Consider the following 144,179-nt stretch of genomic DNA (forward strand, 5'->3'; position numbering starts at 1 on the left):
TGATCACAAATACAGCTGGAAGGAGCGATATTTAAAGAGGTCAAAACATTTGCATACACGGGAAGCATCATGGGGAAGGATGGAGGCAGTGACAAAGACATTCTAGAAGAAGAATATAGAAGAATATGACTGGTGAGTGGGATGGCCAACAAATTCATGGGGGTGGGGGTGGCACCAATAAGAAATGAAAACTTGTGGAAAATTACCAAACAAGAACAAATTGAAACACCGATCAAACTTCCTTCCAACATGACCAGGAAGGTCTTATCCTGCAAACACCGGGGTAAAACGAAGCTGGGACGATCAAAGCACAGCTGGAGGAGGCCAGTCAAGGTAGAGTTAAAAGAAGCGTGAACATTTTGGAAGGAGGTGGCAAAGATCACCCAGGACTAGGGGAATTGATAAGAAATTAGGTGATTCCGATTACATTATCAATACTGCTCTATCGAACAGACACTTTATTGATTTTCTTATCGATTCTCATTGGGTGAGGAATCAAATAAAACAAATGATATATGACATCATTGATGTCATTTTCAATATATAATTATACGATATGATTATACAAAAGATGTTTCTGCATAGTATTGTGTGATATGGACAACATTTCTCGTGTCAATGTATTTATAAAACACATTTTATATAGAACAACAATTAAATGGATAAAAGATAAATTAAATTATAACTAAACAATTATCGAGTGAAAAGGGCAATTTAAAATATCTTTGACCACAACCAGTTTTCGATGTTTTTTTACATCCGTGCTCCAGTATTTACAGGTGATGGAAACCATTCATTGTTTATACAATGTTAGTGTGGCATCTAAAGTCACTCTTCTCACACAAAAACCTCACAAACTCTTGGAGCACATGTACACTGCACAGACTCAGTATGTAGAACTCTGCTCACAATTAACCAGCAAAACACAACAGGCACTTCTTTGGCACGTCATCCCTGCACCAGCTCTCCAGGCATGGGCGCATATGGTACTGGAAACATGAGGACAGGTTTCAAGCACTAAAGCTTGTGTGGCGAAGAAGAGCCTTAAAGGAATGCAGAAATAAGGGTTCTCGCCAACAATTTATACAGTTGACTGACCTGATGACCATCACTGACAGTGCTTTGTGAAATATACCAACAATAAGTGAACAGTAAAAAAATAAAAGGGTTAGATGAACGCATGTAATGTCTACTACAACTACTACTACTAGGGTATATTTAGTATCTTACACAAACAATAAAAATGCCATTCTAAGCAACTATTTACACAAGGCCGCTCGGCATGCTGGAAATTCCAGTTTCAACTTCCTCCTATTACAAAAAGAGAACTGGGAATAACCTTTTACAGGAAAAAATATTTTTGGGGACTTTTTTTATTTAAACGTTCTGTATTAATAGCACATGCTTTGACCTTGACTAAAGTAGTAAACCTTACTTGAATCAGTTGAGCAATGAGCAAGTTCTGACTTATTTTCAATGTCCAAGCATTGCCTTTGATGGGAACATTGCCACTGCCAACTGCCACCAATTGTCCAAGTTTTCCCACATAAAAAGATGAGAGAGGCCAGTAATTTTCATCATAGGTATACCTCACCGATGAGCGACAAAATGAGAAAAAAAAAATCGAGAAAATCACAGTCTGATTTTTATTTATTTAATTTATTTTTTAATGTATTTTTTGTCCTGTTCGGCTGTTCCTTCAAGCAGAAAGTGGGATCTGTATCCCTTTTATGCCGCAACAGTTTTACTCTGTCACAGTGGACTTATTAAGCTTCCGCTGTGGTTTCTTAGTATTATAATTGATTAATTTATTTATTTATTGAGACTCAGAATCGATCAGTCGAACAGAACAAAGTTTCTAGAGGGGAGAGAGAAATGAAGACAAAAGACAAAGCACTAATTGTAAACAGGATGAGAAAAGTGAATCCTTACATATCTACAAGAATGAAACATTAGATATGAGTGTTGCATGGGTCTGCAGTGCTAAATTCTGTGAGGGAAGGACACGACAAGATAGAACAGGACAAGGACAGGAGAAGAAGCATGCAGGACAAGGGTCGTGAACCCGGCTGTACAACTGAAGTGTGGTGGCATTGGCTATCTAAATTATAAAAGTTTATAGGACGAGGGTAGGCGTGAGGGGATACACAAGCAATCTGCATAATCATGAGTTATTTGTCGCAATAAGTGAGTGGCCCGACACCTAGCGAAAAAGTCCCAGGGGTATGTGCCTGCGAACACATGGAAGTGAATTGACAGCGTTTTGCATGCACAAAGACTGACAGAAGTGTCCTGTAATTGCTGTGCCTGCACTGCGCAGGCTGAGGAACCCACCCAATCAATCGAGGGGCGGGATCGGGCCCAGGGGTCCACCCGAGAGTAGCCCGGTGGACGGGACATGTCCCACACCAAAGGACCCAGCGCCGGCCCCACCGAGGCGCCCCGACAACTGACCACCCGCTGGAGGCCGCAGAGACCCAATGCCATCCCCCCCAGCCAAAATGCTAGATTTAGCATGTCGAGTAAAGGTGACCAGCTTTCTACATATATATGTAATTTATTTATTTTTTATTTTTATTTATTTATTTATTTATTTTTGTGCGGCACGGTGGACGACTGGTTAAAGCGTCAGCCTCACAGTTCTGAGGACCCGGGTTCAATCCCCGGCCCCACCTGTGTGGAGTTTGCATGTTCTCCCCGTGCCTGCGTGGGTTTTCTCCGGGCACTCCGGTGTCCTCCCACATCCCAAAAACATGCATGAATTGGAGACTCTAAATTGCCCATAGGTGTGAATGTGAGTGCGGATGGTTGTTTGTTTCTATGTGCCCTGCGATTGGCTGGCAACCAGTTCAGGGTGTACCCCGCCTCCTGCCCGATGATAGTCATGCCCGCGACCCTAGTGAGGAGAAGCGGCTCAGAAAATGGATGGATGGATGATTTTTTTTGTTCTGCTGATATTTTTTCTCACGCAATATATTCTATGATGAGATTTAGCCACTGATTGATGTTAATAACTTGTTTGTTTTTCCAGTTTAATAGAATTGTTTTCTTAGCGGTAGCTAACGCGACGAGTAACGATAATGATAATGAGTATGTGAATATTTAATAGGGAGGTCGAGGTGCTTAAATCGCCAAGTGTGCACAATCTTGGGGAAACTGTAATCCTCAAATTCAAAATATTATAGATATTTTGTGTAACTGAAGACCAAAAGCATTGAATCTGTGTGCATTGCCATATAGCATGAAAATAGGTGTCTGGAGTATTACATTAGCTGGAGAAAAGCCCCTTTTATCCATAGTGGCCTGAGTAAAGTGTGTTCTATGGACCACTTTATATCGTATAAGATGTTGATTTGTGTTTTTTGTCATTCTAAACGTATTGTTACAAATCTGTATCCAGTAGCTACGATCAGCGAACATGGAAAGGTCTTCTTCCCATTTGGTGATTGGTAAGTTCACTGATTTAGTGCATTAAATTATTTCATAAACTTTTGAGAGATTTCTTTTACTTTGCGGGAAAAGCTTCACTATTTGCTTGAAAAACTCCGGCAGTTCGAGGGTACTCTGGAGTGTTGGTATTCTTTTTTCATTGCTGCTTTTAATTTATTGTATTGAAGAAAGTTTCCAAATGTAGCCCTATGGGGGGCACAAAGCCAGTGCAAACTGTAGGCCGGTCCGAAGGATGCACAAGATAGGTTTACATGGAAAAGGATGACGCGCTGTGGTGACCCCTAAAGGGAAGAAAGTTTCCGCCTGTTATTTGGAATTCTTGAAACAGTTCATCACATGTCCTAAAAACTTTCTTGTTCAATAGTTGTTGTAGGTGGTCAATTCCATGTTTTTCCCATGTACTAAAATGATGGGGTATATTATTAATTCCGAAATCTGGATTATGACAGATTGGGGAGAGCATACTGGGAGCTAATTGAGATCCTGTAGATTCTAAACTTTCCCACCAAGCCGTTAAAGTGGATACGATTATTGGGTTCTTGAACCAAGACTTTTAGACTTGTGGAAATAAATGGGAGTTTTGGGAGTTTAATGTTGTTGCAGTCGAATTGTTCCAATTCTAGCCAAGAATCATACTCCTCATTGTGGTGCAACCATTTGATGGTTTTTAACCATTTAAATGTGGTCTTAAATTATTCCAGTGTCTTAAATCAGCTGAGATTTTTTCCAGAAGTGGTGTGTAATTTATATTTGTTAGCTCTGTGAGTTTTGGCAAAATATTAATACCTAAATACTTAATGTTTCCTATTGGAATATGGTAATCTTTCTTTCTTAATTCGTTAAAGAATTTATGAGCAAATTATGGTGGAATATAAGTATTTGGTCACCTACAAACAAGAAAGATTTCTGGCTCTCACAGAGCTGTAACTTCTTCTTTAAGAGGCTCCTCTGTCCTCCACTCGATACCTGTATTAATGGCACCTGTTTGAACTCATTATCAGTATAAAAGACACCTGTCCACAACCTCAAACAGTCACACTCCATACTCCACTATGGCCAAGACCAAAAAGCTGTCAAAGGACACCAGAAGCAAAATTGTAGACCTGCACCAGGCTGAGAAGACTGAATCAGCAATAGGTAAGCAGCTTGATGTGAAGAATTCAACTGTGGGGGCAATTCTTAGAAAATGGAAGACATACAAGACCACTGATAATCTCCCTCAATCTGGGGCTCCACGCTCTCACCCTGTGAGGTCAAAATGATCACAAGAACGGTGAGCAAAAATCCCAGAACCACACAGGGGGACCTAGTGAATGACCTGGAGAGAGCTGGGACCAAAGTAACAAAGGCTACCATCAGTAACACACTACGCCGCCAGGGACTCAAATCCTGCAGACCTGTCCCCCTGCTTAAGACAGTACATGTCCAGGCCCATCTGAAGTTTGATAGAGAGCATTTGGATGATTCAGAAGAGGTTTGGGGGAATCTCATAAGGTCAGATGAAACCAAAATAGAACTTTTTGATAAAAACTCAACTTGTCATGTTTGGAGGAGAAAGAATGCTGAGTTGCATCCAATTAACACCATACCTACTGTGAAGTGTGGGAGTGGAAACATCATGCTTTGGGGCTGTTTTTCTGCAAAGGGACCAGGACAACTGATCCGTGTAAAGGAAAGAATGAATGGGGCCATGTATCATGAGATTTTGAGTGAAAACCTCCTTCCATCAGCGAGGGCATTGAAGATGAAACGTGGCTGGGTCTTTCAGCATGACAATGATCCCAAACACACAGCCCGGGCAAAGAAGCAGTGGCTTCATAAGAAGCATTTCAAGGTCCTGGAGTGGCCTAGCCAGTCTCCAGATATCAACCCCATTGAAAATCTTTGGAGGGAGTTAAAAGTCTGTGTTGCCCAACAACAGCCCTAAAACATCACTGCTCTAGAGGAGATCTGCATGGAGGAACGGGCCAAAATACCAGCAACAGTGTGTGAAGACCTTGTGAAGATTTACAGAAAACGTTTGACCTCTGTCATTGCCAACAAAGGGTAGATAACAAAGTATTGAGATGAACTTTTGTTATTGACCAAATTCATATTTTCCACCATAATTTGCTAAGAAATTCTTTAAAATTCAGACAATGTGATTTTCTAGAGGCGGCACGGTGGACGACTGGTTAGAGCGTCAGCCTCACAGTTCTGAGGACCCGGGTTCAATACCCGGCCCCACCTGTGTGGAGTTTGCATGTTCTCCCCGTGCCTGCGTGGGTTTTCTCCGGGCACTCCGGTTTCCTCCCACATCCCAAAAACATGCATGAATTGGACACTCTAAATTGCCCGTAGGTGTGAATGTGAGTGCAAATGGTTGTTTGTTTGTATGTGCCCTGCATTTGGCTGGCAACCAGTTCAGGGTGTACTCCGCCTCCTGTCCGATGACAGCTGGGATAGTCTCCAGCACGCCCGCGACCCTAGTGAGGAGAAGCGGCTCAGTAAATGGATGGATGATTTTCTGGATTTTATTTGTATTTATTTATTTATTTATTTTTTTGCAGTTTGTCTCTCATAGGTGAGGTATACCTATGATGAAAATTACAGGCCTCTCTCATCTTTTTAAGGGGGAGAACTTGCACAATTTGTGGCTGACTCAATACTTTTTTTGCCCCAAGCAAACAAATGATTGCTTGGAATCGAATTACTGGGAACTAGTTCTCAGAACCGGCTTTCAATTTCCATCCCTACCCAGGGCAGAATCAGCTGGAGAAAATTGACGAGTGACCTACATTCTCTAAAGAGCTATTGGGGTTTAACTAACTAACTAGTGTGACATTTTACAAACCTCCTTGGAGGAACTGCACACTGAATGAGAACAGAGTCTCCTTCTCGCTGGCTTTTGGAGATTTGGCAGCAGCTGCTGATTGGAGAACATGCTTGCACAGCGAGTCTAGGTTTTGACTAACTGTGTGCACAGGAACAGGAATGAATGAATTTAAAAGAACAGAACAGAAAAATATGCCTTTGCTTAAACTTGCTTAAATGATGTGTGGCTACGTGCCCTCAGGTGCTTGTGCATTTCATTACCTCGTCACAGTACTACTCAGTTCATCTGTGAAATGGAAGAAATGGGGCTATGCACTGAGATCAACAATGAACAATAATGCCTTCTGTCAACAATAAATCAACAGGCCGATCATCACATGCAAATTAGCCACAATTTACAAACATTTTCAAAAAAATCTTAAATCCTAAATCATCCAAACATTGGATATATATATATATATATATATATATATATATATATATTATTTTTATTTCTATTTTTTGTTGTCAAATGTGAAAAGAGTTTAACGTGAAGAGGTAAAAAGGTAGACAATAATGATCAATCACTCAAACCTAAAATAAAAGTGGAATGAAAAATATTTATAAACATAAAATTGTGGAATAGTTAATAAAATAAACTATATATAGGAGGTCAGGGTACTCTACAACCAATAAGTAGTAACTCGTGATGAACAATTTCCCAGTGTTCCAGCACTGCTCCATGGTGGAGGTTTTTTTGTCTGCTTGGGCTTCAAGCTTCTAGCACAGTGATTTCCAACCTTTATGGAGCCAAGGCACATATTTTACAATTGAAAAATGTCACGGCACACCAACAAACAAAAATGTCACAAAAAGTGGATACATAAATGACTGTATGTACTTCCTGCCATCTAATACAATAGCAGTTATTTGTTTTGTCTGTCACTATGCCTCACTGGCATGAATAATGTAGATGAACAAAGATACATTATTTCTTTTAAATGAATAATTTTTTGAGCAATTACGTCCAATTTTATAATTTCCCGCGGCACACCTGAAGAGTGCTCACAGAACATTAATGTGCCCCGGCACACTGGTTGAGAAACACTTTTCTAGCAGCACCACCGCCTTTTGTGCAAGCAGAAACTTATGCTTTGTGCTCTCCTTGTGCATTTACTACATTGTTCCTACATGTGAGCACAGGAGCTTGTTTTATTTTATCGTGTACTGTGTTGCTTTAGCATTGTGAGAGGGCATCAATTGAAAGATTTTATCACTTGCATTTTATGGATTGTCCATAAATTTTGCACATTATTATTGTTCATGACCACACAACCAACACTGGCAAAATTCCTGACCGCCACCTGTTGTCATATTTTGTGTACACACAAACCAAACTCACAGTATGAAATATGACTACAGTATAAATATTTAAACAGTCTGGTTACCTGTCGGTGGAAGTGTATTTCATTTTTGCTGGTTATGAGTCTTTTTTTAATTGTTTGGTTATTGTTGTCCATGTAGGCAGTTTTGTATCAATTTGTTTGGATTTGGCTGAGGGAGTGTGTCTTTAAACGATTTAATAATTGTAACTGGCTTGACCAAACATGTGTTATAGGCAGTGTATTGAGACACACCTCCTAATTAAATAATAAGAGTAAATCAAGGATTGGTCAAAAAGAACCCTGAATTCACTAAAATATTGACTGTGCCCCAGTACACAAGGCAAGACCCATAAAGACACTTTTTCAGTTTGGAGTAAAACATTTCCACCAATTTCAATTCCTGGAGATGTAATGGCCAAGTGGCTTCTTTTGTCCAGCTTTGTATTTTTTAGACGTGACAACACAATGCATTTTCATTGTTATGAGAAGAATGAAATCATATTGCTGGATGAATCTGTGGAGCATGTATTTGCAGTACCAAACACAGACATTTTAACTCAGAAATAAGAGTGTCAAAAACTTTGCCCTAGACAGTCAGACCCAAGGTGCTCTCTCAAAATAGTATGTCATTAAGCAATAGTCTGTTTTGAAAAAAAATTGTGTATTACTTATGTGAGAGCAGTGTGCCGCCCTGTATATAAACAACACGCAAATCCAGAGTTTCACTGACCCCCCCTACATGTCATGACATTGGGTCTCCCTGAACATTGTGTTGCAGCGTGTTTGAAAGCAGGAAAGTAATCCTGGATCAGAGTGGACAAAGGGCCCCATGCTGGTCGTGATGTAAGAGCTGTGTTTGACCCCCCCACTGCTCTCCCCTCACCTATTTTTCTGTGTGTTTGTGACAGCAGGGGGTCCCTGCTGGAGTTGACCATCGAGACTACAGAACAGCACATCACAGGTTCTTCGGGCGGGCTGATCACAGTCCACCTGCTGAGTCTCAGTGGCCAACTGATGATGACCTCACACACAGTGGGAGGAAGAACATATTGACCAGTTTTCTGGAGAGGAATGTGCTGAGCCGTGAGGAGAGGTTCTTTTGATTCTTGTGATCGGATAAAACAGACTGGGAGAATTTTGTTCCTTTCATTTTTACTACAATTATTGTCCTTTATGCTTGGGAGGCCACGTTACCTCACGTGAGTATCACTGGGTAAACATTTACTTAGTTCACGCCTCTGAAAGCGTGCCCTAAAACAAGCGTGACTTTTAGCCATACCTGCGGGTGCACAATTATAACATCTCCGGGGATCAAGTAAGTATGTGTGCTGTGTTTCTTCTAAGATGAAAAACAATGGCAGTGACCAGAAATGTCTGGCCTTTGACTATATTTGTCAGTTTCTTCTAAGTTCACCATGGACTTGCTGCAGAACTCCAATCAGATCACGTGGGGACTGAACACCCGTTTGAAGGGCTTCCTGGAGCAGGTGAACAGGCTCCAGGAGACCAACCAACAGCTGGAAGCCCAGATAACTGAAAGAGGCATGAGAAACACCTCTTGCTCTCAGGACTGGTCCAAACAGGAAGTAGCTGTGAAAGAACTCCGTGCTCAGGTAAGACGATTTAATAATTAATCAAGTGTGTGATAAACAGGAGGCTGTTTGCTATCTAGAAATTCAAATAACTCCTCTTCTCTGACCATAAAGTTGTTGGAATGCTCCGAATGTTATGGAAAATTTTGAGTGCTAGCCAATAGGAAACCTTTGGGCACTCAAATGTTTAATTATATTTCATTTAAAGTGGTACATATAGTTCATAAAAAGTATATTGTACTAGTGTTTGAACCCCAATGAATACATTGGGAATCCATAATATCAACGTAAATATAACACCAGTTACCAGTGTAGATGCAGGCACAACAAATGTAACTACTTGCTCCTTGTTTGTGCCTCTTGTGTAAATGCATCAGATTTTTTCATTTTTGGTTTTATTTGGAGCACTTTCATTTATCCTAATCATCTGATAAGACATTAAGCAGTTTTTGATCTATTAATCTCACAGGAGCTTACAAAGGCTCCTGAGGATTGAATGTATTGAAACCCACACTTAATGAGTGCTTTGTACTCTAAATCCTATAAATGTTTTGCATATTTCTTGTTGTACTGCATTTGGCTTTCCTTGAACATGGGTGTGTCTTGTCTTGTCTTGTCTTGTCTGTAGTCATGCTAAAATGTGGAAGAGTTTCATATTGACAGTTGATTTTTGTGACGAAGTTGAGGACAGGTTTTTCATATTTGGCTGTTTTATGTTTCTTTCCTTTTTTTCTTTCTTATTTTAGAATAAGTAGGAAATGTTTAGTACGCTTTCTGCACAAGCAGCGACTAAATTCAAGGGCAACAATGTTAATAATGGATTTACTGTTTTCATTGCATCCAATGTGATCTAACACAAGCGCTTTATTAAAAGAAAATGAAATCACAAAGATAACTGGAATGGCACCAAGAAGACTGGCAAACTAACCATGTGCGTTTGACTAGTTAGTAAAAATAGAATAAATATTGACGTGTGGGACAATACTGTTCCACTCCAGTCATATACATGGCAGTAATGCTCAAAGCGAGTGCTAGCTGCCACACTGCAAGTTTTTTCTTTTACACCAGTGTGATCTGATGGACAATGTCTGGTAGGACATTGCCCGACTTGGCCCCAGTGCAAGTCGAATGTCAAAACAAAAACCCATGTACAAATATTCCTACCTTCATCTAGGCATGCACCGAAGGTAATTAATTTGATCGTGTATTTATATCAAGTGTATACAAACAAACTAGGGCGGCACGGTGGACGACTGGTTAGAGCATCAGCCTCACACTTCTGAGGACCCGCGTTCAATCCCCGGCCCTGCCTGTGTGGGTTTTCTCCGGGCACTCCGGTTTCCTCCCACATCCCAAAAACATGCATTAATTGAAGACTCTAAATTGCCCATAGGTGTGACTGTGAGTGCGAATGGTTGTTTGTTTGTTTGTTTGTTTGTTTGTTTGTGCCCTGCGATTGGCTGGCAACCAGTTCAGGGTGTACCCCGCCTCCTACCCGATGATAGCTGGGATAGGCTCCAGCCCGCCCGCGACCCTAGTGAGGAGAATCGGCTCAGAAAATGGATGGATGGATGGATGAGTTGGCTAAGGTAACAAATGGACAATTTCACTGTGAAAATTAATTGCTGGTGGCTGGCGTACCTGAGCCGGTCGTTTGCTTGCTTGCTTGTTTGCTTTGCTCTACTAAGTCATGTGTCGGCACCGTATCGAAACACAAGAGTTGACGCTGAGACAGAAAAAGCGAGTCTGGCATTGCCTGTTTGATGAAACCGAATTAACCCATTCAAGAACGAAACTGAAACTACTGTATCAATATTTACACGCTAGTATCGAGCCGATACTTATAATGACTTGGTATCAATAGTATTGATATTTGGATCTATCCGCCCACCGCTAGCTCAAATGTTCATTCCTCGTGCAAGTATTTTCAGAGCCCAATGGCAAAGAAACAAGCTGGGAGGTTGAGATGGATGGATGGATGGATGCAATACTGCATTGGGGTTGTTATTGCATTTGTTTTTTTGCTTTGCCAGGTTGGCAAACTACTGTTGGAGAATGCCCAGTTGGCATTGCAGTCTGAAAGCATGAAGTCCAGAGCTGCTGCCATCCAGGCCAGGTCAGCTTTATGTGCCTGTACTTTTCCTGAAAGTTCTCTGCCATATTTTAGCCTTTCAACTATAACAGGGACTGGCAACTTGGATAATAGCAAGTGCTACAAATGTACTACAGGGCCAGCTTGTGCACGTACACCACAATGGGTGAATATTTACTATATACTGTATATTATAAATATAATAATGAATCATTCAAACATTTCATACATTATGAGATTTTCATTTGCAAGTGTATTATGGTTCTATTCATTAATTTACTTGAATGACCAAACAATCTACATGAAGGGGGTTGTTTTTAATATTTTTTTGTTTTTATGAATTACACTATTACGTGTAATAGGTGACATTGGTAGTGTAATGCAAACTCCTCATGTATGTCAAATGAATTGTCAATAGCTTTTGTAAAGAAAAAATATATATATATGCAGTCTGGTCTGTTAGTAGTACAGTCATTTGTTTTGAAGCTAGGAACAAGTGTTCATTCCAGTTGATTTTATTGCAAATATTTTGTATACTCCAATATTTGAATAAACTAATATTAGTGAAAAGGAGTATACAATGTAAGACATTCCTGTTAATTCTACATTTACCACATACCATACAATAAATCACTGTAAAGTACTCATACAATAATTAATGTAATTTCAACTACATCATGAGATTTTGGTTGACATCAGAAACTATAAACAAAGAGTTATTTTGTTTATTTAATTGATTTAATTACTATACTAAACAAAAACCTTTGGTGCAAAAATACAGCAAAATACTGCATACCCATTTCAAATTTAACTCAAGCAGGATTTAATGCCAACTTGGCGAGATTTTCACAATATTTATCGACTTTTCCAACCTCTGCAGTGTCTATTTTTCAAGAGACTTGTAAAAAAATCTATCTATCTATCTATCTATCTATCTATCTATCTATCTATCTATCTATCTATCTATCTATCTATCTATCTATCTATCTATCTATCTATCTATCTATCTATCTATCCATCTATCCATCTATCTAGCTAGCTAGCTAGCGAGGCTAGCGAGCGCACTACCTAGCTTTTACAAAAAAAAAAAAATCAACCAAATTTAAGCTACATTTATCCAACAAATATTACAGGACTCTTGCTAATGTAAGTGTTCGGTGGGCTGCATTAAAGAGCACCGTTGTATAAAGGTTTACAACGTGTTAGGAATATAAATGTCTTATTCGAACAACAAACAACAAATATTTGGATATTATTGTATGTTTCAACGAATGGGATGGAAGATGATGAAACATACTGTAATCCCATAATTTCTATATCGAAACCTATATATCACATTCTCCAAATATTTGTACATAATTAACATGTAATTAATCTTCTCCATACATGTTGCAGGTGCGACACGGAAGAACGTAACACCATGCGTCTGGAGCAACAGGTGGCTGTGCTGAGGGAGTCAAAGAAGAAGACTGAGCAGAGCAGCATGATTCTGCAGGCAGACATTGATCACTCCATGACAGAGCTTCAGGATATAAACCAAGAGTATGAGGTCATTACGTTTCTGTACATTAGTAATACTGTATGATTTTTTTAAATCTTGGTGTATATATTCATTTTCTTTGTAAGTGTAAAGCTTTAGGTCAGGGGTGTCAAACTCATTTTTGTCTCGGGCCGCATTGTAGTTATGATTTCCCTCAGAGGGCCGTTAGAACAGTGAAACCATCCATCATCCATCCATTTTCTGAGCCGCTTCTCCTCACTAGGGTCGCGGGAGTGCTGGAGCCTATCCCAGCTGTCATCGGACAGGAGGCGGGGTACATCCTGAGCTGGTTGCCAACCAATCGCAGGGCACTTAGGAACAAACAACCATTCGCACTCACAGTCATGCCTACGGGCAATTTAGAGTCTCCAATTCATGCATGTTTTTGGGATGTGGGAGGAAACCGGAGAGCCCGGAGAAAACCCACGGAGGCACGGGGAGAACATGCAAACTCCACACAGGCGGGGCCGGGGATTGAACCCGGGTCCTCAGAACTGTGAGGCTGACGCTCTAACCAGTCGACCACCGTGCCGCCCAGTGAAACCATATAAATGTTTAATCATCAAATCATATTATTATCATTACACAACAAATTGAGAGATAACTACTTTTGAAATCAGAAGACAAGGATAATAGTTTGTTCAAGTATTGTTTAAGTTACTGTAGAAGAACGGTTTGGTCATAGAAAAATGCAATATCTCAACATTATTGTTTATTATTATGACAATTTGGAATTTGGGTACAGATTTTAGTAAAAATCACGGAAGTTGACGAGCATGATTTGCTTTGGCGGGACACATAAAATAATGTAGCGGGCCGCATCTGGCCCCCGGCTACAGGAGTTTGACACCTATGCTTTAGGTGATGGATAAAGCCCAATAATGTCATCAAAAGATTAAGAGTATTTTTATGAGAATATTTTTTAAATATATTTTAATGTAACTTGAATAAAATAAGTTTACATATCTATCAACCCCATTCATAATGCACCACTGCATATTACAACCATGATACAAATATTAGGATTATTTAGGAAGGATTATTGATACAGCTCTAGTATTGAATTTTTATTCTGACTTTTCAGTTTGAATCTTAGATTGTGTACACAATGTTATAGCCAATGAGCAATAAATGATTATAAATTGTTTGAGATATGACCTAAAATACCAGTTGAAAGTTTGGACACACTTTATTATGCTATTGAATGAGAAGCCATCTCCAGACCTTTGACTGGTTCTGTACTTTAGACACGGTTCAAATGTTAATGCGACATGTAAATGATGAATTAGTTCAGGATTGTTTACGACATACTGTATGTCTAAAGTTTAAACAAAAACTTGATCGAGTTACCGTTAGGTCCAGAACTACTTTTTATGATTTTGTCTTTATACACAAGCACAATGGATATGAACTAAAACAGTCACAATTTGCTTGATGTGTACACTTCTCAGCTTTAATTCAAAAGGGTTCACAAAAATAAGGCATTCATCATTTAGAAATTACACCATTTTACATTGTAAAGGTATTTGGATGACGTAATTCTTAAATACCGTACTATGACTAGAAAGAGTTTCCTTGCTGATGTCACCAGTCACACCATCGAATATTAAGGGTGATTCTATTTCATTGCCAAGGAAAGACTGTCGGCTTATTTCTATTGTGCCAGTTAGGAACTATAGTCAGTATTACATTGATGACACAATGTTTCCATGTTGGGCACGCATGACTCATTTTCTCCCTGCAGACAATCAGGCAGGAATGCGCCAAAATTGAGGCAGGGCCAAACGTTTTCTTAGACATCACCAAAACTTTATATAATTTATTACCCCATGCTATGAGCAACTCCCCAAATTTATGTGACAGGATTGATATTGTGTGTGGTAGCATGTAAATGAGGCCATACAATTTGCATTCTCGGGCATGGGTTTGACAGTTACATTGAAAGCAAATGGCGACACACTTGTGGAGCAGCTTGTAGCAGGGAAGAATAGATGATTAGATTTACCTTTTGGTGATGTATAGGTGAGAACACATTCACTTTGGGCACTTTTCCCTTCATGCACAATTTCCCTTCGTGGCTGTCCAGCCCTGCCTAGAAAATGAATAGCTCGCAGAGGATTTTCTCATGCATGAGCATGGGCATTGACGCCCAACATGGAAAAACTTGTATAATTTGTATGATCACCCACAAAGTTTCAAATAAATTTGTGGTGTGTTTTTTTTATGTAATCATGCTAACTAACTAACTAGCTAAATAACTGAATAACCAACATGCAAACAGGACTAAATGACAATTATTAGTGATGATGGTGGTAAATGGTGGATCTGTCACGATTTGTAATCGTACGGTATTGGACTGGACCCAAAAGCTGACGGAGGCGGAGGAAGTAGTTGAGAATGGTTTATTTTGGGATAGCTCAGGGTCTGTATTTCCAAGGTGTGATGGTGGTCCATAGGAACAAGGAGCATGCAGGAAGAGGGAACGTGAGCAGGTGGAAGAGCTTGACGGCGTGGTTGGAGCAGGCAGCGAAGCGGGAGACTGGAGGCGGAGGAGAGCACAAGAGGATAATTACAAAAGTAATCTTTTCAAGAGTAGGAATTCGAGAGTCGCCACGTGTATCACGGATGAGCGCGAATACTCTGGCGGTGGATACCTGGATCTGGCAGACTTAAATGCAGGTCGTGATGAGTGCTGATTGAAATCAGGTGCGCGGGCGAGGAGGAGATGATTGCTGGAGAGAGTGGGAAAAACAAGGCGCAAAGTGCCACCCAATCTCCAAAGAAGAACTGCAGGGCACAGATCATGACAGGATCCACATGCAGGGGAGCAGGCATAATAATAATTTAAAAAATTATTTACTTTCAAAGACAAAAATACAAAGAAGGGCACGTGGAATTATCAAAGTACTTCATTAAGAAAGTCGAAAAAAACCAAGATTCAAAGTAACAAGCAAGCAAACAAGCTAAAAATACACTTAAGGGGCACTGATACAATTCCATTCAACAGGGTCTTTTTAATCACTGGTGCTCATTTTGTCTTTGTCTGACCTCATCCTTCCTCTCTCCTCTTCTTTATCGTCATTATACTTTTGCTTTCCCTCCTGAGTAATACCTGAGTCACTCTCTTCTGTTGTACTTTCTCAAATGTAATAACACACTGCCGCATGCCGAATTCCAGACTCCGATGCTTTTTCAATACATAGCTAATCTTTCGCTCACACTCCTATCTCCCTGTCTTGTTACAGTACGTACTTTACAGTAGCTGTCATTGCATCTTTCGCTAACTGTCTCTGTGTCCTTCCATCTCTCATTTCCCACTTCCATCTCTCCTGCTGCATCCCACTTGCTCCCTCCATGCCCCCTCCCCTCTGGTTGGCTGCTTGCAGGTAGCCCGAGCTCTGCAGTTGCAGCGAGTCCCCTCATGTGATGCTCTGTTAGCAGCGACCACTGCGGCAGGTAAACAGGAAGACGATGGAAGAGGGATGGAGCTCACCAAACTCCTCGACCAAATCAGAGCTCAGTGCAACCTGAACAGACTTGCCAACCACAATGAGAGACGCCTCAGTGCAGGCTCATATTCACTTCCCAGCTATACCGGGCCAAGCGAATCTGAAGCTGGAGCTACAGCAGCATCAACAACAACAACAACACACAGTGGAGCTCTCATCGAGGTACACGTCTCTTCCTGTACCTGCACTCATCGTTTGGTTTTCCTTCTGTGTTCTTTTGGCCTGTAGCCATCAGACACAAGGCTACTCCTCGTTAGATGAATACATGGTTATACAATAGGTTTGAGTTTCAGGACTCACTCTGTCTCTGGCTGCTATGATGCATGTTGGTATTTACTGAACCTTTGTGCAAGTGTCCATGAGGCATATTTTTACTTAACATTCTATTAAGCTCATTGGCATGCATAATTTCCCAGTTACCATGTGGTAATTTGTGCTCACACACTATAGCTTTGAAAAATGATCAATCGTACAGTCCTTTTTGATGTGAGGTGTATGATTGTGCTTTTCCATTAGGGTAAATATTCCCATCACTTCATTGACAAACAGCACTGAAATAGAATCACGCTCCTGATAGATTCAGGATTGGATTAAACTTCCGATTAAACGTTTCTTTTCAGATTTTTGACAATTCTTTTCTACACATTACACGATAAGACAAAGATAATGACATTCAAACAAACATGAATTTAAAAAATCTATTAAAAAAAAAAAAAAATGGTCAATGTTTGCAGATTTTTCTCTCTGTTCTAAAGTTAAACAATTACTAAATGATAAAGTATTGTAAAACAGTCAAATGTTCTGCCTGTTATGTAATATCTTTTTTGTTGTAAGCATTAAGTGACCCAAAAATAATTTTTTTATTCAATATATATTTTTTAAATTAATCAGCTGATTAATTGGTTATCTTTTTATTTTATTCAGCCAAATATTGGAATCGGCATCAGCTAATAATTATTCTGTATTATTTTGTTTTTGAGTGTGTAAATATTGTCACGTGTGTTTCACTGTATCTTAGAGGGTGTGAGGATGATGGGTGTGAACGCCCAGCAGCTGTACAGTGTGTCAACACAGCTGGCACAACTGTGTTTGAATGCAAACTCAAAGGGCGGCACTGCTGCCTGGTCACACAACACAGAATTCACAGAATCAAGCGCATACAACCTGTGGCCTTTTTTTTCTTTTGACTCTGCGTCAGTGGGAATTGTGCCCGGTATTTGGACTTAGTCCCCATTTTGCTTTTTTCATTTTTTGTATGGATCATTTCCAAGAATCCACACCAGACATGACATTTAACACTTTTATACCGTCTTTATTTCCATCTGACCCAGGAGAAAGCAGCATGGGCACAGGTTAGCCTTGGCAGCAATGCACTGAGGGAGGCTCGGGCAGAGTTAGCTGAGGCCCGGAAGCAGTGGCAGTCCCTTCAGGTGGAAATTGAGACACTGCATGCTTTGGTAAGGAAGCCCGAACATCCATAACGCCAGTCCTCTTACTTGAGATGGCAGATGGCATGGCAACTTTGCAGATGTGATCACGTATGAAACTAATCACAAGACGCAGTCATCATCGTACGCAAACCACCCGGTCAGCATGTCATTAGCTCACTAGGCCTCTATTTTTCCATGGAGCTGTGACTCACATTTCTCTTGATGTTTCACCTTCTTGCACAGGTACTTCCAGTGATTACTGTAAGCAGCAGTCTACCTATTTTATATTAGCACACTGCATCTATTTGCTTCCCAAGGCCAACCATTGAAGATAAATACATTAACATATTCCATAAAAAAGTTCAGTGAGGACAAGAGTGCTATATTGCTGAGAAATGGCCATAGTTTTTTTTTTCAAATGAATACGAACTGAGCAAAACATCTGACAGATGGTTTCGCAAACCAGTAAACCAGGCTTCAAAACAGCGAAGGATAATCCAGACAATAAAGTCCAGATCGAACCAGATGTACTACTGTGCAGGTGTGAAAGAGAATGTCTGTGTAAGAATTTAAGAAAGGGGCCAATACTTTTTCATGGCCCTGTATATTCCTTAGACAAAAAGGGTCGTTCGATGGCTCTTTAATGTCATACTACTGGAAGATCCAAAATTACCATGCATTTGCTTTGCTTCTTTTGTTGGTTCTCCAGGAAAAAGGCCTGGAGAACTCCTTACAGAATACCCAGCAGCTGTACTCCAGCCAGCTGCAGGAACTTTCCCAGGTGATCACTGGGCTGGAGGGTGAACTAGAACAAGTGAGGAATGGACTCGCCACACAGCGTCAGCGCCACAGCCAGATGCTCAACACAAAGATACGACTGGAGCGAGAGATCTCCACTTATAGACGACTGCTGGAAAGGGAAGAGGGCAGGTGAGCGATGAGAGGCACCAGAGGGTGCTTTAACGACTGTAGGAACCAGGGAGGGGTAACTGGTTTCAGTCTGCCAACAAGCGCGATCAAGCATGGTCATGACTCACATCAATGTTTTTAATTTGAGTCACACAGGCCCTCATATCCTGTCTGAGCTCATAGTCGCTGCCTGCAATTACCTGTTTTCTTGGGGTATTTTCCATTTTCTTCGTAGGGCTTCTTAGTTAACAATAGGTTTGATTCTGTAGCAAACTCAAAAGTTGTCTGTACAACTTAACAGAAAGACAGAAACCACGAGAAATCAGAAAGCCTGTATCATCTTGCAAGGTGTTGTCTGATTTCATAATGTCCCTGACATGCCGTTGCAAGAATAATTAAGAGAAAACGATAATGATCACAGCACTTGTTCTTGTGGCTTTTAAGTAATCGTTTTACCGAGGCGTTTCAGACATACTGCAGAGTAAGTGTCTTGACAGAGGAGAAGTGAGTTGTCTCGGACTCACAGCTTTTACTGGGTGCAGAAATCCCGGCATACAACGTTGAGTTGATTTAGGGACGGTAATGTCGTACAAGAACACAGTACTTTGTGATCTGAGATACAGGCTTTTTTAGACTTGCTTTGATCATTGCAGTCGTCTTTTGGAAATGATGACATCATAAAGTTCCTTTCTCAACTCTTCTGGATATTGATGTCACCACTTAAAGACAAGCTCAGTTCTCAGTCACATTTTGCTGTTTGCTTGACAACCTTGGAAAGGGCTATCAAACTCATTTTCATCGTGGGCCACATCGTAGTTGTGATTTCCCTCAGAGGGATGTTATGAGTGTGAAAATCACATTATATTATTATACGTGCATGTTTCTCCTTCATTACATTATATTTTTTTTAACAACAAATTACATTTTAAATCATAATTCATGCGGCGGAACGGTGGACGACTGGTTAGCACATCCGCCTCACAGTCCTGAGGACCGGGGTTCAAACTGAAGACTCGAAATTAATTGAAGACTCTAAATTGCTCATAGCTGTGAATGTGAGTGGGAATGGTTGTTTGTTGGTATGTGCCCTGCGATTGGCTGTCGACCAGTTTGCGGTGTACCCCGCCTCTCGCCCGAAGATAGCTGGGGCAGGCTCCAGCACGCCCGCGACCCTAGTGAGGATATGCGGAATGGAAGAGGAATGAATGAATGAATAATTCATGGTCAATAATGTCAATCAAATATAAATATGGTACTATATGTTAAAAACAAATATGGTGGGAGGCAAAAGCTTTGTAATATCTGTTATAAAAGCAGGGAGTTGGGCGGGGTCACAGTCCTTAGGTGACACTTCCAACAAAGAGGGCAACCATGCTCAAATGTGTACTATTATTGTACATGTTACTCTTTGATGGGTTGCTACATGTAATTTTGCGACTGATAAGCAACATATGCTCAGATAGGCACCGCCAAGTGCAATAAATAAAGGGTTGTGAAAATACACGTAATAAAAGGCACATCAAAGGCAGGCCAAAAAGTAGGGGAAAAGGATGCGGCGTGTCGGATCCTTGAGTTTGACATCCGTGACCTAGGAGAAGAAGCCTATTGCGGTTTTATTTCATCGCTGAGCAGAAAATCAGTTTCAATGCCAGACTTTGTTCTGAGAAAAAGTATTTTGCAATACTAGGAGTTCTTAAATGCCAGTTGACAGTTCACACCAAGTGTGTGTTTGTTTGCACACCCATGCTGGAGGTGCACACGCAAATAAAGAAGTAAAACTTTTTGACGCAGCCCATTCCTCATCTATGCATTGCTTCATTCCTTTAGGTACATGGTCCACAGTGAGCGGCAGATGGGTTTGCAGCTCTGGAGATCGTCTTTGCTGGAACCGAATGAAAAAGGTGTGGAGAACAGCTTTTGTGATCCCACGATCACCCCAGATGAACCAAAATCAGAGCCTCTGCCTGAAACAACTTCCCTCCTACAAAAAGACAGCAAGCCAAAGGAAAGCGCCGTACCCCATCGGCCACAGAGCCTTGTGATACTCACAGGTAACACGTACACAGCGATCGCTGCCCAGACATGGTTCATCACCCAAGTCTTCTTACAGAACCACACGAAGATAAACATTTACCAATCTCCACTGTGAAGACTCAGGAGATTCTCCAGGGTGACGTAGTGCAGGAGAGTGCAGAGGGCCACGGCACTGTTGAGTAAGTACCAATGTTAAGCTGCTGCTAGGACCTGGTTCATTTTCACCTCATACTAAGACAACGCTTTCCTTTGAAGGCTCTTCTTCATTACAACAGGTGGTGTTTTTAATTAAACCAGTAGTTTTCTGCTTTCCCAACATATTGATGTCAAAGCACCTCAAATTGTAAGATGTCAAGCATTGATTAACTGTGCTTTTGATTAACTCATCAGCCTACAATGCAACAATCACCAACGTCCTCCCCACCCTGTGTCATACAGCCTGAGCAATTTAAGAGGCATACAAACGTAGTCTGCTGCTTGAGATTCCCATGGGTGATTCATCAGGAGGCTGCTTGGGAACTTCTCCTCCCTTTAATAACTTTCGTTTGATGTCGAGAGTCCCGCCTGGCGTGATGTCTTCGAGGTGTGGCACCTGTTGTTGTTAGACCAGACAAGTGGAATTTTTGTTTTTTTGTTTTTTGTAAATGCCTCAGGCGCCATAAACTACCCCCCCCACACACACACACACACACACACACACCGGTGCGCAACAATTTACATGATCTCCCACATGTACGCATCTCATGATATTTAGATTATTGAAACACTGTCTGTCTTCCAGACTGTTTTGCTTGACTGAGGTGTCATTTAAAGACACTGGCATTGTGTTGCAAAGGCTCACATCAGATAACATGGCTGGTATGTTTGGGAGGGTCTGGTACATACACTTTCACTCACAGGAAAAATACATTTCAAGGTTTTAGGCGAAGGAAAGTGCCACCCTAAGACCAAATAATTGGAGTGTACTGTATAAAGCATCAAATATTGTCTTTTAGATCAATACTTAACTATATTCATAAAAGCTTGTGACCAAAACGTGCCCAGCGAGGTACGTACACGCTGGGTACGTTCAAATGAAAGGAATCAGCAAAGTACAATATACTGTCGTTACGGCATCAGACGGCTATACAGGCTCGCTGCCGGCAACTGTTATTTTTATGCCACGGTCCGGTTCAATCAGGTTTGACCGCATTGCACAGTGTGCGGCAGGCTTTAGGTTAGCTCTCTTACAACCTATTACATAAGGGTAAAGGCACTGCAAATTCAATTTACCGTAATTGTAGCCCAACAGTCATTATTTGCTGTTTTACAGTCTCGTTCCTGCGTCTCAACCTTCAATTCACGAATAAATGACTACGGGCCTAATTCATCCATTCGTAACGGTTTGAATCCCTCTTTAAATGAAATACAGTGTTTCCTGGCATATTCACAATTGGCGCATTCACGTGTTCAAAGATTCGTTTCAAAAAAAAAAACAAAAAAAAAAAAACTATCATACGTTATTAGCTGAAAAACTCTCCTGTTCACTGTTTCTGTGCTCGGGCCAAAGCAGTGAAACTATTGGCTTGGCACAATTTTCTGACATTTTGGTGGCAGCGTACTGTAATAGAAGTGAGTTATTCGACCAAAGTAGTGCTTTGCCACCATCTTGTGGTAATTGTGGCAAATGTGGCAATTACAACTCTTTTTCGGGCCAGCGTCAATTACTTGTGATTAGCGGCAGGCCTCGGTACCCTACCTATCCTGCGAGAACAGCAGTGGAACACCGTGTCCTCAAATATACATTTACATTCACATGAACAAAGCCCGTAGGTATTGAGCATATGTTCTGGAAGAAAATAGGAAGTCGTGAAATCATGTGCATCATCTCCCAGATCATGAAATAAAAGAATAATCGCTATTTTTCCAGGACCGAAAAGATCGACAAGGTCATTAAGCAGTGGGAGAGCTCTTTCTTCAGGGGGAATCCCAAACTCCGAAAGAAGTCTGTGTCGCTGCGCTTCGACCTGCACATGGCTGCTGCAGACGACGGGTGTGCCCGGACTGAACATGACGGCCTCCCGGACGTTGAGGTGCGTCTCATCATGAAAAGATCTCGCAGCAGTGCAACAATCACACCCTAAATTGTGCGATTAGCCAGTGAGTGAATACTGGAGTCCCTGCCTTATGCTGCTGTCTGACCTTGATAAATGAATATTGATTTGTAACCAAAGTTGCCAAAATACAATCTTGGATGACGGTATTTAACTCCAACTAAAAATTGACATGAGGAAATGAAAGGTCGCATATCCCTTAAGACAATGTAAATTTTACGTTTGGGTCGAATTAACATGTGCACTAATATATATATATATATATATATATATATATATATATATATATATATATGCTTTTAGGTAGTATTAAGCGAGAAAGAATGATGTATTGGAAATTGAGATTGTGTTTAAATGACGGTGATCTTTGAAAGTGTTCCTTTTTAATTTCATTGTCTCGTTTGTCCATATCGCCGCCGACATTGCCTTATTTCGAGATCATGTTAAATTCCTTTTGTTCCCAAATGGCAGTCGATTGAACCTGCTCCTTTCGTTAACCTTAAATGTTGTGCTGATTTTAGTTCAGGTGAAACTTGTGACGTGGATGATTCCGGGGAGGTCCTTCCTTGTGCAGTTATTATTGTCATAATCCCCGAATGTTTGCACAGCTAAACCATAACGCACTTAAAACAACTATAATAAAATGACATAGCAGCACTCCTAATGTGTGTGTGCTGACAGCTGATAATTGCATGCGGAATTTCAAAGCTCACACGTGCAAAAGCTCTTTGCTCGGATATTGCTATATTTATTCAAAGCCTTAACCCTGACACATCATCACGTCCACCCAAGTGGAGTAATTAATTTTGTGGTCCGCGCACAGTACCCGTTTTAGCCACACAGCGGCAGCATTTGTACATAGTGTGCTGTACAATACCTGTCCTGTAGTACTACAGTATATTTTGCCCAATACAACATATGCTATTATATATTTTAATACATTGATTTTTATTTACATGTGGTAAAATATGTGCCACTGTGCATTTCATTTCCATTAATGTCTGTTTCATGTTTCACGTATTTCAAATGATTGTCGATGCAGTTGTGCTTGATTTTACTTTGCCTGAAGATGCACACGCTCTTCACTCGGAGTAGGCCTACTTCTGTAACATCCCAATGAAATATTTTGTTTTCAGCTTACAAATAAAGTGAATAGGCTGGCTGATGGTTGCGTTTAACCACAAAGCACTCAGCTATGTTTACGTTGACTTTCTCTTCCTCTGAGAATTGTACATTCACAATGTGCACTAGGACACAAGCTCAGCATGTTTATTCATCATAACAAATAGTACATGGACAAGAATGAACAGAATGTGCATATATATATATATATATATATATATATATATATATATATATATATATATACACTGTATGTATATATATATATATATATATATATATATATATATATACTAGCATAAAAGATCACGCTGTACAAAAAAAAAAAGGTGCCAGTTTCATTATTTGTATACATTATCAAGGTTGTGCATTTGCCTTACAAAAAGCTCACCAAAACGTCGTTTTGTTTGTTACAAACAAATGTTCGTCTCATGTGTAATCAGTCATACATGTACTGTATCTTCATTCGCGAATCAGTCAAAATGTACCTTTTATTGGGTTGATGAAGCTAGGTTGTTATTTGGCCTCTTATATCATGCCTTTGACCCTCCTTATCGCAGCTAAATTTGACGTTTGATTTATTGTTGTATGTTATATAACTAACCAATCAGGGTTTTCAAAGTACCACAGCCTGTTTTGTTTTCTGCCCAACGGTCCCTTCTACAGTGGCAAAGTGAAATATTTTGTAAGCCACTGTGGTAGATAACATAGTTGAACTCGACAGAGAGAATTTGTTTCTGACAAAGACATGTTAGGAGCCAAAGTAGCCAAGCCATTGAATCGAAGTGCTAAACAATCCGAGAACTTGTCGATGTCATGACACGTCCGATTATTTTAGCGTGTGTGTACAAGCCTTGTACCATTTAGTCACGCAAACCCAAACACTAGCAATAACAAAACTCAAGAGGTGTTTTGATTGCTCCAGCAATATTGCAGACAGCTTGAGTAGGCTCAAGTGTGTGGGTTGCCATGGCAATGACACAGAGGTTAGTCTGCCTCTTACAAGCCGGTGTATCATCTAAAGCTGTTACTTTAAGGTGATATTGTCACCTGATGTCGCTTTAACGCTAAGCATTTATTACTTGAAAAAATAAAGTCGAGAGACAGTTTGTGCAAAGTATCTAATGTTGGATGTTATTTCAGTATTAGTGCTCGTATGACTTGGCTATGACAGCCTTAATAACACCGACAGCTGTGCTGCAGGGCTGCAGAGGGTCATATTCAGCAAAGACGTGGCAGACGTTCCCCATGCCAGCTTCCACACCTTTCGCCACAAAGCCAAACATCCTGCACACCAAAGCAATCACTGTAATTATGTGGAATACAGGATACAACCACTGTGTCAAAGACACTGCATAATGAAATATAACACATGAAATGTATTGCCTTGTAACTCATACATTTAATGAGTCATTATTCGGTCAAATTATACGCAAAACAACTCACCTTGCACCAAACTTTGAACCTTTTATCCACCTGTAATAGCAAAGAAAAAAAAAAAAAAAAAAAAATGCATCAAAAGGCAGTTTTTTTCCCCAATAGTGTAACAAGTAACTATTTTATACTGTATGTCTCAAATACGAGCAGCATGGTGACCAAGTGGTGAGCACGTTTGCCTCACAGTTCTGAGTTTCAGAGTTCCAATTGGAGCTCTGGACTTCCAATGTGGGGTTGTCATGTTCTCCCTGTGCTTGCACGTGTTTTCTCTGGGTACGTTCCAAAAACAGGTAAAACAGGTGATGTCCATAGGTATGAATGTAATGTACTCTAGTAGTCTAAAGTGTACTCTGTCCCTCACCCAAAATCAGCTGGGAGAGGTTCCAGCCCACCCGTGACCCAAATAAGAACAAGCAGAATAGACCACGATGAACAGGCATATATTTTGAAAACAGCAAAATAATTAGCTGTAAGTCGAAAAGACAACGGAAATGAAAACATTTTAATCCAAAAGCTAAAGCTGGCCCAAAGAGCGCTTATTTTATTATTGCATGAATATTGAATTCTATTTCATTCATTCATTCATTAATTTTTCGTACCGCTTATCCTCGCCAGGGTCGCGGGCATGCTGGAGCCTATTGCAGCTGATTCTGGGCGAGAGGCGGGGTACACCCTGAAGTAGTCGCCAGCCAAACGCAAGGCACATAGAAACAAACAACCATTCGCACTCACATTCACACCTACGGACAATTTAGAGTCTTCTATCAACATAACATGCATGTTTTGGGATGTGGAAGGAAACCGGAGTACCCGCCGAAAACCCCCGCAGGCACGGGGAGAACATGCAAACACCACTCAGGAGAGGCCGGATTTGCTAACCAGTTGGCCACCGTGCCCCCCCCCCCCCCCCCCCCCCCCCCGTTCTATTGCATATCCAATAAATGTATTATGTGACGAGTGAGAGAGAGGCATTCAAATTAATGCATTATCGTGCATTATAAAGTATTGTATTATTCACAAACCCCAATTCCAATGAAGTTAGGACATTGTGCAAAACATAAAAACAAAAAAAAATTATGTGCAAATTCTATTCAATTGAGGCGGCACGTTGGACGACTGGTGAGAGTGTCTGCCTCACAGTTCTGAGGACCGGGGTTCAATCCCCGGCCCCGCCTGTGTGGAGTTTGCATGTACTCCCCGTGCCTGTGAGGGTTTTCTACGGGCACTCCGGTTTCCTCCTACATCCCAAAAACATGCATGGTAGGTTAATTGAAGTCTCTAAATTGCCCCGAGGTGTGAATGTGAGTACAAATGGTTGTTTGTTTATGTGTGCCCTGCGATTGGCTGTCAACCAGTTCAGGGTGTACCCCGCCTCCTGCCCGATGATAGCTGGGATGGGCTCCAGCACTCCCGCGACCCTTGTGAGGAGAAGCGGCTCAGAAAATGGATGGATGGATGGATGGATGGATGGATGGATTCAATTGAATTCACTACAAGCACAATATATTGAATGTTCAAATTGATAAACATGATTGCTGTTTTTGCAACTATTCATTCATTTTAGAATTGGATACCTGCAACACGTTCTTTAAAAGCTGAGACGGGGGCATGTTTACCACTATGCTACATCACTTTTCCTTTTAACAATACAAAATAAGTATTTGTTTACTGTGGACACTAATTGTTGAAGCTTTGTACTGTAGGTGGAATTCTTTCCCATTCTTGCTTGATTTTCAATTTCAGTTATTAAACGGTCTGGGGTCTCTGTTGTCATATTTTGTGCTTCATAATGCGCCACACATTTTCAGTGGGAGAGAGGTCTGGAATGCTGCTAGGCCAGTCTAGTACTTGCACTGTTTTACCACAAAGCCACACTGTTGTAACACATGTAGAATGTGGCTTGGCCTTGTCTTGGTGAAATAAGCATGTTGCTTGGATGGCAGCATATGTTACTCCAAAACCCGTATGTACCTTTCAGCATTAAAGGTGCCTTCACAGATGTGCAAGTTACCCATGCCATGGGAACTAACACCCCATACAATCACAGAGGCTGGCTTTTGAACTTTGCACTGATAACAATCTGGAACCTCGCCCCATCCTTGCTTGTGAACAACTGAGCCTTTCGGGATGCTCCTTTCATACCCAATCATGACACTCACCTGTTTCCAATTACCCTGTTCACCTGTGGAATGTTCTAAACAGGTGTGTTTTGAGCATTCCTCAACTTTCCTAGTCTTTTCTTGCCACTCTCCCCGTCTTTTGGAGAACACTTTGCAGGCATCAATTTCAAAATGAGAGAATATTTGCAAAAACAATCCAAAAATAAATAAATACCGTTCATCAGTTTGACGAGTAAATATCTTGTCTTTGTAGTGTATTCAATTGAATATAGGTTGAAAAGGGTTTGCAAATCATTGGATTGTGTTTTTCTTTACTTTCTACACAACATCCAAACTTCATTGGAATTGGGGTTTGTAATCATTACTATTATGCTACGCTAACGTTTAAATGATTAAAATCGCTCAGAAGAAAATGCTGTGCATATTTGGTCCATGTAAGCTATTATTTTTCTCAGTCACATTTAGCCAAATATTGGACGCTTTCTGCAAAAAGATCACAGGTGGGATCTCTAGGCCGCTTTGATGTTATGTTAGTTATTAGAAAGCATCATAGTCTGCAATTGGTTTTCTGCTCAGTGACACCCTCTTTCATCATTCACACAATTTCTTGTGGAATCATGCTCTACTTTTTAACATCACATGATCTACAGTATATTCTGAAAATCACATCCCGCTGCTGGCGTCGTGTGCGTGTGGATTCACTGCAATTCCATTATAATGAACGCTCACCTTCGATCCCCGGGATCATTTCCGCCGTAGCTCAGCAGGTGAACAGGGTAATGACGTCTGAAAAACTGCCTAGAAGAAAAAAAACACGCGCATAGAATTTTACCCCCAATATCTCAGTGTGAGAAACGTGACAGGATGTGTGTCGCCTTACTTCCTGTTGATGTCTGTCAGTGTGATGCCCTTCAAAGACACTTTCAGGTTGACTATGGCGGGTTCAAAAGAACCTGATGGTAGTTGAAATGTGAAGGAGACCGCCCTCTCTACAGCACAAGGTCCCGTCAACATCTCAGTGGGGACAGCATTCAGGTAGATGAAATTGCAGGCTGCAATAAACATACACGGTGACCGACTGGTTAGCACATCTGCCTCATGGTTCAAATCCCGGTCCGGACGTGCCACACTCAATTCATTACTTTACTGAAATTGAAATAAATGAATTCGTACATTTTACTGATAGGAATTATTGTCACTTGTTATCATTCAAACGTTAATAATTGTTTCTTGGAATAAAAATATTCAAAAGTAATGTGTTTAAAACATTTCATGCCAAAATGTCTTCACTGTTATGTGCCCCAAATAAAGTTTCATGAGTTGCCACATTTTATGAGGATGTAAATAACAGTTTTAGAAATGTAGGATTTTCCTCCTATCGCGTCTTATGGCTTTTCCATGAAAACTAATGCAAATACATCATATTGTACATTGTTTGACAAATGGTCTGTCTTTGTCTGTCTTTACTGTTAATCCCAGTGGAGAGAGCCTCATAAAATTGTTGCAATGCGCCAGAGGAATCTTTGAGCTGTGAAGTGCCAGGATGAGGCAGTCATTTTGCATTCACACAACAGCAAAAGAAATGGTGTTATTTCGGAGATATGAATGAATATGTTTGAATTTGTTAATGTGTCGGAACTATTGTTAATTAGTTTTGCCATGATTACAACGGCATAAAGACAAGAGTGTAATGCGTTTAATGCGTAGTTAGGATCACTGATGCACTCGTAATGCGCAGAATTTGAAGAGCAACGCGTAAATTGTGCAGGTCACACAATTTTTATGAAGCTTATTTGTCTTTACCATGATGTAAGAAGTGTATTTCATGTATTTACTATGAAGGCCCAAAATTTTAAATCATCCAAAAAGTATTTTAAGTCTGGCTGTTTCAGCACAGGAGACATTTACCCAGATAAAACCAAGGCGGCATTAAAAAAAAAAAAAAAAACAAATTCTAAATTAGAACGTATTTCTTTTTTTTTTACTCTTATTGATCAAATTCGATGAAAATGACCCATGTACGGTTCCGCACACAAAGGCAAGGTAAGAAATCAGAAGTAGCTATTATGTCGTTTTGCATTTTGCATTTTGCCAACTGGTGATGTCACAATGAGGATGACTTACATTCATTTTAATATATTTCTTTTCATTAACCAGTAATGGCTTACTTGGCCTGATGTTTGCCATATTTATATAATATATAAATAATATTTTGAATATTGAAATATTTCTGGTATGTCATCGTCATAACATTCAATATTTGCATAATTATATAAATCTAAATATATATAAAATATCACAGCATCTTACCTGTTCCCTTCTTTTCCTCTGATGATGATTTGTCTTTTCTCTCTTCTTCACCACCAAATCCTGTTGAGAGGCAGGTCAAGTTAATGAAGAAAACTTTATTTTGCTTTTCTCTTCAGACTCTGGACTGGTTGAGCACAAGTAGCCGCTCGCTTTGTCCCAACGCCCTAGCTCCGCCCTAAAACTATGTCTCCTTTAATTCATTTATCATCACACACATACACACGCACACGCACGCACACACAAACACACGCACCTTACCCTGGGAGTGGAGCAGTAATTTGCAGGGTAACGCAAAAGTGGAAATAGTGTGTTGGAACACCAGAGCAGAAAGGCTTCCTGTAAAGATGACCAAATTATATTTTTTAACAACAATGAATGACCACAACAACACCAACCAGTCAAAATCATCGAAAATAATATTAATGAATAGAGCAACTTTGGCACTGTAAACAAGTTTAAAAAATACTCAAGGCAAATACCGTATTGTACTTAGTAGCCACTCTGCATTAGGGATAGATCCAGTAGATGGAGTTTTATATTATTTGTTTATTTCTAAAGTGTATTTTGGAGTCTGTGTGTTCTTCTCATACTCGCATGGATGATAAATCATTACATTATTATTTGCCCCCCTTCTCAAAGTCTTTTTTTCAAATGGTTATTTTATTTATTAAGGGGGCAAAAACTATTCAGTTACCCTGGCCCTGTGTGAAAAAGTAGCTGGTTGGGGAACCCTCAGCAGTAACAACGGAATTCAACTTTTTTCTATAACTGGCAGTGAGTCTTTTCACATCTCTGTGGAGATATTTTGGCCCACTCTTCCTTGTAGAATTGTTTTAATACAGCAAAACTGGAGGGTTTTCAAGCTTTAGCAACATTTTTAAGGTCATGCCACAGGATTTCAATCGGATTCATTTCCGGTCTTTGACTAGTTCACTCCAAAACTTTCTTTTTTTTTTTTTTTTTAAGCCATTCAAAAGTTGAATTGTTGGTGTGTACTGGATCATCATCCTGCTGCGGAATCAAAGTCCGCTTCAGTTTGAGGTCGCGAATTTATGGCCAAACCTTCTTCTTCCTTTTCTGTTCATGGTTCCATCAAGCTCAGCAAGTCGTCCCGGTCCTGAGCTAGTGAAGTAGCCCCAGACCTTCACAGTACGACCAGCATGTTTGACTGTTGGTAGGATGTTCTTTTTCTGAAATGCTGTGTTATATTATATCAGATGTGACGAGAGTCACACTTTACAAAAAGTTCAACTTCCATCTTGTCAGTCCAGAGAATATTCTCCCAAAAGTCTTAGGGATCATTCAGATGTTTGTTCGTTTGTTTGTTGTTGTTGTTTTTATCAAAGTAAGACAAGCCTTTATGTTCTTTCTCCAGTCTCTTTCTTACTGTTGAGTCATGAATTCTGACCTCAACCGAAGAAAGGGAAGCCCGTAGTTCTTTAGATGTTGTCCTGGGTTCCATTGTGACCTCCTGGATGAGTCGTCACTCGCGCTTGGGTTCATTTATGTATGTTGGCATTTTTATTCCTGCTTTTTTTAGATCTTTTGACCAACTTCATCTTGTCAGACAGGTTCTATTTGGGTGATTTCTTGAATGAACAGGTCTGAAGGTAATCAGACTTGGGTGTGGTCATTGAAAATGAACTCAGCTTTCCCAAAAATGTGGTTAATCGCAGTTAATTCATGATTCAAAAAAATGGGGCATTACTTTTTCACACGGGTCCAGGCAGCTTTTGAATAGGTTTTTTTCCCCCTTAATAATTGAAATCACAAATTAAAAACTGCATTTTATGCTTACTTGCGTTATATTTGTCTGATATTTACATTTGTTTGATGATCTTAAACATTGAAGTGGGGAAACTACTGGATATATGTGTGTGTGGGGGGGGGGGGGGGACGCAAAACACGAACACAAGTTCGTTTCACAATAAATTATTTAAACTTTGCAGAAATTTCACACTATGCATGACAAAATATGATACGGAAGCAGATTAAGTAATACACCTCCCACCCTTCCGGTGCAGATGTTTGGGTCCAGATGAACATTGATAATTGTCACAGCTGATTAATTCAACCGTTGAATAAAAAAGAAAAACAACAAACACATGCCAAAAAGGCAAACATGGCCCACTCAGATGTGACAGAAAAACTTGATTTTTGTTTTTACAACAAGGTTGAACAAACAAAGTGTTGTTGGCCTTACCAAAGTATGGTTCCTGAGGAGAGCCTTTAAGGCGAACACCCTTTGCTGTTGATTCGATAAGGAAGTGTTTGACAAGCTGGGAGCTGCTCTCTCCTCCTGTTTGAGACGCGCACAAAAAATGTAATCAGCAACAAAGTGGACTGCTCTCCCTTTCAGTGTACCAAATAAAAGTTACAGTAATATTGAGCCTGAAGGTTTGTGTTTTTAATTTAAGATGGGAGGATGGCATGAGTGGACTTGATATGATTTATTTATTTATTTATATATTTATTTTAATAGTAATTGTTTGTAACAAGATTCATCATCATGATGTTCGGCATATGTCTTTGCTTGAGGGATACGCCTGTCTAAAACTGGCGTGGCACCATCACATCTCTGCTGGTGTCATCTACATCTGTCATAAAAAAAAAAAAAAAAAATGTCCTGTTTCTTTTTTAAACATTTGTTTGTTTGTTTTGTCTTGATACGTTCTTAACACCATGGCCCAACTTATATTGTGGGTGGGAAAAAAAATATCTTAAATAGTGTCTTGTTTCTTGCCACAGAGAGGGTGTAAACAAACGTGCTCAACCCATTATGGGTTCGGGTAAGTGACTCCTTAGGCCCCTTTTAAAACTTGACATCGTTCTCTTTTGTTGGGTTCCATATGCTTGGCCAAAATGCAGCTGTAACGTTTCAAAACCCACTACTAAAATAACCACAAAGCCACAAATGAAACTTACCGATACCTTCACTTGCAGAAGAACTGGTTACTGTTTGGTCAACCTTCATCGCAAGACCGAAACATCCTCTGTATGTCGTGCTGTCTCTCACCACAAATCTTCCTGGTTCCTTGTCCTTCACAAAGGCCTCAGCTGAGTTGGATCAGACATTATTTGACATTGTTATTGCGTGAAGCATTGCATTTTTTCATTGCAAAGGTCTTCATTGAGCCATGTTTGGTGACCTTTGTCAGAATCTATTATGAGAAATCACAACCCTGTGATTTTGTTTTGCAAAATGTGCCCCATACCAGCTTTATAACGCTCACCTTCTGCTCTGCTTATATGTGGACGGAACCAAAATTTTGAAGAGTCCATAACAAATTTCATTGATGACTGACTCCCACTTAAATCGGCTTCAGAACCTAAAATATCCATGGAATGTATTCATTGGAGTCAAGTGTCGAAAAGAACACCCAATATAGACACAACAGCAACACTTCGGACTCACCGTGATGAGTAAATGGCTTCAGTGTGACCTTGTCTTCTGCAGAAGGAGATTCCTGGTTGTCCTGGTGTGGTACGCCATTAATCAGCAACATAGGAATATCAGTAAAAGAACCAGAGAGTGACTGCTCAGGGCTGCTAATTGAGCAGTTGGTTGGCATCTCCTGTCCTTGTTTATGTGAGCCATCTTGAGGAATATAGTATCTCGCCCTGCACCCATCACTGTAGGCTCCAGATGTGGGAGAGAGGATTGACCCGAGACCGTCGGCATCTTCGCTGGCCAAAGATAAGGTGCTATACAGAGAGGATGAGTATATGTACACGTCATGATGTTTTTATCAGTATGACCAGAGAGTGGCCTTCTAGAACATGCATCATACAGAGAGCTGGTGATTATTATTTTATGATTAGTTTAGCTTTAATTACAGGAGGAAAAGGTAATGCTATTGTAACGGAATCATTTAGGTTAGGCAAACGACAATCACAACTGAACCGTAATACTGAATGAATATCTCATTGGCTAAAAACATAACGGGCACATCAAAGTATTAGAACCAGATTTTAGCATGCCGCAGTGCAGTTCTCCAGATTGCAAAGCGTAACCACAAAAAATAACAGAGTATGTGCATTAACAGCTTCCTGAATGTGAGCAGTTATACAATTGAAACCAGAAGTTTACATACGCGATAGACTTGCTCTGTTTTAGGTCAATTAGGATGACTAAAGTTATTTGTATTTGCTAAAATGTCCGACTAAAGAGAGAAGGATTGTTTGTTTTACTTTCTTCAAAGTCATAAATTTACATTCATTGTCATTACTATTTGGTACCGTCGCCTTTAAACTGCATGACTTGGATCAAACAGATCTTCTCACAATAGTTGGGAGGAACTTTGACCCATTCCTCCTGACAGAACTGGTGTAACTGAGCCAAGTTTGGAGGCCGCCTTGCTTGCACATGCCTTTTATATGTCTGCCCATAAATTTGCAATAGGACTGAGATCACGGCTTTGCAATGGCCGATCCAAAACATCGACTTTCTGATCCTTAAGTCACTTAGTAATCAGTTTGGCTGTATAGACTGGATTTTCGTCCATTTGGAAGACACATTTGCGCCTAAGGTTTAACTTCCTGGCTGATGTCCTGAGATGTTGCTTCAATATTTCCCCATAATCTTCTTTCCTTCATGATGCCGACTATTTTGTGAAGTGCACTAGTCCCTCATGGAGGAAAAACAACCCCACAATATGATGCTGCCACTCCAGTATTTCAAAGATGTGATGGCCATCTCAGGCTTGCAAGCGTCCGTCTTTTTCCTTCAAACATAACAATGCTCATTAGGCCAAAGAGTTCAATTTTAGTTTTGTCGGACCACCGGTCATGTCTCCAGAAATGAAGGTCTTTGTCCTTGTGTGCATTTGCAAACTGTAATCTGTCTTTTTGATGTGTCTTTTGGAGTACTGGCTTCTTCCTGTCAGAGTGGCCTTTCAGTCCATGGTGGTTCAGTACGTATTTCTCCGGGCATAATGACACACTCCTACTAGCTTCAGCCAGCATCTTCACAAGGTCTTTTGCTTTTGTCCTTGGGTTGTTATGCACATTTCGGAACAAAGTACGTTCATCTCTGTGACACAGAAGCCGTCTCCTTCCTGATGGCTAGACATTCCCATGGTGTTTATACTTGTGTATAATTGTTTGAACAGATAAATGTGGCACATTCAGGCATCTTGAAATTGCACCCAAGGATGAACCAGACTTGTGCAATTCCACATTGCTCTTCCTGCTATATTGGCTGATTTCTTTTGACTTTCCCATGATGTTACACAAAGAATCAGTGTGTTTCAGGTGTGCCTTCAAATACATCCAGAGGTGTGTCTCTAATTAACTCAAATGTTGTCAATCAGAAGCTTTAAAGACATGTCATCATCATCTAGGTTTTCTCAAATTGTTTAAAGGCGCAGTAATCTTACTGTAGGTAAACGTCTGACTTTCAAAAAAAGTCATGAAATATTGGCGACATAATTATTCCTCTCATTATTCACTATTTTATGTCAAACAGTAAAAAGAAAAAAAAAAATATATATATATATATATATATACAGTGGATGTAAACATCTGGTTTACTTTGTAAATGCAAATTGAACTCTTGTATCCTTGGATTGTGCAAGTATACATACAGTAAGGTTGTTAATGATCCGTTTTTACTTATTGTTCACGAAGGAAGTGAATAGGTTAGTAAGTTGTACCTGCCAAGGATGTAGCTGGTATCTGAACATGTTGATGTGGAGAGTAGCGAGGCAGCGCTGTTCCTATTTGGGTAGGATAAGCGTTGGGATGCTTGGGAATAGGTTATGTCATGCCTCATTGAAGGATTTCTTCTTGGTGCACTCCCACATGGCAGAGGAGGTCGGGAGGGGGACTCAGAAAACACCAGCGTGCCTGAGGGACTGAAGCTGACAGTGGCGGTTCTGGGGATCGGGATACTGGGGGACACCGTGGGCGAGGAGCAGCATCTTTCTGAGAGAGACCATGAGATATGTGCGGTCAAAAAGGTTAAGGCAGGAAAAATGAAATATGAAACTGACAACTCCCGCAGGCTCCATGATTTGTCTTCATGCTCATACTTTGATGCTTTGGTTTGCATTGACTAAAAGGGTTTGGCTAGTGTACGCACACAAACTGCTGTGAAAAAATGCTCATGCAGGTACCTGCCTGCACAACACAGAGTAAACCTTCCAAACTGGCTGTTTTATTTTGGACAATTTTTCTGTTGTGTCACTCATCTGAGAGAGGTTCCAACTTGTTCTTGCTCACTTCAGGTTACGTCTCCCTCTCTGTGTTGATGGAAACTGGATTCAATTCATTCAATCAGTAAAATAAAACATTGCGGTCATAGAAGGAGCCACACCAAAAACTTCTGCAGCCAAAATTACATAGCAATAACGAATGTACATAAAGAAGCCGCACAATCCGTGATGGTTGCTGGGTACCCTCGTGCTCTAATTACAAAGGAAATCCTGTGTTTAGCAAATGGAGGCTCACTCCTTTAACATCTCCGTTAATTATTCATGTATTTTCTTCGTAAGCGTTTGCGTCCTTAGGATAACCACAGAAAGGCACATACAACGTACATAGCTACTACAAGAACAACAGGAGATAATGATGATCTATTTCTACTGTATATTATATAAGGCAAAGGACACCTGTACACCACTATTAAACTTTTATGTGACTTTTCTTTGTGTGCCAGGGTGTGGCTCATAGTCTGGGCAGCAGTCCCAGAACACCTGAATTGGTGCAATTACCCTGTAATACAAGTGGGGGAAACGCCGAAAGGGTGGGTACACTTGTTTTTCTTGAAAAGGAATTAAACATTGAAGAATTGGTGAGCAAAATAATTCACCACGATGTCTTTGACGGAACCTGCCTTTTGCTGACCTCAGTGTTATGCTTTGAATACCATTTACATGTGACATTTACCTGTTACCTGAGTGTTGCTTCACTTATTGCTTTATTGCTCTGCTCTTAATGTTAATCAAGATTTAATAGTGTGCCCTCATACTGTACCTGCAGTTGGACTGATGCACGGATGGTTATTGTGGACCTGAATTGGTTCAAAGGTTGGATCCATTTCCAGCATCAGCTGGTTGAGGTTATCCAGGGAAATGTCCAGATCCACGTCGCCAAGGCAACTGCTGGGCTCACTTGACCGTGAACATTGAGTGATTGTCTCCTGCTGCGGGTCCAGACGTATAGTTTGACCCACTCTCAGAACGTGATTGGGTATGATGTGGGACATGCCTTCAGCGATAGGCATCATGTTAGAAGGAGCGCTCACGATCTTTTAACTGAAGACATGGACACAATCGAGAGAGATGAGTTACACCAACCGAGCATCGTATCTTTTGAAAATACACACATTTCCCCACACATCAGATTTGTCATGGTTACTAGACATGGTAATGTTCTTGAAATTATGTTTTTGATGTGACAAATCGGCGGCACGGTGGGCGACTGGTTAGAGCGTCAGCCTCACAGTTCTGAGGTCCCGGGTTCAATCCCCGGCCCCGCCTGTGTGGAGTTTGCATGTTCTCCCCGTGCCTGCGTGGGTTTTCTCCGGGCACTCCGGTTTCCTCCCACATCCCAAAAACATGCATGAATTGGAGACTCTAAATTGCCCGTAGGCATGACTGTGAGCGCGAATAGTTGTTTGTTCCTATGTGCCCTGCGATTGGCTGGCAACCAGTTCAGTGCGTACCCCGCCTCCTGCCCGATGGCAGCTGGGATAGGCTGCAGCACGCCCGCGACCCTAGTGAGGAGAAGCGGTGAAGAAAATGGATGGATGGATGGATGTGACAAATCACCATGACAATAACCCGTTGTTGTCATAGCAAAATTCATGTACCCCATCAGCATCATCCGATTGTTCATGATAATCTTTGTGCAATAAAAGTTGTTTCAACAAACGTTTCTTACAATAATGTCAGGTCAATTCAACCTTGTAATTGTCCTTAGAATGACATTAAATCAATGAAAATATAGACTATATATGCTCATTGTTTGAATGGCATTGATGTGATTAAGGTTTGATACGTACAGTACTATATGCCATAACTTGAGCACATCACATCACAATTGAAGAGAAGGATAGCGTTTTTCCCATGATGGGAACAAATAAGAAATGCTTTTTTTCCAGCTTTGATGTGCACATTGTCATTTGTTTTAAATGTTCGGGTAGCGTGTTTAATTGAATTGCCTCGCTTTACAGGGGTTGTTCTTCTTTTTACAAAGTGTGTATGACAAATGTATTTTCAAAAAAAGATGCCTAAGGCGCATCTACGACACAAGCCGTCTTTGCCTGACACAGTTATTATTCACTATTAAATCCGGGGCTATTGGAAAGGGTTTATTCTGTTTATGTCTTCATATAACAGTGATTAACTTCTTTTTATACTTGACAGTTAGGAATGTTGAAATGTTACTGAAACCATTCAACCAAAACAGTGGTCGACAAGAGTCACGGAATTGGTTATGTTCAACCTTGGAGGTTCTGCTGTCCTATGTTATCCAGCATGTGTTGCCACATAATAAACTCAGTGAATATTGACTAAGTATGAGTAAATAGTGGACTTCTATGAGTTCAGTATGAATAATTTCAAAGAAGCAAGGCGTGTAACGCAGTATATGGATTTATCAGCCCGACTCATAGCATGTCTCATTTGCTATTTCAAGATAAGGAGTGGGGCTCAGTGAGTCACTGGGCATACACCGCCGGTTGCCACGACTGTACGAAGTGTTTTCCATAAAATGTTTACATGACCAGGGCAAAATTGAGCAAATCCCTTCTTCACTACCTTTTAAAATTGTGTGACCATTCCTATGAAACTCAAACCTCAAACCTCACTTTTTAATCCTGGGAACTTGAAAAAAAAACCCATTTTAAATTAGAAAAACATTAAGAAGCATTAAAGTAGCGATTGTTTTGTTTTTCTTGTCATCTTTACAGATGATCCGAGTACTCAATGTAAAAGATATATCGGTACCGACAATGACAGGTAATACCTATTCTCTCTGTTATTTTATCAATCTAAATGTGGCCTTACCTTGTTTTCTCCCACTATGACTCTAAAGCAGGAGACTTGCAAAACTGATATGTCCAGGGCTCTTTTTTCACTTGGCCTCGACATGTGCTTCATGCTTTTATTGTAAAATCCCAACCCTTTTCTCTCTGAGCCTATCAGCAACTCTCGATTACCAACCCCTGCAGCTGTAAAGTAATGATGTCATTTTAGGTGTGTAAATGTCTACACTCGCATGACCGTCATCAGTAGAGTATAGCTCATAATGGGACAGTTACTGCACTGATTTACTGCTTTATGTACGACTTTTATGAGCATGTTTTTTTATTTCTTTAATGTATTTTCTATTTATAAATTATTAATGGCTTTCACGGTGGGCAACTGGTTAGCACATCCGCTAACCCGAATCAAATCAAATTCAAATCCGGGCTCCGGCTTTCCTCTGTGGAGTTTACATGTTCTCCCTGGCCAGAGTCGGTTTTCTCCGGGTACAATGAGTGTGCCCCTGAGCTGTTTTAGTACCTTGCTCAAGGGCACCTTGTAAGTTGTCAGGATGCAGACTAGAATCTCTCCAACAAATGCCCCATGTGCACAGTTATTAGGCAGGTAAGTATTTTGTCCATATCATAATTTTTACTTGTATTTCCTGATGCTAAACTGTAGAAATTTGAGTACTTATTGAATATGAGCATTTTAGGTGATGTGTATTTTGTGCTATGAGGTAGAGTGTAAAATGTTGCAAAATGTCCTCGGTCAAAATGGGCCAAAAAAAAGATTTGGCAGACTCTGATAAAAAAAATAAAATAATTAACCCATCCATCCATTTTCTACTGCTTATCCGAGGTCGGGTAGCGGGGGCAGTAGCTTTAGCAGGACTTCCCTCTCCCCAGCCACTTCCTCTAGCTCTTCCGGGGGGATCCCGAGGCGTTCCCAGGCCAGCCGAAAGACGTAGTCTCTCCAGCGTGTCCTGGGTGGTTCCCGGGATCTCGTCCTGGTGGGACGTGCCCGGAACACCTCACCGGGGAGGCGTCCGGGTGCCGCAGCCACCTCATCTGGCTCCTCTCGATGTGGAGGAGCAGCGGCTGTACTCTGAGATCCTCCCGGATGACCGAGCTTCTCACCCTATCGCTAAGGGAGAGCCCGGACACCCTGCGGAGGAAACTCATTTCGGCCACTTGTATCCGGGATCTTGTTATTTCGGTCACGACCCACAACTCGTGACCATAGGTGAGGGTAGGAACGTAGATCGACCGATAAATCGAGAGCTTCGCCTTTCGGCTTAACTCCTTTTTACCACAAGGGGCCGATACAAAGTCCGCATCACTGCAGACGCTGCACCGATCCGCCTGTCAATCTCCCGTTCCATTCTTCCCTCACTCGTGAACAAGACCCCAATATACTTGAACTCCTCCACTTGGTGCAGGATCTCCTCCCCGACCCGGAGAGGGCACTCCACCCTTATCCGACTGAGGACCATAGTCCAAGATTTGGAGGTGCTGATTCTCATCCCAGCCGCTTCACATTCGGCTGCGAACTGCTCCAGTGTGAGATGGAGATCATGGCTTGCTGAAGCCAAAAGAACCACATTATCTGCAAAAAGCAGAGATGCAATGCTGATGCCACCAAACCGGACCCCCTCTACGCCTCAGCTGCGCCTTGAAATTCTGTCCATATAAGTAATGAACAGAATCGGTGACAAAGGTCAGCTTTGGCGGAGTCCAACCTTCACCGGGAACGAATCCTGCCGGATATGCAGACCTAACTCTGACTCCGGTCGTACAGGGACCGAACACCCCGTAACAGGGGGTTCGGTACCCCGTACCCACAGGACTCCCCGAGGGACAAGGTCGAACGCCTTCTACAAGTCCACAAAACACCTAGTCTGGTTGGGCGAACTCCCATGCACCCTCCAGGACCCTGCCGAGGGTGTAGAGCTGGTCCACTGTTCCACGGCCAAGACGAAAACCACACTGCTCCTCCTGGATATGATATTCGACTTCCCAACGGACCCTCCTCTCCAGCACCCCTGAATAGACCTTCCCAGGGAGGCTGAGGAGTGTGATACCGCTGTAGTTGGAACACACCCTCCGGTCCCCCTTCTTAAAAAGGGGGACCACCACCCCAGTCTGCCAATCCAGAGGCACTGTCCCCGATGTCCACGCGATGTTGCAGAGGCGTGTCAAACAGGACCCCACAACATCCAGAGCCTTTAGGAACTCTGGGCAAATTTCATCCACCCCCGGGGCCTTGCCACCGAGGAGCTTTCTAACCACCTCGGTGACCTCAACCCCAGAGATAGGAGAGCCCGCCTCAGAGAACCTGGTTCCTCATGGGAAGGCGTGTCGGTGAAATTGAGGAGGTCGTCGAAGTATTCTCCCCACCGCTCTCCCTCACAATTTCCCGAGTCGAGGTCAGCAGCGCCCCATCCCCACTATACACAGTGTTGATGGTGTACTGCTTCCCCCTCCTGAGACGCCGGATGGTGGACCAGAATTTCCTCAAAGCCGTCCGGAAGTCTTTTTCCTAGGCCACACCGAACTCTTCCATACCCGGGTTTTTGCTTCAGCGACCACCAAAGCTGCATTCCGCTTGGCCAGCCGGTACCCATTGGCTGCCTCAGGAGTCACGGCCCGATTGGACTCCTTCTTCAGCTTGACGGCATCCCTGACCGTTGGCGTCCACCAACAGGTTCCGGGATTGCCGCCACGACAGGCACCGACCGACCACCTTATGGCCACAGCTCCAGTCGCCCGCCTCAGCAATGGAGGCGGGGGACATGGTCCGAGTGGACCATGTTCAGCGCCTCTCCCGGAACATGAGCAAAGTTCTGTCGGTGGTGGGAGTTGAAACTCCTTCTGACAGGAGATTCTGCAAGACGTTCCCATCAGACCCTCACAATACGTTTGGGCCTGCCACGTCGGACTGGCCTGATTACTCTGAACTTGTTTTTGTTTTCCACAGTAGCTTTTCGCTCTATATCTACAGCCTATATTAAATATGGACCAATCGGGGGGGGGGTCCCTCTAAATTGTGGGCTGGTCTCTCCTCGAAACTGAGAAATATGCTGAACCCCCAGTCGTTACTGATGCTGTGTCATTCGTGTGTGAATAAGACATAAACCTTCCTTCGATCACTATTATGTTCCTTTGTTGGTACCATTCATTTACTACTGTTTTTCCAGTCTCCATGCTGTTCATTGGTGGGTGGAGTCTCCAGTGCTGCACCTCCTCTCTATTTGGGTAGCTGTGCATTTAAGATCAGCTGAAGGAGCAGGAAGGCACCAGAACAATTTCTCTTGCCGTCCTCTTCATCAATGAGTTTTTACTATTTCTACATAATTCTAGTTGATAGTATATCTTCCGCCAGTGTACTTGCTGTTGGTTGTACCGTTTGTTTATCTCCAACCGTTGTTGCTTATCTCCTTGTTATGTCTGCTTTAGGGTCCATGTTTCTGCAACTTTTCCCCAATCCTAAAAATAGCCTTCCACAATACACCAAACATCATTCAGCTTATTGATCATGTTATTAAGTAAACCATAAAATACATAATTTATTAATAGAACGGTTTCTCCTGTTTAATGTATTGCGTATAGGGTATACATTACTGTGGAGTTACAACATATAAAGCACATTTGAAGCACATTTTAGATTATATGGTTAAAAAGATACATGTACAGTATGGTTTAAAACATACATATGTTTATTAAAGAGCACAAATACCATGCAACAAATCCTTATTGGGAAAAAATGAAGAGACAAAATACAAAAACAAATCCAGTTGGTTAAAAAAGCTAAATTACAGTGGAACCCCGCATACTCACGTCCACCCCCCACCACAGATGCACCTGTTTGCAGATTTTATTTCACATTTTTAAAAAAATGTTTTTCAATTTTTAAATGTATTTTTCATTTTTCATTTCTTTTTGTTTTTTTTTTTAGGGGGGAGGGGTGGACCAACCCCGAAAATGCTTGCTGGCAATTTATCCCCGCTCATTCAAGAAAAAATGTTTCAATGCAATGAAAATGGGCATGAATTATCTGTGGATTTTCGCTTTTCGCTATCCCTGTCTCCTGTGAATTGCGGGGGTCCATTGTAATTGTAATTTACCTGAATCATATACAGTAGCTGCTAGATACAGTACATGGGGTCCTCGGTTTACGATCAACATACGACATTATAAGGTTGCAAACACCACACAGTTTGTGGCGTAAAAATACATTGTCACGTGACACAGGAAGTCTCGCTCAGTTAGCACTGTGCTTGCTGTTTTTCAATTTTATGTTTTATATTTATTGCCTAGAAGTGTTTTTCATACAAATTAAGATTTTACTGCTGCGTTAGCGTAAGTTAAGGGCACGTTCAGACTAACGTACAACTTCAGTTTACATCGCCGACATTGACCGAAACACCATCAGAAATCAAAAAATGTAAACAGTATTTCTCACTTGAGGTATGTGGGTGGGAGTTGGCACTGTGCTGTCTTAGGGTGAAAATGTGGTGGTGGTGTCGGTGTCTAAGGCAGGAGAACTGCGACAGGTATACTTGAAGAACATCTCCTGGCTCACGCAACCCAATTTCTTGAGTAGCCTCAGAAGGTCATGGCGAAACTTAACGCCAATAAAGGCATACACGAAGGGGTTGAGGCAGCACCTTAGGAAGGCCGCACACTGAGTGACATCAGTGGCATACTGGAGGTTGTTCTCATACTTGCAGTCTGTAGTTCCTCCGTATGCGACGACAAGTGTGGTCCAAAACAAGACCACATTGTAAGGGAGCTGACAGACCACGAAGATAACTAGCACAACAAGAATCACCTTGACAGCCTTATTCCGCTCAAAGCTTTGAGCCCGACAAAGGGTCTGGACAATTTTACTGTAACAGAAGCTCATGACCAAGAGCGGAAGGGCAAACGCTACAACAATCTGGCTTGTCTGGATCCCTATGTGAAGTGGGTCAGAAGTACTGGAGAAAGGTGTACATGTGTTGTTAGTGACTCTGGTGTATTTCATTTCTGGTATGGAGACAATCAGGGCTACGGTCCAGACAATAGCGGATGACACCTTGCTGAAGAACATGGTTTGGTAGCGGAGGCGGTGAGCAGAAACAGCCTTGACTATGGCAAAGTACCTGTCCCCACTGATTAAACAAAGAAGTAACATGCTGCTGTAAAAGGTGACTTTGTAAATGGTGTGCATGATCTTGCACAAAACTACACCCAGCATCCACTCTGCCAAGCAGTTGGCTGCCCAAAAGGGGAGTGAGAATGCAAAGAGCAGATCAGCAAATGACAAGTTGAGCAGGTATACATCTGTCATGGTCTTGAGGCGGTTAAAGTAGATGACTGTGAGGATGATCAAGAGGTTCCCCGCCAGTCCAGCGAAGCTGATGATGGAGAAGAAGGTTGACATGAACCATAGGCGGAACTGGTGGTTGTACGCTTTGTCACACAGCTGAGGAATGTCACTATAATCAAAGGTATAGGAGCTGATATCCATGTAGTCTGTCACATTCCCCTCTTGTTGACATAAACAAGGCTGAAATCAAAACAGATTAAATGACAAAAATAAAGTTAGATAAGAAGTATATTGACTGTAAGTACTGAGCGTCATCATTTAATCAGTGGCTATCCATCGCAATTCCAAGTTAGTAAGTCATAAAACTTTGGCACATTTCTATCACTACAGTTTGCAGTTGGCCATCAAGGTAGGCCTACAACTCGATGCATCTTCCCTGAAGTGTTATGCCATGCGTGGTGTACTGCGTGAGCCGGTAGCGAATTGGACGCCTCCACTGCAAATTGGCTGGCTTCAAATCGCTATCAAAGATGACCATATCTGATCTTTATGCTTCATTCATGTTTACATATACCATATCATACAACCCCAATTCCAATGAAGTTGGGACGTTGTGTTAAACATTAATAAAAACAGAACACAATGATTTACAAATCATGTTCGACCTATATTTAATTCAATACAGTACAAAGACAAGATATTTAAAGTTCGAACTGATAAACTTTATTGTTTTCAGCAAATAATCATTAACTTGGAATTTTATGGCTGCAACACGTTCCAAAAAAGCTGGGACAGGGTCATGTTTCCCACTGTGTTACATCACCTTTTCTTTTAACAACATTCAATAAACGTTTGGGAACTGAGGACACTAATCGTTGAAGCTTTGTAGGTGGAATTCTTTCCCATTCTTGCTTAATGTAGAGCTTCAGCTGTTCAACAGTCCGGGGTTTCCATTGTCGTATTTTACACTTCATAATGCGCCACATATTTTCAATGGGAGACACGTCTGGACTGCAGGCAGGCCAGTCTAGTACCCGCACTCTTTTACTAAGAAAGCCACGCTGTTGTATCACGTGCAGAATGTGGTTTGGAATTGTCTTGCTGAAATAAGCAGGGGTGTCCATGAAAAAGACGTTGCTTGGATGGCAGCATATGTTTCTCCAAAACTTGAATGTACCTTTCAGCATTAATGGTGCCTTCACATACGTGTAAGTTACCCATGCCATTGGCACTAACACAGTCCCATACCATCACAGATGCTGGCTTTTGAACTTTGCGTCCATAACAGTCCGGATGGTTCTTTTCCTCTTTGGCCCGGAGGACACGAAGCCCACAATTTCCAAAAACAATTTGAAATATGGAATTGTCGGACCACAGAACACTTTTCCACTTTGCATCAGTCCATCTTAGATGAGCTCGGGCCCAAAGAAGCCGGCGGCGTTTCTGGGTGTTGTTGATAAATGGCTTTTGCTTTGCATAGTAGAGTTTCAAGTTGCACTTAGGCAATGTAGCACCGAACTGTATTTACTGACATTGGTTTTCTGAAGTGTTCCTGAGCCCACGTGGTGATATCCTTTACACATTGATGTTGGTTTTTGATGCAGTGCCACTTGAGGGATCGAAGGTCACGGGCATTCAACGTTGGTTTTTGCCCTTGTCGCTTACATGCAGTGATTTCTCCAGATTCTCTCAACCTTTTGATGATATTATGGAGCGTAGATGATGAAATCCCCAAATTTGACCCTATATTCAGACAACATATTTTCATGTTCAAACTGATAAACTTTCTTTGTTCACAAATATTCACTCACTTTGAATTTGATGCCTGCAACATGTTCCACAAAAGCAGGGATAGGGGCATGTTTACCAAAATTCTACATCACCTTTCCGTTTAACAACACTCAATAAGCGGTTGGAAAATGAGGACACTAATCGCTGAAGCTTTGTGGGTGGAATTCTTTCCCATTCTTGCCTGATGTACAACTTCAGTCGCTCAACAGTCCAAGGATGTGTCCTCTCTCCGTTGCTCTTCTCTCTCTACAACTGCAGCTCAACGCACCCGGCTGTCAAACTCCTCAAATTTGCAGACAACACCAAAGTCATCGGCCTCATCAAAGACTGTGAGGAGTCTGCGTATCGGCAGGAAGTGGAGTGGCTGGAGCTGTGGTGTGGCCGACACAACCTGGAGCTGAACATGCTCCAGACTTTAGAGATGATCGTGGACTTCAGGAGGCATACTACGCCACAGCTGCCCCTCATGCTGTCTAACTGCCCTGTGTCAACTGTCGAGACCTTCAAGTTCCTGGGAATTACAATCTCCTATTACCTGAACTGGGAGACCAACATCAACTCTATCCTCAAAAAGGCCCAGCAGAGGATGTACTTCCTGCGGCTTCTGAGGAAGCACGGACTGCCAGAGGAGCTGTTGATGCAGTTCTACACAGCGGTTATCGAACCGGTCCTGTGTCCATCCATCACAGTCTGGTTTGGTGCTGCCACAGAAAAAGGGCAAACTACGACTGCAACGGATAATTAAAACTGCTGGAAAAATTGTCGCACTACCAGTCAATTTTAACTCCTTAAATTTCTTGAAGTCTCTCCAACATTTGCACATTGGTCATTGTGCCAGATTATCGCTCTATTCGTCATTTCAAACTGTTCTAAACTGCTAGAGGACTCTGCATCATTTGCACAATTGTCGAAATAAAATAATAATTGTATCGGCATTACCACATTACCGGTAACCTTTCATTGCTCAGTGACTCGCCGTAAAATGTTTTTATGTCTCAAAAGTATTTTCTGTCAAATGGCTGTTTGTTGTCATATTAGAGCCGCTCCAACGACCGGAGACAAATTCCTTGTGTGTTTTTGACATACTTGGCAAATAAATATTATTTTGATTCTGATTCTGTACTCAGACAGTAAGTTACACATATAGCTATAGAAAATATGAGTTGGAGTCCAAGTGAAGTCACCAGTCATTGCTGTTCAAGTCCAAGTAAAGTCTCAAGTCTTTTAACATATTGTCAAGTCGTGACTCGAGATGCGTGTCATTGCCCTTTGAAGTAAAGAATATCATCATCAATGCCTTATCAGTCACCTGCCCGACACACGCCCTAATTCACTTAAAACTCAACCTGCCAAAGTGGCTAGTGGAAGAGGAAATGTTACCAGCCACTGCTAAAGTCCACCGGCATTTGGTTAGTTGGCAAGTGTTAAGGTAAAGCCCTGCCCATACCATTGCAGATGCTGGCTTTTGAACTTTGCGCTGGTAACAGTCCGGATGGTCCTTTACATCCATGATTTCCACAAACAATTTGAAATGTGGACTTGTCAGACCACAGCACACTTTTCCACTTTGCTTCAGTCCTTCTCAGATCAGCTCGGGCCCAGAGAAGCTGGCGACATTTCTGGGTGTTGTTGAGATTTGGCTTTTGCTTTGCATGGGAGAGCTTTAACTTGCACTTGTAGATGTAGTGACGAACTGTGTTCACTGAAAATTGTTTTCTAAAGTGTTCCTGACCCCACGTGGCAATATCCTTTACACAATGATGTCGGTTTTTAATGGAATGCCACCTAAGGGATCAAAGGTCACGGGCATTCAATGTTGTGTTTTGTCCTCGCTGCTTACGTGCAGAGATTTCTCCAGGTCCTATTCACCTGTGGAATGTTACAAACAGGTGTGTTTTGAGCATTCCTCAACTTTCCCAATCTTTTGTTGCCCCTGTCCCAGCGTTTTTTGGAACATGCTGCAGGCATCAAATTCTCAACTAGATGATAGCTACAAAAAAAAACAATAACGTTTATCAGACTGAACATGAATTATCTTGTCTTTGTAGTGTATTCAACTGAATTTCGGTTGAAAAGGATTTGCAAATCGTATCAGGTTATGATTTGAATTACGCAACATCCCAACTTCATTGAACTCAGGGTTTGTATTAAAGTGCATTTTTTTAAATACAGTTAAGTTGAATTTTACTTTTTACATACATTTGTTTTCAAAACTGTTTTTCAAACATTTATTTTATAGAATTATTATCAGGTTTTTTTGTTTTTTTCAATATTTAATCGCAGTGTTAATGTCAAACTGGGCTTACTATGCTACTGTATTGTAATGTTGGTCATGTTGGTGTTATTTGGAGTGCTAAGTATTTTATTAGGTGATACTTGGTGCAAAAAAGTTTGAGAACCACTTTGGTTGCGGGAAAACAAATACAGTACTAGGGTGCACACCTTGCGACGGACTTTTGTACATAATACTGAATTTGTACTTAAGTCAGAATGCACCGTAGCCACTTCAATCTCGAACCTATTTTTATTACAGTAAATATTTGTTGCAAAGGCTATAAAAATAAGTATACAAACAATATAAAATATAATATTATATTGCACGGAAATTGAATGACGACCAGTTCAGGATGTACTCTCACCAGAAATCAGCTGGGATAGGCACCAGCACAGCCGCAACACTCGTAAGGATAAGCTATTCGGGAAAATGCATGGATGGAGAAAAACAGTTAATGAGGCGGTAACTGAGCGTGTCTTCGTTTGCCACATGACAATACACACACGCCACATGCCGTTTGAGACCTTGAAATGTCGTAGACTCTAATACCTCCACCAAGCATGTCAGGATGGCAGGTATTGTTTTTACTGCAGGCTTAGGAAAAAGACTTAACAACATATTTCCATGAAGAAGAACAATTCTAGTTGAGCAATTTACTGTCTTTAATTGATCATGCATGTTTTGTTGTTATGTTTTGGGGTGTCTTTGGCTACCAGTCCAAGGTGTACCCTGCCCAAGAGTCAGATTGGAAAAGCTGCATTTGAGCAATAACCCTGAATAGATGGATGGATGTTTTTTTTCCCCATGTTTGTCAGAGTAAAGAGTTTCCATTCTTTTTTAGATAGAATTGCCCCAGCGCCCCTGAATTAAAAATAGTAGCCAGCCATTTTAAATTGCCCTCTGGTACCACACAATAAATTGAGTCATTTGCGACTTACATTGCGTTTTGATGACAATATTTTTTTGTCGCGCTAAGAGGTTAACTGGCTATTAGAAGGACAGAGTACGAATATACTTTGCGTCGTTACAGTGCCATGAAAAGGTATTTGCCCCCTTCTCAAATTCTTATTTTTTTTGTATAGGTTCCCCACTTGAATGTTTTAAATCGTCAAACAAATGCAAATATCAGACAAGGAGAACCCAAGTAACCATCAAATGCTGTTTCAAATAGTGATTTTATTTATAAAGGGGAAATAAAATAATATTGAAAGCTACCTGGCCCTGTCTATAAAAAAAAAAAGAATAATTGCCCCCTTGTTAAATCATGAATTAACTGGCTAATCACATTTTTTTAGCTGAGTTAATTTTCACTGACAACACCCAAACCTGATAATCTCCTGTTCAATCAGGAAATCCTTTCAAAATAATCTGTCTGACCAAATGAAGTCACCCAAAGATCACAAAAAACTGCAAAAAAAATGACACAATACACATAAATTCAAGAACAGATGAGAAATAAATTGACATCAATCAGTTTGGAAACGGTTGCAAAGCCATTTCTAAAGCTTTGGGACTCCAGCGACCCATGGTGAAAGCCCTTGTCACAAATGGAGAAAACATGGAACAGTAGTGAACCTTCCCAGGAGTGGGCTGCCAACAAAAATTACCCCAAGAACACAGTGACGACTCATCCAGGTCAGAAAGGAACCCAGGACAACATCTAAAGAACTGCAGGCCTCCCTTGCCTCATTAAGGTTCATGAGTCAACAATAAGGAAGAGACTGTGTAAAACCGGCATTCAAGACGAAAACCACTTCTGACCAAAAAGAATATAAAGATTAATCTTACTTTTTTTTTTGGAGGGGGGGGTTGGAATAAATAAATCTGAATATGAATCCCAAGACTTTTGGGAGAATATTCTATTGACTGACGAGACGTAATGTGAACTTTTTGGCAGGTGTGTTTCTTGTTACAGCTGGTGTAAATGTAACACTGCATTTCAGAAAAAGAACATCGCACCAACAGTCAAACATGGTGGTGGTCGTGTGATGGTCTTGAGCTTTATGATATTTACATTTTGTTTGATGATCTTAAACGTTAAAGTGGGGAAACTATATTGAAAAAAATGTCATGAGCTGTGCCCTGCAGTTCCGTCGGTGGAGCTCGGGTGGTGCTTTGCGTCCTCTCTCTCTCTCTCTCTCTCTCTCTCTCTCTCTCTCTCTCTCTCTCTCTCTCTCTTCCCTCTAATCAGCACCACCAAAAAAAAAAAAACATTTTGAGAAAGGGGGTAAAATACTTTTTCCCAGCACTGAATGTTCATCTGCAATAATGGGCATCATTGCCTTGTCCTTAACAGAGTGCATGCTGCTGACAGTAGGAACAGCCATTCGCCATAATTTGCACAATTTGGTTGTACAAACAGAAATCCATCCATCCATTTTCTACTGCTTATCCTGTTCAGTCTCACAGGTGACCTTGAGCCTAAGCATGACGGAGAGGTGAGATACAGCCTGAACCGGTCGCCAGAAATAGACATACTGTAGAGACAACCAACCATTCACACCCACATTCTCAATTCACACCTACGGGCAATTTAAAATCTTCAAGTCACCTATATTAAAGGCTTTTCAAATGTTGGAGGAAATTACCCAGAGGAAATCCACGCAGACACAGAAAAAGCATTCAAACTTCAGATAGAAAGGCCCAAGACGAGATTCAAACCTAGAACCTATGACTATGAGGTACTATTTGTTTATTTATATATATATATATATATATATTTCACTTTTGTGAACAACATTTCAACTTTGAGTGCCATTTTGTTGTATTTGTAATATGTCTTACCTGGAAAATAACTGACCATATGAGGAAAATGGCCCGAAAACTCTGAGCATCTGAAAATAGATTGTATATATTTTTACCGTCAACTTCATTCATGATCACAAAGGATTCTTTTATATCTTGTTTGGGCATGCAACTTCTCTATTCTTCTCTCTCTCTCTCTCTCTCTCTCGCGCTCTCACTCTGATTTGAATACTGCATGAATTTCGTTCATTTCCTAAGTTCAAGATCTACATGCCATGAGTGTTTGTGAGCATAATATCTCGTAATTTCATGTTTATTGCACATTTGTTTGTGCAATGGTGTTTATGAATGGAGTGACTGGCAAGTTGAGCTCATCAAATTTACAAAGGTGTTCACAATCGTATGCAGAGGCTCCAAATTCTGTTGAACACAATCCAAACAAAGCCCCTTCTTGGAAAAATATGATACCTATCTATGAATCTTTAAATTAGTCATCAAAATGAGTTTACATTATCATTTAGGAGAGCTTTTCAAATCATTTTTGGCAAAACCTAAATAGGTACAACTTTTACAGTGCATCAATCCACTCCATGGGATTTTGTCAGTGGACCCACAGTTGCTGACATAAGCTCGCAGTCTGCCCTTTAAAACTGAAACCTGGTGTTATTTAAATAAGTACATTTAGATCAATGGATTTTGGCTGTCCATGTTAAAAGAAATTTCCTCTGCAAATAAATATTTAACTATATTATTGCAGTCAACATTTTTTCAACACGCTGCTCTTCCCTATAGGAGGAAGGTTGAACATAACGAATCACATACGCCACATAACATAGTAATAGTTTATCAATTGACGTGTCGGGTTACTCACCGTTGACAAAAGTCATGTTCACAGGGAGCAGGAGGCAAAGCTACTAAACAGGAAAAGCTTTATGCCTGTGTTATGTGGTTTCCCTTGGGTTAAAAACAAAACCCTCCTGAAACAACTGAAATGAAAAGAACTGAAACCTTCTTATCAGCCTTGAATTATTATGTAAAAAAAAAAAACAAAAAAAAAACTTGAAATATAGCCCCTATACAATTTAGTGTTAATAATGATGAATAGATATTACCCATAAAAGTCAGTATCTTCTTCAAACAGTAGGCTACATATGACCAGTGGGCATTAAATGTGACAAACCATGATCCAAAACCATAGCGAGATAAAGTTATCTTGCTCTGGTGCACAGCGAAGAAGTCAAAGCAACTCTACAAAAACTACCCATGACCTATTATCTAATGTGATACACCTACAATTGTGGTTGCGGGTTTTATCTTACACTTAAAGCAGTGCTAACCACAAGATCTAAAACACAAAAGGTGCAATTCGCTTGTTCGACATCAGCCCAATGCCTGACACTTTACAATAAGTAGTCATACATACCGTAGGCACAGTAAATTGAGTTGAATTCCTGCACGACAGTACGTGATTAGTACGTCTGCCTCACAGTTAGGGCGCTTCTTCTAAGTTAGTCATTGATAGTGTAGTGGTTCACTCGCCTAACTTCCTTGCAGACAGCATGGGTTCAGTTCCTACTCAGTGAACACGAGTGTGAATATGAATGGTTGTCTGTCTCTATACTATATATATATATATATATATATATATACACATGTAAAAACAAAATAAGAAAACTAATCAAAATAACCTAGTCGGACTGGAAGGCCTTGCCTCAACAATTGCGTTTTAACTGCTTTTTAGAAATGTCTACTGAGGAGGCAGCTCTTAGCTTAAAAGGAAGTGGATTTCACAGTTGAGGAGCAATGGACTAAAAGGGGTCTATCACCTTGTAAGGGAAATCCAAGTATGGAGGATCCTGACCATTAAAGGCTCTATAAATGACTTTCATTTGGTCGAGGAAGAGAGAGATAGTATAATAATGCAATAGTCAAAATGTGAGGAGACAAAAGTAGCAATGATCATTTCTAGTCTATTAACTGTGATTTTCACTTGGGGAGGACTCACCTTTGTTGCCAGCGGTTTAGACATAAAGGGCATTAGGTTGAGTTGATTTTTAGGGGACAGTATTTACACTGTTATACAAGTTGCAAACTGACTATATTGTAGAAAAGTGTCACGTCTTTGGATTTTTCGCATGAAAAAAAATATCAAAATGTGAGGGGTGTTCTCATTTTTGGTGAGATGCTGTCTATGCAGTATATGTGCCCTTGATCCTGGGTAGCAGTCTTTTGGTGAAGTCAGCTGGAATAGGCTCGCGCTCGCTGCTACCCTCAACAGGATAAGGGGCGTAGAAAATGGATGGATTCTTCGAAGTTGTATATCAGAGCCAGCTGTACATACCTGGAAATAACAGCTGGACTATTGAGCTGTTGTCTCATGTTCGCCTTTTGATGTCAAACTCAATTTTTGTCTCGGGGCACATTGTAGTTATGATTTCCCTCAGCGGGCCATTGGAACCGTGAAACCATATTTAATGTTTAATCACCAAAGCATATTATTACCATTACACAACAAATTGAGGGATAACTAGTTTTGAAATCAGAAGACAAGGATAAGAGTTTGTTCTAGTATTGTTTAAATTACTGTAGAAGAAGGGTTTGGTAACAGAAATATGCGATATCCCAACGTGATTGTTTATTATGATGACAATTTGGAATTTGGGTACAGATTTTAGCCAAAACCACGGAAGTTGACCAGCATCTGCTTTCATGGGCCACATACAATGATGTGGCGGGCCGCATCTGGCCCCCAGGGCCTTGAGTTTGACACCTATGGTCTACAGCGAAAAAAGAGGAATTGTTCCAATACCTGTGGAGGGGAGCAGGTGGACAGTCAACACAGGAAATCTGAACAAGCTACTTTACCCACTTCCTCATGACAAAGCAAAGCCGGCAAAACAAGAACCCTTTATACTGTTTATTATTTATCGTGTAAAAGTCCATCTGGACCGGCGAATTACTGTTTGCAGTACGGTTGCCTTTATTTAATGGTTTATTGGATGGATGAATTCAATATGTGCTATTTTCTTCCTGTTTGTTCTCTCGACTTCGGCCTTGTGTCACATTATCTTCGCTCTGTTCAGTTTTTGGTTGGTCCTTGTCGCACTGTATGTTGTCATTATCCTTCGTGCTTAGTGTAGAAATGTTTTAGTTCAGGGTGTACCCCGCCTTTCGCCCAGAGTCAGCTGATATAGGACCCTCACGACCCTCGTAAGGATAAGGGGTACGGAAAATGGATGGATGGATGGATGGATAATTTGGACTCCAGTGCCATTCTGTTCCTCATATCAGTGATCGGCCTGTGACACATACAGTACATACCATATAAACAGTATATCCACATGGAAAGTATAGGCTAAATGTATGTGTAGCAACAAATAAATGCATTGGGCCAGCACTACCAATTTGTCTCTGTTGAGAGACTGTCTTCAGCTGGTGTGCAGTATTACGCTTGTGCCACAAAGTGGCCTCTTTCATGTTAGCTTGACTTTTTTCTGACATTGTGTGACATTGAGTTTTTTGACGCATTTGTTCTTTGATAGTTGTTATGTCCGTGAGACTAATGTGAGCAATAGTTCCATGCTTGGCCAGATGCACTGTTATTCTTCATCGTCCATTCACCCTAACGCAATGTTAAGCTGCAACAAATTAACAGGTTTTGGGCCCAGAGTCATTCGGAAGGACAGTTTGTCCGTTTCGGCCGTGGAGCAAGTTGCAACGAAGACTTGCTAACAGGTGGCTAGCTAGAAAGAAGAGCTAACTAGCACCATGGATTCGGGAGGGACAAGCAGCCTCGACGGACATTCGACGGAGATGCAATGGAGTATGAGCTTTTGGAAACCAAAATGTTGTCAAAATCATCAAATAGGACTAAAGAACACACTTCTGGGAGAACCGACAACTGACAGACCAATGGAAAAATGCAGACACATGCGCCAATATTCTTCTTCTGTTAGATGACAAAAGACTGTCATTAACTACAAGGGATGCGACCAACGATGGAAGCTTTGAAGATATTAAGGGAGTAATATGCCGGGAAGGGAAAACCCCGGATAACCAACCTGTACACCATGCTTACATTGCTTCAGATGATGATGATGATGTGACCGAAAAAATTAAGACACACAGATGGTGTGCTTCAAGTGTGGCAACAAAGGTCACAGTGTGAAAGCATGTTGACAGAAGACATGGTGTAGTCACTGCAGAAGTGACACACACAAAGACGTCACGTGCAGATGAAAGGACAAGGACAGATAAGACGGTGTGAGTAAAATCTCAGGAGGAGGAGCAACGAGGAGTTTGCGCTCAAGATGCGAAAGAACAGACCGGCACCCAACAGCAGACTTCACACAGCATTCAGGAGTGAGGCCTCACCGAAGTGACCAAGTTCAAGGACGTCGACATGACGTTGACACCAGAAAAGCGCAGCATCGAGTTGGCAGACGGCAGCCGGTCCGGCGGGATCACTCAGGAAAGAGGTAATGCGGAGTTTTACCTGATCGACAGCAGAGGAGAGCAACGCAAATTCATACCGTTGTACTGCCATTAAATCTTTTCGGTGAAGTTGGCAACTACCAGAGGGGTGATTTGGAATTAAATTTTGTCATTTTAATGAAATCTTTGCAAAGAGAGAGACAGAGAGCTTCCAGTGACTTCGCATCTCTTTCTGACTCTGAAGAACACGGAAGAACTAATGGACAGTTAAACTAAAATGTTTAAAACTATGGGATAATACAATGAAAGAATATAGACGCTTTTATTATAACAAATCCCACCTTATTATAATCAATTAATCAATCAAATGAAAATTTTTTCGTAAATAACGATATGCTATGGACAACATGTATTTAACAAACAACCTTGAAGAAAAACATCCAGAGTTTCACACCATAATGTAGGTTTAAGAAAATCTTTCATAAGCAGGTTCTAATTCAGTCTCACAAAAAAGCTAAACCGAACAATTTGAATCCAGGTCAGTCATGTCATCCAAACAGTCGGCACGAGGAAAGACGTTCAGGAAAACGTCAGTCACAAGTTGGAGGGGGCAGTGTTAAAGGGTCAATGGGGGCCACATGCATATACTGGACAAACGCAGAGCCAACCATGCACAAGAGGAGTGACACAGAAAAGAAGTGCAATATGATATAGCTAACCCTACCAAGTGAGTCCAGTGAACCACCTAAAATAAACAACCCCATGGACGGTTGGGTTAAAGTACTTTGGACCGACTAAAAGAAGTTAGGGAGCAAGGAAAGAGTGATGATGAATTGGGTTGTGGGAAAGGCACTACATGTTGGTTTCCAGTGGCATGCGGCATGAAAGACGTTACGTGACTCACTTACACATTAGTAGACTTGTTAAACATTCAGGAGTTTACCCTGCCCTGTCTTTCACCCACTTTCACAAATTACCCACCGGTGGGGCGGATGGAGGCGCAGGCGACGCCACAGAGGGAAGCGAGCCGGAGAGCAGGTCAAGCTTCGGTTTCCGAATGTCCGTCCCGCCGATTCACCTCGCAAATCTATGTTCCCTCCCGACAAAATGGACAAGCTTCATCTTCTCAAAAAGACCAGTAAAGACTTCCGACTACACCGGACAGACAGCGTCACGGAGTTATCAAGGAAAACAAAAGGCAACAAGATACGCTTCTATAGCAACGAAAAATGGTGTACCGACGTCACGGAGCTCAAAACACACTGCAGCCCGGACTTGGAGTCGCCGTTTTTGAACTGTAAGCCATTCTACTCACCACGCGAGTTTGCTTCATTCGTAGTGGCAGCTGTCTACATTCCTCCTCAAGCTAAAACGAATGCAGCACTGCTGACGCTCGCTGTCAACAAAAAGGACCCAGATTCATCCCTCATTATTCTTGGGGACTTTAACAACGCTACACTTAACCATGAACACCATAAATACAAGCAGCACATTGACTGTCCTACCAGGAAAACAAAATTTTAAACCACTGCTATACCACGTTAGATGACGCATACCATGCAATCCCCCGTGCTTAAATGTGCGAAGCCTGTGGTGAAAACAGTCAAGTGGACCTATGAAGCAAATATTGGAGTGTCTTTGAAACTTCAACTGGCAGCCTAAATGAATTTACGGACTGTGCCACATCCTATATCAATTTCTGTGAAGATGTGTGTGTACCAAGAAAGACATTTCGCACGTTCAATAACAAGTGGTGGTTCACTGCCAAACTTCAGCAACTTCGCCAGGCAAAAGAAAACGCCTATGTAGCGGACATGCAACGCAAAAGACGCCACCCGGCACTCCAGCCTCGCACTACCGCCGCTCCCCGCCGAGGTAGACGGTAACTCCAGAGTCACACGCAGACTCTAAATGGATTAACATAATCAGAATCAGAATCAGAATCATCTTTATTTGCCAAGTATGTCCAAAACACACAAGGAATTTGTCTCCGGTAGTTGGAGCCGCTCTAGTACAACAAACAGTCAATTTACAGAACACTTTGGGGACATAAAGACATTGACAAAAAACAATTGTGCAAAAAGATGCAGAGTCTTCTAGCACTTAGAATGACTAATATTGCAATAGTCCGGTGCAATGACCATTGTGCAAAGGGCGCTGAGACTTCAAGGAGTGTATGCGGTTTAAAGTGACGAGTAGTGCGATCATCTGGGACAGTGTCGGTTGTGCAAATGTTACAGATACTCCTCAATCAGTGTGCAGATGGAGCAGATGCTACTCTGGCATGAGTGGCCAGTATATGCAAATAGTGCAGCATGGCGAGACAACTACAGTGAGTGCACAAGTAATAAGTAATAATCAATCAAGTAATAAGTAATAAGTAATAAGTAATAATCAATAATCAATCAATAATCAGTAACAAGTAATAATCAACTATCTTCAACAAGACACAGACATTTGCTTTGCCATGCCGACGCTAAGTGAATCACGTCTGCCCGGGACTTCAAAGGGGAGCCCCAAGGATGCTGGGTTCGCCCCCGAACGCTAAGTTAATTAACTCCCCGCCAGTCGAAGGAATGGACCCGCTGCGACGCCTCCACCCTGCTGAGAGCTGCTACTTGGGAGTTGGAACAGGCAACACCAACACCCACGGGCGACGGAACGACACTACAGACAGGGGTTCATAAGACAGTCTGTGACTCGACTGCGAGTCATTATTTTAAGAACTTTCCATGAACGCCACTAGTGACTGACTGTATTGCTGCAAACTTGAATGTCTAACGTCAAATCTGTTGTTAACTGAACCAGATGGAATGTCTCACCCCACGCCACAGATGTCACATGAAAATAGTAATGTTCTCCACACCACATAACATTTGAAACATTCATTACAGGTATGAAAGAGAATGAGCGTGGAACAATGCCATGTGGGAAAATGGTCTCGTTATCTTAAATCCAATAATTAATATTTTATTCCACTGGTTTTAAACCATAAAATAATCCTAGAATGGAAAAATAACGCCAAAAGGCAGTCCAGCCCCTCGGTGTTTGTGAAGGTGGTAGAAAAAGAGGGCGAGTAAACCCCCCTTTTTGACCCGTTCCGACCATAAAAGGGGCCGGAGCTGGAAGAAGAAGAGAAGTTTTTGGAGTCTTGGTGCAGAAGTCTTTTTGGTCACCCTGACCAACTCGCCGATGACCGCGCCAGGCAGGACGCCCACCTTACCCGAGGTGGCAAGGACACATCGGACAATCCCCGGCTGCAGCTTCCTGCAAGCTCTCCGAGCCACCCTGCTTGGGGGCCCGAACTCAGTCTGAGGGAACGGAGGCGGACGCAATGCATCACCCGAGAGACGTCCTGCCTGAGAACTCGTCAGCCTCCTGCTTTTCCTCCCTCCCTTCCGTCGAATCCATCTGCTCATGGTGCTGACTGCTTTGTGCGAAAGGCGGACTACACCCTGAACTGGTTGCCAGTCAGTCGCAGGGCACATATAGACACGGACAACCATTCGCACTCACATTCACACCGTCACTGAGTGGGAACTGAACCCAAACTGCCCGTACCAAAGTCAAGCGAGTGTACCATTACACCATCAGTTAATGTGACGAGGAGCCATCAACATCAAAAAAGTCATCAGAGTCTTTGCAAAGGTGTGTCGGAAAGATCAACACGAAGTGTGCATAGATGTTGTAACTCGGAGACGCAAGAATGTGGCTCTCCCTTGTCAGGCAGAGGCATAAGAGTGGCGGGGTTAAGAGTAACTGTCACATGGGGAGGCCCAACAGCACTGTGTTGTCACAAAGCCAACACGCAGCAGACATGTGAGAGGAGCGTTGCTCCTGTAAAATAGAATTTACACAGTGAGGAACGCACAAAGTTAGCGTAGAATACCCCACGTAGTCACGTGTGGCGAGAACAACCTATGTGCGAAGGCGCTGTGCCATCGGATCAATTTGATGAGAGAAGTACCCCACTGGGCGAAGGAGGTCGCCATGACGCTGAAGTAACACGGAAGTCATGTTGCCATGACACTCGTCCACAAACTGAACAAAGGGCTCGGATGAATCAGGAAGCCCAAGAGTGGGTGTGGACTGCAGGGCACACTTTAGATGTTTGAAAGCTGCATCAGCATCTGGCATCCATTTGACGTGTGATGAGGTGTGAGTGACCTGTCCAAGGTGAGAGAACGCACAGCAGTCATAATCAGAATACTTTGGGAAGAAATGTCAACAATAAGAACACAAACGATTATACTTGTTTCTTTGTAAGTGGTTTGGGTGTGTCGACAATGGCCTGCATTCTGGCTGGAGAAAGTATTTACCCTTGAAGAGGCAGGGTGGGCCCCAAAAACTGAACCTCCTGTGATACAAACTGTGCCTTTGACAATGATGCTTAGTGACCTTCTGATGCAATGTGTTTCACTCATACTTACTGGTAGCCCAAAAGATGGAATTTGACTTGGGACTTGGGAAAAGTGAAGAAAGCGGAAAAGAACATTGCGCATGAAGTTCAATTCGAAGGACGCAATGCAAAGCACGAATGCATGATGTGTTCATTGACAAATTTAAACCAAAAAAAAAGGTGCCCAAAAATAGTCAGGAGCAGTGTAGTTCTCGTCCTGCCCGTGGAACAGTTGACCACCTCTACACCCTCGGCAGGGTCCTCGAGGGTGCATGGGAGTTCGCCCAACCAGCCTACATGTGTTTTGTGGACTTGGAGAAGGCGTTCGACCGTGTCTCTCAGGGAGTCCTGTGAGGGGTGCTTCGGGAGTATGGGGTACCGAGCCCCCTGATATGGGCTGACCGGAGTCAGAGTTTGGTCCGCATATCCGGCAGTAAGTCAGACTCGTTCCCAGTGAGGGTTGGACACTGCCAAGGCTGCCCTTTGTCACCAATTCTGTTCATAACCTTTATGGACAGAATTTCAAGGCGCAGCCGAGGCATAGAGGGGGTCCGGTTTGGTGGCCTCAGTATTGCATCTTTGCTTTTTGCAGATGATGAGTTTCTGTTGGCTTCATCAAGCCGTGATCTCCAACTCTCACTGGAGCAGTATGAAGCTGGTGGGATGAGAATCAGCACCTCCAAATCTGAGACCATGGTCCTCAGTCGGAAAAGGGTGGCGTCCCCTCTCTCCAGGTCGGTCGGGGATGAGATCCTGCCCCAAGTGGAGGAGTTCAAGTATCTTGGGGTCTTGTTCACGAGTGAGCGAAGATTGGAACGGGAGATCGAAAAGAAAATAAGGCATTATAAGTTAAACATCTACAATTTTACATTTAATGTTGACATAACGAGTAATTGAAATTCCGGTTTAAAATAAAGAGAGTCCTCAAGTTGGTTTCACTTCCTTTTTCATTTCACTTTGTATTTTCTGTTCAGATTTTGTACTTCTTTTCTCTTTAGAGGGTCTCATACTGTAGGAGAAATCCAACCAAATCACCCAGTTCCTGTATGCCCAGGCGGTGCAGAAACAGACAACTAAAACTGTCCAGAACACAGAAGAAGAAAAACATAAGAGGGGAAAATGGGAGAAAGATAAGTTAAACTGTTGCAACTTTTGGTTTGTCCAATTAGGTGCTTCAACAGCAAGTTACTCACATGATTTGTTTAGCAGTAACAATACAGTAATGAAACGAAGAAAAAGTTCTTTAAAATTTGGTGGTATGTTCACGATCGCACAAAACTATTGCTATATGATTTTTTTTGTAAGCTTATCTAAATCGTTGGAGGGGGGGGCGCCACATTTGTTAGGGCCAGCCAAGGGAGGGTCGGATCTATTTTATTTACAGTAATCTTTGTTTTTCTCATGTTGTGAGATATGAACCACTCCAGATGATGAACATGGCACAGTTGCATGCTGTTTTATTGCAACTCAACATGAACAAGCTGTGTTGGTACCACTCTATCATACTTGGGCTATTTCAGTTGATTGCGTGGAAACAGGCGTGTATAGTGTGTGTGTTGGGGGGGGGGGGGGGGGGGATGATTAAAATTTTAAGGATTCCTGATTGACGGGTCCTAGATGAAAATATTTTTAATAAGCAGCAATAAGGGTCGAAAGTGAGATTTGTCTTTTTCCACAGAGCCCCAAGCCCCTGGCAACACCAGTGCTGGTGAAGATCAGTCAAGCATCCCGCTCAATGTGGCAAAGGGTAGCAGTCTTGCTGAAGACCATCAAGGTATATGGCAGTGCCTCATAAATTTAAATGTCCCAAGTCGACTCGTTTCCTTTAAGTGCTGGATGGTTCAAATTGAGCGCAAACTTGTTTCACATTGGTAAGAGTATCAACCCTGCTTTTGCCACCATTGTTGCAATTACATTTATATATAAAAAAAAAAAAAAAAGTAGAAAAATAAATTAGGATTAAAAAAGGTTTATTGGCAGAAATGTGCACAAGAAATTTTAAGACTTGTATTCTGAACTGTTCTCCATGCTGTTGTGAATATTCTTATTCAAGCAAACCTCATAGACTGTATACAGGTTTTGAACATGTTCTGCTCTTGACTTGACCGCTAGCAAACTTGTGAACACTAGTTACTGATCATTGTACAGCACTGATAATGTGATGTACCTAATACCTATGCATGGACTAGGATAACAGCAATATAACAAATTCAAGTGGGTTAACTAGCATTATTGTACTACTCGGGACAAAAAAAAATCCTGAGACAAGCACTGACCATAATACCAATACATGTAGTAAACGGTGCCTCCTGCCACTGTCTCCTACTCACGACCCGTTATTTGTAATTGAAACATGCAAAAATAGCAATTACACTACCACACCTTGTTACATAAATATAACAGATTCACATGAGGTTGTTTAAGATGTTATCAGATTTCAATTTCAATTGAATGGGATTTATGAATTGATATTTGCCGAAGTAGGCTTAAGACAAGTTCTTCCAGTGGACAAAATATGGTTACTTCACAGACAGGCTCCTGTGGTACACTACTTTTAAAAACAACAAAGGCAATGCTGACTTCAGTTGCAAAGGCTTCCTTCTCGTGTTATGCTTGCTTTGGGGGAAATAATGAGCTAGAACATGGTAAACTTCATGAGCATCCAGCAGATGAAATGCGATATTGAAGCCTGATATTTCACTCAGTGGGCTGATCTTGCCCTGCTGGAACCCTCAGATGGCTCACTGGTCAGAGCATCTTCTGTCTGAGCAGAAGTGGTTTCTGAACCTGTGTTACTGTCACTGGTTCCCTCCTCCATGGCTCCCTCGAGGACACTCTCCTTGTCCTCTGAAGCCCCATCTTCACTGCCTGGCTGTTCCTGAAGTTCCTCTGCAGCCTTCTGCTTCCCTGCATCATTGAAACAGTGGAAAAAGAACATTTAAAATGATAGTGGTAGAACATACCGTTTGTTCTGTGAGCCAGACATCTCGATGAGTCACTGATGACTGGTTGTATGACTCACCTGATGGATCTTTGGTGATGGACTCAGTATTCTCACCTCCCTTGTTGATACTGTCACTGAGAGGATTTGGTTGTGATTTGCCATGTTTTTCTTCTTCTGCTGACCCACACGTGGAGGCCTCTTTAGTGCCTCTATCCCCTGCATCTTTCTCCCGTTCAGCCATCCGTTTGCGGGCTGCCTCTTCTGCTGCAGAGATCTCTGCAGAAATCTTCTCCATGTCTACTTCCACTTTCATACAGCAAAGCTGAAACAAAAAAAGAAATTGAGTTTGATGATTAGTATCTTTCAACACATCACGTTTGCTAAAAACCTAATACTATTTAATGGACCTTCATGTTTTCGTTTCAATTATTAAGTTTTCTATCAGAGGACAATGTACACTAGATGAGACAAATGGCACCACCTGTTGTAAACTCTTGACAATGCAGCAAAATTCAAATTCTACATTTCATTTAAGAGCAACAAATCATAGATTACAGCTATGTGACTGCCACAATGTGGCTGGAGTTAGCAGAAGCTAGTGTGGCTTGGAGGCAGATGTAGGCTGGCACTCACTGCACAGTTAGTTAAACATGCAAAATGAGGCTCGTGTGAGTGTTTCGACAATGTTTGATGTACAAAAATAAAATAAATAAATTCATACTCTTTTGAGCTCATTTGTGAACAAATCTGTGGCGTCAATGAATTTCCTTTTCTTATCCTGGTGGCGGTCTTCAATTTGAAGCAACTCTGCTTCCAACTTTCTCTGTGGTAGAAAACAACCAGAGACAACAGTTAACGTAAAACCCAACCAATGTTATATTATGTATGCAAGTCCAAAACATGACAATACCTGGTGAACCATCAAAGACTGGACCTGACGTTTAAGGACCTGCATACGGGCAGTTGTGACAACAGACCGCACATCAGGCACTACACTCTCACTGAGAATCTCACTGATCAGACGGTGGTTGCGCTGGAAACGAGCTGCTGCAGAGTGCTTTACTGAAAATCCATCATCATAATCTAGGGAAATATGGAAAAAAAGAAGTTGGATGTTAACTATAGCCTTCAAAAGTATATTTTAATGAGGAAAGAATCGTCATGGCGGCCGACTGGTTAGAGCGTCAGCCTCACAGTTCTGAGGACCCGGGTTCAATCCCCGGCCCCGCCTGTGTGGAGTTTGCATGTTCTCCCCGTGCCTGCGTGGGTTTTCTCCGGGCACTCCGGTTACCTCCCACATCCCAAAAACATGCATTAATTGGAGACTAAATTGCCAGTATGCATGCCTGTGAGAGCGAATGGTTGTTTGTTTCTATGTGCCCTGCGATTGGCTGGCAACCAGTTCAGGGTGTACCCCGCCTCCTGCCCGATGACAGCTGGGATAGGCTCCAGCACGCCCGCGACCCTAGTGAGGAGAAGCGGCTCAGAAAATGGATGAATGGAGGAATCGTCATACCAAAAGTTCAGTAAACCATGAAGCGACAGAAAATGTTGCACGATGAGTAGTATTTAAATAATTACAAATGGCAATATACCCTGTACTGGACACACAAATACATTTGCCAGAAATTGTGCCTTTTTGGCAACAAAGGAAAAGTACATGAAATCCAAATAGATTTAATTTAAATTGCCAAACAATAACAAACACTACTACTACTTCTTGGGTACAGATTAATACAAAGGGCTACCAGTTTTGATACACACTTCTGAAATAACAAATTTGCTCAAAATATTTAAGGGGAGTTCAATCCATCTCATGGTCATTCCATAGCTTGTCTCCGCAAATGCTATGGTTTTGGTCATGTGCACAATACTGACCTTTGACCTATACGTGTCTATGTCTTTAAAAAAAAATCTCATTTCCACCTATGCAGCTAAGGTTTAACAAAAAAGAATAGAAACAAAGATGTTCGATGCAGGTCACTGGTAAGTGGTGGTATTTTTTTATTTTTTTAATTTATTTATGAATAGCAATGCAATATATATAGTAGGCTTTACACGAACAGGATTTTTGGGGCTGATCACCAATCAGCGAGTTAAAAAAAAACAATAACCGATCACCGATCTGATCACAAGATGAAGCAATGTGTCTATTTACATGACTGTCATTTATTGTATATACTTGTGTACTGTATACTGTATGTTCAAATGTATTTTCCAGCATTTTAGACCAAAGTTAAAACACCAATGACCTCTAGGGGGCATTCAAGGATTGGCCACTGACATAAATTCAGAATCAGAATCATCTTTATTTGCCAAGTATGTCCAAAACACACAAGGAATTTGTCTCCGGTAGTTGGAGCCGCTCTAGTACGACAGACAGTCAATTTACAGAACACTTTGGAGACATAAAGACATTGACAAAAAACAATTGTGCAAAAAGATGCAGAGTCTTCTAGCACTTAGAATGACTAATATTGCAATAGTCCGGTGCAATGACCATTGTGCAAGGGGCGCTGAGACTTCAAGGAGTGTATGCGGTTTAAAGTGACGAGTAGTGCGATCATCTGGGACAATGTTGGTTGTGCAAATGTTACAGATACTCCTCAATCAGTGTGCAAATGGAGCAGATGCTACTCTGGCATGAGTGGCCAGTATATGCAAATAGTGCAGCATGGCAAGACAACTACAGTGAGTGCACGAGTAATGCATAATTGGCCCCACAGAAATGTGACAACGAACTCAAGTTCAAAAAATTGCCAGCTTATTGTAATATATTTATAGGTTAGGTGTTTAAGAAGTTGATCGCAAGAGGGAAGAAGCTGTTGGAATGTCTACTAGTTCTAGTTTGCATTGATCGGTAGCGCCTACCTGAGGGAAGGAGCTGGAAGAGCCGGTGACCGGGGTGCGGAGGGTCCGAGAGGATTTTGCACGCCCTTGTCTTAGTTCTGGCAGCGTGCAAGTCCTCAGTGGTGGGTAGGAGGGTACCGACAATCCTTTCAGCAGTTTTGATTGTCCGTTGCAGTCGGAGTTTGTCCTCTTTTGTAGCAGCACCAAACCAGACTGTGATGGAAGAACACAGGACTGATTCGATGACCGCTGTGTGGAACTGTCTCAGCAGCTCCGGTGGCAGGCCGTGCTTTCTCAGAAACCGCAGGAAGTACATCCTCTGCTGGGCCTTTTTGAGGACGGAGTTGATGTTAGTCGCCCACTTCAGGTCCTGAGAGATTGTAATTCCCAGGAACTTGAAGGTCTCGACGGTTGACACAAGGCAGCTGGACAACGTGAGGGGCAGCTGTGGCGAAGGATGCCTCCTGAAGTCCACGATCATCTCTACAGTCTTGAGCGTGTTCAGCTCCATGTTGTGTCGGCCGCACCACAGCTCCAGCCGCTCCGCTTCCTGTCGATATGCAGACTCGTCACCGTCCTTGATGAGGCCGATGACAGTGGTGTCATCTGCAAACTTCAGGAGCTTGACAGTCGGCTTCGATGAGGTGCAGTCGTTCGTGTAGAGAGAGAAGAGCAGCGGAGAGAGGACACAACCTTGAGGCGCCCCAGTGCTGATGCTGCGTGTGGATGAGGTGGCCTCCCCCAGCCTGACCTGCTGTGTCCTGCCCGTCAGAAAGCTGTAAAACCACTGGCAGATGGCAGGTGAGACGCTGAGCTGGAGAAGCTTGGTTGAAAGGAGTTCAGGGATGATGGTGTTGAACGCTGAGCTGAAGTCCACGAACAGGATCCTCGCGTTGGTCCCTGCACTGTCGAGGTGTTCTAGGATGAAGTGCAGTCCCATGTTGACTGCATCATCCGCAGACCTGTTCGCTTGGTAGGCAAACTGCAGGGGGTCCAGCAGGGGACCTGTGACACTCTTGAGGTGGTCCAGCACGAGACGTTCAAAGGACTTCATGACCACAGATGTCAAAGCGACAGGCCTGTAGTCATTCAGACCAGAGATTGCAGGTTTCTTGGGGACTGGAATGATGCTGGAGCATTTGAAACAGGATGGACCTTCGCACATTTCCAAAGATCTGTTGAAGATCTGAGTGAAGACTGGAGCGAGCTGGTCCGCGCAGACTTTGAGGCAGGATGGGGACACATGGTCCGCTTTGTTAATCTTCTGTTGTTTGAAGATGCGTCTCACATCCTGTTCATGGATGGTTAACGCAGAAGTCAGAGATGTGGTTGTGGTCGCGGGTGCGGCCGGGTGGGTGTGTGGTGTGAAACTGTCCTTTTCAAATCTGCAGTAGAAGGTATTCAAGTCGTTGGCTAGTGTGCTATTGTTTTCAGCTTGGGGGGATCGTCACTTGTAATTAGTCAGCGATTGGAATGCATGCCAGACTGATTTAGAGTCGTCTGCGCTAAACTGTTTTTCCAACTTTGCTGCATAGATCCTCTTTGCAATGTTAATTTCTTTCGTCAGCTGGTTTCTAGCTCGATTATACAGGGCCCTGTCCCCGCTCTGATATGCGTCCTCCTTAGCTTGGCGAAGCTGCTTAAGTTTAGCAGTGAACCACGGCTTGTTGTTGTTGAATGTGCGAAATGATTTTGTTTAGGTCAAAGCAACATTACAACTGACAGAACTAATGGGTGCTAACTTACTGGACTTAAAATTACTTTATTGCAATTAAATTACTTTAATAAATACTGTTAATGACATCCTTACTCTAACTTTCTCACTGTCCCAGCTATATGGATGGGTGTTGTCCAGAGTTTGAGTCCGTTTGACACTTCTCTTTCCTCCATCCCCCCCGCCATCCTTCCACGCTGCATTGCTTGAACGAGGCATGGTCCTCGTGTACATTCTTCAGGTGCTCGATCAAATTTATGTTAAAGCATTTAGATGACGTTCCCCACGATGTACTTCAGTTGTGCACAGACTGCAAATAACTTACATGTTGTTTGTCTGAGACCCCGCAAAATAGTCCCAGACCGACGACGTGTTTTTTCACCGACAAGATTTGAAAAAAAAACTTTATTGGCGGTCAGATAGTTAGAGTACAGCGCAACAAGACACGTGACAGGGCTAAAAATAAACTAGCTTTTGGACTCATACGCGACAAAGACGGGGAGTTAAATGTCTTGTGCGGAGCCGATCGATGACGTCATTGATCGGATCGGCGACTTATGACATGAAAGCCGATCAGCATTAAATGCTAATTATCGGTCGATACCGATAACGGCAATCAGATCGGTGGTGAGCTATTTTTAGAACAGGCCCGCATGCTACTCATGTTGTCCTTGGCGGCTACCTGGTGTATTCGGGCACCACATTGGTGACCCCTGTAACAAATGTTATCCTAGGTTGGTTGGTCACGGCACTTGCAATGACACTGTGTATTGTACTGTAGAACTATTCAGAGGGCCTACCTTTTAACTAATGTCCCACACTCACAGGTGCAACCAAAACAACAACAGGAAACTGTTATGCAAGCTTAACATTCTTTGGGTAGACATTTTTGCTCATAAATTGGGTGAAACTGACACATAGTCATGGCTTCTTTTTAGGACAACACTGTGCTTCTACACTTGTATAGTCCACTTATCTCCTAAACCTATGCTAGATGGGATGATTTGGCTTTTTTTTTTTTTTTTTTTTTAAAAAGGGAAGGCTAAATAGGTGAACAACTGGAATGCACATCTGCCTCACAGTTCTGAGGACCGGGGTTCAATTCCCAGCCTCGCCTGTGTGGAGTTTACATGTTCTCCCCGTGCCTGCGTGGGTTTTCTCCGAACACTACTGTTTCCTCCCACATCCCGAAAAATTGTGTTGTAGGTTGATTGAAGACGAAATTGGCCGTAGGTGTGAATGTGAGTGTGAATAGTTGGTTGGTTATGTGACCTGCGATTGGGTGGCAACCAGTTCAGGGTGTCCCCAGCCTCTCATCCGAAGATAGCTAGGATAGGCTCCACCACGCCCGCAACCCGAGTGAGTAGAAGCAGTACAGAAAATGGATGGATGGATGGAAGGCTAAAGTAATCTGAAACTTTATTGTGTTTCTCTGAGCAGCTCTGATGCAGTTGTGTCAAAAAGAGCTGCGTGGGTCAACCTTTTTTTCCAGACATCAAGTTATGAAGCACAAACTGAATGTAGCCTTTGGGAAAGCTGAACTGTATTTGACCATTATTGTGTGCTCCTGGGAGTACTACCCACTTGGATGGCAAGAAAAACATTTTATGGCCTGGCTTGTTTGTAACTTATAAGTGGTGTTATGTGTAATTTTCCTCAATGTTCTAATCTTCTTGTGTAACCCATCTAAAGCATCATTTCCTCGACATGGGTGTAGCTCATGTTAACATTTTCTTTTGTGTGTGTGCATGTGTGGGTGGGTGTGTTTAAAACAACAGGAAAAAGAATGTTCATTTTGCCGAACTTAAAAACAGAAATGTAATTATCAAAACCAAATCACCCCCCAAAGAATGTGCTAATATAGTTGCCCCTGCGGAAGACAAGATATGTTTGTGTGGTCCCCCTAAAGTAATTGCAACTCTGTGCTGTAAAATGTGGTGGAAAAAAGGGCTGCACAATATATGAAAAAAATATTGTCATCGCGATAACGGCGCATACAGTAAGTGTATTGCATAGATGTGCAATAAATTAATTCGTATACGGTATTGTATGCTTTGCTGCATGCGTGTGCTGTTTATCAAAGTTTGAGCAATCAGATGCATCCTTAAATGCACATCTTCATCCAACCCCCGAGATACTGGTCTCCTATTGGTTAGAGCGGACCCTTAAGGCGTACAGTGAGAATCTCAACAGCAGCAGGCATAGAAAGAATGGCAGATGTGGGATAGGAGGAAATGAATGAGGATGAAAACAACAAACTACTTGTATAACGTCTGAAATATGGAAAAATATAGCCTGCTTATTTTGCCACATTGTGTTTATTTAATTAGATGAAAATATATTCTCTTTACGGGCATGTTAAATATCGCAATAATATTGATATCACAATATTGAACACCCATACTTGCATATTGCATGTTTTTCCAATATCGTGTAGCCACAGTAGAAAATAAATTAAGATGGCCTTACCATCTGGATCCTCAGCTGGCTGAATACTCATGTATGGCTCGCCCTTGTCCAGTCTAGACTGCCGCTGACGGCTCTCTTCTTCTAGCGCTGCCTCAGCGCGGCTTTTTGCATTGACGTAGGCCAGGTAAGCTGGTGAGTTGTGATAGGCCTTCATGCTTTCATTATATTCAATCTATGTTAGAGAAGACAGGAATTACAAGGAGAAGGCAAGCAAGCACACACCAGCTATATCAAGATAAGGAGCTAAGAGGTTACACAGAATTGTTATACAGGAAGCAATGATGACTAGAGGGACCCACAACGGCTGGAGGCGCACCAGTCTACACGCCCCTTTCCGATTACCAGGTTTTGCTGATATAAAAAAAAACAAAAACAAGACCAAGATAAATAATTTCAAAAGCTTTTTCCATCTAGAACATATACAACACAATTGGATTTTTTTTTTTTACAGAGGAGAAGAACAAATAAACAACTGAGACAATGTGTGACAAAGTGTGACTGGCCTCTACCGGGAATGTGGCCGTGTTCAGAATTAACCACATTCATTATTCATAATCACATTCAAATTCATGTTAAATGGGAGTCAGCACACACACCTCCATCCATCCATCCATCCATCTTCTACCGCTTATCCGAGGTCGGGTCACGGGGGCAGTAGCTTTAGCAGGGACGCCCAGACTTCCCTTTCCCCAGCCACTTCATCCATCTCTTCCGGGGGGGGGGTCCCCGAGGTGTTCCCAGGCCAGCCAAGAGACGTAGTCTCTCCAGCGTGTCCTGGGTCGTCCCCGGGGTCTCCTCCCGGTGGGACGTGCCCGGAACACCTCACCGGGGAGGCGTCCGGGAGGCATCCGAATCAGATGCCCCAGCCACCTTATCTGGCTCCTCTCGATGTGAAGGAGTAACGGTTCTACTCTGAGATCCTCCCGGATAACCGAGCTTCTCACCCTCTCTCTAAGGGAGAGCCCGGACACCCTGCGGAGGAAACTCATTTCGGCCGCTTGTATCCGGGATCTCATTCTTTCCATAGGTGAGGGTAGGAACGTAGATCGACCGGTTCGCTTTTCGGCTTAGCTCCTTCTTTGTCACAACGGATCGATACAAACTCCGCATCACTGCAGACGCTGCACCGATCCGCCTGTCGATCTCCCGTTCAATTCTTCCCTCACTCGTGAACAAGACCCCAAGATACTTGAACTCCTCCCCTTGGGGCAGGATCTCATCCCCGACCTGGAGAGGGCACGCCACCCTTTTCCGACTGAGGACCATGGTCTCAGATTTGGAGGTGCTGATTCTCATCCCAGCCACTTCACACTCGGCTGCGAACTCCTCCAGTGAGAGTTGGAGTTCACGGCTTGTTCAGAGGGTGCAAAAAAAGGCACACACACCTGCCACCATTTAAAGTGTTTCTGATTACCATATTTTCACGACCATAAGGCGCACTTAAAAGTCTTAAATTTTCTCCAAAATGGACAGGGGGCCTTATAATGCGGCGCGCCTTATGTTTGCACCGAGTTCCAAAATCTGTAAATGTTGTGTGACTCCGCTTGACTGACTGGAACCATTTCCTGCCGACACGCTGCATAAATAGAAGAAAGGCGGATGTGACTGTGGACAGCATGCGGACGTTAAAGGGGGAAGGGTGCGCGTAAAAGAGGATGATAAAGGCACACCCCCAGTAGGTATATCGTGCCGGTATGTGCATCAGTGTGGCTAAGGACCCCCGAAAATGGCACCTACGAAGAGACACACTTACGAAGCACAGTTTAAACTGCAAGCTATCAGTTAAGCGGAGGAACAGGGGAAGCAAGCAGCCGCAAGAGAATTCAAGATCAACGATCATGGTTCGCAACTGGAGGAAGCAGGAAAACGCCGGCATCAACGAGACTGACTCAGACAATGACGAGAGGGAACCCGGCATGTTTGATGGAGAACTTGCCCAGCTTTTCATTTCGGATACAGAAGATGAGGACTTTGATGAATTTGTGGATGAGGATTGATCAAAAAAAATAACGCGAGTACATTGTTAAATAGTTCAATAAAGTACAACCGAACTCACTGTTTACATTGTTAAATACTTCAATAAAGTACAACCGAACTCAGTTTTGCTCCCGCTGCCTTTTTAAAAACATACGCTAGCATGTTTTATCGTGCATGCATGCTACCATATGTTTTAAGCTAGCGTATGTTTTACCATGCCTGCGCCCAATAATACGGGTGTGCCTTATGTATGTGTTAAATACAGAAATAGACACCGTAACTGAGACTGCGCCTTTTAATACGGTGCACCTTATGGTCGTGAAAACACAGTAACCCCAAATAAAGTTTAACTGATCAAGAACGCTTTTCATGACATCTTACAACACGAGACAGTGCACCGATAGCTTACACCGCATTAGAGGAATTTTGTTGCTCAAAGGTATCAGTCAGGGGAAGGGTACAAAAGAATTTCCAAGGCATTAAATATACTATGGCGGCACGGTGGACGACTGGTTAGAGCGTCAGCCTCAGAGTTCTGAGGACCCGGGTTCAATCCCCGGCCCCGCCTGTGTGGAGTTTGCATGTTCTCCCCGTGCCTGCGTGGGTTTTCTCCGGGCACTCCGGTTTCCTCCCACATCCCAAAAACATGCATTAATTGGAGACTCTAAATTGCCCGTAGGTGTGACTGTGAGTGCGAATGGTTGTTTGTTTCTATGTGCCCTGCGATTGGCTGGCAACCAGTTCAGGGTGTACCCCGCCTCCTGCCCGATGACAGCTGGGATAGGCTCCAGCACGCCCGCGACCCTAGTGAGGAGAAGCGGCTCAGAAAATGGATGGATAGATAAATATACTATTAAACAGTGAAGACAGACATAATCAAGTAGAGGAAAAAAAAAAACTTGCAGAGAGGTTCAACGCCAAGAACTGGACGTTGAGCCAAATTGATATATGAGAAAATATGAGAAGAAAACTGGTCAGGGAGGCTGCCAAGAGGCCAACAGAAACACTAAAGGAGCTGCAGGTATGTTTGGCGAGTACTTGGTTGTTTAGTACATGTGACAACAATCTTCTGTCTTCATACGTTTGAGCGATGGGTTAGGGTGGCAAGACAAGCCTTATCTTAATCAAATAAAAAATAAAATAAAATAAAAAAACACCACTTGAAATTTCCCACGCGCAAGTGGGAAAATGTGTTATGGTTAGGGATGTCGTGATCACATTTTTTGCACCCTCTGAACAACTTGATTTTTAGTATCTGACGATTCAGAGTCCCGATTCGATACTTTGGAAACGCATTAAGAAGCAAAATAAAGAGCGCATCCAAATTGTTGCAACTTTCTCTTTCTTTTTATGAATTAAATTATTATGGTAGGCCAACATGATACCTTTTTATATGTAGGGTTGGGCAGCATTTGAATTTGAGCGATTCCAGTTCCTTAATTAAATTCCGGTTCCAAATGATTCTCGATTCCGATTCTTTTCGGGGGGGTGGGCCAAAAATGATTTAAATAAAGGGTGTCCACGTTATAAACATCAATTTTCTTCGCAGCCCACAGCATAGATTAAAATGAACATTTGGGGGTTCTTTATAACCAGTATTAATATCAAACCTATGAACTAAAAGGCAATGTGTGTGGAACTAACACAATTGACTTAATATTCATTAATTAATGTTTCAGCTAAAAGTTAAATATAGCATTGTTAAAATAGTTATTTGGGACTGTTTTATCACGTCGAATGGTTTATATGTGCAAGTTTTAACTTGACTTCCTGTTTTAAGCATGTAGCCTTTTATTTTGAAGGGTACGCACCGGAACCAAGCATTTCGACACGAAAAGTAACTTCACACAGCACCTGTGTTTTTTTGTTTTTGTTTTTAATGGATGGAACCAAATGCTATAAAACGCCAATTCCTTTCCCGATTTTCACCGTTGAGGTTTTAGCTCAATGTTAAGGTTTTTTTTTTCTGTCATCAGCTATTACGTTGGTTTGAAGACTAAAATAAACGCTTAAAAACCATCAGTGCAAAAGTGCAACCAACCGTTTACCTTTTTAGCTGTTTCAATGTTGGAAAAGACGTATTTTATCGTTTCACTCACCCGACTGAGAGGCTCGGAGTGCATCAGACGCTACACATCGTGAAAGCCTCCTTTGCACAATATAATCTTATTCCAAGTGTTGCACTGAGGCGACTGGTCATTTTCAGAAAGTTAAGACAAACCTTTGCTCGCCGGCACCGTTGGGCACAAGCACGTCTTTGTTGTTCTTCGTTGGTTTTTGGCACTTTTTCAGGTCGGAGGAAAAGACATTGAAACTGGGAACTGAAATGTTTAAATTTCAACGATCCCAGGAGAACCGGACCGTCTCGATGCCCAACCCTATTTATGTGGCTATAAGTCTAGTACAGCAGTGGTTCAATAAAAGTAGAAAAAAAAATAAAAATAAATGAAAAGCAAATCGGTGGTGTAGCACAAAATATAGACCCCTCTAAAATCCATCCATTTGCTGTACCGCTTAATCCTTCACAAGGGTTGCGGGCGTGCTGGAGGCCATCCCAGCTATCTTCAAGCGAGAGGAGGGGGGTACACCCTGAACTGGTTGCCAACCAATCACAGGGCACATATGAACAACCAACCATTTGCGCACACAGTCACACCTACGGGCAATTTCGAGTCTTCAATCAACCTACCATGCATGTTTTTGGGATGTGGGAGGGAACTGGAGTGCCGTGAGAAAATCCACGCAGGCACGGGAAGAACATGCAAACTCCACACTGGCGAGGTCGGGATTTGAAACCCGGTCCTCAGAACTGTGAGGCAGATGTGCTAACCAGTCGTCCACTGTGCTGCCCCCTCTAAAATCCTCCATAAAACAAATAATTTCAAGGGGGAAAAAATTATGACTAAAGTACATGAACTATTCTACTACCCACACTGCTCTTCATTTGTGCTATTTAAGATGGATTTTTTTAGGCCAAGTGCCACCGTTTGAAACATCACAGTAACAGACAAACATCATTTTGTTTTAGTTGAGTGTTTTAAGCAAGTGACGCCGATTGAACCAACATGGTCATTTTGATGTGTCGACTTGGAGAGTTTCAACCCGTACAAGCTTATAGGTGGATATTTCTAACTGAAACTCGTCAGCCAATCGGAGAAGGGGTTCCCCGAGTAGCAGGCCAAACAAATGGTGCTCTGTCCTGAGTTGTTGAATACATCTTGATATAAGTACCATGAAATTAAAGGTGGAAATATTGACTTTTGTCTCATATCTTTTGATCTGAAACACAAATGTCTTCCGTACATAACAAAAACAAAGGAATTGACCTTGGTGTTCCAGTAGTTTTGGAGGGGACAGTATTATGCATTCAATATTTATATTTGAATCCATTTCTTGGGGTTTGGTTTCATTGTAGATGTTCATCACTTAACCATTAGGTGGCAGCAATACACTTAAACATCTCCAGTCTGCCGGAAATCAAGAAGAGGAGGAGGAGGAAGAAGAAGACGAAGAAGCGTGACGTCATGCCGAACGAATACGATGCGGTGAACAAAAAGAAATACAAGACTGATTCTTTAGAATGCCACACTGTGTAAACCCAACTGTCAACAGGTAAGTCAGACAGTTCGAGAGTGGGTTGGCCGTCACTATTTGCATGGTCGGCGATCGCGCACGCAATGGCACTAGCTAGTAGCTGCTAACGCTCATGTTACCAAACCGCATGAATATTCACTACAACATTATTTATTAATTAATTAAAAAAAAAAATTACACAGATTTTACACGGATACACCTGTCTTCGTCATAACATCTTTATACACATTTTGTAGACTACATTTGTTTCCGAATGATGGACGTACCCTTTTTTGGGACTATTTATGGCTCACTGGTTGCTAGCATCTTCTCCTCCATGTTGGCGGCGGAAGCCTCGCGGAGTAGCAAAAAGTATAGAAAATAAAATCGGTGATCCCCTTTTCCATAGAGCATTAATAAAATATTGATCAAATAGATCTCAATATATCACCCAGGACTAGTGAGGATGCGTCTTTCTTACGCTAATGACTTGTCCTCCTCCTTCAGGAATAACAATACTTTGTTGCTTTTCACCCGCCAGAGGTGCTCAGGTGAGGATTAGAGAGTACACCAGTGCGAAGCAAAATCGCAAAAAGTGAATCACTCAATTTATGAGGGAAGACTGTAAAAACAAAAGATTTGTTTAGTGCAAACACAGCACTTCATCACCAAAAAAACACACCATACCTCCAGTGCACCAAAGTTGTAGCAGAATCATTCTTTAGGGCTATTTTTTTCAGTTGGAACTGGGGTCATAGTCAAGATGGAAGGAATTATGAAGAGTTTGTGACTCCCGTTTAACATGAGTTTGAATGCAATTGGTTAATTCTGACCAAAGCAACAACCCCAGTTATGAGGTGCTCACGGTTGTGCAACCACATTTTCTGTTTTTTAGGTGCCCTCACTATTTGTTTCCAATCGAGTTATACAGGTGTTAGACTTCAATAACAGTTGAAAACGTTTTTAAATTACTTGTAGTAGCATTTTTTTTTCACATCACAAAAACTAGCAGTTGAACAGGGGTGTGTAGATTTTTTTATATCAACTGTATCTCATGGCCATCAATTAGAAAAAACCCATAAACATTCTTTGTAAAACAACCAACCTTCTCTGCTTCGTAGTCATTCAAATAATCCTGTTTCTCCTCATCAGTGAGGTCCCTCCACATGCCACCGATTATCTTCCCAATTTCCCATAGCTTCAGATCAGGATTGGAGGCTTTCACTTGATCCCAAACCTGGTGATGAGAACCAGGCATGGGGGTGGGATTGGGTTGGGTTGAAGGGGCTATAAATTGTTATCTCTTTGCAGAGAGGTCACAAACGACAGGAGGCCATGTGCTTTAAACTCCATCTTCGAGTTGATAAAATCTCACTACATAAAATGACTGTAATAACTGTGTCCTGGCTTAATTTCACAACACCTATCTTGATAAGCAGACACTGGAATTTTAAACATAGTTTTTATATGAGAAACACAGAAGTGATTAAAGTATCCATGTGTTCCAAATACACACATGATGATGCAAAACACAGATTTCTTAAAGTGTACAGTACTTACCTTACGACTGTATCTCATATATGGCATTAGTGGCTTATCGGGTGGCTTGGGTGGCTTTGGTATATTTATTCCAGAGGAATTCTGACAAAAGAAAAAAGGAAAAAAAGAGACCTGGTAATATCGGGATGAAGAACCAGGATACCTTTAAAAATGTTAACTCATGCCTATATTTGAGGGTATGCTGTGTAAATTAAGAAAATCTACTTGGATTTAAGCACAACATGCATCATTCAATTTAGCATCACTTTAAAAAAATAAAGCATAGCACTACCACACTGTACAATAGAGTAGAACCGACGATTACAACAACAAAAAAAAAAAAAGGAAATCTTTCTAAAGCAAAGATTTGCCTGCTGTGGGACATAATGCCATAATCGGAGTTAGCCAAGCACAGCTTGCATGCAGCGGCTGAATTACTGTTCAGCAGCCAAAGTCATGCCAAGCAGAGAGCGTACAATTCCATGGCAACAGGGATGGCATGGAATATTTAACATGGGTGTCAGAAATACAGAATTTCAAGGCAGGTGGCATTTGAAGACACAGATGTATGGTAAATCAGTCTGCACTGTTATGCAGTCAGCACTCAGCGAAAGCAGTTTGGAATGCTGTTTTAGGAATGGAATCATACTAATACTCTGAACAGACTCAATGCAAAGCTACATACAGTATATTCAAATAAAGCAGTGATATTATTGTGAATCCCTGCATTTTTTTTAGATGCTCGCAGGGGCTTATGTTGCTTTCCAGCGAGGAAGCCAACTCATGCAAAGTGTATTCAAATTACTGTAACGAAATGATGACATGTTTTTGTTTTCGCAATGACAATATTCATACCGTTACCCGACTGTTGCTGCTTTGGCTCCCTCCCAGTCTGTAGTTGTTGTAGGCCAAATGGCTGTAGGGGTTGTACCCCACAAACCCTGCAGTATTGGGCATTTGCTAACGGAAACAAATGGGATAGGAAGTTGGATGAGAAATGGCTTTAAAAACAGGAAAGAAACCAAAAAAAGAAGCTGGTAAATGAAAACAAAATCATTTGTGGTAGGACGTAATGTTTACTATAGTGGAAAAATCTATCTATGAATCTATCTTGGTATCCGTGGATCAGATAGCAAGTCAATATTTTAGGTTAAATATGTGGAGCTATACTTACAGTTGTAGGTGCAGGGGGAGGGGGAGGAGCATAGGAAGGCCTCTCTAGAATAAAAAAAAGACCCAAATTAAGCATAAAGCAAGTTATAAACATCATCTCCTGTCACCTGATAACCAATTATACCTGCTATATAACCAAAGATATTACTAAATTATAATATTGACTGAAACTGTTTTGTTAATTATCACATGTATCAAGGAACATAACACCACCCAAAAGCAACAACAAAAAGAAGAAAGATTTCCTTACTTGACATCTTGGCACAGATACAGGTTTTAGTCCGATCCAGTCATCAGTCCTGTAACACACATTTAGGACTACGCATAAATATATTGGTGAATCTTGCTAAATGCTTTGAAAACGGAAGGTCTTAATGAGAGCTGGTTTGAATGAGACAACGTTGGGCTGGGAGATTTAATACAATAAGTTCGCACCATTTTAAGTGTGTTTACTAATGATAGCACCAAGTGGGTGGTATGACACGATTAAGCGCAGAAAAACCGATTCGTTCTTGTGGAGTTGAAATAAACCAGCGTGCGCTAGGCTAACAAGCTAGCGAGTAAGTAAGACAATAACAACTGATCGATGGCGTGCAACCGCTAGAGTTTAACGAGTTAAATCAGACACCAGTAAATTTGCCAGTGGTGAAATAAAGGACTCGGTCCTTAGGATAGTGTGTTATTAAAAAAAGTAAAAAAAAAAAAAATGAATTTACACTGTAGGACTATATGCTAGCAAACGCGTTTTGCTAGCAAGCTGATAGCTGCCCACACGTAAGTAGCACCTTGAAATCATATTAGCTTGCCAAATCAATAACATAATGAGTCAAGTATTGAGGGGGGGCGGGGAAACTCACCCTGAAAGCCGAGGCACCTCCACAGTATTGTACTCTTCGACCGAGGGGGTTCACCGGCTTGCTAGTGCAGAAGACCAGGTTGCACTCTAAACGAATGAAATGGAGGTTCGCTCGGCGTGGAAGAAGCTTCTAGAACAGCCGCCAACCCCCACACTACCACCCCGCCTTCCCACTGTTTTGACCTCGCGGCTTCCTAATGCAACAATAGCTCATCTTCAATAATATAAAAAGTGACACAGAAAATACAATCATATATTTTTTTATATGTATTATATTTTTTATTTATATATATATATATATATTATATATATTTTTTTTTTTGCAACATCAGTCTTCTTTTGAAGATAATATAACGAAGGCTGCAGAACCAATCAACTGTAACAGTTTGAACAGTCAGAATTTTTATGCTATAAAATGTAAAAACTTGAACTACCTTTCCGCGAATCACACACACACACGCACACAAACAATTTCTCTACGACTCACGTTTGGGTTCCACCAAACCCACTAGTTGAGAATCACTGATTTACACCTTACTGTGGGAGAAAATGATGTTTCTCTTCTCAATGCTCCAGTGTTATTAGAAGTGAAATGCTTTGCATTCTTGTTCACATTTTTGGAGCGCTGCCCCAGTTCTGTAGTTGTAAAAGTGTGTTCCCTTAATATAAACAACTGAAAGCTCTCTGGATTTAGCCTACATCTCTATCCGTTGAACCTGAATGAAACTTGTTTTAGTTATGATAATTCATTGTGTTCATTGTGGCCCTGTGTCTTGGTAAATTGGGGAATAACACAGGATGGTTTCATTTATTTTTTTCCCCCTTATGTGCATCCTATATTATGCATTTAATATTTCACCATTTTTTGTACCAAGGCCCAAATGATGCGTTATTAGGATTCCCACATAGTTTCTAAACAGGACACGTCCTGGTCCAATATCACTGCCTCGAGGACACCGGTGTTAAACTCAGGGCCCGCAGGCCACATCCGGCCCGCCACCTCAATTTATGTGGCCCGCGAAAGCAAATCAAGTGCGTCGACCTCATGTTTCTTGCTAAAATAACAACATTGCAAATCGTCCTCCCTTTTTTATAACCTTGATTGCAAAAAAAAATTGTTACCAATCCCCATTTCAAATTAAACTGAATTAACAACTTTCTACTGGCTTCTGGTTTTAAATATAGTTCTTCAGCGATTTTTTTGTGTGTATATGTAATAACATGAAGCAATTGTACATTTACTGTATATGTGTTCGCGCTCATGTTGGCCCTCCGAGGGAAACCATAACTACGATGTGGCCCGCAGCAAAAATTAGTTTGACACCCCTGCTCGAGGACATGCGCCGCTGCACTATGATTGGCCACTGTATCCCTGTTGAGCACTCCCTACTGCTTCCAGACGGGAAAAGAAGTACTATATGTGATTTAAGTGTGACGGCATTAATATGTTTCCCACTAACCCTAAACCACCCTAATCCTAACCTTAATCTATCCTAAACCACCTGACACCTGCAGTTTTTTTTTTTGTTTTAAATAGTAATTTTTAACCAAGCCACTACTAGAGGAGATGACACAATGCTAATTAAGCCTATCAGCTCCTCGATCATCTTGCTGGATTTTTCAATATTTGATTTTTTTTTTTTTTATAATTTAGTGTCTACAGTATACATTCCCGCGCTGGCCCAGTTAGTGGCGCCCCGGCAATCTACCTGGCGGAAATGACGGCATGGAAATGAAACATTTTGCCACGGCAATAGGGGCGAAGCGCAGTTGTAAACAGCTCAATAAAATCGTATTTTGCATTTCTGTAGCATAACATAACCACACAATAATTGCCGTGTAAACGAAAATAGTAATAAAAATTGTCGCAAACGAACAATCTCTTTTCGAGGAGCCGTTGCCTGCTAGCAACTGTATGGGTAGTCACGTGGTCACAACCCAGAACTCCTCTCATCCTTACTTGTCTATTTTTATTGCTTTTGTTGATCATTATCTTATTCCTTTTAACATGCATGTAAGGTAACTTGCTAGTGACCCAGCGATATGGTTTGTAAGAATTCTTATCCACTTGATTCTAACTTTGAGCATCGTAACTGCTGCCGCTTCACCACCAGTCATGATGTGTAAAGTTTCTCTGTGCCAGCTGCCGCGACTTCCTTAATCGACCACCCCCCGGCCCCCACTGCACATTGAGCCATCGGATATGTGGACGCGCGTATCACGTTTATTAAACCATAAAAAAAGATGTATTAATACATGGAAGAAACGGTTTGAACAGCCAGTGAGAGGCACAACCATACGTACGTATGCCGCCCGCATACATTTTGGCCACAGGCTTCGCTTTTTTATCCACAGGTACATTATAGTTATTGTTAAATATTGTTGTAAAACACAACAATGTACATTATTTAAATGGTTTAGGGGAAACCTGGAAACGTATGTGTGTCTCTACATTAGGTATTCGTAACACCACTGTGGTTAGAGAACGTAGAGTATATTTATGTTGAATATTGAACTATTGACAGTTTCTCTCACCCCTTTTACAACCCCAATTCCAATTAAGTTGGGACGTTGTGTTAAACATAAATAAAAACAGAATACAATGATTTGCAAATCATGTTCAACCTATATTTACTACAAAGATATTTAATGTTCAAACTGATAAACTTTATTGTTTTTAGCATATAATCATTAACTTGGAATTTTATAGCTGCAACACGTTCCAAAAAAGCTGGGACAGGGTCATGTTTACCACTGTGTTACATCACCTTTTCTTTTAACAACATCCAATAAACGTTTGGGAACTGAGGACACTAATTGTTGAAACTTTGTAGGTGGAATTCTTTCCCATTCTTGCTTGATGTACAGCTTCAGCTGTTCCACACTCCAGGGTCTCCGTTGTCATATTTTACCCTTCATAATGTGCCACACATTTTCAATGGGAGACAGGTCTGGACTGCAGGCAGGCCAGTCAAGTACCCGCACTCTGTTACTACAAAGCCATGCTGTTGTAACATGTGCAGAATGAGGTTTGGCATTGTCTTGCTGATATAAGCAGGGGCGTCCATGAAAAAGACGTTGCTTGGATGGCAGCATATGTTTCTCCAAAAGCTGTATGTACCTTTCAGCATTAATAGTGCCGTCACAGATGTGTAAGCTACCCATGCCATTGGCACTAACACAGCCCCATACCATCACAGATGCTGGCTTTTGAACTTTGCGTCCATAACAGTCCGGATGGTTCACACACCCCCACGCACTTGTTCACAAAAAGATGAACGTCGCCCCATCTTTGCTTGGGAATGACTGAGAAATTCAGGGAAGCTCCTGTTCTTCCCAATCATGGCACCCATCTGTTCCCAATTAGCCTGTTCACCTGTGGGATGTTCCAAACAAGTGTTTGATGAGCATTCCTCAACTTTCTCAATCTTTTTTGCCACCTGTCCCTTCTTTTTTGGAACACATTGCAGCCATAAAATTCTAAGTTAATGATTATTTGCTAAAAACAATAAAGTTTATCAGTTTGAACATTAAATATCTTGTCTTTGTAGTGTATTCAATTAAATATAGGTTGAACATGATTTGAAAATCATTGTATATTCACCCGCGAGGGCTGGGAGATGGGTGGACTGGGACAGTTGGACTTGGCACAGCCTACGTCATATCGAAGCAATGGACCGCTTAGTTGTAATGGTGATTTCGAGCAGTAGGGGGCACCAAAAATTTTAGATTATAGTTTTAGGCCCCAACCCTAGCCCTAAACCTAACCATAACAAAATTCTTCGTTTTTATTTCATACAAATGTGATACATGTTTGTGATGGTCATCTCATTATATCTGCGTAGCCTGCCCTTCTCAGAACGCAGGAACCAATCATGTTGTAGCAGGGCGTGTCCTGCTTAGAAACAGCGTAATAATAATACGTGATCAGTATTTGTCCGCAATGTTGGCAGTTGAAAGCAGGAGGATCAAAAATATGAACAATGGGTTGATATGATACGCCCCTTAGAACTGCGTGTGTACAGCCAGCCTAAGCTACTGGGGGAAAAGTGTTGGCGCATATCATGTTTGTGGATGGCACAATAACCAAAATAACAAGGATTTATTTACAATGTGCTGAAGACGGTTGCACACAATGCTGTACAATCACAGCAAGGGAACTGAGAATTACCTTTCACAGGTAATAATATTTTAGGTTTTTTTTTTAATGTTCTGTATTGATAGCTCATGCTTTCATGTTTACAAAAAAAGTAAATGAGAATTTTCTGAATTATTTTCATCACTGATGGTGTGGTGGTACACTAGCCTGACTTTGGTGCAGGCAGCATGGGTTCAGTTCCCCCTCATTGACGGTGTGAATGTGAGTGTGGATGGTTGTCCGGGTGTATAGGTGCCCCACGACTGACTAGCGACCAGTTAAGGGTGTAGTCCGCCTTTCACCTGAAGTCAGCTGCGATAGGCTCAAGCCCCCCGTGACGCTAACCAGAATAAGCAGGGTTGAAAACGGATGGATGAATTATTTTCAAAATAAGCAACCATAGTTAGGATAAGCGGTACAGAAAATGGATGGATGCCAGAGTAGCATCTGGTCCATTTGCACACTGATTGAGGAGTATCTGCAACATTTGCACAATTAACATTGTCCCAGATTATCGCACTACTCGATTGAAGTCTCGGCGCCCTTTGCACAATGGTCATTGCATCGGACTATTGCAATATTAGTCTTTCGAACTGCTCTAAGTGCTAGAAGACTCTGCATCTTTTTGTACAATTGTCAAAAACAAAAAATGTACCGGCATTACCAGATAACTAGCAACCCTTTATTGCTCAGTGACTGTTTTTTGTCAATGTCTTTATGTTTCAAAAGTGTTCTCTGTCAATTGACTGTTGTCGTACTAGAGTGGCTCCAACTACCAGAGGCAAATTCCTTGTGTGTTTTTTGGACATACTTGGCAAATAAAGATGATTCTGATTTTGATGGATGGATAAATACTTTTCCTTTGATTGGAACGTTGCCCCCACCAACGTGGCCGCCACGTTGGCCCATCACTTAGGCGGGCTGCTACAGCGTGCTGGCGTATCTAGACTTCTATTCATATCTGTGGGGAGGATTCTCTATTCAACACTTAGATATGAATAATAGGTAGATACGACATGACCTTGAGCTGCGTGCCTACGGCGAAGTTAAAGCTAGTGGGGGCAAAGTGTTGGCGCATTCCAAGTTTGTGAACTGCACGAAAAACAAATTTCCATGGGTGCCTGCACATTGTGCTGCACACAATGCTTTTCAATCACAACTAGGGAACTGGTAATAACCTTTCACAGGTAAGAATATTTTTTGGCTCTTTTTTCAAATGTTCTGTATCAATAGCACGTGCTTTGACATTGAAAAAAAAAAAGTAAACCTCATGAAAATTGGTTGCGAAATGAGGTAGTTGGGCGGCACGGTGGACGACTGGTTAGAGCGTCAGCCTCACAGTTCTGAGGACCGGGGTTCAATCCCCAGCCCCGCCTGTGTGGAGTTTGCATGTTCTCCCCATGCCTGCGTGGGTTTTCTCCGGGCACTCCGGTTTCCTCCCACATCCCAAAAACATGCATTAATTGGAGACTCTAATTTGCCCGTAGGTGTGAATGTGAGTGCAGGTGGTTGTTTGTTTGTATGTGCCGTGCGATTGGCTGGCAACCAGTTCAGGGTGTACCCCGCCTCCTACCCGATGACAGCTGGGATAGGCTCCAGCACGCCCGCGACCCTAGTGAGGAGAAGCGGCTCAGAAAATGAATGGATGGATGGATGAGGTAGTTGTGCTTTATTTTCAGTGTACATGCATTGCCTTTGAAGGCTGCCCCCACCAATGTGGCCACCATGTAGGCACGTCGCTTAGCCAGGCTAGTACAACCTCGCTGGTGTATCTAGTCTTCTATTCATACTCGTGATTCAAACACTCAATAAGCACAGGAACTAAACATGTTGACCTCCAGCATGGCGGTTCGTGACATCATGTGAAAACTGTAGCAACCACTTACCAGGACTACAGTCCTCTCTTTTACTGTCTAAAGTGTTTTTTTTATTATTATTCAAATGGACAATATGCACAACAACGCATTTAGCATTTGTAGTGGAAAGGTCAGTTGTCATAACAGTTTCTGCTGTCATTATGTTACAAGTTAACATCCCAATACCGAACGCGGAAGTTCTGCACGCATAGAGTCAATTTCTCTTCCCAGGAGTTATGCTATAAATCACACAGACAACACAAATCATCGTCTTCCTCCGACATTCCAAAAACATGCGTGTTAGGTTCATTGAAGACTAAATTGTCCTTAAGTGTGAAGGTGACTTTAAATAATTGTTTGTCTATGTGTGCCCTGCTATTGGCTGGTGGCCAGTCCAGGGCCAGCCTCTCGCCCAAAGTCAGCTGGGATAGGCTGCAGTATACCCATGACTCTAATGAGGGCAAGCGGTATAGAAAATAGATGGTTCTGTTGCAGAGTTCAAACAAACATACAGTCCCCAAATATTCTGTAACATTTCCAGACAAATTTATTGAGACACATACACTACATGTCACACTTGGATCACTGCCCCACTCACTATTGCTTGAAATACATCAGGCGCAAGGTTGGAGATTGCATGCTTCTTTTAAACTTCTATGTTGGCTTAAACCACGTATACACACACACACACACACGCACACACACACACACACACACACACACACACACAGGGCCTCACAGGCACAGCTGTTGATGCCCAGGGGCAGAGTGGCCCCGTGACATTTTGAATCAATCAGTGGATGACCCAAAAAGCTGTTCTTGTAATGCAGATACAACCACGGTTCTTAAGCCTCCAGAGCTCCCCAAAATGGACCCAGCAACTGGAACTAAGCAGAATTGAAAGTTTACTCTGGTGTGGGGCAATAGAGGTATTTTTAGAAGCTGCTGAGGTCAGGCTATTATGATGTATCATTCCAGAGGTTTTCCTTGGACACATGCTGTGAATATAATTAATCTTTTTTCACCAGCCCTCACAATGCATGACACACAACATCAATAAACCAAAGAAAGTAGACAATCTCTTAATGATATATAAAACTGCATTACAAGCATTTATGATGTTTCAGGAAGTAATATTAAAGGGGACATATTTCTCCAAACCAACATTTTTCTAGCATTTGGGATGTAATATTGTCTCAATTGTGCCTCAGTAAACGTCTTCCATGCTTTCCTGAGTTCCACACGTTTTTCTGCCGAGACGCCTGTGTCATGGGTGTGTGTTCCGTTTTTTTGTCTTCCCCCTGTTTCATACACACCTGCTCCTGAGAGCATCTTCACCACCTGTGCCTCGTTCACCCTAATTACACCTTGCATTTAAACTTGTGTCTCATTCTTTCTCATCGCCAGTTCGTTGTACCTTGTCATCGTGTTCCAGCATTCCTTGTTTCCACGTTAAAGACTCACAGTATGAGTAGACCCTGTTCCGATTATTGACCTCGCCTTTTTGCCTCATGTTTTTGGATACTGTTGCCTTTTTTGGATTGCCTGCCTGTGTACCGACCTCTGCCTGTATATTAAACCTCTCTTTTTTTAAACTGTCCATTTGTTTTGGAGTCGTGCATTTTTGGGTCCTATCCTCTGTTCCGTTCATGACAGAACGAACTGGCCATAACATGGACCCAGCAGACTCCGACCCGGTGCGCAAAGCCCTTCAAGCACGGGGTCAACGCCTCTCGAAGCAGGCTGAGCAGCTTGCTGCCCTCAACCTTCATCTAGAGGGACTGTCAGAGCATCAGGACAATATGATGAGAAAGGTGGCCTCACAGTTTGAAGTGCTAATGAATATGCTTCAGAAGAAGGAACTAGCTGGCGCAGCACCCGATGCTGCCACTGTATCATCGTTTCCAGGTGAAGCAGCCACCTGCCACCTCCGCTGCTGTCTGCCCACATCACTCTTGACCGGAGAGGTTCTCTGGAGATTCTGGGACTATTAAGCCGTTCATCACTCAGTGCGAACTCCACTTTGAGTTGCAGGCAGCTGCCTTCCCCACCGAGCGGGCAAAAATCACTTTTGTCAGCCGCAATTCCGCTGCGTGTCATTTGTGATCTTTGTTGGTAAAGACTAAGGAGGAAATATTTCAGTTTTCCACACCAGATCGTGAGGCAGCTCGCTCCCTTGTCACCTTACAACAAGGAAAGCGCAGGGTGTCAGATTACGCGGTTGAGTTTCGCATTCCAGCAGCTGAGAGACAGTGGAATAAAAGGGGACTACTCGATGCATTTTTTTCAAGGACTATACCCCCGCCGTCAAGGATCATTCGGTCCCACTAGACCTGCCAACCGACTTGGACACTCTTCTCGCTCTCGCCGTAAAGATCGACAAGAGGCTTTTGGATCGCGAGCCGGACGGAGTTCGGCGGAGGGCTGCGTCACCGCGCACTTGGAGGACGAGCCTCGGTGACCACCCAAACCAAGGCAGATCCTCTGTTTCCGGTCTCAACCTACTGGCTAGCGTCACCACGGCTGAACCCATGCTACTGGGCAGGTTCCATTTCTCCCTTGAGGAACATCAACGCCGGCTGAGGGAAGGGCGGTGCTTCTACTGCGGGCAGTTGGGTCATTCCGTGAGCAACTGTTACGTCACGTTTGTTGGTGCCGGTAGCAAGGGCACGGGAGAGGTGAGTCTGAATTTCATTAAGGAAGACCCTGCCCGGGTTCTTCCTAAAGTGACACTATGCTCTCCTGATCAAGAAATTCATACACCTGTATTAATTGACTCTGGTTCTGACGCAAACTTACTCAACTCCCTCCTCGTTAGACATATGCAGCTTAGAACCTTTCAAATAAAAGGCCACCGCAACACCTATGCTGCAGATGGCAGTTTTATGGGCAAGATCACTGAACACACTCACATTGACATTTCCTGATTCTCACTCGGAACGCATTAGTTTTCATGTTTTTGACGCCATGAATCATGACCTTATTTTAGGGAACCCATGGTTGAAATTACATAGCCCCCACATTGACTGGTCCTCTGGGCAGGTTATGTCATGGGGCAGCAAATTTTCTTTGTGGACAAGGACAAGACTCTGCGACCCTGTATCGATTACCGGGGTCTCAACGACAACGGTGAAGAACAGGTACCCTCTTCCTCTCATCTCCACCGCCTTTGAGTTCCTGTTGGGAGCCAAGGTTTTCACCAAACTCGACTTAAGAAATGCATATCAAACCGAGAGGCTGAACCAGGACTTGGAGACTGAGCTCCCATGTCTCGCTTCACAGGAGCCACGATCCTGGTCTCAGAAACTGGTTTGGGTTGAATTCTCTCACAATTCCTTCCCCTCTGCATCCACTGGTCTATCGCCTTTTCACTTTGTGCATGGTTACCAACCATCTCTATTTCCTGCCATAGCCCCAGCGGCGTTGACCTTGGTGAGACGCTGCAGGAGGACCTGGGACATGCCTTCCCTGCCACATGCTGCTGTGCCAGGGACGGTCCTACAAAACCGCTGCTGACCGTCGGAGGACACCGGCCCCGAGCTAAAAAGTGGGTCAGCGAGTTTGGCTCTCCACCAAGCATATTCGACTCCGGGTGGAGTCCCGGAAGCTCGCTCCCAGGTTCGTTGGGCCCTTCCCCATCACAAAGATCATCAACCCTATCACCGTAAAGCTTAGGCTCCCAAGGTTGATACGGGTCCACCCTGCTTTTCACATCAGCCTGCTCAGGCCAGCCCGGGTGTCCCCTCTGTCACAACTGTCTGAAAATATGTTTTTACTTTGTCATTATGGGATATTTTATGTAGATTTTTTTTTTTTTTTTTTTTTTAAAGAAAACAATACTCAAATCAGCTTTAGAATAAGTCTTTAACATAGCATAATGTGGAAAACGTGAAGGGGTGTGAACACTTTCTGGTGCCACTGTACATATAGTACATCCATTTTCCGTACCCCCTTATCCTCACTAGGGTCGTGGGCTTGATGGAGCCTATCCCAGCTGACTCTGGGCGAGAGGCAGGGTACACCCTGAAGCAGCCGTCAGCCAATCGCAGAATGTTAAATACATCAATGTTAATTTAATAAGAGACCAATTACTTCTGCGCTTCAAAAATGATAATTTAAATCCAAAGAACACAGGTAGCCACAATGACCCTGGACAACTGTTTTTCCATGTGTAGATTTAAATTCTAAAAGGGATGCTCAATATCTGAAGTTGTATTTGGTACTGATGGAAGGGGACCCAAACAAATGATTTTATACAAGATGATCCCTAATTTATGATGACCAAGAAAACAAAGATCAAGATTACAAATTTTGAAACACTTTACCAACTCTGAAACAAATTTACATTGGGGAAAATGAAATTATTAGTAATTTCTTCAACAATTTTTGTTAACAAATTTAGAAATGGGGACTCGTAACAGAAGGTGAAGGGAAGGTGCAGAGTGCAAGTGATTGTCCTGTTGAAGTGCGTGCTTAATAGGGTTTCGGTCTGGAGATAAGTTTGGGCAGTCCATCACCTTTACCCTTAGCTTCTGGAGAAACGTTTGGCCAGTCCATCACATCAACCCACTTCTTTAGAAAGGCAGCATTCGTCTTGGAGGTATGTTTGGGGTTGTTATCAGGTTGGAATGCTGCCCTGCGACCCAGTTTTTAAAGGAGGGGATCATGCGTTGCTTCAGTATGTCACAGTCCATGTTGGCAATAAACTGTAACTCCCCAGTGCAGGCAGACCTCATGCAGCCCCATCTCATTACTCTCCCACAACCATCCTAGACTATAGGCAAGACACATTTGCCTTTGTACTCCTCACCTGGTTGCAACCATACACGGTTGACACCATCTGAAACAAATACGTTTATTTTGGTCTCGTCAGACCACATGACACTGTTTTAATTATCAATGTCCTCCGTTTACTTGTCTTAAGCAAATTGTTTGTGGGCTGTCTTGTGAATGATCTTAAGAAGAGGCTTCCTTTCGAGACAACAGGCACGCAGAACAATTTGATGCTGTTTGCGGCGTACAAGGTGGCGCCTACCTGTGTGGACGCCTCGGTTACGTGCTCTCCAGTATTGTTTTTGTTTTTTTCGTCCGTCTTTGGAGATCTTATGCGACTCACTTACACAAGGGGAGACTTGCTAACCATCGAGGAGGCTACTCCGGACTTTATTTCACCAACTTTCGCAAATCCGCTCAGTTTTTTTCCTGAGTTACTCACCGGAGCAGCGACTGCGGTCTTTGGCGCATGGAGGCGGAGGCGACGCCACAGAGGGAAGCGAGCCGGCATCCAGGTGAAGCTACGCAAGAGAGGATACAGATTGGCCTTCCCGTCGATCCACCCCGTCGATCCACCTCGCGAATCTACAACAAGCCGTGGTTCTCTAAGCTGCTCTCAGTGCTAGAGGACTTTTTGCACAATTGTCAAAAAAAAAATAATAATAATAATAATGTACAGGCATTACCAAATAACTAACTGTTTTCAATGTCTTTATGTCTCAAAAGTGTTCTCTGCCAATTGACTGTCTGTTGTCGTACTAGAGAGGCTCCAATTACCGGAGACAAATTTCTTGTGTGTTTTTTTGGACATACTTGGCAAATAAAGATGATTCTGATTCACTGCCAAACTTAAGCAACTTCGCCAAGCTAAGGAGGACGCATATCAAAGCGGGGACAGGGCCCTGTATAATCGAGCTTGAAACCAGCTGACGAAAGAAATTAACATTGAAAAGAGGAACTATGCAGCAAAGTTGGAAAAACAGTTTCGCGCTAATGACTCTAAATCAGTCTGGCATGCATTACAATCACTGACAAATTACCAGCGACGATCCCCCCCAAGCCGGGAACAATAGCACACTGGCCAACGACTTGAATACCTTCTACTGTAGATTTGAAAAGGTCACTTTCACACCCCGCACCCACCCAGCCTCACCACCGTCCACAATTCCGCTTGGCCACCCGGTACCCATCAGCTGCCTCAGAAGTCCCAGGCCCGATGGGACTCCTTCTTCAGCTTGACGGCATCCCTCACCGTTGGTGTCCACCAACGGGTTCCGGGATTGCCGCCACGACAGGCACCGACCACCTTATGGCCACAGCTCCGGTCGGCCGCCTCAGCAATGGAGGTGCGGAACATGGTCCACTCGGACTCGATGTCCCCTGCCTCTACCGGAACGTGTGCAAAGTTCTGTCGGCGGTGGGAGTTGAAACTCCTTCTGACAGAAGATTCTGCAAGACGTTCCCATCAAACCCTCAATACGTTTGGGCCTGCCAAGTCGGACCGGCCTGGGTACTCTGAACTGCTGTTTGGTGCATAGGCACAAACAACAGGCGCGGCACACCCTGAACTGGTTGCTAACCAATCGCAGGGCATACATAAACAAACAACCATTCGCACTCACATTCACACCTAAGGGCAATTTAGAGTCTTCAATTAACCTACCATGCATGTATTTTGGGATGTGGGAGGAAACCGGAGTGCCCGGAGAAAACCCTCGCAGGCACGGGGAGAACATGCAAACTCCACACAGGCGGGGCCGGGGATTGAACCCTCAGACCTGTGAGGTAGACGCTCTAACCAGTCGTCCACCGTGCCGCAGTGAAACCATATAAATGTTTCATCACCAAATCATATTATTACCATTACACAACAAATTGAGGGATAACTACTTTTGAAATAAGAAGACAAGGATAATAGTTTGTTCAAGTATTGTTTAAGTTACTGTAGAAGAAGGGTTTGGTAACAGAAAAATGCAATATCTCAACATTGTTGTTTGTTATGATGACAATTTGGAATTTGATTTCAGTTGGTCCTGATGACATTCCTGTGGAGGTATGGAAGCATTTAGGAGAGGTGGCTGTGGAGCTTTTGACCAGCTTGTTCAATGGAATTCTAGTGCGTGAGAAGATGCCTGAAGAATGGAGGAAAAGTGTACTGGTGGCCATTTTTAAGAACAAGGGTGATGTGCAGAGCTGTGGGAACTATAGAGGAATAAAGTTGATGAGCCACACAATGAAGTTATGGGAAAGAGTAGTGGAGGCTAGACTCAGGACAGAAGTGAGTATTTGCGAGCAACAGTATGGTTTCATGCCTAGAAAGAGTACCACAGATGCATTATTTGCCTTGCCACAGATGCATTATTTGCCATGTTGATGAAAAAGTACAGAGAAGGTCAGAAGGAGCTACATTGTGTCTTTGTAGATCTAGAGAAAGCCTATGACAGAGTACCCAGAGAGGAACTGCGGTACTGCATGTGGAAGTCTGGAGTGGCAGAGAAGTATGTTAGAATAATACAGGACATGTACGAGGGCAGCAGACCAGCGGTGAGGTGTGCTGTAGGTGTGACAGACGAATTTAAGGTGGATGTGGGACTGCATCAGGGATCAGCCCTGAGCCCCTTCCTTTTTCCAGTGGTGATGGATAGGCTGACAGATGAGGTTAGACTGGAATCCCCGTGGACCATGATGTTTGCAGATGACATTGTGATCTGCAGGGAAAGCAGGGAGCAGCTGGAAGAACAGTTAGAAAGATGGAGGCATGCACTGGAAAGAAGAGGAATGAAGATTAGCCGAAGTAAGACAGAATATATGTGCATGAATGAGAGGGGTGGTGGGGGAAGAGTGAGGCTACAGGGAGAAGACATAGCAAGGGTGGAGGACTTGAAATACTAGGGGTCAACCGTCCAGAGCAATGATGAGTGTGGTCAGGAAGTGAAGAAACAGGTCCAAGCAGGTTGGAACGGGTGGAGGAAGGTGTCAGGTGTGTTATGTGACAGAAGAGTCTCTGCTCGGATGAAGGGCAAAGTTTATAAAACAGTGGTGAGGCCAGCCATGATGTACGGATAAGAGACAGTGTCACTGAAGAGACAACAGGAAGCAGAGTTGGAGGTGGCGGAAATGAAGATGTTGAGGTTCGCTCTTGGAGTGACCAGGTTGGATAGAATTAGAAATGAGCTCATCAGAAGGACAGCCAAGGTTCGATGTTTTGGAGACAATGTTAGAGAGAGCAGATTTTGAAGGTTTGGACACGTCCAGAGGAGAAATAGCGAGTATATTGGTAGAAGAATGATGAGGATGGAGCTGCCAGGCAAGAGAGCTAGAGGAAGACCAAAGAGAAGGTTGATGGATGTCGTGAGGGAAGACATGATGGCAGTTGGTGTTCGAGAGGAGGATGCAGGAGATACGCTTACATGGAAAAGGATGACGCGCTGTGGCGAACCCTAACGGGATAAGCCGAAAGGAAAATAAGTTTTGTTACTGAATACAAGTAATGACAACATCAGCAATGTAGTTTCGAAAATGTTTTAATTAATGCTTTACAATGTTTACATGTTTTATCAAATAAACAATAACAATGCAACTAATAATTTCAGAGCAAAACTCGCTTTCAGATTCCTGATCACTTCACTGTTTGAATATAGCTGTCCTGTTGTGGACAAGACACACAAGATCACTTTTTAGCCTCTCGCTGATTTTCATGGATGCAAACATGACTTCATTTTCTACACATTCTATTGTCAAGAAATGGGGTTACAGTTGAGTACAGCAAAGTTAGAGATCAAGATACATACAGTTTAAGTACAAAGTTTATTCCGTTAGAATGGCTTCAGAAAATCAAAGCCAAGACCACTTGTTCGCTTTCTGAAAGACAAAGGCAGTTTGACAAATCAATGTGTTCGACTCTTAGTAGTTAAGAAATAGTCGCTGTCTGCGTGCAGTTCCTCATTCAGTACCAACATCAACACAAGTTCTTTATTAGTAGTCTTTGGGAAATTGGACTTTATTTGGTCTATTGTCTTTCAAAATTGTTGCACTGATTTTCTCTCTCTCTCTCTCTCTCTCTCTCTCTTGCTCTCTCATTGCCTGTATTGTCTTGCCTATCTGAATTGATGCAGAATGTTCTCTCTCTCTTTCTAAGCAACTTCTGTCTTGTCATTTTCTTTTGGTGAGCCCCCCTTATGGTGATTTAACAAGGTAACATCAGCAAGATACTGTTTTACAAATTTTATTAGCGTGTCATTGGCCACCATGAAGAAGCAAACAAATTTAATGTAATCTACTTTATGTAGATATTTTACTAGGACCTGTCATCGTTCCTTGGTCTGAAATAATGGCTGACTTAATTAGGGATAAGACGTAAATTGCACATAGGAAATCAAGCATTACATTTACACAAATTCCAGAAACCTGTGCGAGTCGTTCATGTTCTTTTGTACAGAAAAAGGGATTACTGTACATTCACTATATCGATGAATGTAAATTTCATACTATAGCAGTTTTCCTCACTTCCAGGGGAAGTTAAATGAAACCTGTGTTTTTCGCTGTTATAACTTTTGTTGATGTTGGGCTACAAAAAGGGATGGGAAAAGGATGGAGGAATAAAAATAAGTGCCCTTTAAAAACACGTTTCCCTATACGGTACCTTGAAAACTATTCTCACACACTTAAAGAAGATAAAATGATTTATAGATGAGATAATGATGACGATGACGACGACGATGATGATGATGATGATTGTGTTCAGGTGAAGGACACATTGGACCTGTATTTTCCAACATTGGCCAATATGATTGTATGAGTAGCTTATTGAATAATTGCTCCAAGGTCTTCCAAGTGTTTATGCGTTGGCACAATCAGTAAATCCCACCGCCAAAGTATTACATCAAATGAAGAAAGTGTGCATATGAAGATACCAAAGCACACATATCTGAGTCGTATAGCATATTAGCTGCAGCTGGAGAAATAAGAGTATCCTATTCGCATTTACAATATTCCGGTCCTTTGGGACCAGTGCACTAAAGACAAGGGTGCAGATTTATAATAGGGTGAAAAAACAAATCTTTTCTGTCCTCTCACATAGCAACGGTTTAGTGTTATGCCTTTTCAAAATGCTCTCTTTTCATATTTGCTGAGATGCTGTATAAAGTGAATCATCTGGTGACTGATGGAAGAAGAGCCTGGTCTTTCTCATTTTGTACTAATTATATCTTATGCTGTCAACTGGATGAACTAGACTTGTATTCTCTGGTTGCTTTCTAGATCTTATTCTACTTAATACTAGAGAAAATGAAACATTTCCCTTTGTGCATTTTTTACTGCCACCTGTTAAAGCATGTACAGTATCTAATGACTACAGGTCGTAATTTTACACCATAGAAACAAGTGCCCAAAAGACTCACATACACACAGAAACAAAACAACAACAAAAGATTCGTTTCGATTTCAAACTCATTCCTTTTGTTGCACTCGCTCAAGTACTGTTGGCCTCAAATGAAGTGAGGCTGTGGGCATTTCCTTACGTAGATCTGCTCATAAGCACCAATAGAACTAAGCTGCTCCTGTACCCTCAATGGAATCCCTTGCTTTTCAGTCCCTCAGAGTAGCAGTCATAAACTGGTGGCAGTCCAGTTCCCCTCGCAGCTCCAGCAGGCCCGGCAGCCTCATGCCCGTCTTCTGATCCACACACCAGCACTTTCCTCGCTGGCCATCACGTGCAGGATGGCACTGTGGGCAGAAATTAGAATAATACTTAACCTTCTTAAATATTGTCGACGGGTCACATGATTAAATGTAATCTGGTGTCAGATTCCTCTTTGTTATCCATTTAGTCACTTTAACAAAGAGAATGCAACAGCCTAGCAAACTGATGTCTTTACGTTTATTATACAACCCCAATTCCAGTGAAGTGAGACTTCCTAATATTGTTACTAAAATTAATAGTTTAGTTTTGATAATACAACCCCAATTCCAATGAAGTTGGGATGTTGTGTTAAACATAAATAAAAACTGAATACAATAATTTGCAAATCATGTTCAACCTATATTTAATTGAATGCACTACAAAGACAATATATTCAATGTTCAAACTGATAAACTTTATTGTTTTTAGCAAATAATCATTAACTTAGAATTTTATGGCTGCAACACATCCCAAAAAAGCTGGGACAGGTGGCAAAATAGACTGAGAAAATTGAGGAATGCTCATCAAACACCTGTTTGTAACATCCCACAGGTCAACAGGCTCAATGGGAACAGGTGGGTGCCATGATTGGGTATAAAAGGAGCTTCCCTGAATTGCTCAGTCCTTCACAAGCAAAGATGAGGCGAGGTTCACCTCGCTTTGAACAAGTGTCTTTGAAAATAGTCGAACAGTTTAAGCGGCAAGGCCGAAAACCAACATTGAATGCCCGTGACCTTCGATCCCTTCGGCGGCACTGCATCAAAAACCGACATCAATGTGTAAAGGACATAACCACATGGGCTCAGGAACACTTCAGAAAACCAATGTCAGTAAATACAGTTCGGCGCTACACCCGTAAGTGCAACTTGAAACTCTACTATGAAAAACAAAAGCCATTTATCAACAACACCCAGAAACGCCGCCAGCTTCTCTGGGCCCGACCTCATCTAAGATGAAATGATGCAAAGTGGAAAAGTGTTCTGTGGTCCGACGAGTCCACATTTCAAATTGTTTTTGGAAATTGTGGACGTCGTGTCCTCTGGGCCAAAGAGGAAAAGAACGATCCGGACTGTTAAGGACGCATAGTTCAAAAGCCAGCATCTGTGATAGTATGGGGCTCTGTTAGTGCCAATGGCATGGGTAACTTACACATCTGCGAAGGCACCATTAATGCTGAAAGGTACATACAGGTTTTGCTGCCATCCAAGCAACGTCTTTTTCATGGTGCTGCTTATTTCAGAAAGACAATGCCAAATCACATTCAGCACGTGTTACAACAGCGTGGCTTCGTGGTAAAAGAGTGCGGGTACTAGACTGGCCTGCCTGCAATCCAGACCTGTCTCCTATTGAAAATGTGTGGCACATTATGAAGCGTTAAATTCGGCAATGGAGACCCCGGACTGTTGAACAGTTAAAGCTGTACATCAAGCAAGAATGGGAAAGAATTCCACCTACAAAGCTTCAACAATTAGTGTCCTCAGTTCTCAAACATTTATTGAATGTTGTTAAAAGAAAAGGTGATGTAACACAGTGGTAAACATGAGCCTGTCCCTGTTTTGGAACGTGTTGCAGCCATAAAATTCCAAGTTAATGATTTGCTAAAAACAATCAAGTTTATCAGTTTGAACATTAAATATCTTGTCTTTGTAATTAATTCAATTCAATAAAGGTTGAACATGATTTGCAAATCATTGTATTCTGTTTTTATTTATGTTTAAGACAACATGCCAACTTCATTGGAATTGGGGTTGTACAAAAACAACTATGATACATGGTAGTTCCACTCTGTCGTCTTCTGTTATTGTCCTTAAACAGCCACCAAAACAAGTGGACTGTATGTGAACTTTCTTTTTTTGTTTAGTTTTTACACATGCCAGGAAGGAACGGCTTCAGAGAGTTCACTTGAAGGTGGACCAAAAACAATTCAGGCTGCATTCCTGCATTTACTCAAACCACTCACAAATGTCTTCAATTTGACTAAAAATGTTCCTGTCACTAGCACTGGTGTGGGTTGCAAGGTGAATAAAGTATTTGTGCACCCTAACCAATGGATCCATAGCACTTCCTGGGTCTATTAGTCTATTATTGAACCTTCTTGATATCAACACATCCAAAAGGATTGTGAATATTTGCATCGCTGTAATGGACAGATGATTTGTTCTATTTAATTTGTGACGCAACTCTTTAATCCCCAAAACCTAAAGCATGTTCAAACTCAATGACGGCCAGCTTTTATTCATATTTCATGTATTCTAATCACTATAAAACATTTCCAATTACATTTACATTCTAAATTTGCTTTTAATGTGTTAACAACCTTATTGGATGGAACATACATGTACATTCATTAAATCTTAAATTTACCAGGTTGTTCACAAAGAAATAAGACACACACCAAATGGATGTAAGTACCAAACTTTAGCAGATCACAGTGTACCCCAGCACAGCAACTATTGTTTAGCAGTGAGGAAAATCATTAGTTTGTAAGTGGTGGAGTGCTGACAACCAAAATGGAATGACAAGGTCTTTGACCCCAGGTACCTTCGAGTGCAGGGTCTTCAAAACTGATCAAACTATTGTTCTAACAAAATGTAATAATTTGCGACTGATCGAGGCAACAAGGAAAATTGATTATTTATTTATTTTTATTTGTTTTAACTGGTTGGTGTATTAGTTTTTATTTGGCATAGATCACTCGAAATCGATTATTTTGTTGCTTATGAATGTCTGTGCTTCCCACATTACAACATAGATAAAACATTTTAAAAATATTTTGGCCTATAAAGGCTAATTAAAAGTCTGCAACTCGTCCATAAAATGTTCTTAGTTGCCCCTCATGACATGAGCTTACCTTCCCAGTACTTTTTATCGCAGTTTCTCACAGTCAACAGATTTCTGCAAATTTCTGCAGACGGGGATACTTTCGCCGTATTGCACAATCATTATATGTCAGTCTGGTGAGAACGTGCGTTTTTTAGGGCTTTGCTGTGATTGCATGCAAAACTCATAGCAATCTTATCTCTAGTTTCTCTCTAGTAGTTGCTGTCTACGTGCAGTTCTGCATTTAATACCAACATGAGCACAAGTTCTTTGTAGTCTTTGAGAAATTGGACTTTATTTGAGTCTAAAACATTTTTTTAAAGCTGTTGCATTGACTCTCTCTCTCTCTCGCTCATCACCTGTATTGTCTTGCCTGTCGAAATTGTGGCAGAATCTAATAGTATCTGTTATTGCAATGTCGTGAGCAGTCGAGTAGAATGCATTTTACATGCCCTGTTCAGCTCATCCTTTCTGACAGGAAAGATACTGCATCATTTTGCATGTGAGCTATTAAAAAAAAAAAAAAAAAAAAGAAGGCCTTGGTGATCTCAAAGGAGTGTCTACTTGGACACATTTTTGTTGATTTTGCACTCATAAGGCAATATTTAATCTGCTGCAGCCATGTTTTGTATTCTGGCTCAAAGACTGCTGATGTAGTTTGAAAGGAACTATACTTGACGTATCAACATCATCCTCTCATTTCCATTAGATTAGTAACAGCCAGGCATTGTGTGCTTCATGTAACAGACCTGTTTAGTGTGGAAATCTCCATTCTTGTCACAGTTCGGAATTGGAATTGTGAAGAGATCATCATGAGTGCGGGAATTCGATGCCAATCTGTCCAGTGCTCTCTGGAGCTCAGCACGACATGGAGCCTAAGGGGGACATCATTGTCAGTGAAGTTTTGTTTTGTGTACAAAACAAAACAATTGTGCTCATTCTCATCCATATCCTTGGCAGTTGCTTCATAAATTATGTCTGTGACAATCAAATGAACACAATGAAGTGCCCCATAAAAAACAAAGGATGTGTGAAATTAAATAAAATTTTGGAAATACCAGCAGTCACACTTTATTCTTTTAACTCAACGGGTGTTTTGTTCTTTTCTTTGCACGTCAAAGACATTTTTTCCTTTTCACATATCCATTTCTTTCTATATTCATGTGCGTCATGCCTGCCAGAGACGAGATCCAATCAGAACTCCTTTTGTTTGAAGAGATGTGAGAATTTGACGAGAGAAAATCCAGCCTAACCCGCCTGGCCACTCGTCACGTCTTATTAAAGCTGCTCATGAAAATAGAAGCCAAAGTGTTGATGTCAAAGTAAACCTTTATTGAAATTCAGGAGCTGACAATCATAAGTTACTTTCGGAAAGAAAGTATTATGGATCATTTATAAGCGGACCCGTGCGCTTCGGACGAATAGAAATCGGCTGGAGCCGCAGCTTCGTCGCTTAGCTTTTCACAATCGTGTACCCCTTTAAGTTTCCGACAGAGCTTCACTAGATTGCTAAAAAGTTGCACACTATTAGTCAGGGACGTCATTTGATGTGCGGCCCGCGTCCGAGACGCGCAAAAATTAGCAGGGACTCATGCAGCATATTTAATCTGCGTCCGTAGACGCATGATTTAAGGCCCGCCGTACATTTGTGTGCGTGTGTTGGTGAAGCGCTTCCACAAGCAGCGACTCAAAAGTACGAATCCTGTCTTGGTGCCGGGCAATCGGAGGCACAGTACAGCAGGAATTTCTTCTGGACTCAATTACTTTTCATTGCTGTGGTAGCACACGACGCAGCAAGCCGCTGGCAAAATGGCGTTTGCTCTGTAGATGCACACAACAGGGACAAACGGAAAGGTAACTTTTTATGACATTTATTTGCCTGTGAGCTAACAACCTAGCGAGCTAAGGGCTGGAACTAGACCTCACTCGACTGCTGCAACATGGTTACAACGTCAGCGCTCAGAGTTATGTGTGTGTGTGTGTTCCCCACATAACACACGCACACACACATATGGGAACGTTTGCACACGTTATCAATACTCAGGCATTGACTTTAGCGAACTCATTTTCAGCGTCATTTGATTGACAGGCGACGGTCGACGACCGCCACAGTCCAACAGCTCGAGGGCGGGCCTTATTTTACATTTAATTTATTCTTTATTTAACCAGGTAAAAGCTTATTGGAAGATTAAAAAAAAAAACAAAAAAAGCCAAGAGGCAGCAGAAATGAGAAATTATAAAGTGCAATCAATGAAAATAAAGACGACAAAATAACAGCGATATTAAAATGTATGGCATCTGATTTAAAAACAGTGACAAAGCTTAAATGCTTTCGAGTACCTACAAGGTAATTATTATTATTATTTAATTCATTCAAATTTGGCAAGCTTTAAGACATTTTTTGGGTCTCTTTAGTCGGGTAATGACTCTATATCTCTGTGCCATCCATCCATCCATTTTCTGCACTGCTTATCCTTACTACGGTCGCGGGCCTGCTGGAGCCTATCCCAGCTCTGTGCCAAATGTTTAATATTTGTTTAAGTCCAATGCAAACACAGCCTGAGTCTGATTGATTGATTTATCGAAGATATTTTATTTATTGTTCTACATTACAATGCCAATGTTGAATGTTCTTTAGAATTAAAAGTTATTTGCTCTTAAAAAGGATGTACAATACTATATGCTCTATAATATCATTTCATCAGTGGCCTAAAAAAAAACCAACAAAAAAACATCAATGATACTATCGTTTATCGTAATCGTTTTTGGGAAAATGCGTCGTCCTAAAAAATGTGCTATTGTGGCAGCCTGAAACATAATCTATTGAGAGAGAGCAAGAAGAATGGATAACACGAAAATATTGTACAAATTGTACACTAAAAAGCTACAATATAGCGGGAACGCGAAGCAACAACCGTCATACAGCGGAGGATGACTGTATCTGTACTCCGTGACGATTATTTGAAGCGGGAATCATGTATAACTTGTATGCTTTTCTCTCTCTCTCTAATCATAGATGCTACCTCTATCTCTTTAGCATTTAGCACTCACACATATTCAGTGTGAGTCCAGCCCTCTCCTGCTATTCCTTAAGATGTAAAGTCCTATAGGTTAGTTGGTTAGTTAGTTAGTTTCGTTGTTTTACATCCAAAGCCTTAATGCGACTGAGACTGCCAATTTCGAATAAATAAAAATGTAAGGGCCTTCTGACTTACATTAACAAGCTGCTTTCTCAGGTGACAGCGTAACAAAAAAAAAATGTCTGTTCACCTGAAAGCACAATTTTTCTCTCTCGAGTACGTTTTGTCCAATTATCTGATTTAATTCTGACACCGCTATTCCTCAATATATTGAGATGTTGTTGAAGCAGGTGTGTCAAACTCATTTTTGTCACGGGCCACAATGTAGTCACGGTTTCCCTCAGAGGGCCGTTGACTGTGAAGCCCTATAAATGTTTAGTCGCCTCATAATATTATTACATACACACAACAAATTGATGGATACCTAGTTTTGAAATCAGAAGTCAAGGATAATAGTTTGATCAACTGTTGTTCAAGTTACTTTAAGGAGAAAATGCTTGCAATGTCTCCACGATACTATTTATGATTATTATTTTATGAGAATTTGAGCAAGAATCATGGAAGTTGACACAAATGATTTGCTTTCGCGGGCCACGTGAATTGACTTGGCGGGACAGATTTGGCCCCCGGGCCTTGCGTTTGACACCTGTGTGTTAGCGGTACTTTTATGTGTACATTTTTAAACACCTGGGCCTGGAGGGCAGGCAAGATGTATGATTATTTTCTCTCATTGCACAAAGTGATATCACCACATGGATAGGGAAAACGGCATTAGACATGTTCTACTGTTAAATCAGTTTGTTGAAAACATGAGTTGATGTCTGTTCCTGTCCTCCTCCCGTGATTTATCAAATCAACTTTGTGTCTCACCTCTCAATTACCCCGTTTTCAGTTTTTGGTGTAAATGAGTGATTATTGCACAGTACCTCACCAATATTTCACTTTGCATCTCGTGCACTCCCTAGAAGTCACTCGCGCGCCCCAATTTGGGAATCCCTGCTCTTAGAGATGAACTAAGTGAGTTATTCTCTGAACTTGCTTAAATGATGCTTTTGCTCACCAGCGCTGCCTTGGCTTCCTCCCTCGCTGTGTTGCTTCTCTGATTTGTGGATTTGGGCGGGTGTCGGGCCAGAGTCTTCTGTATGCAGCGCTTGTCCTGTGGACTGCAACGGATATTGCTGATGTTTGGGTGCTCAGGGACGATTTCATCCTGCCGTTCCATCACTGAAGCCAACAAGAAGTAAGACAATTCAATCAATCAGACAAATGTCAAATTTACTGTCCTCCTGTTGTGATATGTGTGAAGGGCTTGACATTAACTTTTTTAACAACCTGCTTCTTCTTTAACGATTAATCTATCTTTTGATGTTTTAAGAAATGTGATCAAGTACAATATATTGTACATACAGCATCAAACACCGATACAGGCTCAAAGTTCAGGGCCTCCATATATATAAAATCGCTATTTGGGAACCCTAGTCCTAATCCTAACCATAATCAATTTCTTTGTTGTTCTTTTAAAATTATATTTGGGATTGACATCTCATTTACATCCGCGTAGCCTACCCTTGCCGCGATGCAGGAGCCAATCATGTTGAAGCGGGGCGGGTCTTGCCGAGAAAGGGTGTGGGATTTCGAAGAATGAAACTGTTTTGGCTTTTGTTAATCTGTTTTCTGAACTCTAAAAGTGTTTCGCCATTTGTTTTATTGTTTTGCACTTCCAGGCCACCGTACCTTTATGCCAGAACAGTTTTACTGTGCCACAGTGGAGTTTGTGAGATGCCATTGTGGTTCTTGTATTCTGATGGATTTATTTTGGAAAATTTCAGTCGGACAGAACAAAGTTTGACAGGGAAGTGACAGAAAAAACAAAACAGAGATACAGTGAAAACATAACTAAAGAAGATAACTAAAGACAGGACAGCTATGAGTGGGTTGGCGGGTGTTAATATCAAGCCCAGTTTGTGATACTATATGCTCCCTTGCCCCGATCCTTCATAATGTCTGCAGCAATGCCACAATGTATTCGGTAGTTTAAATGATAGCACCCATATTGTGGCCGGTACCAGGTTCAACTCTGTATGCCTTCTGCTTCCTGAGGAAATGTCCCCTCCCTCTTCATCCTACATCCCTCCAGATGGAGGTCGTTAAAGGGTATTTGCACTGTCATAAGTGGGCACTGCCGTGTATGTGTGTGTGTGTGTGCGTGTATGTGCTCCTCTCTGTGCACACATTCATGCTCATTTCACCTGTGGCTTGTGAAGCTTGGCAATGTTTTGTTCTTCGAGCTTATTACCTGTGGCATTTTATAGATTAGCACTGGAATCAAAGCAGGCTAAAGCTATCAAATCTATCTGTAGATTTGCAAAGTCCCTGCCAGGCATCCAGTTAAACACTGTTGGCAAAGAGAAAGAGAGGGCGTTTCTGTTGCCTGCTAACTCTTTGCATGGTGATTTTGCCTTGGATCTTTTTGAAACAAACTACATGTAGTCTTAGTTTTTACTGGTTGTGTCAATGTTCGAAGTACATGGTGTTATATACACGTTGACTGTTACATTTTTTAAGTACAGTTCAGTTGTATTTAACATTTTAGTACAATACAGTACGTTTGCATTTAATCTTGTATAACTGTTTCTTTTTAAACATTTATCTTAATACAATTTGCATGTAACTGAAGTCAGGGGCAATAGATTTCAGTGGGATCAATCGTACAGTATTTGTTGTCTTTCCCTATATTTAAGCGCAGTGTTAATGTCCAATGATAAATATAGTTGCATCCATCCATCCATTTTCTGAACTGCTTGTACTCACACGGGTCACGGGTGTGCTGGCTGCATCATTTCTTATGAACACTTAGGCATACAATGTTACTTATTTTAATGTTGGTCATTATGGCGGTACTTGGAGAGCCAAGTATTTTTGGAGGTGGTACTTGGTGTAAAAAGTTTGAGAACCACTGCTGTGAAGGAATGCGAGTTTCTAAACTGTCTTTCTTGGCGTGTCTGGGGAATTGTGTTTTGTCGTTTCTGTTTCTTCCTAGTCTCGCTGCTTTTAATCTTCGCTCATCAGCACTTCCTACCCCGAGCGCCAGCATTTTTGAGCTGTTTCCTTCATCCAAAGTTGTTAATTCTCCTATTTTGTCTGGTCATACTTCCGATTGCATGCGCTCTTTCTGGATAGAACAATGTGATATGGGAGTGGGTCAAGAGTGAGATGTCTTGTTTGTTGCTTCAAATACAGTTTTTCTTGTAGGAAGTCAACACCTCTTGACTCTATGACTCACTTGTCTTAGGATAATGCGAACTTCTCTTTTTTGATACTCTTTAATGCATCATTATTACAATAAGATAATTACTACATTATTATTTTTTCCCAGTTTTTAATGAAACTGCATAAGGTGATATTATTATTATTATTATTATTATTATTATTATTTGATTGTTTACATTTTTATTATTACATTTGCCAAAGTTTCAATTAAAATAATTTACTGGGTACGATGACACATTATATATGATATTCATAGAACTTTAAAAGAAGCTTGATGTGCTTTATTTTCAATTGAATATTTCTACCAGATTTGAATGAAAACTGAAACTTTTGTAAAGAGTACAACATTTCTCATTACAATTGTTTTGTCTTTTGTCAGCAATTGTAACAAAGTAATGTAAAGAAAAAAAACTATTTTGTATAACATTATTAAAAATGTAAAAATTAAAAAATTCGACATAAAAATGTATACTCAATTCTATTCCCACTTTAAATCAACACTGCAATTGCATGGTATTTACCTTAATCAAATTGAAATGTAAAATTTGATGATTTAAACTTACTATTTTTCAGCATCGGGCACCCATGGGTACATGTTATAACATTCAAATTTAGATGAACAGTTGTACTACATCTAAGGAGGAACTCTGTCTTACCCAAGATGCCTTCATAAATGAGGTGAAGTCAAGTCAGCACAAATCTTTTCAGCACTCTGCTGTTCACAATTTTTATTTATTATGGGCCTGCTTGTGGAGCAATACCCAACCACCAATTGCTGCAAAGCAGAGAGCCCCTCTGTCCATTCCACTGATTGACTTGAAATTTCTCATACAAGTCCAGCAAAGTATGTTCTACAACCATTATTTGGGAACACAAGTGTAACATTAGAATCGGAAACATCTTTATTGGCCAAGTATGTTGAAAACACACAGGGACCCTCAAGTAAGACAACAAACAACCACTATGTCACGCTCCTGAAGTTTGCAGATGACACCACTGTCATCGGCCTCATCAAGGACGGTGACGAGTCTGCATATCGACAGGAAGCGGAGCGGCCGGAGCTGCGGTGCGGCCGACACAACATGGAGCTGAACACGCTCAAGACTGTAGAGATGATCGTGGACTTCAGGAGGCATCCTTCGCCACAGCTGCCCCTCACGTTGTCCAGCTGCCTTGTGTCAACCGTCGAGACCTTCAAGTTCCTGGGAATTACAATCTCTCAGGACCTGAAGTGGGCGACCAACATCAACTCCGTCCTCAAAAAGGCCCAGCAGAGGATGTACTTCCTGCGGCTTCTGAGAAAGCACGGCCTGCCACCGGAGCTGCTGAGACAGTTCCACACAGCGGTCATCGAATCAGTCCTGTGTTCTTCCATCACAGTCTGGTTTGGTGCTGCTACAAAAGAGGACAAACTCCGACTGCAACGGACAATCATAACTGCTGAAAGGATTGTCGGTACCCCCCTACCCACCATTGAGGACCTGCACGCTGCCAGAACTAAGACAAGGGCGTGCAAAATCCTCTCGGACCGTCTGCACCCCGGTCACCGGCTCTTCCAGCTCCTTCCCTCAGGTCGGCGCTACCGATCAACGCAAACTAGAACTAGTAGACATTCCAACAGCTTCTTCCCTCTTGCGATCAACTTCTTAAACACCTAACCTATAATTCCATTACAATAAGATGGAATTTTTTTGACTTGAGTTCGTTGTCACATTTCTGTGGGGCCAATTATGTATTACTCGTGCACTCACTGTAGTTGTCTCGCCATGCTGCACTATTTGCATATACTGGCCACTCGTGCCAGAGTAGCATCTGCTCCATTTGCACACTGATTGAGGAGTATCTGTAACATTTGCACAACCAACATTGTCCCAGATGATCGCACTACTCGTCACTCGTCACCGCATACACTCCTTGAAGTCTCAGCGCCCTTTGCACAATGGTCATTGCACCGGACTATTGCAATATTAGTCATTCGAAGTGCTCTAAGTGCTAGAGGACTCTGCATCTTTTTGCACAATTGTTTTTGTCAATGTCTTTATGTCTCCAAGTGTTCTGTAAATTGACTGTCTGTTGTACTAGAGCGGGTCCAACTACCGGAGACAAATTCCTTGTGTGTTTTGGACATACTTGGCAAATAAAGATGATTCTGATTCTGATTATAAGATATGATTATATATATATATATATATATATACAGTGGGTACGGAAAGTATTCAGAGCCCCTTAAATGTTTCCCTCTTTGTTATCTTGCAGCCATTTGCTACAATCATTTAAGTACGTTCTTTCCTCATTGATGTATTGTACACAAAGAACAGAATTGTTTAAATTTTTGCAGATTTATTCAAAAAGAAAAACTGAAATATCACACAGCCATAAGTATTCAGACCCTTTGCTGTGACACTCATATATTTAACTCGGATGCTGTCCATTTCTTCTGATCATCCTTAAAATGGTTCTACAACTTCTTTGGAGTCCAGCTGTGTCTGATTATACTGATTGGACTTGATTATGAAAGGCACACACCTGTCTATATAAGACCTTATAACTCACAGTGATTGTCAGGGCAAATGAGAATCATCATGAGGTCAAAGGAACTGCCTGAAGAGCTCAGAGACAGAATTGTGGCAAGGCACAAAATTCACCTTCCAACAAGACAATGACCCTAAGCACACAGCTAAAATAACGAAGGAGTGGCTTCAGAACAACTCCGTGACTGTTGTTGAATGGCCCAGCCAGAGCCCTGACTTAAACCCAATTGAGCATCTCTTGAGAGACCTGAAAATGGCTGTTCACCAACATTCACCATCCAACCTGACAGAACTTGAGAGGATCTGCAAGGAGGAATGGCAGAGGATTCCCACATCCAGGTATGAAAATTTGTTGCATCATTCCCAAAAAGACTCATGGCTGTATTAGCTCAAAAGGCTGCTTCTACTAAATACTGAGCAAAGGGTCTGAATACTGCGTGGCTGTGTGATAGTTAAGGGTTTTTTCTGTTCGTTTTTTAATAAATCTGCAAAAATTTCAACAACTCAAATTCTTTCTGTCAATATGGGGTGCTGTGCGTACATTAATGAGGAAAAAAAACAAACTTAAATGATTTTAGCAAATGGCTGCAATATAGCAAAGACTGAAAAATGTAAGGGGGTCTGAATACTTCCCGTACCCACTGTGTGTGTGTGTGTGTGTGTGTGTGTGTGTGTGCGTGTGTGTGTGTGTATATATGGTCGTGGGGGTTGGTGGTCCAATCCCCTTGCCCCCTCCCTTGGGGGCTGGTCGGGGTGCTTCGGTTGGGCTGGGGGACCGTCCTGGGTCCTTGGGATTGGGTTGCGTACCCCTGACTGGGTCCCCCACGGGATGGCTGAGGCCCCCACCCCCTTTGCGCCCTTCCTCAGTGTGCCAGCACAGCAACTCGATACACCAATTGACTAACATGCATGTGATATGGTGTTTATTCACAAATGAGCTCCATAGACACGCTATAGGCTTGAATTGCTTCTGCTGGGACAACTAATAATAACACAGGTTGTATGAAGATATCAACTCACAGGTTCTTACAGGTGCTTAGACACTATTATAAGCATTCCACTGCACCACTCATCAGTACCACTGCTTTGCTCATTTCCCACATCCCATCCTACCCTGTCCTTTCCTGTCTTCTCTCATCCTGTCCTATTGGTTAGTTGGTGCATGTCCTCACAGGATGAAAAAATGCAATCCATCAGGTTAAATATTAGCACAAATCAGTAAAATGATCAAATCAGACTACATCTGAAGGCACCCAGGAAAATTTCTCTTACCATGTCAGAATTTGATAGATCAACCCATCCATCCATTTTCCGAGCCGCTTCTCCTCACTAGGGTCGCGGGCGTGCTGGAGCCTATCCCAGCCATCATCGAGCAGGAGGCGGGGTACACCCTGAACTGGTTGCCAGCCAATCGCAGGGCACATACAAACAAACAACCATTCGCACTCACATTCACACCTCGGGGCAATTTAGAGACTTCAATCAACTTACCACGCATGTTTATGGGATGTGGGAGGAAACCGGAGTGCCTGGAGAAAACCCACGCAGGCACGGGGAGAACATGCAAACTCCACACAGGCGGGGCCAGGGATTGAACCCCGGTCCTCAGAACTGTGAGGCTGACGCTCTAACCAGTCGTCCACCGTGCCGCCATATTCGTGACTTAATAAGCTATAAATAACGACTATTTCAAAATTTTCCAATTGTTTTGGTGCAAGTACATTTGGAAAATATTCAGATTTGATTATTATCTTGTTGCAAATGTTGTTGCAAATCATATGAGCAATCTGAAATTTCTTAACAAAAACTTCAGCAGTATTATGAATCTGTTTTTTTTTAAATTCTTATTTACATGTGTGCAATTTACAGATCAAAGTGGATCTACATATATGTACTGTTTCTAAAACAAATTGTTAAGATGTTGAAATCATTCTGAATTTACATACATTTCCGCATCCATCTGGAAATATTGACAACCTCAACTGACTAATCACACCATACAAATTAGCAGTGGTAACTACTCAGAAAGAGGGTGCAGTTTTCTGCCTAAACTTTACTTGTATACATAAAAATGCATGCAGGTTATGGTAGTGTATAAACAAAACACCAAAGGGTTATACCAAACCAACCTCTTTTGAACTGAAGCTGTCAACTAACATTTTTCAATATTCAGTGTCTTTAAATATTACTACAATAGGTATTTATTTCAACAGAACTCTATTCTTCACAGTACAAAAGTGTCACAGCATTTTATATGAAGTAAGCTTACTTTGATCCTGAAACCTGCCGTCATTTGGCCTTCACAAGTGCATCAATATCAGGTGTCAAATCCTGAGTAGCAACCAATTGCAGAATGTCATTTAAGTGGTGTTATTCAAGTGGCTGTCATTGCGACCTACAGTGGACAAAACTAGCAACAACAATTACTTTTATTGAAAAATTGCAGTTAATGTGTTCTCTATCCCCACAGGCCGTATTGGACCCCCTGGCGGGCCGGTTTCGCCCTACGGGCTGTATGTTTGACCTGATTATATATGTTGGACGTGTCTGACTTGTCACACTCATACGTCACGATCTTGCAGAAACACCCTCATCCCCCTCAGGCGCGACACCCCTGTGATCATGTCAAAGATAAGCAGAGCTGTGTTGACTTTTTTTGGATGCACATATTAGTGTTAGCTTCTGATCAGCAGCACATGCAATACTTGACTTACTCCATGCATCCATTCCCAATACTGCTTATCCTGTTCAGGGTCGCGGGGCGTAGGAGCCTATCTCAACTGACTTGGGGTGAAAGGCGGACGACACGCTGAACTGGTCGCCAATCAGTCGCTGGACACATATAGACACTGACAGCCATTCACATTCACATTCACACCGTCACTGCGTGGGAACTGACACCAACACCAAAGTCTGGCAAATGTACCACTACACCATCAGTGACTACTTGACTTACTTACCTGTTTTTCCCCATATTCTGGGCTCTGCCCTTGCAAGTAGAAGCCACTCTAGTTGCAAGGATCAGGCTTCAACCCTAGTTGTTGTGGTAGCAAAAGCCAAACTCGCCATTGACCCAGGAGCATGCGTCAGTCGCACAATTTATTTTTGTACAATTTTGACTTTAATTACAGACTTTAATTTAATTTAACTTACTTCTCAATTCTTTTATAATATGCTCTGAAATTCACTTTACACTTGGATTTATGTTTGAAAAGATGACGTACCGTAATTTCTCGTGTATAATGCGCACCCATGTATAATACTTACCTCCAAAGTTGACCTCAAAATTCTGGAAAACCCTTCTACCTATTTATAGTGGATTTTTACAATGCATGATTTTGCTTCTACCCATATGATCAAAACATGAAGTATTATCTGTATTTTGGTAGGTTTTTTTTTCAAAGAATTATTCTTCAGTAAAGCATTTTATTTGTTAATTTACTTGCTCTTATTTTGAAATTCACAGCCCTTGTTTTATTTAGTAAATGAGGAAACACACAGTTGTGCTCATATGTTTGATTACCCAGGCAGAATTAGTAAGATGTCTACAATTATTTAAAGAAAACATGAAGGGCCGGCAAAACACATTTAATTTTATTTTAATTGGAATTCAAATAAAACAGTGAAGCATTTCAGAAAAGCATTATGATTAGACAAAACATAACCATAAAGAAATGAATGATGGTTGTTGTTCAGTCATCAGTCATTATTTAAAAAAAAAAAAAAATAATAATTTCACAAATTCTGTCAGGGTTTGCAAACTTATGAGCAGAACTGTACATATAATGCCACCCCCCTTTTTCCTCACCACGAGTTGGCGATGGCATATTAGAATGAAAATGTACACCTTTCTCATAACCTCTAGGTGGGGGTGGCATTTTGGAATGACAGTGTACAGCTTTTTGATAACCTCTACATTTATAAAATGGAAAAGTTTTTTTCCATTTTCCCCAAAACCTATTTATAATGTGCACTATTGACTTTTGACAATATGTTTTTTGGGGAAAATGTGCATTATACATTGGAAATTACGGTATATGTTTTCAAAGGTTATTATTTAAAACAAATTACTTTTTTTGGCTTATATAAAAATGTGTCACGATTTGACACTACTTTTTCAAAACTTGTCGCTGCCCATTGTTGACACTTTGGGAGTTTCTTACGTGCAATTTGAGCGTCTGCACATGCATGCTGTGTTCAATGAAAGTAAACAGTTGTTTGAGATATGTCACTTGAAATGTAAATCTAAATAGACCTAGATGGTAGCATGTCCCAAATTAGTTAGAGTAGTTAAATGGGTACTTTCTTTCTATAATGTCATAATTAATGGCTATTTTTCAAACCAATATTGTCATGTATCTGAAGAAGAACCCATTAGTTTGGTATCATATCTTGGATTCCATCTTTTTTTTTTTTTTTTGTCATCATACCAGCCACAACTTTCCTTCAAGCTTTTATGTTTTATGTTTTTTTTTTTCTTAAGCAAAATTCCTACAGACGTCAAATGATATCTGGGATTAGATAAATGTCAAAGGCCAAGGCAAGGTCAATCTGTGTTTTCTTTCAGCCCTCTACCCGACACGTTCCATACATCTGACCGAATAACGAGACTATTGTTTTAAAACCAAATGACCCAGGTTAGCGGCGGTAGCATGGGTCAAAGGTCAGCTTTCTGAGAATATGTTAGTCATCAGCACTCTTTGTGATGGTTCACCTCAAATCCCTCAGAGGAAGTCAATAAAGGAACCGGACACCCTCAAAACAAGGCTCCGTAAAGTTGTACGGAGTGTAACATTTTTCAGCATTTCTTGATCAAGTTTTGAAAATGTCGCTGCATAAGGGTCTCAGCAAAAGATGGCTGTCAATTATTGATTCAGAGGGATTAATAGTCGCTGATGCTTAGTTCAGGTTTGTGTTGTTTATGCATTGGAAAAACATACAATAATTTATACAATGTAGTCTCTGAATTCTGCTTTTATTATAAAGCATGACTACAAACATCAATTGGCATTCTCTGTTTTAAGTCATCTTAAGTATGCATCTATCCATTTTCTATACTGCATATTCTATCCAGGGTAGTGGGGAGCTGGATCCTTGCTCAGCTGACATCAGGAAAAAAGCAGATTACACCCAATCACAAGGCACATACATGGAGACAACAATTCACACTGAGTGAGAACTGAAGGCACACTGCCTGGCGGCACAGAAGTCAGGCAAGTGAACCACTTCACTGTCATGGAGTTGTTTTACATGGTTCCAGCTTCAAACAACTTTAATGTCCCATTTTTACAAGTGTTTTGAAACTCTGAATGGCATGAATGGATGTATTTATAATGGGCACTAGACCTACCTCTGCCACCGTTAAAATATGGTGTGATTGGCTTTGGATCATCATGAGCCTTTCAGTTTTTTTCACTACACTTCTCTTTTTTTTCCTGTTCCCTTCAGTGTGGTCCGACTTAATCTTGGTTTCATCTTCAAAGAACCTCATTCCATTACTGTGAAGACATTTGAAGCCCTGTGCATTTATACAAAGCTCAATAAAGGTGTTTCTTAAGTTTAGTCTTTTCAATATTTTTGAAGGTTTACAAATTATTCAGGGCTATGTGAAGTGATGGCTGCAACTCTTTAATAGTCAATGGGATATTTCTGTTGAACCCCAAATCAAAGCTGACAGGCTTCACTTCAGTGGCAATCTCAAGTCTGTCAAAATCCATCGTGGTGAAGGAAAACGGGTACAAATGATGGATATTACGTTGTAGATCATTTCTCACATGGGCTTTAAGTCCCCATAAATAAACAACACTTAATATCAATAAACAACAGTTAATATTTCTCATGTAAGGATGGAAACAACTAATTACATGTTGCATGTACAGAGGTTTTGTAGCACAAACAATGATTCTTTTTTTGTTTGTTTGTGTTTTTTTAATTATATGGCAAGGAGTTCAAGTCACCCAGACTTTCTTCAAGGAAATGGAAACGCCTTTTTCAGAGTCAACATCAAATCTCGCCCAAAGCAGCAATCCACTCTCAACACAGCCTGGCCCAAGTCGAAAGCAATTGTAACAACACTCTTCAATAAAATCACTGTGCGCTGTGAAAAGGCAGCAAAAGCAGGGAGTTCTATTCATTAGCTAAAGCCAAAACAGAATAGTAAATCAACAGAAATTTCCCTGCTGTTACATTGCAACATGCTGCTCTGGCCACTTCCCAGTGTTCCAGCTGATGCCAAAACAGATAGCCAGGTGTAGAATGTGTTTTTAGCCAGGAATCCACCAAGAGCAGGGCAGGGATAGTTTATGTGCTAGGTTGTTGATTTATTCCACAAGAAGCCATACAGTACATCTGAAAAGAATCAGTAGACACATGGCGTCATTGTACAGGCTTTTTTTTTTCAACTTCTAATGTCTTTTTAGGATGCTGAAAATGACAGAACTGAGCAAGGATCACAGAAAGTGAAGATGAATGTAAACTGCTTAATCTTAGTCGCATCAGCACATTTCTGGCTGTTCTATACCATTAATTAAAAACAACTCAGTAGCCTTGGGATCCAATATTCCAAATGAAATTCTGTGACGACGATTAGCCGAATACAAATACAGAATAAGAAGTCTTCCAGACAGACGATAATCACAAAAAAACATTTTCTTCCCAACAAAAATCTTTTGGATCAGAATGAGCTGAAAACAAACCAGTGCGAGTTTTTTCCCCCATATTTAGTTTCCTCTGGGATTTACACTTTCCTCTGCGTTCTATACAAAATCTTATTATTCATCGAGGAGAGAAAAAAAAAAAAGTTGTTATTTATTTATTTACTTTTTCCATTCTTCATTTTTGCATGTACCTGTAAGTTCTAATTGAACAATAAAATAAAAGGAAAGTGAAGTACTACTGAGTGTTAAGAATGTGATAAACGGCTCAATGTATTTCATTTGTGTTGTAATGATTGTCTCTTTTCCCTGCATTGTTTTTGGTGCAAGCAAATAGGTTCATGTCTGCAACCCCGTGGATTCACTGTCTTTCAGAAAGTTCATTGTTGGATTGTTTGTGGATCTCTCGGCTGCAGCACTACAAGGGGGTCCCTGTGCACGCAAGGACAGCAAGTAGCTGATCACGTTTACTCCTGCATTAGAGACACAGCTGTACAAATGCACTGCGGAGCTCCAAGTAAGCAAATACACAACACCAAGGTACATCCGAGAGGCATTTATAAAATCCTCAATTAATATCAAGACAATGAACAAGTTTAACATCACTATTTCTAAAACATGTTTTTTTTTTTTTGTACGATAAAAGACGAATCTTCACAGACCTTCACTTATGCTCTTGTACTTTTTCCTGAAGACTCTCAACTTGTCATCCCTTACACCTGGATCCATTTGTCAATAATATTGTTTTGTTTTTCACAAAAGAAAGAAATTGTATGTCAGACCGGTGAAGATTTGATAGGAATGTTGCACCAGATGCCAACACACACGCACACAAAATGATTTATTTTGAGTATTAGGTTAGATGGGCTTTCAAAGAAGGGGATGATATCACTAAATCTGTCTTAAACCTTGATACAGGATAGTATATGGTGCTTGGGAGGTGGTTACAATGGAAACGTGGTGGAAATTACAAATTGATGGTCAACATCTTTCAGAGACAAATATGCTCCTTTGACCCTGGCCACTCATAATTCTGTTCAGTCGGCTATTGAGACCTGCTCCTATCACAGATTCCTTCATAGGGAATTTTCTTGGATATTAAAAACCCTCTTCTATTTTTATCCAGCGTGTTCACTGTTGCTAAGAGTGAGGCCGTGTCAGTCACGTATTCAGAAGATTTACCCCCTTGTTTAATAATGCATCAAGGAAATCTCCTACCTCTGACTACAGTTGCTTTTCACTTTACTCCTGTGCTTTTTTATTGCTGCTATGAATTATATCAATCATTCTTGCGCAGCGGATCTGAGTTGCTGCCCAGAACAATTGATTTACTGTGTATTGGGCACATTTCACCAATAAGAAAAAATAAGAAGGCAATAAGAAGGATGGAGCCGAACAGAACTAAATGGTCAGATTTCAGAACATCAAAAAACAACTTTTGAACTTCGCAAATGAACGCTTTGCCCTGAAGAATGAGTTCAAACCCCATCCTGTACAACCCCAATTCCAATGAAGTTGGGACGTTGTGTTAAACATAAATAAAACAGAATACAATGATTTCCAAATCATGTTCAACCTATATTTAATTGAATACACTACAAAAACAAGATAGTTAATGTTCAAACTGATCAACTTGATTGTTTTCAGCAAATAATCATTAACTTAGAATTGGTTGCAACACATTCCAAAAAAGGGGGACAGGTGGCAAAAAAGACAAAGAAAGTTGAGGAATGCTCATCCAACACGTGTTTGGAATATCCCACAGGTGAACAGGCTAATTGGGAACAGGTGGGTGCCATGATTGGGTAGAAAAGGAGCTTCCCTGAATTGCTCAGTCATTCACAAGCAAAGATGGGGCGAGGTTCACCTCTTTGAGAACAAGTGCGTGAGAAAATAGTCCAACAGTTTAAGGACAATGTTCCTCAACGTACAAATGCAAGGAATTTAGGGATTTCATCATCTACGGTCCACAATATCATCAAAAGGTTCAGAGAATCCGGAGAAATCACTGCATGTAAGCGGCAAGGCCAAAAACCAACATTGAATGTGTAAAGGATATCACCACATGGGCTCAGGAACACTTCAGAAAACCAATGTCAGTAAATACAGTTCGGCGCTACATCCGTAAGTGCAACTTGAAACTCTACTATGCAAAGCAAAAGCCATTTATCAACAACATCCAGAAACGCCGCCGGCTTCTCTGGGCCCGAGCTCATCTAAGATGGACTGATGCAAAGTGGAAAAGTGTTCTGTGGTCCGACGAGTCCACATTTCTAATTGTTTTTGGAAATTGTGGATGTCGTCTCCTCCGGGCCAAAGAGGAAAAGAACCATCCGGACTGTTATGGACGCAAAGTTCAAAAGCCAGCATCTGTGATGGTATGGGGCTGTGTTAGTGCCAATGGCATGGGTAATTTACACATCTGTGAAAGCACCATTAATGTTGAAAGGTACATACAGGTTTTGGAGAAACATATGGTGCCATCCAAGCAACGTCTTTTTCATGAACGCCCCTGCTTATTTCAGCAAGACAATGCCAAACCACATTCTGCACGTGTTACAACAGCGTGGTTTCGTAATAAAAGAGTGCGGGTACTAGACTGGCCTGCCTGCAGTCCAGACCTGTCTCCCATTGAAAATGTGTGGCGCATTATGAAGCGTAAAATACGACAACTATTGAACAGCTGAAGCTGTACATCAAGCAAGAATGGGAAAGATCCTACAAAGCTTCAACAATTAGTGTCCTCAGTTCCCAAACATTTATTGAATGGTGTTTAAAGAAAAGGTGATGTAACACAGTGGTAAACGTGAGCCTGTCCCATCTTTTTGGAACATGTTGCAGCCATAAAATTCTAAGATCATGATTATTTGCTAAAAACAATAAGGTTAATCAGTTTGAACATTAAATATCTTGTCGTCGTAGTGTATTCAATTAAATATAGGTTGAACATGATTTGGAAATGATTGTATTCTGTTTTTATTTATGTTTAACACAATGTCCCAACTTCATTGGAATTGGGGTTGTACAATTTCCAGTAACGCGGTCGGTCTTGTAGAAATTCCGAATCTGGTCAGTGCTAGGACAGCCCTCCTCTTTTTTATCATGCTCTATGCAGCTTTCCTCGTCTTTCTGATTCCATTTAGTCACGCTATGTGCTGGCCTAACCTATGCTGGCCCTGCACGGAGAGCAGAAGGCTCTCATTTCAGCTCTGGCAGAAAGAGTGCTGATGAGCTCATCCTCCTGCAGGAGCTGGACGCGGTGGGCGATGTATTCGAAGGCTTGTTAGGGCTTGGGGGCGGGGGCGGGGTGTGGGGGGGGGGGGGCAGTGGAAACAGATGCTGCACTGCAGAAGAGTGTCCTGGGAGTTTTGTAATGACTGATCCAACTCTTTGTTGTTCTGGCAGGAGCCAAGTGCCCGTGCCTTTATCAGTTTATTCAAGCAACACGGGATCATTATGTGGATTGTTTTCATCAAATAAATGAACCACGTCCGTGAGACCTAATAACAATTCCCTCACACAAAATAACGGAAAGCAACACCACTATATTTGTTTAGAATAGAAGAAGACAGACATAAAGAGTTGACACAATTACATCAGTAGGGAGAAGTTAAAGTCCAGTGAACTGGAACGTGATACGCAGATAAGGCATCCCGTGGTGAAAAACTAAAAACAGACCTAATTGTATGCAGTACTACAACAACAACAACAACAACAACAAGGCGGAGAATGGGAACTTTGTCCAGAGGTTTGTGATGGAGAGGTCAAGGAGAGACGCAAATTTGGATGTGTAGCGGCGGGAGGATGAGGAATGAAAAAGAATCAAGTGAATTACTGATTGCAGAGAGTTCTATTAGCCCCAGACTGGCCGCACTCCATTACAGTCTTTTGATACGGCAGCTTTTATTGCCTCCTCGCAGCACAAACACACACACAGGCGTAGACGCTCACATTCCCACAACCACCACAATGCTTTTCACTGGCTGCACGACCTCAGGATCTCAGACTTTGGCGTGATTTAGCTAAGGCACACACCTTTCAATAATCAATGCATATTTTGACAACTATAACTTGTCGGTCAAAAGGTCACACAGAGCGCACGCTCGAGCAGCAGAGGTCTCCAATACGAGCTCCTGGCGCATGCACGCCGACACCAGCTATAACCACAGCGCTCTGCTTTGGATCCTGCTGCAGGGCCCCTTTCACAGCAAGTGGCTGCAAGACAGCTGGGGGACAACAGGCCACGCAGGAGGAGCTGCTGTGCGGGCTGTAGCTAAGATCAGGGTAAACAACACATCTTAAAGCACTCGCAGGTAACCTTCACGTCCAGCAGTGGGTCCGCAAAGTGCCAGCCCAGATCATCGCTCTTGATAGGAAACCACAAGACATCATGTGAAGAAGCTCACCTGAGTTTTCCTCCACCTCTCTCTCATCGATGCACACCCCCTGGCCGTGCATGAGCGAGTGCAGCGGTCTCTCAATGCCCTGTGGCGGGTAGCAGCGCAGGCCAGTACCACATCGCGGCGAGTAGACACCACAGTGTGCCCCTTTAGGCAGGGCACACGTGGGGCAGCAGCCACAGCCGGGCTCCCGCACCGTCTCCTCACAGTTTTCCGGCAGTTGACAGCTGGCTAGCCTCTCCTCAGAGCACACTGGGCAGCGGATGGCCTGGTCGGACAAGCATAGTGCCACTAGCATCAAAGTGGCAAAAGCCCACAGGCCCCAGTAGGATGCAGCCACCGCCACACCACCCTCACGCACCATGGCAGCCTGCACGGAATCCTTTGCACCGGTCACCTTAGGCTCCGGAGTGGTGTGCCGCTTTTGATCACTTTTCTAATTCAAAACAGCAGACTGGAGCCCAACAAGGGGACGGGAGTTGCGAGAAACCTTTTGTCCAGGATGGTCTATGATATTTTCAGCTGGTTGGTGTTTCAATTGCAGGGGCACAATGCCTCGTCTGTACTGCTTCTCTGTCCCACTGATTCAATGGAACAGCATTGAAATAGAAGCTTGCTCTTGCTCTGCTCAGCTGGCGGATGAAGTGATGATAAGAGCTAGGTTTTGCTGTGTGAAAACGAATATCCACCAGCGTGTTCAGGTGAGCCCGTTCTTCAAGTCCAGTCTTGTCACTTTCTGCTGAAACGCCCCAAAAATCAGCTCTCCCAGTGTCTCGCTGTAAAATCATCAAAAGGTAGTGTTTTGAATAACAACTGTAGTCGCTCCTCTTGCTGGTGTGCAGTGCAAAGAACTGGCGCCTGAGAATGGCTCGACTTGAGTGGTTCTCTTTGGACTTTATACTGGTCTGTGGACACGCCTCTTTTTACAGTGAGAGAGGAGCTGAAAGGCTCAGCAGAGAAAAGCCAGACTAAAGCTCTTCTCTCTCTTCTCTCTCTCTCTCTCTCTCTCTCTCTCTCCTACTCACAAACACAATCTTACGCTCTCTGTCCCTTGTTCTTTTCTCAACCTTGACTTCACAGTGAAGGAAATGGCAGAATTGCTGTTTGCAAATGCAACTCTCATCATGACCTTAACAAAATGACTGGGACCCAGAACAAACAGGTCGTACAGACCCCTAATTTACCTGTGAGACCATAACAGCAGCAAATGTGTGTGCTCATGTTTGTTCGCAAGAATGCGCAAATCTCCCTTTGCCATGCCCGAGGCCACATGTTCCGATCTGTGGGCTCTTGCTATGTTCTGAAGTGGGCTGCAATGAAAGGGAAATGGACAGTCTAACCCCTCCTGCCACCACCCAACTCCACCAGCCTTCGAACACCCACCTCCCCCCCTCCCCCCCACCCCCACCACCACACCCAAGGGATTGATTTACTGAAACACTGAATAACAGCTTATTAAGTGGGTTCTCTGATCTCATTCTGTTCAATTTGTGTTTCTTGTTTGTCCTTCACCAAACCCCTTCAAGGTTCTGAAACAAGATTTTATGAATCTGCATCTTTTTTTTCCCCCCTGTTCCATCGCCTCCGTTTTACCATGGAAACCTTGCATGTATTGTACTGCCTTTGTGAGTATGCTTTTTTTCTTCTTCAGGCGGATGGCTGGTTGCCACGGTGGCCCATGGGCGGCCGCCAAGCCTTACAGCTCAGGTGGGTGCTTCACTCTCTTTTGTTCATTCTGATGCACCGGTCATTTTATGTGCACTTGCATAGTACAGCTGATTAAAAAAAAAAAAAAAAAAAAAAAAAAAAAAAAAAACATAAATTGCCTGGTAGTTATTTCTTTTGAAATAATGCTTGTCATTGTGTCAAATATGCTTTCAACTTAGAATATATTTTCCAATAGTGTGGTTGTGCGTTGTATTGTTTGTTGCTTTCATATTTGATTTCTTGTTGATAATAAACCAAATAGTGACTATTTCTGAGCAGTTCAATTGTGGAACGTTTGCCCGATTGTGTATCTCGATGCCGCTTCCATGTGAAAAAAAAGTTTCCCTTAGCCACAAGATGGCGTAGTAGTTGCTTGAACGAAAAGGACCATGTGGATAGATTTGATATCATTGGCAGGATTAATTATTTGATTCAGTCCTAAACGTGTCATGCTTAAATGTGTAACTTGAAAAGTCCATATTCAAATTATAGAAAAGGTCGTTTCCTGTAAAGACTGGCTGGCTGGTGCATTTTGAATTTGCATCGTCTTCGTTGCTCCACCTTGTTTGAAATGAGGTCTGTTCCTTTAAGTGATCTCTCCAAAAGCCTTCTTAGTAATGTTGCTTATATTCCTTATTCACAGAAAGTGGTGGAACGTGAAATCTTTCATCGGGACAGCAGATCTTCTCCAAGTGCAAAGCACAAATCGGGTAAGATTATTTCTGGATGACTTGGACTTGTTGTTGTTGTTTTATCTTTAATGTTGTGCATGATTAAAAAAATAAATTGGAATCCATTTTAACATGTCACCATGCACCTGAGCCTTTGATCGAGCAAAACAATGTTTCCCTGCGTATTTATGGTATCTCACAATGTAAAGTATCGTATAATTATGGAAAACAGCATGTTTTTTTGTTTGTTTGGTTGTTGTTTTTTTTAAAATATATATTATATTTAATCATAAATATAAATAAAGTACAAATGAAATTGTACTAGATAAAAATGACTTTTCATATGTGGGAGTCTGGAATAGTCCATTGTTTTGTAAGTGTTAGTATCTTGGTGTGGGAAGTTCTTTTACACATGTGCAAACATGGCAGGAAATACACGTGCAGTGAACGTCTCTCACGTCAGGCTAAATGGAATGACAGGGTCGAGCAATCAACCGTGGACTTGTACCCTTCTGGTTTTGCTTAAAATAAACCTCTTTTCATGCTTTCTTACCACATTTCTACCCCTTGTTATACAACCCCAATTCCAATGAAGGTGGGACGTTGTGTTAAACATCAATAAAAACAGAACACAATGATTTGCAAATCATGTTCGACCTATATTTAATTGAATACACTACGAAGACAAGATATTTAATGTTCAAACTGATCAACTTTATTGTTTTTAGCAAATAATCATGAACTTAGAATTTTATGGCTGCAACACGTTCCAAAAAAGCTGGGACAGGGCCATGTTTCCCACTGTGTTACATCACCTTTTCTGTTAAAAACATTCAATAAACGTTTGGGAACTGGGGACACCAATTGTTGAAGCTTTGTAGGTGGAATTCTTTCCCATTCTTGCTTGATGTACAGCTTCTGCTGTTCAACAGTCCGGGGTCTCCGTTGTCGTATTTTACGCTTCATAATGCACCTCACATTTACAATGGGAGACAGGTCTAGGACTGCAGGCAGGCCAGTCTAGTACCTGCACTCTTTTACTAAGAAAGCCACGCTTTTGTAACACGTGCAGAATGTGCTTTGGCATTGTCTTGCTGAAATAAGCAGTGGGGTCCATGAAAAAGACATTGCTTGGATGGCAGCATATGTTTCCCCAAAACCCGTATGTACCTTTCAGCTATAATGGTGCCCATGCCATTGGCACTAACACAGCCCCATACCATCACAGATGCCTGCTTTTGAACTTTGTGTCCATAACAGTCCCGATGGTTCTTTTCCTCATTGGCCCGGAGGACACGACATTCCCAATTAGGCTGTTCACCTGTGGGATGTTTGATGAGCATTCTTCAACTTTCTCAGTCTTTTTTTGAACGTTTTGCAGCCATAAAATTCTAAATTCATGATTATTTGTTAAAAAAAAAATCAAGTTTATCAGTTTGAGCATTAAATAGTGTGTCCTTGTAGTGTATTCAATTAAATATAGGTTGAACATGATTTGCAAATCATTGTATTCTGTTTTTATTTATGTTTAACACAACGTCCCAACTTCATTGGAATTGGGGTAGTACAAATAGTCTACTTCTTTTTACAGAACAACTTTTTCCATCATGAACACAGACAAGAATCCTGGATTTGTATCCACAACAGGAAATGGGATTGGTGAGTTCCTGTTCCTTCTCTATAGTGGTACCATCATAATCCTGCTTCTATACATGATATTTGAATATTATGTAAGATATTCACAAATGGAGCAGAAGGTGTCAATTGTAATTGCATAGTAAAACATTTTGGAGCAATTTGATGAATCATATAAACATATCTTGGGGATTATTATTGTTAATCAAATATAAATTACAGCAAAGGTTTTTAAGAGCCTGTGCTTCTTTCTCAGACAATTTCACTGCTGGTCCAAATTTGAAGCCACTGCAGGAGAAAGAGCCCTATATATTCTCAGCTTCTGTGAGCCCACTTCATTAGCAGCCACACCTGCCTATGCCATAACATCACCTGTCTGGTAAAGTTTGGTATTTGGTGCATGATTTGGTATGGTCTGGAGCAGGCACGTGCACACAGACCCCACGTAGTGCTCAAGCACCTGCCCTTTCGCTCTGGATGAAAAGAGGGACCTTTTTGCTGCAGCCCATTTTTCTTCTTCATTCATTTACTGTATTTAAAAAATAAATAAATAAAAATAACCCTCTGTCATCAGTTCCACCCAAAGTGTTTTGATATTTGCGGGGCATTTATTTGAGTCCTTGGGAGAATTTTACATATGCTCCAACCTTAATGTATTTGGGGTTAATCAGAGGCACTTTAAATGGTGGCAGGTGTGTGCTGGCCCCATTTAACATGAGTTTCAGTGTGATTGGTTAATTCTGAACACAGCCACATCCCATTTATAAGAGGGTGTGTGCACTTCTGCACTTGAGTGTGTTAGCTCAGTTGTTTGTTTTTACTTCCCTGCTCTTTTTAAAATTAATTTGTACATGTTATAGGTTAGGCGGCACGGTGGCCGACTGGTTAGAGCGTCAGCCTCACAAGTTCTGAGGACCCGGGTTCAATCCCCGGCCCCGACTGTGTGGAGTTTGCATGTTCTCCCCGTGCCTGCGTGGGTTTTCTCCGGGCACTACGGTTTCCTCCCACATCCCAAAAACATGCATGAATTGGAGAGTCTAAATTGTCCGTAGGTGTGAATGTGAGTGCGAATGGTTGTTTGTTTGTATGTGCCCTGCGATTGGCTGGCAACCAGTTCCGGGTGTACCCCGCCTCCTGCCCGATGATAGCTGGGATAGGCTCCAGCACGCCCGCGCCCCTAGTGAGGAGAAGCGGCTCAGAAAATGGATGGATGGATATTGTTATATTTATAAGTATGTCACTTACTCGTAGTCCAAATACCTTTAAGCCACCGAAAAAGGAGGTACTCTGCATAAAATGTCTGCCATTCCTAAATGATTTTGGAAAATTAAAGGTGAAAGGCTACACCTGCTCACATGATTATTTTCGCGCGAATCTATTGTCGGGATTTTTTTGTCATTGTCCAAATGCTTTTATAACGATGTATGTTTCTTTATCTTGATTTTATAAAAGGAGATATTTCCTTTTGCTGCTCCACATCGGTCCCACAAGAGTCTGTAAAGCCCTGCTCTACAGTACATCTGCATCATACACATCATGCGGTTTATTGTGCTTAGAGCCAGCGCTCTATAACAGGTCTACGTTTGTGCAAAGTTTCCATTGCACCTCTGAGCATTTCCCACAGTGCGAGGGGCCGCTTGTCAGCAGCTGTGCCTGTCGCTGCAGAGACCACGTGTGGTTTTTGGATGGACCTGAATTCACTGGTGGTTGGTTGACATAAGTTCTCAAAGAAAGGTCACACAAATGAGCCCTGAGGACATGTCATAGTGTCAACTTCCTGCATAAAGAATGTTTTTTGTTAAGTAAGGACATAAGTTAATTTACTATCTGGTCTCAATGTTTTGTTAGAAAAACAAAAAATAAATTCCCACAAGGAATGGAATTCCCTGCAACATTTTTCACCTATACTGGTTCTAATTATTCACAGAAAATGCCTACCCCTAATCTTCTCCTGATGTGTTGTGATCTTCCTAAATTCTCCCTTTAGCCATGGAGACATGTTAAAATGTATACCAAAGTGACGAATATGTATACATGTTCGTTATATATTTGTTATGCATTTTGTGAATCTCAATTCATTCAAGAGTCTTTTGTTTGAGGCCGTCTAAAGTAAATATTTAAAAATATCATTTATTAATTGTGGCTCGCTTACTTTATCCCTACTAAGGCATGATTAAGGTCGAGGATGAAGAGACTGGAAATGAGACGTATGCTGAGGCTGAGAAAGAGAGAGCAATTTTGCCAAAGGAGGAAAGAGAAGGTATCACTGAGGAAGGAATGGAGGAAGGAATGGAGGAAGGATACGATGGTGACAGGACAGAAGACGATGATGACAATGACGGAGAGAGAGATTCTGTGGTTGAACCAGAGGACTTGTCGATGGTGGACTATTCACTTTACAACAGCGCGGCTCTGCAGGATGCCTCAACAGGGGCTGCATCAGAGAGGACTCACATGACTGGCGCCATGACTCCCCACGTGCAGCCAATGGGGAAGCTTAACTGTGACATCTGCGGCTTGTCCTGCGTCAGCATCAACGTACTTCTGGTGCACAAACGCAGCCACACGGGTAAGTGCAGGAACTCAATCAACATCTCACATCATACAACAACCGTTGTGCAATCATCACACTGTTGACACCTTCGGTCGATAGTGTTTTGCGCAAGGTAGGTCAAAATGTGAGTCACATAGCAAATATGAACACAATGGTTTGCATCCAACCTTTGTTTTAACGTGTAAAAATATACACTGTTCTTCTTCATATAATCAGAGAACACCTTCCGCTATGAAGGCGTCAGCTACATTAACTTACTCATGATTATTCCTTATTTAGGGTTCCAAAATGATAAATAACATTTTAACATTCCTAAATGTGATACAAATAGAAAGAGAAGCTATCCTCTGTATAAATTAAAACTACTCAACCTTTGAGGATGCTTGACACACACACACACAAATGTAGAGGTAACAGGGATGGGGTGCGTTATAGCTGTGGTACCGGTAAAGTGGCGCTTTATAGGTATCGCTTGGAGGGAAAAGAAAACCTTGTACAATGGATGTAAAAAGTCTATACGCCCATGTTCAAATGTTTTTGTTTTTGTGATATAAAAACCTGGAGAACCGGAAAAACAATTTCAAAACGTTTTTTCCGCTATTAATGTGATCTATAGCCTGTACGACTCAATTTAAAAATGGAATATTTTCGGGAGGGGAAGTAAAAATAAACAACTGCAATAATATGGTTGCACAAGTGTGAACACCCTTTTGCTGTCTCACTTGGAACAAAGCTGTTTTCAGAATTAACCAATCACATTCAAACTCATGTGAAATGGGAGTCAGCACACACCTGACACCATTTAAAGTGCCTCAGATTAACCCCCAATAAAGTTCAAATGTTCTAGTAGTCTTTTCCAGGCATTTTCTTTTCTTTCGAGCAGAAGCCTAAAGGTATTGTGCTCACACTGACAGCTATTTGTAACTGTTTATAATTCTCACCACCTTGTCAACGGTCCCAGTTCCAACTGAAGGAAAAACAGCCCCAAAGCATAATGCTGTCACCACCATGCTTCACTGTAGGTGTGGTGTTCTTTGGATGATAGAGCAGTGTTGCGTTTCCACCAAACATACCTTTTTGGAATTCTGGCCTAAAAGTTCAACCTTGGTTTCATCGGACCAGAACATATTTTCCCACATGCCTTTGGGAGATTTCAAGTGTGTTTTTGCAAAATGTTTAAATTAGTCAGACACACTTTAAATGTTGGCAGGCTTGTGCTGACTCCCATTTGACATGCGTTTGAATGTGAATTCTGAACACAGCCACAACCCCAGTTATAAGAGAGCGTTATCTCACATTATCAACACATTATCTCGGTTGTTCATTTTTACTTTCCCCTCTTGAAAACATTTTTTAAATTGAGTTGTACAGGTTATACGTCACATTAATGGTGGAGAAAGTTTTGTCATGTACTTCCTCACCACGTGTCATTTTTGTATATCACAAAAACCTGACATTGGAGCAGGGGTGTGTAGACTTTCTATAAACGCTGTATGTGTGTCTACCAGCAGGCACAATAAGAACTTGAGATTTCTGGTTAATTTGTCAGTATGTACAGTGATACTCGACATTTTTGTGAAACAAACAAAAAGAAGTTTTCAGTGCGTTAAATATGTGATCAATAATCTTTTTGATAGCTGCATTGTACAAATTTTGGTACGATGCAACTACAAATTGTACAACTTTTGGGATATTCAACCTTGCAGTTTTCACTCACTGTATACAGACCATTAGCACTACATCAGGTACACTTGCCAATTTAATCGGACCAAATACCAGTACAGTATCAAAAACAAAAAAAAAGTGTGCTGTTTTGTCAGAGAAGTATTTTGTTTATTATAGATTACAGTCATGTAGAACAGCACTGCATTTTTACTGAAAGAGGTTTGTAATATTTAGTTCTAAATAAAGTAAACACACAACTCTACTGCAGTGCAAACGTCAACTATAACAATAAACATTGTTTGATTAATACATCCCACAGTGTCAAAAAAAATAAATCATCATTATTCTTATATTACAACCCCAATGAAGTTGAATCGTCTTTTATTGTCATGAACATGCATGCATGCACACGAAATTTGTTCTCTGCATTTTACCCATCACACTGAACACAGCTGAAGCACCCGGGGAGCATTTCGGGATATCAGTGTCTTGCTCAAGGACACCACAGTCGTGAGTCCGGGGGATGTTGGCGGACGGTCCAGTCGGGGTCTTGAACCTAGGTCCCCAACAGTGGCAGGCGATGATATTAACCATTGGGTCACGGCTGCACACAAACATAAATAAAAACAGAATAGAATGATTTTCAAATCATGTTCAACCTATATTTAATTGAATACACTACAAAGACAAGATATGTAATGTTCAAACTGATCAACTAGATTGTTTTTAGCAAATAATCATTAACTTAGAATTTTATGGCTGCAACACGTTCCAGAAAAAGCTGGGACAGGTGGCAAAAAAGACTGAGAAAGTTGAGGAATGCTCATCCAACACGTGTTTGGAACATCCCACAGGTGAACAGGCTAATTGGGAACAGGTGGGTGCCATGATTGGGTAGAAAAGGAGCTTCCCTGAATTGCTCAGTCATTCACAAAGCAAAGATGGGGCAAGGTTCTCTTCCTTGTGAACAAGTGCGTGAGAAAATAGTCGAACACTTTAAGGACAATGTTCCTCAATGTACAATTGCAAGGAATTTAGGGATTTCATCATCTACGGTCCACAATATCATCAAAAGGTTCAGAGAATCTGGAGAAATCACTGCATGGAAGCGGCATGGCCGAAAACCAACATTGAATGCCCGTGACCTTCGATCCCTCAGGCGGCACTGCATCAAAAACCGACATCAATGTGTAAAGGACATAACCACATGGGCTCAGGAACACTTCAGAAAACCAATGTCAGTAAATACAGTTTGGCGCTACATCCGTAAGTGCAACTTCAAACTCTACTATGCAAAGCAAAAGCCATTTATCAACAACACCCAGAAACGCCGCCGGCTTCTCTGGGCCTGAGCTCATCTAAGATGGACTGATGCAAAGTCGAAAAGTGTTCTGTGGTCTGACAATTCCATATTTCAAATTGTTTTTGGAAATTGTGGGTTTCGTGTCCTCCGGGCCAAAGAGGAAAAGAACCATCCAGACTGTTATGGATCCAAAGTTCAAAAGGCAGCATCTGTGATGGTATGGGGCTGTGTTAGTGCCAATGGCATGGGTAACTTACACATCTGTGAAGGCACCATTAATGCGGAAAGGTACATACAGGTTTTGGAGAAACATATGCTGCCATCCAAGCAACGTCTTTTTCATGGACGCCCCTGCTTATTTCAGCAAGACAATTCCAAACCACATTCTGCACGTGATACAATAGCGTGGCTTTCTTAGTAAAAGAGTGCGGGCACTGGACTGGCCTGCCTGCAGTCCAGACCTGTCTCCCATTGAAAATGTGTGGCGCATTATGAAGCGTAAAATACAACAACGGAGACCCCGGACTGCTGAACAGCTGAAGCTGTACATCAAGCAGGAATGGGAAAGAATTCCAGCTACCAAGCTTCAACAATTGGTGTCCTCGGTTCCCAAACGTTGATTGAATGTTGTTAAAAGAAAAGGTGATGTAACACAGTGGGAAACATGACCCTGTCCCAGCTTTTTTGGAACGTGTTGCAGCCATAAAATTCTAAGTTCATGATTATTTGCTAAAAACAATAAAGTTTATCAGTTTGAACATTAAATATCTTGTCTTTGTAGTGTATTCAATTCAATATAGGTTGAACATGATTTGCAAATCATTGTATTCTGTTTTTATTTATGTTTAACACAACGTCCCAACTTCATTGGAATTGGGGTTGTATTATAGGCTATTGTTATTGAGCTCTCGCATTAGATCTCATCAAATTGTGTAAGTGTACCTAATTAAGTGTCTCCCTTTACTGTTTCTGTTATGGCAACATGGACATTTTGGCGTGGGGGCAGGGAACTTCATCTCACAACTTCACTCTCAGAGAACTGTTATAGTTGTTCGTTGCCGTGGTTCTTAGTGTTTTTTAGTCATGTGAGAAAACAGTTTGGGTTTTCTGACAATGAGTGTGGATGGTGCTTTGTTCCCTTTTCAAAGATGGTGAGTGATTGATATAGTTTTTGCAAGTCACTACAGGCAGAATAGGAAGACGTTAAAGGTTAACATCTGGCTAGAAGAAGTTTAATTACTGAAAAATAATTGAAGTATGTTGGAACACTACATCAGGGTGTGGTATTTAATAGGAGTCTGCAGCCCTTTAAATCCCCGTAGAAGTGAAAAGAAAAGAAAAAAAAAAAAAGATAGAAATTGATATTTTATGGGAAAATGTTTCTATCCCTCCCAGGTGAGAGACCATTCCACTGCAGTCAATGTGGAGCTTCCTTTACCCAGAAGGGAAACCTGCTTCGCCACATCAAACTCCACTCCGGGGAGAAGCCTTTCAAATGTCCCATGTGCAGCTATGCTTGCCGCCGCCGCGACGCCTTGAGCGGGCACCTGCGCACCCATTCTGGTACCAGCCAGCAAACATACACACTCAGTTGAGAGACTGCTGTGCACTGATACTGTATGCACCTGTGTTTTGTCTTAAACCCGCACGCATGATTTCTGCTGCGGCTGCACAGCTTTTCCAGCAAGACTCTGCTATGCATGATGACATACCTCACACATGACTTCTTAATCACCTCTGGAAACGATCACTTTCAGTTCATGTGCTTCACCTTTGGATATGCTGCACATCATCAGTTTTCAGGAACTGTTGGGCTTAAGTTAATAATACTACTCTGTCTGCTGTTTATCCATTCAACCATACATTCATCTATCCATCCATCCATTTTCTATACTGCCCATGGGTCATTTTCATATAATTTGATCAATAATGGCAAGGACACAAAATCTATTTTAGCAAATTTTTTTTTTATGCCGCCTTGGTTTTAGATGGGTGAATGTCTCCCATGCTGAAACAGCCACGCTTCGAAGTCCTATTTTCCAAAAGTTATTGATTTAAAATTTGAAGCATTCATAGTAAAGACAATCCTTATTGACGGAGCAAATGGGGGTGAACCACTGAAATACACTTATTGCATAACGGTTCATAAAAGTTACACAAGTTATAGTTATAGTTATAGTTAGCCCTTCAAACTCTTCGGATGCGAGTGCGTAAATGATCCTAACTACTACTACTTTATAAAATCGTAATAATGTTAAAGACGTGCAATAGTTCCAACACTGTCACAAATTCATACACATTCATTCATTTCTCAGAAATAACTCGAGTGAGGATAAGCGGTTCGGAAAATGGATGAACGTACACCATTCACTTTGCTGTCTGCTATTGTGTGAATGCAAAATGGCTGCCTCATCCTGACTCTTCAGCTCACAGATCCCTTTGGTGTATTGCAACAACATAATGAGGCTCTCTCCAGTGGCATTAACAGTAAAGACAACTTGAGTGACTAAGACGGACCATTTCATTTTGTAAAAGAAACAAAAAGGGAACTCTGATGACACTCAAATGCATTTGTGTTAGTTCTCAAGGAAAAGGCATATTAAGCTTCGGAAAAAAATCCTATATATCCAAAAATGTAAGTAGCATCTTCAGATCAAAATCTGAAACTTTCATTTCGGACATCTACTGTAATGGTAAAGACATTTCGGCATTATAATTTTGAAAAATGCTACTTTAGAATTGTTTTTTTTCCCCGAAACAATTCTGACCTTTCGAAGGATAACGGCCAATAATTCAAATACTCTTATCAGTAAAATTAACAGAATTCAGTGGGCCACATCTTAACCGTTATTGATCAAATTGTATCCAAATTATCCTTATCCTGTTCAAGTTTGGGGTTCTGTGCTGTTTAAATGTTCCAAAAAAAACAAACAAAAAAAATAACCCTCATCTAATGAGTCAAACTGTCCTGCCCACAGTAGAGAAGCCCTTCAAGTGCAACCTCTGCAGCCGCAGTTACAAGCAGCGCAGCTCCCTCGAGGAGCACAGAGAGCGGTGCCATGTCTACATTCACAGCAAAGCACCTGCTGAGAAAGGTGAGAAGCTGTCTTGTGTTCAGCATCCTTTCAATAGACATTCTCCTCCTGCAAAAAAAAAAAAAAATAATAATAAATCACAGGTAATTCACATCATTGTGCACAACACTGCAGCTGTGCTGTATTCTGACTCACAGTCATTGTACAGCACTCCTATTAATTATAGGTCTTATTTTTACGGGCTGGCAAATGATTGAGTTTTATAGCTGCTGGCCCTTCATTACAGCAAAATAGGTTATGTATGTCGTGGTGTGGTGGCCTGCTGCTTAACAGACCACTTCCCCTCCCTGCAGTGGCATAGGCGAGCCACTTATGTAGGGCACATGTTTCAACCAGCTCACGCACACCAACAAAATGCCTTTGCATTCTTATAGGAGCGCGCTACACCACATACACAGTATTGCGCTTATGTGGTCACCAAATGTCGAACGTTTACGCCTGATAGTGTTCGTGGTGAGGACGCACATCCTCATCCTGCACTGGTGAAAAACAAATGCGCCAGGAAGTGTGCTCAAAGGAACTTTTGATCTTACATCAATATCGTGTACTTCCTTTGCCTCAAGCTGCTGAGGTGTGATTCAGTCCATTTTTACGTCCAAGGTAGGGAGGGAAGTGGACTTTTGGACATACCGCCTGATTTTCCTTCTTTAGTTCTTACTCGACTCTATCACTAAACCTGTTGCGCTCGTTGTGTGAAGCAGACGACAGTCACCTATCAAGGACTCAGATGGGCACCGAGCGTGCTCTGCTACTTGACAGGCTCGCCACAAATGTAGCCAAACGCAAGAGTTCCATGCCGCAGAAGTTTACAGGTAAGTACCTCCTTCACAACGAACAAACGATAAGATTTTTGCAGTGAGACGTTTTCCACACGGATTTACGTTGTTTTAATTGATATGACTGTCGACATATTTCCACATTTCCGCTTAAATGTCCACCTGCTTACTGTATTCTTTAATTTCAACACTTAAAGCGACAGTATGAAGTGCTCTTTTTAAAAATGTACTGTATGTAATGTTTGTGCTTTTACATGTGCCTTTATGCTACAGTTTATGGACATGGGTATTACAGCTACACCTATCAATCTAATAGTTGATCAAAGTTTGGACTCGACCACTTTGCTGGCACTGAATTTGAATCATTAAGACATTTCTATGATTACCGCTTCGAGGAAACAGTTTGGGAAAGGCCAGTGTCAGCATGACTGTCCATCTCAATTTGTTTTCTTCCCTTTTCACTTCCTATAGGTAACCGGCATGTGTTTTGTCCATAAAGTGTAGTTTGGAGTGAGCTTTTACAACATTTCAAGTTTTTTTTGTCAGAGCTACTTGTTTGTCTGTCTATCGCTGGCCTCCGTGTCTTGCCAGGAGCCCCGCAGAGTTGTCTGAGCGGCCCTCAATTCCCAGCACCGACTGTGCCATAGGTGGGTACCAGTAACCATCCACAGATGAGTGCATGGATATCAGCGGGAAAGGAATTAGGGAGTTAATGAATTAGTTGACTGACTCACTTGGTATGTTTGATTCAAATGAACTTGAACATATGAGTAATCCACGAACAAATGATCACAATTTCAGTAAACGGGTCACTTGGAAAGCTTGTTTGTTTATACACACACACACACACACACACACACAAGCATTTTTATAGCAAGATACACTGGGTTGTAGTTTCACAATGGGGTCTAACGATGCCTGCGACCTGAGGGATTATTGGCAAAAACACCTCCAATGTCTTTATATGGTTGACAAATGAAGTGAGCTCTTTCAATATGATAACCACAGGGGGAAAAGCCAAGTAATGACTGCAACCGCAGAGACAGAAAAAGGCGGGAGGCAAGAAACGTGAGCAGGTGCCTCTCTGTCTGTGGTGCAGCTGCAATTGAGGCCCTTGTCTGAGTCATCTGCTTCCTATCAGCTCTCTGTCCTCTCTATGCCTCTGAGCACAACTGCTTCTTCCGGATTCTTCAATCTTAAAAATCTTTTGACCTGTGAATCTGGTGTGCTCCAGTTTCTGTGTGAGGTTCTCTTTTGTTGACCCGGTGGTGGGTCTCTTTCTCTACTATTCAAATCTCAAGAGGACCCTCAAGGATTTCTACTTGATTTACTTTTCTATTTTTAAGACACATCTGCTTGAAGCGCTGCTCTGAGTATGTACTTCTCCGGTCCAACTACAGCATGAAGTGATGTGAAATGGATGCTTCCCCTCCTTGACTTGAGCTTGCTTTGTTTTTGTGGTGCTGATCTAGGTGATAACGGTGTCTGTCTGGACCTGAGCTTGAACAGGAACCCAGTTCAACAACAGGACCCTCCATTAGGGTCCCCTGGGCCTGACGTCCACAGCCAGCAGCCATTAATGCGTTCGGGCCCGGACAGTGATCCAGCTCACTCCCAAAGGCCATACCCCGTCCTGTTAAACCGCAACGACATCAGTCCCATTGGCCTCACCAACGGCCACAAGATGATCATGCCGTTGCCAGGTCTCCCTCACACCCCCCAGCAACCTCTTGGCGTGGATGCGTTCTACACTGACAGCTCCCACGGATCTCCGATCATGTATAGCTTAGGCCACTTGCTGGGTGGGCTGAACCACCAGAACGGGATCCCACACTCTCAGCCCATTCCCTTGTCACCCCTGGAAGCTTTGCAGGTAGCGCGGGCTGACCGAGAAGCTGGGGGGATGCCTGGGGCGTTGTACTCCTGCAGCCACTGCAAGGTGATCTTTCTTGACTACGTCATGTTCACCATCCACATGGGATGCCACGGCTTCCGCGACCCGCTCGAGTGCAATGTTTGTGGCCATCGCAGTCGAGACCGTTATGAGTTCTCATCACACATAGTCCGGGGGGAGCACCGAGTGGAAATGAAGTAGCTACCATGCCAATAGCTGCCCACATAATACACACAATTAAATAACAGCAAAATGACAATGCAGATTTACTTTTAGAGGTAGCGTGTGGAACCAGAAATGAAACAATAGACTGCGGTGTGTTTGAGTGTATTCTATAGGCTGTAGCTTTCAGGGATGTTCTTATAGTCATCCTGTATTCATCTGAAATGATGGTCTCGAAAGAGTCAAACTTGGTTTTGGTTTTATCCCTTGTGGTGAATACTGTTTATTTTGAACATTCAAATGTTCTCGAATAAAAACAAAATATATTATGCTGGTTTTTTGTTGTTGTTTTTTTTTTTAAATCTTCATAAAGAGGTGAGAATAAAAAGAATATTTTTTGACACATCAATGCCTGCTCCTTGTTGCATTTCATCATCCAAAAACACTGCCAAGTAAAAACAAAAGAATTTTGCTATCTAGCTGGTCGAGTCTCAGCTTTGTAGGCTGTGGTTTGAGAGACGTGCAGTTCACTTTAGAGGATGTGTGTTGTTCACTCTTGCAACACTTTCGGTGTGTAGTATCAGTATACATTTCATTAACTTTGGTGAACATGATGTTACTTGATGACAAAAAGTTTGTAGTTAGTAGTAATGTCAGGTTTTGCATTTTCTCATGGTTATTAGAAGCATTCCTACTTTCACTGCATCACTTTGAGGCATGTAGAGAGAAGATAAACCAAGATGAACTATACAGATTGTTGTACAGACTTCCTAATATTGTTACTAAAATTAATAATTCAGTTTTGATAATACAACCCCAATTCCAATGAAGTTGGGATGTTGTGTTAAACATAAATAAAAACTGAATACAATGATTTGCAAATCATGTTCAAGCTATATTTCATTGAATACACTACAAAGACAAGCTATTAAATGTTCAAACTGATAAACCTTATTGTTTTTAGCCAATAATCATTAACTTAGAATTTTATGGCTGCAACACGTTCCAGAAAAAGCTGGGACAGGTAGCAAAAAAGACTGAGAAAGTTGAGGAATGCTCATCAAACACCTGTTTGGAACATCCTACAGGTGAACAGGCTAATTGGGAACAGGTGGGTGCCATGATTGGGTAGAAAAGGAGCTTCCCTGAATTGCTCAGTCATTCACAAGCAAAGATGGGGCGAGGTTCACCTCTTTGTGAAAAAGTGCGTGAGAAAATAGTCGAACAGTTTAAGGACAATGTTCGCCAACGTACAATTGCAAGGAATTTTGGGATTTCATCATCTGCGGTCCACAATATCATCAAAAGGTTCGGAGAATCTGGAGAAATCACTGCATGTAAGCGGCAAGGCCGAAAACCAACATTGAATGCCCGTGACCTTCGATCCCATAGGCGGCACTGCATCAAAAACCGACATCAATGTGTAAAGGATATCACCGCATGGGCTCAGGAACACTTCGGAAAACCAATGTCAGTAAATACAGTTCGGTGCTACATTGCCTAAGTGCAACTTGAAACTCTACTATGGAAAGCAAAAGCCATTTATCAACAACACCCAGAAATGCCCCGGCTTCTCTGGGCCTGAGCTCATCTAAGATGGACTGATGCAAAGTGGAAAAGTGTTCTGTGGTCCGACGAGTACACATTTCAAATTGTTTTTGGAAATTGTGGACTTTGTGTCCTCCGGGCCAAAGAGGAAAAGAACCATCCGGACTGTTATGGACGCAAAGTTCAAAAGCCAGCATCTGTGATGGTATGGGGCTGTGTTAGTGCCAATGGCATGGGTAACTTACACATCTGTGAAGGCACCATTATTGCTGAAAGGTACATACAGGTTTTGGAGAAACATATTATTATTATTAATGCAATTTCATAAAACACATGAAGTACACATGGTTAAAAAAGCCAGAATTAGCCGGAAGGCTAGTTTTCATCTGCAGTCCGCTGGCCATGATGTAAAAAAGCAGTAAAATACAGTAATACAGTAGCAGTAAAATACATCTACAAGACAATATAATACAGGATACAGGATATATATAATCAAACTATACTATTAAGAGAGAATAAAACCACAAATGTTTTGATCATAACAAAAAAAAACAACAACATAACAATGTTAACATTGTTGACATATGCTGCCATCCAAGCAACGTCTTTTTCATGGACGCCCCTGCTTATTTCAGCAAGACAATGCGAAACCACATTCTGAACGTGTTACAACAGCGTGGCTTCGTAAAAGAGTGTGGGTACTAGACTGGCCTGCCTGCAGTCCAGACCTGTCTACCATTGAAAATGTGTGGCGCATTATGAAGCGTAAAATACGACAACAGAGACCCCGGACCGTTGAACAGCTGAAGCTGAACATCAAGCAAGAATGGGAAAGAATTCCACTTACAAAGCTTCAACAATTAGTGTCCTCAGTTCCAAAACGTTTATTGAATGTTGTCCCTGTCCCAGCTTTTTTGGAACATGTTGCAGCCATAAAATTATAAGTTCATGATTATTTGCTAAAAACAATGAAGTTGATCAGTTTGAACATTAAATATCTTGTCTTTGTATTGTATTCAATTAAATATAGGTTGAACATGATTTACAAATCATTGTATTCTGTTTTTATTTATGTTTAACACAACGTCCCAACTTCATTGGAATTGGGGTTGTACATGGATCACTGAAGGCAGACTACCAATGGATTTGTAAAAAAAAAAAAAAAAAATCAATTACAAACATTTTGAACCACAATAGTCAGAATATATTGACGGTGTTGCTGATGCTAAGCGTAATATCCAAGTACTGACAGTTTCACCTCAATGCCTTCAGTTCAGCAGAGGGTGTTGGCTTCATCCAGCTGCCACCACACTATCTATCCATCGTTTGCAGTTCCCTTTTCTCACTTTGGGTTTGAAGAGAAGTAACACTTGTGAGGTAAACACCACAGCTTCATGTCCATATGTGAGATTAGATATTCTCATCAAATATAAAGACACAGGCACCATGCTTTTTCCACTCATAAGAGGTTGTCTTTGGGATTATTTTTTTATGTACATCTAAAAGCGTGTCTAGTGACTTGATGAATTTAAAAGATTGACTGGAAAAAAAAAGTAAATAATAACATTAAAAAAAAGCATAAATAGAGTTTGCTTTTGAGAGAAGAAACCATATAATTTACTTTTTATTGTTTAGCCATACAATAGAAATATATGTTCCTATAAATACAGGCACACGTGCCACACTAAATGTTTAAACTAATAAATATGAATCATTAAAAGGCTTGCAGTGTTCTTTCGGTCTTATGGTTACCATTTTCATAGAATGGCTCTCAGTAAATGTCCCAGGCAAGGCAAAAAACAAAACAAACAAAAAAACATTTGGATCAGCATTCATTTTGTAATAATAATCATCATCAACTATTTATTCATACAGTTTACACCATCTTCATTATTACGTCTGAATAATTCTTTATGATTACTACCACATTATTCACCGAAGCTCAAGGATGGCGTTGAAAACCCCACATCCGGTCATGGTTACAAAATGAAAATTATGTGGGATCTGAACCCTTTTTTCAGAAAGACGACAGTTTCGTGGGTTCTTTCTTGACATCCACCAATTTTTGTGGAAATTAGATTGCTGTTTTGTTGTTGTTTTTTTTAATTCCGCTGGTTGATACACAAACCCCCATCCATCCATTTTTACCGCACCACTTCTCCTCACTAGGCTCGTGGGTGTGCTGTCGCCTGCACAAACAAACAGAAAGGTATCAAAACGGGTATCAAAACGTTTCGATGGAGGAGACACCGCGCGCGACATCGGCTGGCGAAACCGCTTGGAATTGTCACCTGGCTGTTTTGTGGGGAACCTGCAGATGGCGCCGTTGACACGTAATTCGTGAAAGGAACACGTCCAGCGGTTTTCACGCCGCCGTCCACATGCTTCGATGTTGGAATTAAGAACGACTTTGTACGGTATAAATGTACACAGCCGTTGGTAATAAATCCGCCAAGAATTTCCATGTGACGGGGGGAAAGTGCGGAGACAGAGAGGAGGGAGCGCAAATACCAGCAACGTGCTAGTGCTACCTTTGCTATGCCAGTTGTTGCGACCCGGAGGATCTGATGTGAGCATGCGCACTGCATCGCCTCTATGGGGACTGGGAGGACATCACGGAAAAAACGGAGCAGCGGCACCACCGCGAACCCTACGCCGAGATTGCGCACGACTAAGCGGCCCAAGACTATGCCCAGCGCGGCGCTAGCGAGCGGGACGACCCCTTGACAGGCCTGAAGCCAGCTCTGCGCCGCCGCCGCCGCCGGGAGGGGTGGGGGGTGGGGGGGGGGGGGACACACATTTCTTCATGTGGGAGCAGCATGCGGGAAATGGTCGGTGGTTGCTGCGTGTGTTCCGACGAGCGAGGCTGGGCTGAGAACCCGCTCGTCTACTGTGATGGACACGGCTGCAACGTCGCCGTACATCAAGGTAACGCTAGCCGCCGTTAGCGTGGTAGCGGCGGACAGCTGTGACGGGCGGTTGGGGTGGGGTGGGGGGGGGGGGGGTTATCGCTCGGGTAGGCGGGCAGTCGGTCCGGTTGCTGGCTGGAGCCGACGTGCGCGTGCGTGTGAGAGGTAGGGGTAGGGAGGCGTGCTATCTGCTGGTTCCTTGCTATTAGCCACCATACTTATCCATACGGAATTGAGGAGTTTGCATGTGTGCCTCACAGTTCTGAGGGTCGGTGTTCAAACCTTAGCTCTGGCCTTTGTGTGTGTGTGTGTGTGTGGGGGGGGGGGGGGGGGGGTTGCTCCCACATTTCACAAACATGGCTAATTGAAGACTGAATTGGAATCCACGGTGTACTCTGCCTTTTGCCCGAAGTTGGCTTGGAGACCCTACTGAAGACCATATAGAAACTGGATGCCTGGATGTTTTAGTCCTTATGTATATTACCGGTTTGTATGGCAGTAATAACCTGGCATTTAACTGCTTGAGGCAGACGGTCACCCCGCGTTTCAGTCTACAATCGTCCTATTAGGTGCAAGTGGTGCTTTTGACAATTTGTTGGAACTCTTTAAAGACCCCGTAACGTGAATTCATTATGCGTTTGAAGATAATTGCTGAAAATGTGTCAAGACTTCGAGCTGCGTAGTCCACAATTGTGGCGATATTGCATTATAACTGTTTTTCGCCATTTCAGTTTTTCGGATTTTGGGGGCGTGGCTAAAATGGAGTCCGGGTACGCGCTTGGGTTTAAAGCATGAGCCTCCCCCACTATTTAAGAACTGAGTGCCTTCGTTCCGTTGCCATCTGGTGCAATCGCGAGTTACTTATAATTACTTGGCACATTTCTCCCACTACAGTGCGCAGTGAGCTAGCGGGCTATGCCCTCGCCACAAAAAATGCATCATCCCTTGATGCCACGATTTACAGAACAGTTCGGTGCCGTTATTTAAATTGGGTAGTGTCAGGTATTGTGTAATTTTGGCTACTGGAATAAGTTGAAAGGTATAGCATTGTTGGTTTATTAATAGCAGGAAACATGCTTAAATGTCATGTCATGTTGTGTGACCTATTGGCTGAATAAAGTGTACCGCTGTGTTTAATAAACGGTTACCTTTCTCTGAAGTTTCTCTGTAATGTGGACCCACGCACCGAAACAACACCAAGTAAGGTGTTGATGTATTGGACAAGCCTGCCAGCGGTCCCCGGTGTCTGGAAGCCTTTTAGCTGGTTTGCTAGTACTGTAGTGCCTATAGTCGCAGCGGGGGAAAACCCACAGCGACTCGATGGGATACACTATATTGCAGCCACCAGAGGCTTTAAGCTGATATATTTTCACGGCTCAAACATATAGGGATGTGTAGGCATATGCTAAACATATAAATGTATACGACTGACAGGTGAAAGTTGTATGGGAGGTGTTTTTAGCAGATTCAGGGGACACGCCCACAGCAACTCAGAGCTGAGAGCCCGTCTCTATTTTTCACGGTTTTGGAGCCTCATTATTATTCATTCAAATTTAGCAGGCTTGTTAACAACACTCTTCTCTGTGGTGTGTCAAAATTTTCAGACTTTTTATTTTATTTTTACTTTACAGTGGCTTTAAAGAACATGGACTCATCTTAAACCTGCTCTGTGTCTTGAGATTACTTTAGCTGTAATTTGTTTTAATATTACTGAAATGAAATTCAATTACATTTGTGTTTGTCTCTCAGCATGCTATGGCATCGTTCAGGTGCCCACTGGCCCGTGGTTCTGTCGTAAGTGTGAGTCACAGGAGAGGGCAGCGAGAGTGGTGAGTGGACCAACGCACAACATTAAAAGTGTGTCCCTTCCCATTCTGATATCACAGTGAGTAAGCTGTGCTCTCTCATGTCCTTCCATAGAGGTGTGAGTTATGCCCCCACAAAGATGGCGCACTCAAGAGAACAGACAGCGGAGGTGAATATGTGACTCGGTTATACAACCCCAATTCCAATGAAGTTGGGACGTTGTGTTAAACATAAAAAAAAAAAAAAGAATACAATGATTTGCAAATCATGTTCAACCTATATTTAATTGAATACACTACAAAGACAGGAAATATTAAATGTTCAAACTGATAAACTTTATTGTTCTTGAGCTTATGTGTTCTACTTTATTTGTATGTATGATTACTTTGGTTCTTCCCAACATCTGGTGAAATGTTCATGTCATTTAATGAGATAAATGGTGACGTGTTAAATACTTATTTCAGCCGCTGCATGTACACACACACACACACACACACACACACACACACACACACACATACAACCCCCATTGCAATGAAGTTGCGACGTTGTGTTAAACATAAAGAAAAACAGAATACAATGATTTGAAAATAATTTTCAACCTATATTTAATTGAATTAATTACAAAGACAAGATATTTAATGTTCAAACTGATAAACTTTATTGTTTTTAGCAAATAAGCATTAACTTAGAATTTTATGGCTGCAACACGTTCCAAAAAAGCTGGGACAGGTGGCAAAAAAGACTGAGAAAGTTGAGGAATGCTCATCAAACACCAGTTTGGAACATCCCACAGGTGAACAGGCTAATTGGGAACAGGTGGGTGCCATGATTGGGTATAAAAGGAGCTTCCCTGAATTGCTCAGTCATTCACAAGCAAAGATGGGGCGAGGTTCACCTCTTTGTGAACAAGTGCGTTAGGGTGTGTGTTAGTGCCAATGGCATGAGTAACTTACACATCTGTGAAGGCACCATTAATGCTGAAAGGTACATACAGGTTTTGGAGAAACATATGCTGCCATCCAAGCAACGTCTTTTTCATAGAAGCCCCTGCTTATTTCGGCAAGGCAATGCCAAACCTCATTCTGCACGTGTTACAACAGCGTGGCTTCTTAGTAAAAGATGTCCTCAGTTCCCAAACGTTTATTGAATGTTGTTAAAAGAAAAGATGATGTAACACAGTGGTAAACATGACGCTGTCCCCAGCTTTTTGGAACGTGTTGCAGCCATAAAATTCTAAGTTAATGATTATTTGTTAAAAACAATAAAGTTTATCAGTTTGAACATTAAATATATTGTCTTGTATTCAATAAAATATAGATTGAACATGATTTGCAAATTTTCTGTTCAACTTCATTGGAATTGGGGTTGTAATTGCACTCCTGTTCTCTGTCTTTTTTTCCCCCCTCTGCCACCGCTCTACCTTCTAGGCAAATGTTCACACTTTACATGCTCTCAATCTTGTGTTGTTGTCACCATCAGGTTGGGCCCACGTTGTGTGTGCACTTTACATACCGGAGGTGCAGTTCGCCAACGTCCTCACCATGGAACCCATCATCCTACAGTATGTTCCACATGATCGATACATGAAGGTATTGAAACACTCCTTAAAGTCCTAAAAGAGGGTCCCAATTTTAAGTGGAGCACTCACAACTATTTCCGGTTTTCTCCAGTTTTTAGCCTGTTTGCAGGAAAACTGAACACACAGAGTTTTTCTGAATTACCTTTATGAACAATTCCCCTTCTCCACAAAACCTTCGGATTGAAGTGGATTCAAAGAGAGTATCGTCCCTCACCGTGAAGTTTGCGGATTCGATCCTGAATGCCCCGCAAAAAACACACTGCTAATCCTGAATCAGAGGTTCAACTTCCTGATGGCTGCGATTGGCTGGCGACCAGTTCAGGGTGTAACCCGTCTCTCACCCGGAGATAGCTGGGATAGGATCCAGCACGCCCACGACCCTAGTGAGGATAAGCCGGACGGAAGATGAATTAATGAATGAACTTCCCGATGGACCCTCCTCTCTAGAACTCATAAATAAATCTTACCTGAGAGACAGAGGAGTGTATTCCTCCTGGAGTTGGAACACCCCCTCCTGTCCTCCACCCCAGTCTTCCAATCCAGGCCCACCCACCAGGCACTCACCATCAAACCACACCCCCAGGCCAGACTCCAAAGGTGGTGACCCACAACTGGGCAAGGCAAATTAAGGTCCAATTGTATTCCGCATCATCGGAGTTAATTTGAGCCAGGCTTTGTCTGATCCCCCATACTCTAGAATAAAGCCCCCAATAACTTAGCTCCTAGGATCAGTAGCACTTGCCAACCCTCCACTGCGATAAGGTGACTGCTCAAGGAGGGGGTTTAGTTGTCCTGAGAGTAAAATTGCATGTTTGTAAAAAAATGGTAGCCACCCAAAAAGCTAAGCGTGGATGCTAACCTTTTTTTTATATATATATATATATCTGAACTGGACAACATTCCTTAGCCAAAAGATCAAAGAACAGTTGTAAAGGCTTTCCTCTATGGAAAGGATGCTTGAAAATTCAAACTCCACTGGCTCTATCTAGCAAAAGACACTGGCTGCTTATAAAAGGTGGTAGTCTGTGGTTAACTCTATTTTGACCAGTTGCAATGAACAGAAATGCCTGTCCCATTCAGACAATGCCCATCAGCTCTGTTATCAAACAAATTGAAGATATAAGATTTGTTCCTTAAAGTTGAAATTGGGGTGTCAAACAACTGATTGTTTGTCAGTAGAATGCTGCCATTTCTCTCAGACCCTCAGGGAAGGTAATGATGTTATGAAAAAGTTACAATTAAATATGATCAAAGAGAAGTATATTGTATATAATATAATATACATCAATATATATAATTATTTCACACATAATGATAAAAAATGACCTTAGTTACTGATGAGCACATCCACCTCACCGGGTTCAAATCCGGCCTCGCCTGTGTGGCGTTTGCATGTTATCCCCGTGCCGGCATGGGTTTTCTCTTGGTACTCCGGTTTCCTCCCACATCCCAAAAACATGCACGGTAGATTAATTGAAGGCCCTAAATTCCCCATAGGTATGAATGTGAGCGCAAATGGACGTTTATATGTGCCCTGTGATTGGCTGGCAACCAGTTCAGGATCAACCCCGCCTCCTGCCCGCAGTTATGCAGTATGCTGGGATAGGCTCCAGGATACCCGCGACCCTAATGAGGATAAGCGGTGTAGAAAATGGATGGAGATATGGGAGATATATATATATATATATATATATATATATATATATATATATATATATATAAAACCCCAATTCCAATGAAGCTGGGACGTTGTGTTAAATATAAATAGAAACAGAATACAATGATTTGCAAATCATGATCAACCTATATTTAATTAAATACACTACAAGGACAAGATATGTAATGTTCAAAGTGATAAACTTTATTGTTTTTAGCAAATAATCATTAACTGAGAATTTTATGGCTGCAACACATTCCAAAAAAGCTGGGACAGGGTCATGTTTCCCACTGTGTTACATCACCTTTTCTTTTAACAACATTCAATCAACGTTTGGGAACTGAGGACACTAATTGTTGAAGCTTTGTTGGTGGAATTCTTTCCCATTCTTGCTTGATGCACAGCTTCAGCCGTTCAACAGTTCGGGGTCTCCGTTGTCAAATTTTACGCTTCATAATGCGCCACACATTTTCAATGGGAGACAGATCTGGACTGCAGGCAGGCCAGTCTAGTACCCGCACTCTTTGACTAAGAAAGACACGCTGTTGTACCACGTGCAGAACGTGGTTTGGCAATGCCTTGCTGAAATAAGCAGGGGCGTCCAGGAAAAAAGACGTTGCTTGGATGGCATCATATGTACCTTTCAGCATTAATGGTGCTTTCACAGATGTGTAAGTTACCCATGCCATTGGCACTAACACAGCCCCATACCATCACAGATGCTGGCTTTTGAACTTTGCGTCCATAGCAGTCCAGATGGTTCTTTTCCTCTTTGGCCCGGAGGACACGAAGTCCACAATTTCCGAAAACAATTTGAAATATGGAATTGTCGGACCACAGAACACTTTTCCACTTTGCATCAGTCCATCTTAGATGAACTCGGGCCCAGAGAAGCCGGCGGCGTTTCTGGGTGTTGTTAAATGGCTTTTGCTTTGCATAGTAGAGTTTCAAGTTGCACTTACGGATGTAGCGCCGAACTGTATTTACTGACATTGGTTTTCTGAAGTGTTCCTGAGCCCATGCGGTGATATCCTTTACACATTGATGTCGGTTTTCTATGCAGTGCCGCCTGGGGGATCGAATGTCACAGGCATTCAATGTTGTTTTTCGGCCTTGCCGCTTACATGCAGTGATTTCTCTGGATTCTCTGAATCTTTTAATGATATTATGGACCGTA

At 41.9% G+C, this 144,179-nt stretch overlaps 7 protein-coding genes across 22 annotated transcripts in view; 3 read left to right on the plus strand and 4 right to left on the minus strand.

Annotated features, from left to right (window-relative positions):
• The first annotated feature begins 253 nt into the window (after positions 1-253).
• On the plus strand, positions 254-24,110 carry krt222 (keratin 222). 4 transcript variants are annotated; one of them, XM_061680699.1, is made up of 11 exons: positions 254-333; positions 8,540-9,241; positions 11,254-11,336; positions 12,708-12,861; positions 16,239-16,523; positions 17,693-17,818; positions 18,501-18,721; positions 20,528-20,601; positions 20,692-20,751; positions 20,811-20,913; positions 22,644-24,110. In XM_061680699.1, the coding sequence occupies exons 2-11, from the start codon at positions 9,044-9,046 to the stop codon at positions 22,855-22,857; spliced, it is 1,518 nt and encodes a 505-aa protein (XP_061536683.1). In that variant the 5' UTR covers positions 254-333; positions 8,540-9,043; the 3' UTR covers positions 22,858-24,110. The 4 variants fall into 4 exon arrangements, with proteins under 4 accessions (XP_061536683.1, XP_061536682.1, XP_061536684.1 ...); XM_061680698.1 differs by having other exon boundaries at positions 8,540-8,827; positions 9,027-9,241; positions 20,528-20,751; XM_061680700.1 differs by lacking the exon at positions 17,693-17,818 and having other exon boundaries at positions 20,528-20,751.
• Positions 24,111-24,264: 154 nt separating this feature from the next.
• On the minus strand, positions 24,265-39,583 carry LOC133404219 (tensin-4-like). Its single transcript, XM_061679925.1, has 13 exons — positions 38,828-39,583; positions 36,792-37,072; positions 35,471-35,741; positions 33,232-33,521; positions 33,050-33,145; positions 32,742-32,873; positions 32,020-32,115; positions 30,075-30,152; positions 29,817-29,876; positions 28,387-28,558; positions 28,236-28,304; positions 25,396-25,425; positions 24,265-25,236 (listed from the first exon to the last, which is right to left on the minus strand). Exons 2-13 carry the CDS (start codon positions 37,042-37,044, stop codon positions 25,095-25,097), a joined length of 1,689 nt encoding a protein of 562 aa, XP_061535909.1. The 5' UTR covers positions 37,045-37,072; positions 38,828-39,583; the 3' UTR covers positions 24,265-25,094.
• A 2,902-nt stretch (positions 39,584-42,485) lies between these two features.
• Positions 42,486-52,421, minus strand: ccr7 (chemokine (C-C motif) receptor 7). 4 transcript variants are annotated; one of them, XM_061679930.1, is made up of 3 exons: positions 52,333-52,421; positions 50,949-50,998; positions 42,486-44,186 (listed from the first exon to the last, which is right to left on the minus strand). In XM_061679930.1, exons 2-3 carry the CDS (start codon positions 50,996-50,998, stop codon positions 43,286-43,288), a joined length of 951 nt encoding a protein of 316 aa, XP_061535914.1. In that variant the 5' UTR covers positions 52,333-52,421; the 3' UTR covers positions 42,486-43,285. The 4 variants fall into 4 exon arrangements, with proteins under 4 accessions (XP_061535914.1, XP_061535912.1, XP_061535910.1 ...); XM_061679928.1 differs by lacking the exon at positions 52,333-52,421 and adding an exon at positions 51,781-52,193; XM_061679926.1 differs by lacking the exon at positions 52,333-52,421 and adding an exon at positions 51,781-52,193 and having other exon boundaries at positions 42,486-44,338.
• A 9,274-nt stretch (positions 52,422-61,695) lies between these two features.
• Positions 61,696-78,985, minus strand: smarce1 (SWI/SNF related, matrix associated, actin dependent regulator of chromatin, subfamily e, member 1). Of its 2 annotated transcripts, none has more exons than XM_061679829.1 (11): positions 78,839-78,985; positions 78,232-78,280; positions 77,983-78,026; positions 77,670-77,768; positions 76,830-76,910; positions 76,375-76,506; positions 69,720-69,891; positions 63,597-63,769; positions 63,408-63,509; positions 62,765-63,008; positions 61,696-62,649 (listed from the first exon to the last, which is right to left on the minus strand). In XM_061679829.1, the coding sequence occupies exons 2-11, from the start codon at positions 78,236-78,238 to the stop codon at positions 62,444-62,446; spliced, it is 1,260 nt and encodes a 419-aa protein (XP_061535813.1). In that variant the 5' UTR covers positions 78,239-78,280; positions 78,839-78,985; the 3' UTR covers positions 61,696-62,443. The 2 variants fall into 2 exon arrangements, with proteins under 2 accessions (XP_061535813.1, XP_061535812.1); XM_061679828.1 differs by having other exon boundaries at positions 77,664-77,768.
• A 14,136-nt stretch (positions 78,986-93,121) lies between these two features.
• On the minus strand, positions 93,122-118,917 carry LOC133404610 (insulin-like growth factor-binding protein 4). The gene is made up of 4 exons (XM_061680666.1): positions 118,045-118,917; positions 102,245-102,408; positions 98,854-98,979; positions 93,122-95,328 (listed from the first exon to the last, which is right to left on the minus strand). Exons 1-4 carry the CDS (start codon positions 118,400-118,402, stop codon positions 95,191-95,193), a joined length of 786 nt encoding a protein of 261 aa, XP_061536650.1. The 5' UTR covers positions 118,403-118,917; the 3' UTR covers positions 93,122-95,190.
• Positions 118,918-119,683: 766 nt separating this feature from the next.
• Positions 119,684-133,829, plus strand: LOC133404338 (zinc finger protein Aiolos-like). Of its 5 annotated transcripts, none has more exons than XM_061680114.1 (8): positions 119,704-119,745; positions 120,389-120,455; positions 122,008-122,075; positions 124,219-124,620; positions 128,969-129,136; positions 130,552-130,668; positions 131,367-131,480; positions 132,917-133,829. In XM_061680114.1, the coding sequence occupies exons 3-8, from the start codon at positions 122,024-122,026 to the stop codon at positions 133,537-133,539; spliced, it is 1,476 nt and encodes a 491-aa protein (XP_061536098.1). In that variant the 5' UTR covers positions 119,704-119,745; positions 120,389-120,455; positions 122,008-122,023; the 3' UTR covers positions 133,540-133,829. The 5 variants fall into 5 exon arrangements, with proteins under 5 accessions (XP_061536101.1, XP_061536098.1, XP_061536096.1 ...); XM_061680112.1 differs by lacking the exon at positions 119,704-119,745 and adding an exon at positions 120,195-120,321; XM_061680117.1 differs by lacking the exon at positions 122,008-122,075 and having other exon boundaries at positions 119,684-119,745.
• A 3,901-nt stretch (positions 133,830-137,730) lies between these two features.
• LOC133404095 (protein AF-17-like) overlaps positions 137,731-144,179 on the plus strand; it is a 29,649-nt gene continuing 23,200 nt past the window's right edge. For 4 of the 5 annotated variants that reach the window (XR_009768782.1, XM_061679709.1, XM_061679707.1 and 1 more), the window contains exons 1-4: positions 137,831-137,976; positions 139,707-139,786; positions 139,878-139,932; positions 141,246-141,355. Coding sequence is in view for 4 of the 5 variants with exons in the window: in XM_061679709.1 (XP_061535693.1) it covers positions 137,868-137,976; positions 139,707-139,786; positions 139,878-139,932; positions 141,246-141,355 (354 nt within the window). In the remaining variant the exon portion in view is untranslated. Of the gene's footprint in view, positions 137,977-139,706; positions 139,787-139,877; positions 139,933-141,245; positions 141,356-144,179 lie in introns of all 5 variants that reach the window. The other variant, XM_061679710.1, reaches the window with a different exon arrangement.

Source organism: Phycodurus eques, chromosome 6, assembly GCF_024500275.1.
Source record: "Phycodurus eques isolate BA_2022a chromosome 6, UOR_Pequ_1.1, whole genome shotgun sequence".
Classification (NCBI taxonomy): Eukaryota; Metazoa; Chordata; class Actinopteri; order Syngnathiformes; family Syngnathidae; genus Phycodurus; species Phycodurus eques.

Coding starts and splice junctions, on each gene's coding strand:
- krt222 (XM_061680698.1), top strand. CDS start 9,044: ATGGACTTGCTGCAGAACTCCAATCAGATCACGTGGGGACTGAACACC. Junction 11,337..12,707: donor GCTGCTGCCATCCAGGCCAG/GTCAGCTTTATG, acceptor TACATGTTGCAG/GTGCGACACGGAAGAACGTA. Junction 20,914..22,643: donor GAGGGCCACGGCACTGTTGA/GTAAGTACCAAT, acceptor CTATTTTTCCAG/GACCGAAAAGATCGACAAGG.
- LOC133404219 (XM_061679925.1), bottom strand. CDS start 37,044: ATGATGCCTATCGCTGAAGGCATGTCCCACATCATACCCAATCACGTT. Junction 33,146..33,231: donor GAAGCCATTTACTCATCACG/GTGAGTCCGAAG, acceptor TGGATATTTTAG/GTTCTGAAGCCGATTTAAGT. Junction 32,874..33,049: donor ACATATAAGCAGAGCAGAAG/GTGAGCGTTATA, acceptor GATCCAACTCAG/CTGAGGCCTTTGTGAAGGAC.
- ccr7 (XM_061679926.1), bottom strand. Junction 44,339..50,948: donor TATGGTCAGTTATTTTCCAG/GTAAGACATATT, acceptor TTTTGATTTCAG/CCTTGTTTATGTCAACAAGA.
- smarce1 (XM_061679828.1), bottom strand. Junction 76,507..76,829: donor ATATGAGATACAGTCGTAAG/GTAAGTACTGTA, acceptor TCTCATCACCAG/GTTTGGGATCAAGTGAAAGC. Junction 69,892..76,374: donor ATGACTACGAAGCAGAGAAG/GTTGGTTGTTTT, acceptor TCTCTAACATAG/ATTGAATATAATGAAAGCAT.
- LOC133404610 (XM_061680666.1), bottom strand. CDS start 118,402: ATGGTGCGTGAGGGTGGTGTGGCGGTGGCTGCATCCTACTGGGGCCTG. Junction 102,409..118,044: donor AGAGGTGGAGGAAAACTCAG/GTGAGCTTCTTC, acceptor TGTTGGCTTCAG/TGATGGAACGGCAGGATGAA. Junction 95,329..98,853: donor GAGATTTCCACACTAAACAG/GTCTGTTACATG, acceptor TTCTGCCCACAG/TGCCATCCTGCACGTGATGG.
- LOC133404338 (XM_061680114.1), top strand. CDS start 122,024: ATGAACACAGACAAGAATCCTGGATTTGTATCCACAACAGGAAATGGG. Junction 122,076..124,218: donor CACAACAGGAAATGGGATTG/GTGAGTTCCTGT, acceptor ATCCCTACTAAG/GCATGATTAAGGTCGAGGAT. Junction 124,621..128,968: donor GCACAAACGCAGCCACACGG/GTAAGTGCAGGA, acceptor TATCCCTCCCAG/GTGAGAGACCATTCCACTGC.